Source organism: Orbicella franksi, chromosome 7 (assembly GCF_964199315.1).
Source record: "Orbicella franksi chromosome 7, jaOrbFran1.1, whole genome shotgun sequence".
In the NCBI taxonomy this organism is placed as follows: Eukaryota; Metazoa; Cnidaria; class Anthozoa; order Scleractinia; family Merulinidae; genus Orbicella; species Orbicella franksi.
Genome location: NC_138151.1, coordinates 12,991,753 through 13,111,752, shown reverse-complemented (window position 1 = coordinate 13,111,752; position 120,000 = coordinate 12,991,753). Strand labels below are relative to the sequence as shown.

At 39.0% G+C, this 120,000-nt stretch overlaps 2 protein-coding genes, 1 long non-coding RNA gene and 2 pseudogenes across 3 annotated transcripts; all 5 read right to left on the bottom strand.

Annotated features, from left to right (window-relative positions):
* Positions 1-23,910: 23,910 nt before the first annotated feature.
* Positions 23,911-24,922, bottom strand: LOC145493133 (RYamide receptor-like). The gene has a single exon (XM_081472530.1). It carries the CDS (start codon positions 24,920-24,922, stop codon positions 23,951-23,953), a length of 972 nt encoding a protein of 323 aa, XP_081328656.1. The 3' UTR covers positions 23,911-23,950.
* Positions 24,923-32,032: 7,110 nt separating this feature from the next.
* LOC145493583 (QRFP-like peptide receptor) lies at positions 32,033-42,274 on the bottom strand (annotated as a pseudogene).
* Positions 42,275-48,048: 5,774 nt separating this feature from the next.
* Positions 48,049-51,698, bottom strand: LOC145492742 (uncharacterized). The gene is made up of 2 exons (XR_014050049.1): positions 51,171-51,698; positions 48,049-48,307 (listed from the first exon to the last, which is right to left on the bottom strand). It is a non-coding gene; the product is annotated as an uncharacterized LOC145492742 (long non-coding RNA).
* Positions 51,699-59,410: 7,712 nt separating this feature from the next.
* Positions 59,411-100,791, bottom strand: LOC145493781 (multidrug resistance-associated protein 1-like). Its single transcript, XM_081473245.1, has 31 exons — positions 100,709-100,791; positions 100,469-100,599; positions 97,927-98,264; positions 97,309-97,426; positions 97,163-97,231; positions 95,583-95,644; positions 94,659-94,790; positions 93,507-93,713; positions 92,112-92,295; positions 90,565-90,819; positions 89,902-89,967; positions 89,020-89,157; positions 88,036-88,176; positions 87,433-87,520; positions 86,978-87,053; positions 86,062-86,188; positions 85,509-85,685; positions 82,747-82,914; positions 82,181-82,264; positions 79,541-79,637; positions 78,502-79,139; positions 76,628-77,140; positions 76,155-76,354; positions 74,503-74,629; positions 73,981-74,082; positions 73,253-73,399; positions 72,976-73,134; positions 72,668-72,834; positions 71,788-71,982; positions 70,683-70,750; positions 59,411-59,665 (listed from the first exon to the last, which is right to left on the bottom strand). Exons 3-31 carry the CDS (start codon positions 98,202-98,204, stop codon positions 59,508-59,510), a joined length of 4,941 nt encoding a protein of 1,646 aa, XP_081329371.1. The 5' UTR covers positions 98,205-98,264; positions 100,469-100,599; positions 100,709-100,791; the 3' UTR covers positions 59,411-59,507.
* On the bottom strand, positions 62,937-66,224 carry LOC145493801 (uncharacterized; annotated as a pseudogene).
* Positions 100,792-120,000: the final 19,209 nt, after the last annotated feature.

Genomic DNA, 120,000 nt, shown 5'->3' with positions numbered 1-120,000 from the left:
ACTGCCATCCTTGAAAAATATCAAAATGTTGTGGCAGTCCAACAGAACCTTGACGTCATCCGCGTCACCTTTAAAGAGGAGGAGCAGGCCCTCGCTGCTCTGCATGAAAAGGGTGTGAGGCTTTTCGGCTTGTGGTGTAGGATGGACGGAGGTCCTCCCACCACTATCGTCCATCTCTTTGATCACCCGTATGAGGATCCTGCTGAGGACGTCTCCGCCTTCTTTTCTGACTATGGTGTTGTTAAGGGTGTTCGTCACCAAAGGTATTTACGAAATGGTGACATCGCCACTGGCACGAGGCTGATTGACATTGTTTTGTCTCAAACTCCTCCTAGAGTGGCTGTTATTAATGGCTCTACTTGTCGGGTTTGGTACCGTGGCCAACCCATTATGTGTAACATCTGTACGACAATTGGGCATAAGTCGTTAAACTGCCCATATAAGAATAAATGCCGCCTTTGCGAACAGGAGGGTCATTTCGCTAGAAATTGCCCTAATCCTTGGGGCCTCAATGCTGCTTCTAACATTTCTGGGGGTGATTCATCTGGCGCTCCCGCTAATGGTGGAGCTCAGGTGGCCCCCCCAGTGGATGGTCCAAATTCTTCTGACACCACTGTCAATGGTGAGGCTCAGGTGGTCCCCCCTGTGGGTGACCTAAATTCTTCTGGTGTTCCCGCTAATGACGGGAGTCCCTCGGGAGATCAAAATCCTCCTAGTGCTCCTGTCATTGGTGAGGGCTCTTCAGGTGCCCAAATTTCCTCTAGTGCTGCGGCCAACGGTGGGGCCCAATCGGGTTCTCACGAGGTTGCTGGCTCTTCTAGTCATTTAGCTTCTCCTCGGGTCGCCCCTTCCGAGGGGTCTGTTGACTCTTTGGTTGGTTCTCATCAGCCAGCCCCTGGTACTCAGCCTTGCTCTAGCCATTCACTGGCTCCTCAGGAAGAGGTTGCTCCTCCCTCTCAACAAACCGATGTGGAGGAAATTTTTGTGGACGCGTCAGACGGCTCTGACATTGAAGAGTTTTCTGAGGATGTGCCTTCCCTCTCTTCCTCTCAAGCCATCTCTGAGTTCTCTCAGAGCCAAAGTATTCTTAGTGGTGTCTAAAATGTTAAAAATGGTAGTGTTACTGGCGACGTCGTAGTCTCCGATGTCGTTGAAGTGTTACAATCTTCGGATTTGCGTTCTAAAGCTGATGTCGACTCAATGGATCCATCTTTGGCATCGCTTAAACGCAGCAGGTCCAGAGAGCCCTCGTCCAAAAAGAAGTACAGGACTGTTTCTGCCTCCCCCCATGGTGGTGGGCGGCACCGTGGTCTGCCGATGGTTTTGCGAGATCGTCCCACTTAGGGCTGATCTCCCCTCTTGACATTCTGTTTATTGTTTGCAGTTGATGTTTTTCTTCATTTACCGACTTGTCATGGCGTCCTTTTTAACTCTTAATACCAATGGGTTGCGGGACGCGAATAAGAGGATGGCTCTGCTTCATTGGCTTAGCCATTTGTCTTTGGACTTCGCTTGCCTGCAGGAAACCCATGTCTCTTCAATTGCCGAGAGCAATTCCTGGTTTTCTTCTTACGGTTTCTTGTCTGTTGTTTCCCCCGGCTCCTCGCACTCCTGTGGTTCTGTTATTCTCTTCCGGCCTAGATATTCGTTGCTTAATTCTTGTACTGACTCGTATGGTCGTTTTGTTTTGGCTGAATTTCAAGATCGTGATGTAATTTTTCGTGTCGTCTGTGTTTATGCCCCTAACCGGAATCCGGACAGAGACACCTTTTTCAGTTTTGTCTCCTCCAAAATTGATCCGTCGGTTGCCACCCTTGTTTGTGGGGATTTCAATGCCGTTTTTGACCGGTCCATGGATAGGAGGGGTTCCAATGCTTTGGATTATTCCAGGGAAAGCAGCGCTTCCCTTCTTTCCCTCTTTTGTGATTGTGGTGTGGTTGATATTTGGAGATCTCTTCATCCTGCTACCTTTGCTTTCTCTTGGCTTAGGCCAGATGGCACACTGTCAGCCAGGATTGACCTTATCGGGTGTCCCTATTCATGGATACATCCCGTGCGATCTTGTGACATGCTGGCTTGCCCGTATTCCGACCATTGTGCTATTCTTCTCTCTGTTCCTATTCCGGAACCGACTCCTCGCGGCCCCGGCCGCTGGAAGCTCAATAGCTCAATCCTTAAGGATGTTGGTTTCAGATCTTCAGTCTCGGATTTCTGGGCTGGGTGGAAAAATATGAAACCCTCCTTTGATTCCTTACAATCTTGGTGGGACACGGGTAAAAATCATCTCAAGAGCCTGGCTATTAAAGCTGGTGCCTCAAAATCGAAAGAGCGGGACTCAACTCGTATTCTGTTGCAATCTCTGGCTCAACACTTAAAAGCTCAAATCGACAATGGGCGTGTGTCCCTTCTCAATGTCTATGAGTCCACGTTGTCAACAATCGCGTCTCTTGACCGTGCAGCTGCTGAAGGCGTCCGCATCAGATCTCGCACCCGTTGGGCTGAGGAGGGCGAAGCCTCCACCAGCTACTTCTTTCGTTTAGAGAAGAGAAATGGCGTTGAGGAATGGTTTTCTGCTATGCAGAATCCTGATGGTTCTATCGTGGCTGATGTTCCTGGCATCTGCAACTCATGGGTCTCTTTTTATTCTGATTTATTCTCTGCCTGCCCTACCCACTCCGATGTCCAGAATCAGCTCCTAGATAATCTGTCTTCTTTCGTCCCTCCTTCGCAAGTCCCCCTTTGTGAGGGCCATCTCACTGTGGAGGAGGCGCATAAGGCTTTGTTAGGCATGGCTAAAGGAAAATCTCCAGGCTCGGACGGCCTCCCGGCCGAATTTTACCTGGCTTTTTGGGATATCTTGGGTCCCGACCTCGTCGAGGTTCTGAATGCTTCCTTTGACTCTGGTCTTCTTCCCTTTTCCCAACGAGGTGCGCTTATCTCCCTCATTTTCAAGAAGGGTGATCGATTATTACATAAGAATTGGCGCCCTATTAGTCTCTTGAATGTGGACTATAAAATCTGTGCCAGAGCTCTCGCTGGTAGACTCCTAAAAGTTATTCATCATGTCGTGGCCCGTGATCAAACCTGCGGAGTCCCCCATCGCTTCATTGGTGAGAATGTGGCGCTCCTCCGGGATGTGGTTCACTACGCCAACGATGCGGACCTCCCGCTTGCCATCTTGTCTTTGGACCAAGAGAAGGCTTTCGACCGCGTCGATTGGCCTTTTCTCCAGTCTACCCTCTCTCGAATGGGTTTTGGCCCATCTTTCATCAAGTGGGTGGTTTTGCTTTACTCTGACATTCGGAGCTCCATCCTCATCAACGGTTACACCTCTCGTTACTTTAAACCTTCTCGGGGAGTTAGACAGGGTTGCCCCCTGTCTCCTCTCCTGTATGTTCTGACTATGGAAGTCCTCGCGGTTAACATTCGGGCCCACCCGGCCATCAAGGGCCTTGTGTTGCCTCGTGCTTCTGTGCCTTTGCCAGTTTTATCCTTGTATGCTGATGACACATCTGTCATTTCATCATCAGATGCTGCTACGGTGGCTGTATTTGACACGTATGCCCTCTTTGAGGCCGGCACCGGAGCCAAATTAAATATGGAGAAGTGCCAAGGCCTTTGGCTCGGTGCTTGGCGTGATCGTGTGGATGCACCGGTGCCAATCGAATGGTCTTCCTCCAAGCTAAAAGTCCTGGGTGTTTTCATTGGGAATGGTAACGTTGACATTGCTAACTGGCGCCGTAGAATTGAGGCCGTTGAGAACTGCCTTTTCTCGTGGCGTTCACGGTCCCTCTCATATAGCGGCAAAGCCCTTGATATTAATGCTCTCGCTCTGTCAAGGATCTGGTATGTCGCCTCATTGGTGCATATGCCGCCCTGGGTCCTTGCTGAGCTCAACTCGACTATCTTGAAATTCTTCTGGAGCGGGAAGCGTGACCTTGTGGCTTGCAATGTAGTAATCCATGACCGCTCCAAGGGTGGCTTTAACATGGTCTCTGTTGCTCTTAAAGTTAATGCTCTCTTGGTGCAATGGATCCGCCGCTATCTGTGCTCTACGAACAGCTGGGTCTCTCTAATGACCTTCTGGTTTTTTCACCGTTTTGGTATAGACCCCATGAGTGTCTTCTCTGCGCCCTTGGCTTTCTCTCCTACTGGGCTTCCTCCTTTTTATGCTGCCATGCTGAATGCGTGGAAAGCTCTGAATGGCTCAGCCTCTCCAAATGGCTTGGTTGTACGCTCTTTGGTCGATAATGTAGACCTCCCGGCATCCTCCTTCTCTTGTAAATCGTGCTACCAGTTGTGTCTCCTTAATCATCCTTGTCGGCCTCATTGTGTTACCAAATTCAGACCTTCCTTTGGTGAGCTCGACTGGCCTTCAATCTGGAAATCTCTGTTTTTCTTGCCCTTGGACAGGCAAGTCATTGATCTGAATTGGAAAGTAGCTCATGGGGTTTTGTACACCGCTGAACGATTATCCTCCTTTGGTTATAACCTACCCACCAATTGTTTTTGCGGTTATCACATGGAGTCCTCTGAACATCTCTTCTTTTCGTGTCCCCTCATCCAGAGTGGCATTGGCTTTGTTCAATCTCTGCTCTTTCGGGCCTCCCCCTTGGCTCCCTTCATAACTGTGCGCCACATGCTCTTTGGCTTTAGCAGCGACGAGCTTCTTTGTGTTCCTCGGGTCTTCTCCTATTTACTGAATCTTTGTAAGTTTTTAGTCTGGTGCCAGGGGAACGACTATCGCTTCCGCTCGGTGCCACCTAGTGCTCTCAGACTCCTGGCCTGTCTCAAGTCTAGGGCAAATTTCTATTTGCCTCTGTACTTCAAGCGTTTCCTCTCCCAGCGGCGTCATCGCCTCTTCCATCGTCAATGGGGCGCTAATGGCGTCGTTGGCGTTGTCTCTGGCGGTTCCTTTAAACTGAGTTTTTGAGCGCCTGGCTTTATCTAGAACTTTTTGCTTTCCTCGTTTTTATTACACGTCTCTTTCCCTAGTCCTGGTCGCCCTTGTTGGATGTACTGAGCTAGTATTCTTTAACCAGTCTTTCTTTTCTCGCTTTTATTGCATGCGTTAATGTTTTAAATTGTGTCTATTGTCTTTTGTCTTTTTACGGTGGGGCGGGGTTCGACTCCCCGGCGAAGTTGGTGAGCCGGCCTCGTATGAGGGTGCTCCCCCTCCTTGGCGGTACTTTTTATCTATGCCTCTATGGTCGGTGGACATTGCATTGCGTCCATCGTACCGCCTTAAATACAAAAAACAAAGCTCTGCTTTCATGTCCAGTTTGAGCACTCTACTGGGATGAGTCGTTACTGTTGGAATTGCGCATGCCCACTAGCTCGCTAGTTTGAGCACTCTGGTAATGGCTTAGATATTACCACATGTGTAGTATTTGGGGTGGCTTTTTAAGCTTAGCCTCCATCCTAGTCTTCAGCACTGCACTGATAAGGCCCAGAAGGCCGAAACAGTACTGTCTGCAGTTAGATATAGCTCGCTGGCCTATAAAGCTCTGCTTTCATGTCCAGTTTGAGCACTCTACTGGGATGAGTCGTTACTGTTGCAATTGCGCATGCTCACTAGCTCGCTAGTTTGAGCACTTTGGTAATGGCTTAGATACTACCACATGTGTAGTATTTGGGGCGGCTTTTTAAGCTTAGCCTCCATCCTAGTCTTCAGCACTGCACTGATGAGGCCCAGAAGGCCGAAACAGTACTGCAGTAATATACAGTAATATATATATATAGGCAATTGTGGAAAACGAGGACGGACAACTTCGAGCGAAAAAAATATATATATACAGTAAAAAATCTAAAAAATCTAAAAAAAAAAAAAAGTTTAAAAATTTAATAAAAATAAACGTTTCGGTCAAAGACCTTCATCAGCTGCAGTGCAAGTGAATAATAAATTACAATAACCTTAAATAAGTTTACAGTATAAAAAATGACATCATATTACAAAGATGATTACATAACAGGGCGTGGTAACACATGAAAACGAAAAAATTAACCAATGATAAACAATCGGTGATTACTAAGCGAGATACTATGACAATGCGGTACAAAACTCAAAAGACACAAACCAAATAAGAATAAATAATCGAATATAATACAAATAAGATTAATATCAAAAAAGTAACGCGATTCGTCGAGTCAGCCGAAAGTGTGAAGGGACCCGCGTGTAAAATATTCAATGTTCAAAGAAGGCGGTCCCAAAATCCCCGAACAAAGCCCTTGAAATTATGCCGCGGCAAGGCACAACAGGCGCCCTAAACAGGGCCCTTAAACAACAATAATGTAATAAATTCCCCGATGGGGGCCCCTGAGAAAACCTAGCGCTAACAAGGCTAACAAGATCCAAGGTCAGGGCTTTTGAACACCTGAACTAAGATAACCGCCAAATTTGCAAGTTATTTTTGCGCTAATTGTAGTTTATTCTTTTTTTCGAGTGGAATTCCTGACGTTTGTTCAAGCCAAAAGGTGCCAGAGAGAACAACTGTGCACTCCAATATGCCTCTTTAGTGATTAAAAGCTTTTCGATGTTACTTGTATTGTTTGCATTTATCTGCACTTGATCAATACACTGGAAAGAAAAGTCGTTTAAGTCGTGCGGTGTTCTGTTGAAATGCACCGCTACCTCACAGGTCTTTTTCTTGGTCGGCATAGCAGACTTGTGGTTGCGAAATCTAACTCTAAAATCTGTTGTTGTAGAGCCAATGTATTGTAAGTTACATTTCTTACACGAAGCCAGATAAATGATATTTTTTGAATCACAGGAAAGTTTCAATCGTATCTTATAGCTCTTGCCTGTTTGAAAACTTTGGAAAGAATTTGATTCAACAAAGTAGTTGCGACAGAGATCACATCTTGTTCTTTTGCATTTAAAGCAACCCTTAACCTCAACAACCTCTTCAACCTTAGTGTTAGAGCCATAACGAGATGGCGCTAACAACTCCTTAAGGTTTTTAGATCTTCGAAAAGAGGGTATGATGGAATTTGGCGGAAAAAATTCTTTTAATTTGGGGTTGGATTCCAAAATACCTAGGTGTTTTCTGATGATGCGACCAACATCAGGTAAATTTGGATTAAATGTTGTTACAAATGGAAACAATTTCTTCTCAGCTTTGGCACGAGTTCTAAGTAAGTCAGTTCTAGATGTAGTTAAGGCTTTAGAAAATTGATCTTCCACTAGTTTTGTGGGATAACCCTGATTGACTAGATAACCCTTGTATTCAGTTGTTCTCTCGGCAAGAAATACTTGTTCAGAGCAGTTTCTCTGTAACCTAGTTGCTATGCCATAAGGGATAGCCTTGAAAACGTGTTTGGGGTGAGCACTTGATGGTGGAAGATACAAGTGGCTATCAGTTGGCTTTGAATAAACGTCTGTCTGGATGAAACCCCCGATGAGATGTAAAGTTAAATCTAGCACGTGAAGCTCGCGTTCAGAAAAAACTAATTCAAATTTAATGGTAGGATATAGGGAATTTATAAAGTCAGTAAACTCATGCAGTGCAGGATGGCCTTGTTGCCAGAGATCAAAAACATCGTCACGGTATCGCCACCATAAAGTCGGCTTTATGGGGCCAGAAAATTTAGCTTGATAATCTATTTCCCCCATGGCAAGATCCGCGTAACTACAGGCGTTCTTTGGGCCCATGGCTGTGCCATGAATTTGTAGGAAAAAGTTTTCCTTAAAAACCGAGTGATTGCTCTTCAAACAAATTTCTACTGCCTCTAAAATGCAATTAGTGGATGGAAGCTGGTTTTCTCTGGCATTCAGTGCCTTTTTTACTGCAGTAAGACCGAGTTGATTATCTATGTTAGGGAACATTGACACAACATCCCAAGAAACTAAAAGGGTGCTTTCGGGAGAAGGGCCACTCCTGTTAAGATCCTCAATTCTATTAAGTAAATCGGTCGTATCCTTGATGAAAGATGGCAACTTACGAGCCAACGGTTGCAAGTAAAATTCACTGAAGGCTGAAAGATTTTCTATGGCCGTACCACAACACGATGTGATAAGCCTGAGTGGATTCCCTGCTTTGTGGGTTTCAATATTACCGAAGGCGACCCCTGGTTTGGCTTTTTTGTTAATTATCCAATTAGCTAATTGGTCTGAAATTTCACCTTTTCTGACCCATTTGTTGCACCAACTTTCAACTGCAGCCAAATGCCTATATGTAGGATCTTCCTGTAAGGATTTATAATGGAGCTGGTTATGAAGCTGGCCAAACATTTTATCCTCGTATTCCCCTTTATCAATTAAGACGAAACGAGAACCCTTATCTTGTATCCGAATTACTACATCAGAATTTCTAAATTGCTTTAACGCAACCCGTTCCCCTTTGATTAAATTATCTCTAGCTGATTTAATGTTGCGAGGGTTTATCAAATCACGCCTAACACTAGATAGAAAAAGTTCAAGTTCTGGATACCTTGATGGCGGTGGCTTCCATTTCTTTTCCTTTGGGACTTGAGGAAGGTGACTAGGTGGTTCTTGGCTATCCTCAGGATTGCTTTCAATGAAAAATACTGCTGTCCGCAAGCGGGCTTCAAAAGATTCCAAATCATCATATACACGCTGCCAATCAACATCTTTTGGCATGGGGCAGAAAGATGGTCCTTTCTTGAGTAGATTGGTTTGGTCTTGATTGATGGACTGGCTTGAAAGGTTGATGGGATCCAACTGATCTGATTCGCTAGCAGTCGTTCTAACAGGCCTCCTGCGCTTTCGACGAAAAAGTTAGCGTTTCCTCAGTAGCCTGTGTAGCCCGTGGAAACGACGGTTTTGTGTGGCGGTTATGGTGGGTAGATCTATGGTGTTACTGGATGAAAGTAATTCCTGATCTAACGGAATTGTTTTTAACAACTTTCTTTGCTCGCGTTCTTTCAAAATGCGAAGTAGGTTGAAGTTTTCCGTTTTCAGGCCATTCCAGATATAGTTCGCAGAGCCAGAATTAATGGATGAGAAGATTTGTTCCCTACAGGATTGGAGCTTTCGTTGTAGACAATCGACTTTGTTCCGCGAGGCTTGTAAGACAGCAACGCAAAGTATATATATATACTTATATACTTATATATACTTGTGAGGTAGCAGTACATTTCAATAAAATTCCACACTCCTTGGATGATTTTGAATTCCAATGCATTGATCAGGTGCAGGTCCCTAATGACTCAGACGAGATCGATAGGTTTTTAATTACGAAAGAGGCTTATTGGAGTGCTCAACTGTTCTCTTTGGCTCCCCATGGCTTAAATAAAAGAAAAAAATTTCACTCCAAAAACAGAATTTGTTATAATTAACTTTCTCTTGTGTAAATCTGCGTTCGCGCCATAAGGCAGTTCAAAGGCCCTTCCTTGGATTTTGTCAGCTTTTTGGGTGTTAGGTATGCTCAAAGGCCCTGCCTGGGATCTTATTACAGCTTATTGTTTAAGGGCCCCTCCAGGGATTTTGTTGTTTGTCAACCCTTTAATGCTCCAAAGGCCTCGATTTGGGATTTTGTTATTTACCCTGTCCAGCGTAAACGTAGGTTTCCTTTTTTTTTTTTTTTTTTTTTTTTTTTTTTTCAACTGCTTATCTTTGCAAACTATTTTTCTTGTTATATTTACCGCATTGCAAGAGTCCGTCTTATCTATTTTAACTCTTTTAGTTTTTAGGTTGAATTTAACCTAGTTCTGCAATTATCACGCTCTATAATGTAATTTATGCACAGTATTGTATTCTTTTCGTTTGGTCTATTAATTATCACCCTGTATGACGCAATTTATAGTACAGCATTGTATTTCTCGTTTTGCATTTTCTTCCTGTATTGTATTAATCACGATGTATTAATAGCACAATATTGTATTTTTCATTTCGTTACGTAACCTCCCACACTGTAACCGTATTTAAACTTAGTTTTCGTCCTTTTTCTCTTGTAACTGATGAAGGTTTAAGACCGAAACGTTTTTCTATTAAATTTTTAACTTTTTAAACTTTTTTTACCGTCAGAAGTTGTCCGTCCTTGCTTTATCAAACGTTTTTAAATTCATTTTTGCGGTGAGGCTTGGACTGTGAATCTTCATTGATCCTCCTGACGCAGTGGCATTCTTTGTTGGCTTGAGGCATTTTATAACCGTTTTATATATATATATATATATATATATATATATATATAACAAACAATGAGTCATGCAGTAAGATCAAGTGTTAGTTGTTACATAAAGAACAGTCTCTACAAGTACTGTCCAGCAGGTTTGTGAAATCAACCAATTTGATGCGCTTTTTAAAAGTGTGCAATGAATCAGAAGATCGAATAGATTTGTCGAGTTTGGACCAAATGACAGGGCCTAAATAAGTCAGGCTATGTTTGCCATGAGCAACTGTCCGAAACCTGGGTATGGTGAAATCAGAATATCTAAGGTGATACTGAGAATTGGTAACAACAAATAATTCCGCAATGTAAGGAGGCGCCAGACCATTTATAACTTTACACATTATGATTGCAATGGCTTGCAATCGTCGCACATGAAGTGTTGGTAGTTTCGCTCTTTGCAAGAGTTCCTCATACGTCGATTTATTGTCACACTAAACAGCTCGTAGTGCTCGTTCCTGAATTCGTTCTAGTTTCCTGACATCAGAAGAACGACAAAAATGCCAGACAGTCTGACAGTATGTGAGATGAGGTAATATAGCAAATTTGACAATGTGTAATTTAGCTGATGTCGGAATGAGGTTACGTAATCTCAGAAGAACACCAGTTTGACAGGAGGCTTTTCTACAAACATTGCTTACATGACTCGAAAATGATAATTGATCGTCTAAGGTAACCCCTAAGAGCGTTATCTCAGGTTTCTGATCAATTACAATGTCATAACATTAAAGTGTAAATAACTGGGACTCCTTTCAAATACAACTCAGCATTTCACATTTTTTTTCGCGAGCTTTGAGCTCCTTGTTTCGTAATTTCCATTGGAAAAGTGCACATTTCCATGAGCCACAATGCAGCCGATTTCCTCTGAACTAGAAACCTTCAGATCCTCATTAAAAAAATTAAATAAAAAGTACGGAAGCCCCAAAGGGACATCCACTTCGTAAAAATGTTAATTTTGTTTTGCAAATGGGAGTTTGTTTTTCGAAAATGAGAATTTGTTTTTCGAAAATGGGAGTTTGTTTTACGAAAATGAGAGTTTGTTTTTGAAAACGGGAGTTTGTTTTTCGAAAATGGGAGTTCGTTTTTCGAAAATGGGAGTTTGTTTTACGAAAATGGGAGTTTGTTTTACGAAAATGGGAGCTTGTTTTACGAAAATGGGAGTTCGTTTTTCGAAAATGGGAATTCGTTTTACGAAAATGGGAGTTTGTTTTACCAAAATGGGAGTTTGTTTTACCAAAATGGGAGTTTGTTTTTCGAAAATGGGAATTTATTTTACGAAAACGGGAGTTTGTTTTTCGAAAATGGGAGTTTGTTTTACGAAAATGGGAGTTTGGTTTACGTAAATGTGAGTTGGTTTTTTCGAAAATGAGAGTTTGTTTTACGAAAATGGGAGTAATGATAAAACTGATTGACAGGCGAAACACGACTCCTATTGGTCAAGGTAGAGCTAGCCAATGGCGTAATGTACTTTTCGATCCTTATTTGTTTGCCCGTAAACAGCTAGATTTGAATCATGTGGTGCCAGAACAATCAAAGGAGGATTACCCCTATACATCGAGCTTGAGAAACATAAGCTCGATCACATAGCTGCAAGAAATATTAAAATTTCTCTAGACAAACGTATAGCTTTCTTGAAGCAAAGCTACGGCGTCTCCGAAGAAAAACGTACGAGGGCAAATATGATATCTGTGATAACAATCTACTACTGTACTTGCAAACAGCTTTAATCACAGCCGGGCCCGGCGTCACAATATAGAATACAAGGAAGCAACATGTTCACGGTAAATTTCGTATTTTGTCCCTTAAAAGCAAATACTTGGAGATTTAAAAACATAGCTTGCAATAGAAATGAGCGAAAACAATGTATAAACACATGGCATATTACAGAGGTGTCAAACTCGACGAAGCGACATGCAGATAACAGCGGAAATCATGCAGACCTATGACCTATAAAAATTTGCCATAGCACGATCTAACGGCTCAACTCTACTTAAAATTCCTCCTTATAACACAACATGAAGTGCCCTTCATAAACACGAGTTAGGGAAGCGACAAAAAAAAAAAAAGGCCGGGTCGAGTGACCGAACAGAGAACGGCAATTGTAAAAATGTCACGAACCGTAGAATCGAATTCGTGAAGGCTAGTCAACCCCATTTTACACTGAAATGCCGTCAGACACACAAAATAACGAGGTCGAGCTTCAAACAAATAAAGATCGAAAAGTACATTACGCCATTGGCTAGCTCTATCCTGACCAATAGGAGTCGTGCTTGGCCTGTCAATCATTTTCATCATCAAAAAACCCCTCCCATTTTCGAGAAAACAAACTCCAATTTTCGAAAAACAAACTCGTATTTTCGCAAAGCAAACTCCCATTTTCGAAAAACAAACTCGTATGTTCGAAAAACAAACTCCCATTTTCGCAAAACAAACTCCCATTTTCCTAAAACAAACTCCCATTTTCGAAAAAAACAAAATTTTCGAAAAAGCAAACTTCCGTTTTCGAAAAACAAACTCCCATTCTCGTAAAACAAACTCGCATTTTCGTAAAACAAACTCCCATTTTCGAAAAGGCAAATTCTTGACCTCCAAAAACGAACTCCCATTTTTCATAAGTGGATGTCCCTTTGGGGCTTCAGTAAAAAAGTGAACTTTGAAGGCGGATCGTTCTTGTCTCAAAGGCCACCCAAACCGCAAGGTCAGCTCAGTGAAGTTTAGTTTGTGATTGACAGCTGTTTTCTCGTTAACCAATGACATTATTTGAACAATTCTAACAAGGATTGAACAGATACACTCACTCTGACGCCACTTTTCCTCGTTTAGAAGATAATTAAAGTTTGGTCTGATTATTTAGCCGAATGCGTGGGGAAATCAATGGATTCTTTATTATAAAACAAATAAAAAAACCTGGACTGTGCTCTATTCTGTTGTAAAGCACTTAGGAAGCAGTAGAGGACTCAAGAGGTATGGAGAAACACTCGACTACGTCTCGTGTTTCCCCGGATGCCTCACAACAGATCAGAGTACAGTCGAGGCTTCTTTATTTGTTAAATAAAAAACAAGAATAGTTTTCCTTTACCATCGCACACCACCTGTGAAAGCCAGTAAAAGCAGGAAGACTTGCAAAATATATAACTTATCCATTGCACTATGCAGAGGTGTTTGCCGCAAAACAATAACATTAAAGTGTAGGCAATCGGTTAGTTGGGCTATAGGTGATGGGATGAGGTTTTCTTGTTACTGGAATCTAGGTGTCCATCAATCAATCAATCGATCGATCGATCGATAGATAGATCAATCAATCGATCATTCAGTCATTCTACCATTCAATGGATAATTTTTAGCTTCATTTTCACCATACGTTGATCTATCAAAAAGATTAGTTCAGTTCAGTCTTCACAACTTTTGCTGACGTTTCTACTTGAAAGATTCACATTCGAAGCAAATTACGAAATAGCTGTAAACGATTCTTTGTTGTAGAAACTTTCGTTGTGTTTTGCATGGAAATAATCGAGTTGCTTCGGCGAGATAAGCTTATCGTCAATAGGAGTTGTAAAGTGCATGGTCTTGATTTGAAACCATGCTGTGAGAAATTTTATGACTTTCATCGATTTGATTTCGTTTATCTCGAAACAATAACACTTGACTCGCTTTGTGTGTAAGTTGTTTTAGGTTGCATATTGGAAACAAGTAGTTCTCGGTCGATTTTCGCCGATAACCTCACGTCTAAAACTGAAAAACTAAAAGTGCATTTTTAAACATTGCCAGGCGCGTTTTGAAGCCTTCTTTATGCAGGGACAGCCGATTCTTAGACGGCTAACATTTTTCTTCTGTTACCGCTGGAAACCAAGAAAAGTCAAGAAACCATTAAAAGCGAACAGGATTTGCGATATTTGACGCTCGTATGTGGTAATGCATAATGTATTTACAGGGTATGGAGATTTCATCATTTGTGTTTTTTTTAGACCTATTCAGTTTTGTGAAATGATTGAATGAATTTATTTAATGGTAAAGCTACGATATTCAAATTACGCTTTCGTAGCGTGAATAATTATTTTAAAAGCTTGAACACCACACGTCTTTTGAATTTTGAACGTCTTCTGCCTTCTTAATGCATTTCTTGACTTGACCTTGAGTGATAATGAACCTTTCTATAACATTTCTTTCATTCGGCCATCCTCCGTTGAGACAGGATTTGCTGTTTGATATACTCATGGCCTAGTTGTTCAAAGCCCGATTAAGCTAACCTAGCGTTAGGGAGAATTTTGACTTTAGTTTTGTATCTTATATAGATATATAGATCTGTAGATATATAAAAAATCGTTACCAGAACTCTCAGGCCAACAAAGGTGTCACAACATCAGGAGGATCAGTAAAGATTGCCAGTCCAAACCTCGCAGCATAAACGAACGAAAAACAGAATATGTTATAATTAATTTCCTCTCCTATATTGTACGTTACTGATTGATCGTTCAAAGGCCCTTTTCGTGGATTCTGTCAGCCTTTTAGGTGTTGGTTAGACTCAAAGGCCCTGTCAAGGGATCTTATTATGATTAATATTATTTAAGGGCCTCTCTAGGGATTTTGTTGCTAATTTGCCCTTTCAGGCTCCAAAGGCCTCGTTTTGGGATTTTGGTACAGTTGATGTTTTCAGTTATATGTAGGAGAGGGTTTAACTTTTTCTAATGCTTGCCGCGTTGCCTCTTCGGTTATTTTATTCGTTTTAGCCAGTTTGGTTTTTTAGTTTTTAGTTTCTATCTCTCATACTCTGCCGATTATTTTCATAGTAGCTTGTTCTCGATTCATTCAATATTTTTCGCTTTGTTGATTTTGTTTTTCGTCCTTTCTGCTCTTTGACGTGATTTTGTACATTTATTAGTTGTCACTTGTAATTACGTAATCACTAGCACCTTAATCTTATTTAAAGCTCATTTTTATTCAAAAGTTGTAATAACTGAAGAAGGTCTCTGACTGAAACGTTTTTATTAAATTTCTTAATCTTTTTTGGCCAGTTTTTTTAGGTTTTAGTCTTTATCTCTCATACCCTGCCGATTATTTTCATAGTAGCTTGTTTTCGATTCATTCAATATTTTTCGCTTTGTTGATTTTGTTTTTTGTCCTTTGTTAATTAGCACCACTTTCTGTTCTTTCACGTGATTTTGTAAATTTATTAGTTGTCACTTGTAATTACGTAATCAGTAGCACCTTAATCTTATTTGACTTTGACGTAAGCATAAGCATAAGCATAAGCATAAACATAAGCATATGAAAAATATGTGTGAGCCGGGGTTACACAAGCATAAGCTTAAGGATGGCTATTGCGCAGGCGCAGTTCGCCTCTCAGGAATCAAAGATGGCGGATAACGAAGTCGAAATTGGATTTTTGCTACTGTTAAGCCGGAGAAATCGAAGAAGATTGCCTATGCAAAGAGAACTAACCTCTCTATTATCATTCGAACGTGTATCACTTACCATTCTCTAATCCAACCTCCTTTGCTACATCACTCCAAGCCAACATTTTCTTGTTTTTGTCTTTAAAGTCTGCTGATTTTTTGTCGTACAAACAAGGATAATTGCGGACAGATTCCGCCAACTTTTCGTTCACCTGCGTCGCCATGTTTTCAGCTCAGAGATTCTTACAGAGAGGGCCAGGATTTTATTGTTGTGTATTCCGCTGACAAGAAAACTCTTTATGCTTACGCTTATGCTTATGTATGCCCGGTTCACACTCAAGTATTCACAACATAATCATAAGCATAAGCATAAGAAAATGGAAAAAGTTCCATTCCTTGAGCTTATGCTTATGCTTTTGCTTAAGCTTATGTAACCCCGGTTCACACTTATTTTTCTTATGCTTATGTTCATGCTTATGCTTATGCTTATGTCAAAGTGTGAACCAGCCCTTAATCTTATTTAAAGCTCGTTTTTATTCAAAAGTTGTAATAACTGAAGGTCTCTGACCGAAACGTTTTTATTAAATTTTTTAATCTTTTTTATGTCAGAAGTTTTCCGTCCTCACAGTTTTTTAATTCTCTACGTTCGTTTATGCTGTGAGGTTTGCACTAGGAATCTTTAGTAGTCCTCCTGACGTTGTGACACTTTTGTTGGCCCGAGAGTTCTGGTAACAATTTTATATATATATATAAAATTATATGTAGCCGATAGGTCACGTGACTGGATTGTTCGCTCACATAGAATTGCTGTAAAAAATCAATTAGGCTCACTATTCAATATTGCACAAACCTTTTTAGGCATTTTGTTCAGTGATTCCTAGTTTATAAAATTTACAAACAGGTCCACAAAGTAACTACAAATGATGGCAAAATCATTGTGAAATTCATTCTGCCTAGCGTAGTTAAGTTTCGCAAGCTAGTGCACTTTAAATGAAATTTAAAAAAAAAACATCTTTTGAATTATAGAAAATTACAAATATTGCTTACAGAAGGGCCTCAACTTGATACCAAAGTCCTGCAAAGTTTCTTTACCTCAGTGCATTAAATCGAATATAGCGCAGTTTACAGTTATGAATAACGGTCTGTTTTTTTTAAAGTCACGAATATATCTTTATTTATCTACTAGGAGAGTCTTAAGTCCTTCACCATAATTTCTACTAAAAATAACACAGATACAAGGATTTACGGCACAGTTTGCTCGAGCCATGTAATAAGCAACAAAGCGAAAGGTTTGGAGGCCGCAAGACGATGGAATGTTATACAATCTAAAGGCGATGAGTAACAAGTGGATAGTGAGGGGAAAAAGCAAACTACAAACCCTAACACAATAGCAATGGTCATCCTTAGCACGATTGCTTTGGAACACACCGTTTGATATCACGTAGGTTTGTGAAGACTTTCCCTTACAATCGAATCGCTAAGAAGGAACCATAAGTATTTTCCTTGCAATTGAAAACTCGTTTCACCTTCTACCTCTCCAAAAGAACCAACTTGACACAGTGCAAGCGACTGTAATACGGCCTTAGACGGCGGATATTCGAAACTCGGCAGGGGAAGGGCATTCCTATATGAAAAGGTCGGGGATGCTCGACGTCGCGGGTACAAATCAAGGATTCTGATCTCACTTAGGGTGTTGATGGCGAAACGTTACTATTTTTAGCCGTCAAAGTATCGTTTAGGTTGCATTCGAAGAAACAATAATAAAAGAAATGCCATAATTTTATTTCTGTCTTTAGGCTTCATTTGCGTTGATCTCCCCAGCACGAGAGTCGGGTCTACAAGTGCGCATGGGATCCTTTCTTGAACAATGGCTAGTGATCGCACCTATTCCGTTTTAAGTGGTATCTTTCAGGGGTCTAATAAAGCTCGAGCAACGCCCACATTAGCCTCCTGTAGGAGTCAAATTCAAAATTTTCCACGAGCATCCCTGACCTTTTCATATGGGGGTCAATTCCCCCCACCCTCCCCCTTGGGGTTTCAAATGTCCAACAAGAAGTGACCCTGTGAGGGAGTGATGGGGTGAAATCTCTCCGCCACTACAACTTTAAAAATAATATTTTCCAAGTTAAAAAGGAATGATACTTTATTCTTTAATAGTGTATTGACATTTCTACGTGTTTTATTGTTTCCTAATTTCAGAAAATTGATTGAGAGTGTACGAAATAACAACAAATGACGGCAAAAACATTAACAATTGTTACGGTATCACTCATCTGACAGGAAAGATACACTACAAACCCAACTTATTATTTATTTAACGATTCGTGGTGAAATATCCTGGTTACAAAGGAGAGCCTTCTAAACAATGCAATCTATATATCATCAAACTAACTTAAGCCTATTACTAAAACTTCAGTTACCTTGACACAAACCCACAGTAAGCGTCGATATCTCCGATGAAATCTCCTCTCGATCCATTTGACTTTAGATCAAGTTCCTCAAAAGCTCTTTCTTGGTATAGCCTCTCCAGTGAGTCTCTGTCGACAACAATCCACGCTTGTTCGTTGAGTCCTTATATACAATTAACTAATATTCTAGAACGTTCTTGGAGCTTCTAACACAACTATTTATGTAGCATTACATCGTAATTAGATCTTTTAGTAGAATGTTTTAAACTGTTCCATAACGTGACAGTAGAAGGTTCTGGCACAAACATTGCGCGACTATGTAATAAACATTCTAGAAATTACCAGAACTTAGTATTAACAATTGCTCTTCATAACACAAAAGAACGAAAGTTTTCTAAGTGTGCATTGAAACAAAGAAAAATTTGATTTACACGGTTAGGGTCGACGGAAAACTTGCCGAGAATTTAAAACCACTCCAAATCTAGCTCAAAGAGAAAGTACACTAAATGATTGTGAACGCAGTTTCCTAAAAAGGGTTCGAAACCGTTCTGCGATCAAAATAAGGTAAGGCGGTTTTGTTATTTTCTGCTATGTTTTGTTAGTTTCAGGTCGACTGACCCTCCCAGCCGTACATACACAAGTATCATAAGTTTCTGCGCTGTTGATCATTTATCTAAGAAAAGTCTTAAGTCCTTCATGATAATTTCTACTGAAAATAAAACAAATACTGGGACTCATGCATGGCATAATTTGCGTTGACGATTAAAAAAGCAACGGAGGAAAAATATTGGAAGCCACAAGACATCATGATGGCTGAAGCAAAGAAGACAAGAAAATACCTGATAATTAGGGGCAGCCGGCAAATTGCGGACCCTAACACAATAGCAATGTATGGCCATACTTAACACATTTCGTTCCTTTTATACTGTGGGGTTAGATAAATTATGCCTGCATAATTTCGAGCATAATACATAATGCCGGCATAATAGTCATGTTTAAGAGCATAAAAGTTGTTAAAATTATCCTGCTAATAAAAACATCAAACTAATGTGTTTAAAAAAATCTCAGTTGTGGGTGTGTGGCTGCTTTATGCACTTATTTGGCTTTCTCGAAGGCCTAGTTGTCCGTTTGAAGGCCAGACTACCTCACTTTATTCCTAGCTCCCCAGAAAGTTTTCACTTGTCGTGAACCGAACTGAAGAGGCTGCTGACATTTAGCTATTGTTGCTCCGTATCAGAGCATTCTTCTTTCAAAGGCGTAATTGTTATTTAAAAGAAGGACATTAAATAATATGTTAGCCCCTATTTTGTTTTTCTTTGCGCAAAATTCACCCAGCATCTTTGAGCATAATGTTAGGGCACCAGCATAATTTCGAGCATAATACTATGATTTTAGGAGTGACGCTCGAAAGCATATTGCTCAACTTTTCGAACATAATTTATCTAACCCTACTTTACTGGCGCTGTTGTCCAGCGTTGGCCGATTGTTCGCCTGGAATCTTCTATGACTTGAGCTTAAAATAGATGATAATGTATAGTATGGCTATCAACACAAACGGGATACAAAAGACCATTACAATCATCGGTAAGCGGTAAAAGGATGTGGACTCTTCAAAGACTTCATTCCGATGCTGGTCACACACAAACCTTTCTCGATATTCAAGAAGTTTGGTGACGACGAGTTCCGGGGCGAGAATGACCGACGCAAGAATCCATATGGCGAGAAATTCATTAGCTGCCTGTTTACGTTTTCCTGTGTTGAAGTCAGCTGTATTCTTTCAGCCAAGGAGATTGCTAGAAGGCCAAGACGTACGCGATGGACCTTCGTCAATTTGACAGCAAGATCCAGGTAGAAATTCAAATTATTCTCTTGTTATGTACGTTAATTGTAGGCGCAAATTTTGCAATGGAAGGTTCTTTCAAACCCAAGTCTCCTTTCAGCTGTTGGCAATAGGGCCATAGCATGTCATCTGCATGTTTTATTTTTTCCAAGTAGAGTGGAAAGTCGACACTGTGAAAGTCGTGAAGTTATTCTAGATATGACACCTCTAATATGTAATGAATGTCACTGTCTTCATCTACATTTGAAATGTTAAATCCAAAGGAAAGTCATTCCCCGATAGCCAAGCAAAACCATCTATGGGCAATGGCCGAGACAAAGCACATCATACTTATTTGTATCGAGATAGATGATACATTTTGATTCCTCATCTACTGTAGTCTAAGATTCGGTAGTCAGATACTTATTATTTGCCTCACTATAAAGATTCCAAATTACACTAATTCCTCATTTTATAAACCAATGCATATCTCCATCTCGTAGTAGCTCGATTTCAGTGCCGGGTATAACTTATAATAATTTAAGCAAATTTCTATGAAATATTCGAACGTCTGCCAGTAAAAGGATATCTGATTTCACATACAAACAGTCGTACTCCCCGAGAGAACGACTCTCAACCTGTTGAAGAAATATTCTCCGTATGAGCATAATTCTCCTCTGCAATGTGCTCATCTTTAGGTTAGTTGTGAAAAACGGCATAATGGGAGGGGGAGGGGGTGGGAGGGAGAAAATTTGTTCACGTTTGTTTATGGCTTTTCCTTAACTTCTCCAGGTGTTTCACAGGACCTGCTTTCACAGGTTTTTCTGTACATAATAGATAAACTCATCTTTGAAGTGTTCCAGGCGCAAGCCAGTTTACCCATCCCCGACCACCTCTCTGTCTTTAAAAAGGAATTCATAGGAAACGCTGTCCAGAACACCTCACTTTAACGCCGCTTCAGAGACAGCTTCAAAGCCTGGAGGACTTGCGCTGTCCCAGACTGGACCAGCTGGCTCCAAAAATGAAAATTAGTCCAGTACCAATTGCAACGCAGACGAAGGCCACAGAATTTGCAATTTGGTTGGCTGGCAAAGCCTTGGGTTCTGTGACCGATTTGTACGCCAGTTAAGTTTAATCTTCTTTTCAACACTAAATTTATAGATGCTTCAATTGATGGATAATCTAGGAAGTAAAATCGACATCGGGATGAGAAAATGAAGACTATTATTCTTTGTAAATTTAGGTGAGCGTGCACGAAGCCGGCCAATTGTAGAAGAAAAACAAGCAAAAGCCAAATGAAAAACAAATCTTACACATAAAAGGTAGTCTATCAAAGAAAGCAGAAACACTAAAGCTTTACAAATCAAGAGAGTAACTTCTCAAATAAGATTGAAAAAAAAAATCAACTTTACTTTTCTCATGTTCTTTAAAAGAAATCGTTGGTCCAAACACGGAAAAGCAAATTCCATTTCACCTACATAAGTGTTTCCCAGGCAGAAAAAATAAGTAATTAGTATTAAGTAATAATAATAATAATATTAATAATAATAAAATAATGAAAGCTTAAGTAAAATCTCCTCAGAAAACCTATTTACAAATCTGCACACATTCCACTATCGTAGACTAAAACTTTGATGAAAATAAAACTATCATGATATCCTAAAATACTAATTTACAAGCTCATGCCATCATCGACTTTCTAAAATTAGTGGACACACGTCCGGTCAGCGTTTAAACGGCATAATTTCATTTCATTAATAATAATAATAATAATAATAATAATTTTTAATTAATAATAAAACAAACTTTATTGAGTTCTTTTTCATACAAACTTGAATCTTAGATATATCTGGTAAAAATTCATATGGCCTACCTACATAATTATACTCTGTAATGAATAATAATGATAATAATAAAAATAATAATAATTATAATAATAATAATAATAATAATAGTGATAATAATAATGGCGGGTTTGGGAGGCCCAGGGAAGAACAAATTGTGGAATATGAATCTATCTACTCTGTTACACTTAGGAAAGGCAAATGTTAGGTTTCACGACTTTTCCCTGCCCCCAACAAATGAATAACCCTTAAAAACCTTTTTTTCTTCAACCAGGACAACTTTCGAGCAAGAAGCAAAAAGCGTCTGCACACTGGAGCCACGCAATGTTTTTCGGGTTTAAAGTTTTCCACTTGTCTTTTTGGCCTGTTTTTGCTTAGCGACTCTTGAGGGGAAAGCTAGAACTACCTTTTCGTTACTGTTTACAATCACACTACGTGGGCAAATTCACTTATAAGTCTTTGAAATTATATATTCGTTTCAAATAGGATACTGAATAGAACGAGTTTGAATTTTCCGTTTCTGACTCAGGGAAAGTTTTACCGGCTTAGCAAGAATGTATTCTTACAGAATATATATATATATATATATATATATATATATATATATATTCTAATAATTTTAATTTACAAAACACAGTTCTACAATACTTACGTTACTTACAATACGGGTCACTTATGCTGGCAATACAATACTCAATACAGTTCCTTACAGAAAATGCAATTACTTGCAATACGGGCTACTTACACTGCTAACAATATAATACTCTACTTACGTTACTTGCTGTACATACAGTTACTTACAATACGTTATACTGTATATTGACTTTGAGGAGGGAGGAGTACTTCTCACTAAAACATTTAATTAAGACAAATTTTCAAGCTTGTATTTAATGTGTAGCTTACTGATAAAATCCTGAATGGAGATGGCCAGGTTATTTAACTTCATTGAATCTTACAGAATATGTTCGATGCATTCTCGAATTTACATTAACTGTTTCAAGATATTACTATAGTAGTTACAGGCTTTTGATATTTGTTGTAATATACTTTACTCTATTTATGTTCTTATTTTGGTGTATATCTATTTATTGTGTATTCTATGCTAGGTAATAGCTTCAGGGCTCCTATTGATAGCGGAGATGCTTTTGTAAGCTCCCTGAAGGGACTACCCTGAAAATTTACCTGTAGATTTGTAATTTTAAATAAAGGTGTCTATTTATTTATTTAGAACTGCCGAAGTATTTCCCGGGTACTTTATGGGAAAAGGCAAAAGTGATAAACGTCCACCAATGTTTTTCTAGTTTAATTTTTTGCTCTGAGGATCGAAGGTGTGATTGATATCGAACCGATGTGTTTATAACATGGTGAGAATCATATGAAGTACGAAGCTGCTCGCGGCTGATAGGAAAACATCCGGACACTGCCCCTTAATTGTAAGGTGCAAGTGATTGACAGAGGCTTCCTGTTCAGGTTTTCGCCCCGCTGGTCAACAAATGAACTAGAGTGTGACACGGAATAATATTCGTCGCCTTTAAAAATGCTACCAGAGGTAAAGCCTCTAAAATAATACACAGAACGCTCCCAACATGTTCTATTACGCCTTGTTAATAAAACAAAAATTGTGACAGGCACTACTACTTTAGAAACAACTGGTACATGAATAATTATATTATGAGCTCAGCAGAGGCCAGAACCAGAAAGTTTTAATTATCTAATATGCAATTAACCTCATGATTAAGAAAAGGACTGCTAACGTATATAAACCATTGCAATGCGCCAAAAGACTGATTGTCTTAGGTTCAGACTAGGGCTAAGAATTACAACGGTTTGTTGAAAGATAAAAAATGTTTGCTGCACCTCTGTAGTTTATAATCACTGCGGGGTCGAACGAAGGGAACATTTGGCGATTAAAAAAAGGCAGGAGGAGAAAGAGCGTTTCATTCATTTTACATGAAATGACTCTTTAAATTCCTCTCTTGTACATAAAATACAAGACCCCAAGCCGTTATGAAAATTGGAAATGGGTCCACGAAACAATTACAACTGGTGAAAAAGGGAAATGTCAAAAGAACGCCTGCAAACCGTTCTGTGAAGTTTATCAACGGTACGTTGATTCAAATAAAAAGCATTATTGAAATAATATGTTATTTGAATGGTTTTCCACGCGACGGAAAACTTCTCATAACTCCAAAGTGATGATAACTTACCCAGCCAGTATCCAATCCATCTGTAAAGTTTATTAAAGGCATTTATGGTGCACAATACAAAGCAGTTTTAAATTAACGTGTTTTATAAGTTTTAGATCCACTGAACCTCTCGACAGACTCTACAGAAGGTTAATACACCGTTCAAATGACATTTATCTAAGGAGAGTCTTAAGTCCTTCACGATAATTGCTACTGAAAATAAAACAGATACAAGGATTTATGGCACAATTTGCGCTGAGCATTAAAAAAGCAGAAGAGTTAAAATATTGGAAGCCACAAGACATCACGATATCCGATGCAAAGAAGACGAGTAAATACATGATAATGAAGGACAACCAGCAAACTGCAAACCCCAACACAATAGCAATGGCCATCTTTAACACGTTTCGTTCCCTTTGCCGGCGTTGCTCAGCTTCAGTGTTGGCCGATTGCTCGCCTGGAATCTTCCGCGACTTGAGCTTTAAAAAGATGATAATGTATAGTATGGCTATCAACACTAACGGGATAAAAATGAATACGACCGAAAATGCCACGAAGTAATTATTAAAAGAGAAGGTCTCTCCAAAGACTTCGTTCCATAGCATCTTGCATTCCAATCTCCCTGGATATTCAACAAGTTTCATGACGAAGAGATATGGGGAGCCTACAGCCATCGCGATGATCCAAGTGGTGAGAATGAAGAACGGGCACAGTTTTGAACTGATGGGCGGAGAACGGATAGGAAATACCACAGCTCCAAATCGATCCACTGCTATCAGAACCATGCTTAGAACAGACACAAGTCCGGAGGCATGTGTTAAGAAGAAAACCAGCTTACATAAGGCCTGGCCAAGAGGACCACCAATCAGCCAAGCGTCCTTGATATAGAGCCCTTGCATCAACATAGGGATCAAGAAAATCGGGTACAGCAGATCGGAGATGGCTATGCTTACGATTAAAAAGTTGATAGGTTTTCTCATGGTTTTCGTCTTGTATACAATGATTCCGATTACCGTGTTCCCAGCCAGCGAAACAAGAAAAATCGAGCAGTAAAAAAACGTTTTTCCGATTTTTTCTACTGTAGGATTGTTGAAACAGGTCGATGGCTGTGATCCATTCATCACTGTATTTACGTTTTCCGACATTGTTTTTAATTATGTCCAGTTTCTTTTTCCGTTACCTTCTTATTCTCCTGAATGAGTATTCTTCTGGTGTGTTCACTTAATAACTTCGGTCTTTTTACGTGCTACCGAAGGCGGGATAATTGTTTGTCTTGATGTCGTCAGTCGCGCGAAAATAATTACCTTAACGAATGGTACGGAGATCCACAGACATTTGAGTGCGCCTCTCCATCGGAAACACGTCAGCTTATGCCACAATTTACCTCCTATTACAGAACTTGACAACGACGTACACTGGCAGCGGAAATTGTCCTGAAATAACACTGCTACGCCAGATGAAGTAGCGACAGCAAGTCTTTTGTTTAGCTTTGCCTACAGTATATGATAAACAGTGCTGTTATTAATTGAACGTGCGCAATTGTCTTTTCAAATCATTAACAATTGATGTAGTTTAATCAAAGGACGTCATGACCGTGATGGTGTTTGGATATCTGATCTTAATTAGCATAGATTTTAACGACTTTAACTCTTCGTTTTCTTCTTAGTTTTACTTTCTATTGAGGAGGTATATTAAACACTACAGATAGTGTTGGTCAAACATGCTCCGCTGCGCGACGTATTTTCAACTTTCTTTTCATTGTTTGGAAATGTGATCAAACACGGTCTTTCGTGTTTGATATAGTACATGAGTGAACTCATGATGCATTTGCGAGGCAGCCGTTCAATACGTGGTTTACGCTGTTATATTATCGAACATTAAGATTTCTTAGTTTAAATTCCGACAAGGAGCAGCCTCTGCTAGGCCATGCGAGAATTCTGACTTTGAACATCCCTTGCAGAGTTAATGTCAAACCTAATAAGAACGCTTAAAGCCTGTAATATTGTGTTTCGAACTGGTGGGAAACGTCCGTTGTAATTAAAATAATGATAACTTCAATATTAATTTTATCTCGCGGGGTCAGATAAATTGCTCTGAACTGTATTAAAACTATTACCATTTATTTGGTTTTTGGATACTCTATTTTCTCCCATTATTGCTCAGCGGAAATTAACTTTTTTGTTCGTTGCATCTTTTGTTCCATATATTGTCATGTAAACCAGGAAAGTGAGATTTGATAAATTAAATTAAAAGCACTGCAAAAATTTCTTTTATTTGTTTAATGGTCAGTTCTCACACCTTTTAGATTTATTCCTCAGTAAGAGTGATCAACGTTTTCTGTCCCTCAAATTAATTTAAAAAAAGTTCGTTTGAGAATTCCCATAGTACATAACAATGCTCGGCCTAATTTACCTTTCAAACAGCCGGCTGAGTATGTGGACTCCAAAAACTGACTAACAAAAAGCAAAATGCATTATCGCTGGCTAGAACAACATATAATTCGATGTGTACTTTATCTATACAAGTGGACATTAAAGCTTCTGGCTACAGTACTTAATGTTCTGCATGTTTTTTAGAAGCTTCAATTCTTTTACTTAACATTTGAAATTCAACTTATGGGAATTTTCCCAAAACATCCCGATCTAGGTTTAGATCAAAAATTAATTGAAATTTTGCACTATGGGCGTAACTGAGTCATAATTACATTCCTGGAATAACCAGAAACATAATTCCTACCAGAAACAGAATTAATACCATTGAATTTGGTAGATATCAGGGTAGATGTGTTCTGCTAGGTTGTGTGTCTGCAATCCCTTACAGTCCTAAAGCCCGAATTGTCAAAAAACCTTGGTTCTATGGTCTCTGATAATTGCTAATTTATCAGCTATAACCGCGGAAAATTGCATCCCCTAAATATGCTTCGATCGAACCAAGCAGCTGAATTGGGCTTGTTTACACGTGTACACCATGCCTGCTGAGGTTGTTTCCCAGAATGTAATTCGAATTAACTTTCACGGAAAAAAAAAAAAAAAGAATAGCAAGAATAATCAGTACGTTTCTTCCTGTTTTGAAATACTCGAGAAAAAAATGAATATCTTTTGCACTAATTACCCGCTTTTGACCAGAATCACCGCTAGAATATTCAAGTTGTAAGCGTTTCATTAAACATACTGAAACACATTTATAAGGTGGTTTACTGCTACACTACAGGTAAATCAACTAACACATGTACAGTTGTTCAAAGTTGTATGAGTAATAAACGTCTTAAAAGACGTGAAATACATTTTTTGCCTTTTTAGGAGGACGCATATCTAATAAAATACATTTTACGTTATTATTTGTATGTTTTTTCCGACTTTCAAGGACTTGTTTTGGTATTTAAAAGGAGTCGCTCCTCTGGTACTTTCTGCCTCATGAACTTTTCAAAATTTCATGAGCCGCGAAGAATGACTGGTTTTATACTGGTTTATACTGGTTTTATACAATATCACAGTTAGAGTTAATGTTGTATGCAAAGCAGGTGTCTGTTAAGGGAAAACATTTAAGAGCAAATTCCCACAAAATCAAACAAAATCAAATTTCTTCGGCAAGGCTAGAAAATTGAAATTTACTCGTCTTTTGCTTATAGCTAGCCCCTAGCAAGAGTGCAAACAGGCTGTAGTTTTTTCCTTGAAATAGCTTTGTCTTTCCGAGAAAAACGACATTTTCGATTTAACCTTCAGAATCAATTTCATGCAATTTAGCGAGTCCCAACGTGGCTGAAAATCGGCTGAAAATGGACCATTTTCATTCGATTCGCATTTCGCAACCACTGAGCGCAGAAAAGTTGTGATACAAACAGCTTACTGCAGAACTATTCCTTGTCTAAGAAAGAACAGTTTCAAGAATATTGGATTAATCTAATTATTTGACGGTAAACAAAACCAGAGTGTTCTCCAAAATTGAGTTAGTCAGTCGGTGAAAAGAATTGTCATTTTGACCATGTGCCATATCTCGGAATTCCAAAAGATTTTAGATTCTAACTATACTAGCATAGGTCTTTCATTATATGTAAAGTTTAGTTTGGGCAAATGATTAGGCACTCGTCAAAAAATTATTCAAAATGGTTCACAAAAGACACAAAATCACGCCAGCAGCTACCGAGTGCGTGACCAAAAGTATCATCAGCATACCGGCATTTAATATTTCAGTTCGAAACCTCAGCAATACCAAGCAGTATAAATGACATACACATAAACCTACTTCGGTTTGTAGTATCCTGAATCTTGCAAACTGATTCTTTCCCTGCATTTCTTGTCAGTACTCATATCCGACTTTGAAGAAAAAAAATTACTGTCTCAAGTCCCATGTATGTATTATTGGATGTATCATTCTATCTGTTATTTGTGTCGTTTGATTAAGCCAGTAGTAACTGCTAAAAGCGTTATTCCACGTGTGACTTTCGGGTTTCCATTTTGAAGACGTTTGAAAGGCCTCCAGTTTGACTGAAGATGTTTATCCTAGACCGGTGCGCTACAACATATTTTACATGGAGATGAGGGTCGGGATTTCAGAGCTTTAAACAGAGTTACTTTTCTTTGTTTGAATTTTAAGCCACAAAGACCCTGTTAGTGTGTAGCATTTTATCGCTTCACCTAAGAAAAGAGGCCCTGAATTAGAACTAAGATCGAGATATTGGGAAAATTCTAACGTTTTTTCTTTCGGAAATAATCCCCACTCTACCCCTACCCTGTGTGCAAAGACTTTTGCTGCACAATATGCAAATAAGATAGTCAAGACATGATAACCCAGCTAAGGTAAACATATTTATATTGTTTTATGCTTAAGTAGTGCTGATATTCTTGTGATATTTCGAACTGAAGTGATTTAATGACAAAAACAATGGTAGCACTTTTCGTCACGCATTCGACTGCTGGCGTTATTTTAATTTTTTTGTGTGTGATTTGAATTTTTTTGTGACGAGTGCCTAATCATTTGCCCAAACTAAACATTACATATATTAAAAGACCTATGCTAGTATAGTTCGAATCTAATATCTTTTGGAATTCCGAGACATGGCACATGGTCAAAATGACAATTCTTTTCACCGACTGACGAACTCATTGTTGGAGAACCCTTTGGTTCTGTTTACCGCCATATAGTTGGATTAATCCAATATTCTTAAAATGGGCTTTTATGAACAAGGAATAGTTCTGCATTAAGTTGATTGTATTACAAATTTTTTTGCGCTCGATAGTTCCGAAATGCAAATGGAATGAAAACGGTCGATTTCCAGCCCAGTTAGCACTCGTTAGATTGATGTCTGGACGTTAAATCGATGTCCTTTTCCTCGGAAATACCAAGATATTTGAAGAAAAAAACTACATAGCGTTTTTACTTTTACTAAGGCCTACTTATATGCAACAGTAGGGCAAATTCGATTTTTCAAGCCTTACCGAACTATTTTTGATCTTTGTGTACATTTGCTCTTAAGTAACCCGAGTAATAACACGGTACAGATGATTGACAGAAATAAAACTTCCCGTTCATGGTTCCCACAGAGTCAACAAACTACTCCAGTAATCCGCAATTTTAGTATGGAAAGTCATTATTTGTGCCTTGCGGAGGAGCACAAATATGATGGATGGAAGTCAATGAAAACGGCTTAAATTTACTTACGTTATTTAAAAGCGATTGGTCCACCCTCATAAATAAGAGCACAAACACTTCAGAATGCTAAAATTATCAGGATGACTCAATCTTTTCACAGAACGTGGCAGCCTTCTCGCGGCCATCTTGATATCGTGTCGTTTGAAAACTTGGATTAAAAAATGCGGTATTTTCAATTAAAACATATGCTATCGAGCTGGAAACTAACAAGACTGTGCATATGCTGGAAATCTTTTAACCAATAAATATAACCTCAGAAGGGGCTTTCGATTTCTGATTGTAGAATATAAAGACGCCACGCAAACGTGCCCAATAGGATCTTGAAGCAATCTTTCGTTCGCTAGAGTTCTCAATAGCGACCGTAGATATTGTCGTAGCCACCCTTACATTTTTATTTTCTTCGTCCTTATCCCATCTTTTTTCAGATGTTCAAGGACTACCACTGAGGCTATATCTTGGTCCAAGGTACTTCGTTGACTTCTCTATGTCTCAGTATCTGCGCGCTCTTAAAAACCGAAAAGTCTGGTAACGAGACCGTGCGAGCTTCAGCAGTCTCCAAGAAAGTGTAGTTTCAGATTTTTCTTTTTTTAGCATTTAAGATATAAAGATATAAAACCACGGATTAATTTGAACATTGTATTTACTGTACCTATGCAATTAAAAATATACACATTTTCATGTAATAAAATAATATAGTATAAATTCAAGTTTGTATAATTTCTGAGGTGAAAAATACCATTTCTAAACCCGGGAGACTGCGACTTAATATGATATGATATGACTGATATACTTCTGCTTAAAAATATGATACTATGTCGACTGCGTTTGACTTGTACTACAGAATGATTAATGGCGACCCATTTTGAATAATACGATGTTTAAAAACCTAGTCCCCGTCCTTATGGTTCCTCGCAAAAGGTTTCTGTCATCAATAGGGGGCCTAAGGTTTTCTAACGTATTATTTCAATAGGCCCTTTGCACGATCCGGTCACATGGTATGGAATTGATTATGCGGGACGCAAGTTACACAGTGGGACTTCCAAAACAAAGCAACTCGTACCAACCCAGCCAGACTTTTCTTTGTTTTGAAAGTCCCACTGTGTAACTTGCGTCCCAGCATAATTTATTCCGTACCATGTGACCGGATTCTGCAAAGGGCCTATTGAGTGAGATCTCCTGCTTTCACTCCAGGCAGACAAGGAACCCCAGGCTTTTGTCTGCGAGAACAGGACCATGAGATCTAGCAAAAAGCGACGGGATAGAGAACCACTTACCAAACAAAAAAAGAGAATGAAGAAGAAAAAGAATACTCTGTAAGTTCAGAGTACGGTATGGATACAGATAGACTGAGATACAGGAGATGTAGACGATGCTGTGTAAGTTTTAGGTGAAGTCTTCTACAGTAAGCTATAAAAGGCTATTAAACATTCATTGATTATTTGCAATGAACTATAAAATGAAAGAAAATGTGTAAGATTTATTGAGGGGTATCTCGGGGCGAGGGGATTTTGAATAAATTCATTGATAAATAGGACAACTGTTCTTGTGAGGAATTACGAGGTTGATCATGATTCGGAGCTCGGGGTGAAAATGGGTAGAGCGTTACTCGCTTAATAGGCAGGATGACTCTTTGGAGAAGCCAATGTTAGTCCGCGTACGCACTTTGAACATCTTTGACTATACTGTCGGGGACAACTCAGGACATATACATGTAGAGCACATTGGAAACCATAATTGGCTCGGTCAAAAGGGACAACTTTTTTCCCCTTTCATCGTTCGATAAAAGATGGCTCGGGAGTGAAGTTAACCCTTCCACCTGGGACAAAGTTACTCCACATAAATAGAACCTGAATCTAAACGTCCCGGTTCTATGGCAATAAATATTGCTTATAATACAAGGCTGAGTTCAGTGAAATTTCATTAAAAAAAATCATGTTTTAGTGCGTGCCGAATAGAGTACGAGACTAGTGCTTATAAGACAAGGCTGAGTTAATGCAATTTTATTGAAAAAATACACCTTTTAGTGCGTGCCGAATAGAATACGAGACAGATGGGTTATTGACCAAGTGTGAGGTCAATATGGCTGGATATTGGTCAAGTTCTTTTTCTGCGTGTTTATGGAGCGAGACGGAGTCGAGGTCCATCTTGACCGAACAAGCTTGGTCACTAAAGGATTTATTATATGGCTTTCGAGGAAATTTTTCTTGCGGGACACCGCGGGCAAGATAGCTCTATCTTGCCCGCTCGGGTGGCCAATCACAGGGCAGGATTTGGTTCATCTTGCCCGCTCACGGAGCTGGCCATATGATAATGGTACTTATAAGACAAGGCTGAGTTTAGTGCAATTTCATTTCAGTATAATTTGTTTTATTGCGTGCCGAATAGCGTACTATAGCGAATGAAACACGCAAAGGTCACAGCTATTAAGTGCCAGGCGGCTTGGGGTCTGCCATGTGCTCTTGCATAACTACATAATTTTAAATAATTTATGCGTCGTAATCATCTCGGCATGGTACTCTATTCGGCATTTTACAACTCTTCACTTACTACTCAAACGGTTACGAAAACTAGAAAAGAGTCCACGAAATAACTATAAATGGCGGGAAATGAAATATCAAAAGAAGGACTGCCAACCGTTCCGAGAAGTTTATAAAGGGTACGTCGATTCAAATAAAAGCCATTTTTGAAACCTAATGTTATTTACACGGTTTCCGACGACGGAATAACTAAAAAGTGATGACAAGTTACTCAGCCGGTAACCAACCGATCTGCAAAACCATTGTACATTGAATCAAATACAAAGAAGTTTTAAATTAACCTTTTTTACAAGTTTTAGGTCCACTCAACCTCTCGACAGACCCCATGATACAGAAGGTAAATACACTGTTCAAAAGACGTTTATCTAAGGAGAGTCTTAAGTCCTTCTCGATAATTGCTACTGAAAATATAACATATGCAAGGATTTATGGCACAATTTGCGCTAAGCATTAAATATGCAAAAGAAATAAAATATTGGAAGCCACAGGACATCATGCTATTCGATGCACAGAAGACGAGTAAATACATGATAATGAAGGGCAACCAGCAAATACGCAATAACAAGGGCCTCTTTAACACGTTTCGTTCACTTTGCCGGCGTTGCTCAGTTTCAGTGCTGGCTGATTGCTCGCCAAGAATCCTCTACGACTTGAGCTTTAAAAGGATGATAATGTACAGTATGGCTATCAGCACCAACGGGATAAAAATGAATACGACCAAAAATGCCACGAAGTTGTTATTAAAAGAGAAGGTCTCTCCAAAGACTTCGTTCCATAGTATCTTACATTCCAATCTTCCTGGATATTCAACAAATTTCATGAGGAAGAGATATGGGGAGAATACAGCCAGCGCGATGATCCAAGTAATGAGAATGAAGAACGGGCACAGTTTTGAACTGATGGGTGAAGAACGGAGAGGAAATACCACAGCTCCAAATCGATCCACTCTCATCAGAGCCAGGCTCTGAATAGACACAAGACCAGGGGCATGTGTTAAGAAGAAACCCTGCTTACATAAGACCTGGTCAAGAGTCCTTGATATAGAGCCCTTGTATCGACATAGGGATCAAGAAAATTGGGTACAGCAGATCGTATATGGCCATGTTTACGATTGAAAAGTTGATGGGTTTTCTCATGATTTTCGTCTTATAAACAATTATTTCGATGACAGTGTTCCCAGCCAGCGAGACAAGAAAAATCAGGCAGTAAAATACATTGCCGTTAATTCTTTTTCCGTTGTTATGCAATACGTTGTCTTCTGGTTTGGTCACTTAAGAGTCACTGACTGAAAATAGCGAGAATAGCTGGCCAGGTTGGAAAATTCGAAAATCCTGAAACTTTGCCTAAAGAACGCTTATAGGGAGCCACTTTCGAAAATATTATTCCGATTTTCTTAGAATTTAAAGTCTTCGAGAAATTCGCCAAAAACGAAAATATAGCTTTTTGCCTTATTAAATATGCAAAAAATATCTGGAAAATTCACAAAGTTCTCGGTATTCGCATTGAAACAATTTACAAAACTAGACCTCGGGGTAAACTTAACATAAGAGCTTTACTTTTCTTCTTTCTAACAATAGGAAGTTTTAAATTTTTCAAGCATTTTGAAGGATTCCGTCGACCGTTGAAGAATTGCCTTCTAAAGCCCCTATGAAAACGGCAAAAATTGCGTTGTTTTACGGGCTTAAAACGCATCTTGGTATGTCCGATATGGAACTAAAACAAGTACTGTGCAAAAGAGTATCGTTTCTACTATAACAATATGGAAAACAATTTCTGGGCAATCGAGGTCCACACAGGTGAAATGCAAAAGTTCGCGACAATCTCTTCTCAAATTTGCATAATGCGGTATGTTCAAAGAACTCTATTGTTGAGCACTCTAGTCTGTTTTTGTCAGTTCCATTTTTGGGCCTTACTTTGTGGGAAATATACAAAAAGAGAGTTGATCCATGTCATTATTACAACATTTTTTTCACTATTTCACGCAAGGTACATAAAACTACAGACAAAGCCCAAAATATAAGTGCAAACACGCTATATCTATTACGTGACTGGCGTCACGTAATATTTATTTTCAGTTAGCTCCAATTTGAATTACAAGATTATTGAGGTTTAGACACTTGCTTATAATAGAGACATAGCAGGGTTTGTCTTTCCCGTTTATATACACTTGATTAGTCTGCAAATATTCGAAAGGAGACTGGTCTTTCAAAGTAAATCTTAGCATGTGTCTCGATTTTGATCTTGATGGAAAACGAATCAATTAAATACGCGAAATGAAACGAAGAGGTTTTATTAACGTGAACCAGCCAGACCAAGGAAGCAACTTTTCTTGAACAATAGAGTAAGACTGTTTGAAATTGAGACTCATATAAAAATAACGGGGGGTGCTCGTCGTACATTTTAGGGGTTAATCTCCAAAAGGTCCACCGTGAGAGCTTTTGCGGTACCTTTTACGGGGATTGAGCCGAAAAATATGACAGGGGATAATGTGTTATGTAAACGGTTGTCAGTTTAACCATCGATTTTCCCTGTTTCTTTATTATTTGGAAACTATTAGGCTAAGTAATTGAAGGCACCAACAACGAAAAAACAACACTTTTAGAAATATATCGAGTAGTCATTCTATGAAGAAACTTTTCAATTTTCGTCAATTGTGCAAAAAAGTTCACCTAGCCTTAAAAACGTTTGTGTTTGCTGGCGCGCGTTCTTACTGCCCAGATTTTTTGTTCCAAATACTGATTGAAGAAGACCAAAAGTTAATCAAAATATTTATTTCGACCCGATATTGAGCAAACTAAAACGCCTTATAAGCCCGTAAAATTACGCAATTTTTGCCGTTTCCATAGGGGCTTGAATTCCTCGACAGCCGACGGAACCCCTCAAAATTTAATTTAATATAAAGTTTCCGATATGCTTAGTTTATCCCGTGTTCTAGTCTTGTAAATTGTTTCAATGCGAATACCGAGAACTTCGACTCTTGCGCGGCAGGCTGAATCAAAGTCGGCGCGACTACTTCTGGCACGGCAGGCCTAATGCCGTTCCGCACGGCAGTAGCGCGACTTGGCTTCGAACGGCGTGCTCTTGCCGTGCACGTGCCGAACTGAACCAGGGACGGCGGAGCCGCGGTGGGGGGCTTAAGCCCCCCTCCCCCCTCCCCTTCACTTTTTACCACGATGACAGTTTATTTTGTTTTAGTATGAGGTACAAATGAAGAAATAAAGAAGAAGGAAAGGAAAACGAAAAAAAGTCTGGTTGACTACAGATTTACCAAGAATTCACAAAGCTACAACCTCCTACCAAATCTGTAGGAAGCTTTTCATGTTTACATAGTTTTAACCTTTCCGCAGCGTGCACTTCCTTCCCACACACGGGGAGGCTTGTGTAAAAGCGCAGGTCAGTCAGTACTAAGGCCGTGATATATCATGGAGGGCTGAGAAAGATGTATCAAGCTCACAAAACCTTCAAAATATATTGCTGTAAATGCACTAAAAGTACCTGTCATTTTATAGTTCATCCACTAGGTTGATTTTCTTAAGAGCTACACCATGGAGAATGTCAAAAATACCATTTCCAAGCCCCTAGACTTAAAAATATTTTTTGGGGGAGGATGCCCCTAGACCGCTCTACAAACTTGCGCCGGCACCACTCGTTTTCAAGCCCCGCATTTCCCCCCACCCCCTTCTTTCACTTGAAAAAAGACTCCGCCGTCCCTGTGAATTCATATCCTGCTGCATCAGCTGCAGTTGCTTCTTTTTTTTTATTTTTTATTTTTTTCAGCAAAGCAAACTTCTTCCGATCTTCTGCGCGAATGAATTAAATTCTTTCATAGCTTTTTGTCATGCCACTGCCAGGCCAAATTTATTTGAGTTCGGCACGGCAGAAGCACGACGTTTGCACTAGGCCGAATTCCAACCGAGGTCAGGTCGCGGGATAGACATCAAACAGTCTTACTCTATTTTTCAAAAAAACCTCCTTCCTTGATCTAGCTAGATCACGTTAGTCAGAAAACCTCTTCGTTTCATTTAGTGCTTCTAATTAATCCGTTTTCCATCAAGATCAAAATCGACACACAATGGTTAAAAAATACTGTAAAAGACCAGTCTCCTTTCGAATATTTGCAGACTAATCAAGTGTATATAAACGGGAAAGACAAACCCCCCTAGGTCTCTATTATAAGCAAGTGTCTAAATCTCAATAATCTAGTAATTCAAATTGGAGCTAACTGAAAATAAATATTACGTGACGCCAGTCACGTAATACATGTAGCGTGTTTGCACTTGCATTTTGGGCTTTGTCTGCAGTTTTATGTACCTTGCGTAATAACGGCACGGATCAACTCTCTTTTTGTATATTTTCCACAAAGCAAGGCCCACAACTGGAACAAAAACAGACTAGAGTGCTCAACAATAGAGTTCTTTGAACATACCGCATTATGCAAATTTGAGAAGAGATTGTCGCGAACTTTTGCATTTTACCTGTGTGGACCTCAATTACCCAGAAATTGTTTTTCCATATTATTATAGTAGAAACGATACTCTTTTGCAAAGTACTTGTTTTTGTTCCATATCGGACATACCAAGATGCGTTTTAAGCCCTAAAACAACGCAATTTTTGCCGTTTTCATAGGGGCTTTAGAAGGCAATTCTTCAACGGTCGACGGAATCCTTCAAAATGCTTGAAAAATTTAAAACTTCCTACAAGCGTTCTTTAGGCAAAGTTTCAGGATTTTCGATTTTTCTAACCTGGCCAGCTATTCTCGATATTTCCAGTCAGTGACTCTTAATAACGTCAGCCTATTTACGTGCTACCGAAGGCGGGGTAATGGTTTACCTTGATGCCGTCATACGTGCGAAGATAATTACCTTAACAAATGGCATGCTACGGAGGTCCCACGCATATTTGTGACATTAACAAAAGTGCTGCTATTATCATTAATTGGACGTGCATCAAATTTCCTTTTTAAATCGTCAATAATTCATAATTTCAAAGGAAATCATGACTGTGATTTTTTCGGATGTCTAATCTTAGTCAGCATATGTAGATTTTTAATATTTTAATTCTTCGTTTTCTCCTTAGTTTTAGTTTTGATCGAGGAGATAGTTATGTCAAACACTCACCACTGTTTAATCGTCTCGTTGACCTATCGGAGACTTTTCCTCTTCGTAGTTTCAATGAAGAAATTTTATTTAAATAACATCTTAAATTTGTGAGAATTTCTGGTCCGTGGAATTTAACTTTAAATCTGCATTTAGACGATTATGGTTTATTTAGCAGCTTAAGAAAACCTAGAACATTTCTTATGTCATAAATTTCAGCTATTGTTTTAGTGTTATTGTTTTTTGAACTGACGTGAAACGTCCGTTTTAATTAAAATATGGAAACTTCAAATTCAATTTTCTCTCCCGGGGACAGCGAGAGAGCTTAAGTCACGATAAGTAGTTCTAAACTGTATTCAAAATGCTACCACGCTATGAGTTTTTTTTGATTACTCTATTTTTAACAGTTTTGCTCAATGTTCAGCGGAAATCTTCTCTTAAATTGCTTGTTTCACCTGTTTTCGACATTATTGTAAGGCAAATCAGGCAAGTGAGGTTTGATAGGGATTCAAAATACATTAAAAGCGCTATAAAATTTCTTAATGGCAAGTGTGATCAACTTTCTATGTCTAAAGTGAATGAAAAATGCCGCTAGAGAATTTCCCTAATACTTCTCGCCTCATGCAATGTGTTTTTTAAACAGCTGGTCATAGTTAATACAGGGGAATGGTTATGAAGCCCGCCAAACATCAAAGGAGCAAACAAACCGGACACCGAGATTTATTTTGAAAGGTCCACGACCGTGCACAATCTTTTGGTATGCGTTCATACACTATGCCGTTGTGAAGTTTAAGGCTGAAAAAAATTCAGGCCTGAATGGGATTCGAACCCATGACCTCTGCCGGTGCAGCGCTCGGGTTCGAATTCCGTCTCGGCCCGATTTTTTTCTCGGGCCTAAATTTCACAACTGCTTAAGCTGTGTGCGTAACTGCGATGATCAATCGTGTATTCACATCTTTCTCCGCAGTTCAAATACATGATCTGTCATGTATTCACTTGTAAACAAAGAACTCTCCCGCATTTCATAACCATTCCCCTCTCTGAACTATGAGCTACTTGACGAGGTGAATTTCAAATTTACTTAAAACGAAATTTCAAAGCTTGAACAGCAAGATATTATTTAAAATGTATTTCATCTCAATAAGTAGTCGTTTAAGCTTCTATTTTCTTATTTTGGTTACTCTATTTTGGCCATTTTTGCTCGAATGTTCAGCGAAAATCATCTTTAAAACTGTCTTGCATTTGTTTTTCGACATTATTGTGTTGTAAACCAGGGAAGTGAAGCTTGATAACAAAAGCGCTGTAAAGTAGTCACTAGAACTTCTATGTTCTACGAAGTCAGTAATATATCAAACACGAGAGACAGTCTTTTATTGGGATATCCAAACACCGAGACGAGAGTTGAAAATACGACGCGCAGGGGGATATTTTTGACGAAATTCGAGGTGTTTGGATAGCCAATGAAACACTGTCTCGAGTGTTTGATATTTCCGCTCAATCGAAACGAAAACTAAGGAGTAAACAGAGAAGTAAAATCGTCAAAATCTATGCTAATTAAGACTATGATAATTGTTAATTTACCACCAATAACTACGGTAAAACTGCTTGCTCTAAATATGCTTCGATTGAACTAGACAGCTGAGTTTGGCCGGTTTGCACAAGTAGACCATGCTGATTGTGATCGTTTATTCTAAATGCGATTCTTTTACTTCAACGATTTTTCCCGAAAAATAATATTTTAAACTATTTCACGAAAACAGGAAAAAAGAATAATCAGTCCCTTTTTTTCCTGCTTTTGAAATACCTGCGAAAACATGAGCATCTTGTGCACTTTTGCACCAAAAATAAGGTCCAGAAAATCTCTTCACAGATCTTTTCACCAAGATAAAAGACTTAAATCTTCTTCAGAAAAAAAAGTTTTAAGAAAAAGTTTAAAGGCATAAAAATTTCACAAAATTTAGTTTTAAATTAAAAAAAATTAATTCACTAAGTTTGTCACCATGTAATTTTAACCGGTCGGGCGCGTGTTGTGCGTTGTGTGTTTCGTGTCGCGTGTTGGGAACAGCGAGGTTCAGTTTCGCGTGGGCACGTGAGTCGTATTTCCGAATTTAGATCAAGGCATGATGCATATAATCCAAAATAAAACTATCCAATTCGAATGCAGTACAGTTGATACTCACGATTGGAGAAGTGCATTTCGCTTGGTCAATCTAATTTACAGGTGGAACGCTTAATAATTCAGATATTGTTTTTTCATTTCTATTGCTTGCTTTGTTTACCCTGCTCTTAATTACTGTTAAAAGTGATAACACGAAGCCCTAAGAGAGATCCACACCAAACCTCTCCTTATAACAATGTACATAACCAACACATTGTCTACAGATGAATAATGAGAATTTAAATAAGTGATCAAAGTTGGCGAACTAAATGATTACTCGAAAAGAGAAAGTAATGACAAAAGGATGTTTCTACTTTTGAGGCATTCACTTTCGTAATATAAAGTTACTTACAAATCTGCTAATAATTCAATCATTCCCTAGTCATGTTGATCTAAAATGTGGTGTAATGAGTGATGACCATAAGATAGCGTGTCACGGCCATTGCCCAAAATGCATCGGAAGGGACTTAAGCCGATTTTGTTGAGCTTGATGGGGAAGATATTTTTCTGAAATGATTGACGTTGCTCCATTGATGCCATCTCTTGTTCTTGAGCAAATAGCCATTGTTTACAGTGTTCGTTCTTGATGTTTTGTTCGGTGACGTGTCTTTCTCTACCGTTTTGTTGTTTTGGCTGTATAGTAGTGCGGAGTACATCTTTGGTCACAGCCCAACAAATTCCTCAACAGTTATACCATGCGTCTCGTCTTTGCTCTTCCCGATGACTTTTGTTGTTTTCAGTGCCGTAGAGGAAATGGTCTTTAAGGTATTCAGAGAAGTCAAACAAATGTGCCTCGCTTGCCATGTCTGAATAGATGTCTTCAGTTTTTACCTCTAAACATAACGAGTTGGTATTACTGAACAGCAGTTTGTTAGAGATCCATACTTTGCCTTGTCGTGGTTGCAACAGAAATCAAAAATAGGTCCGCAAAGCGTACTTGTGTAGGCTTAGATTTACTTTTATTTCGTTCAGTTGGAGTGCTAGTTTTAAACGTTAGTATTCGGGAGTTAAAGTACTATGGGTGAATAGGCCATCACTAGAAAGATAAAGCTATAAATTTAAATAAATAAAGTAATATTGATTATTAGGTGTCAACATAGGTGAGTTGTTATTAACTTGTTAGGTGAGTTGTTATTAATTTGTTCACAAATTAACTTGCTCATGTAGTGTCAAGAGGGTTTGCTGCAATATCTTAGCCAGTTCCATAATAAAGTCAGCAACTGAGAATTCAACAGCTGGTCGCAAATAGACACCTTGTCAATGGTGTCAATTCCACTGAAGTTCTGAATACGTTTTGTCATGACTGGAAAGAAATGTTGTCACGTGGAATAAGAATAATCAATTTGCAAACAGGAAGTAGTTTCTTTTGTTGATTGCCAGCTTTAAGATGATGCAAGATGTGGTAAAATTTTACTGTAAATACGGTAAAAACAATATTCAAAAACATATTGTTCACTTAGTTTGCATGCTTCTTTTGATACATGAAGATCCTTGTGATGTTAAAAGTATATGTTGATGATTGACTAGTAGTTTGCATAGTAATTTCTGGATAGAAGAGTGCATCCATGTTTGTTTCTGGAGTCAATATTAATCTTCAAGTGACTGTTAGCATACAGTTGTATAAAGAGTTGTGTAATAGAGCTTCCAGCGAATAACATGAAAAGTATACAGTACAGGTTTATCAGCTGAAACTTGACAAAAAGTCAAATGCTACATAACAAACATAAAAATTATGTCTAAAGGAGTGTTCCACATTGCCCAGTGTGCTTCACTCTGGCTTACTAGGTTCTTACGTTCACATGACCTGGTACAGATGTCTCTCATTGTAGGTGTTATAATTGTTTTGTCAAACCCAATACTACTTTGATCGGTTGGATCTGTTTTAAAATACAATAAGGTAATAACATATTTTTTATCATGCTATTCACAGTGGGAAGTTAATAAATTAAATGTTATTTGAAGAAGACAATGCAACTGTTATCAGCTTTTTTAGGGGAATTTCTTGTACGCACATTCATTCACTGTAATCACATCCCTGGTCGTGTTGAACTTGTTGCATATCAGCTTGATAACCACAAATCATGACATGTGCAGTACACCTCTCATTTTGAAAGGACCAGTCCATGTTTGTGAGCAAGATAATTGCAAATATAATAGGTTTTTAAGCTCTTCAATGCTGACCAAAGTGTATTTTCCAAATGAAAGGGGTATCCCATGCAAATCCTCGAAGTTAAATTAAAAATATGTCAAAGCTGTGCTCTGACGTCTTTAAAACTGTAACAAACAACAATTGTAGTAACAATGATGTAATACATCAAGCATGAAAGATCGTGTTCAACCACATTTCCAAATATGGAGAAGAGTCTTTAAGATATAACACACAGCTGAGAATTTTTGACAAAATTTCGAGGTTTTGAAAATGTGATGATATGTGGTCTTCGGTATTTGACACTGTATACACAAGTAGACCTATCTTCTCAATTGACACTAGAACTAAGGAGAAAAAGGCGACTTAAAATTACAACATCTACGTCAAATAAGATCAGATATCCAAACACCATAACAGTTATGATTTACATTGTCTAAATTTGATGAGTTATTAAGGAGTTTGAGAAAATTATTTGAAAATGCTTCTGCAAGTGAATTTTTAAGAGACATATATTGGGCATTGTTTGATGTGAAGAGTAGAAATAATGAACAATGTATTAAATTGCATTAAGTTGCGTTGAATGTACATTCTCGCAAAAACCGAAACTCTTCCTGGAATATTAATTAACCTCATTGTAACAGTTAACGGCAAATACACATTTTTTATGCAGAATTTATATTTTGTAGAACTCTATAGGCTCGATCCAATAAGCATATTCTGGGTTCCGTGTCTTCTATTTGATTGTAAATTTTAATCATAATCAAGTGAACATAATTTGCAACACACTGCTTACCAACGTTTTCACCAAAGTGTGCTAATCTGTCAGTTCCTTGACTTGTGGCCAGCAGACACAGTGGTTGTTGGATTAGTGTTATTAAATACTGCAGGGCCTGGATTGCTCTCCACATCATTCACTTCCCCTTACAAGCAATGGGATGTAGACAAAATGTAGCCCATCATTTCTCTACATGTCCAGAATTTGTTTCAATGTTGTCAAGTAAAACACATTTAGCTAAGACATAGTAAGAATCCATCCCCGTTAAACATGTGATAAGGCATCCTTCGCTTCCTCGACCGGTATTGTTCAATTGATGTCCCCATACTCGCAGTTAATATTGCCATGTAGTTAACAAACAGCTCTAGTACATGTAAGTTCAGCAGTTTGAGTGCATTCACAGCTGCTCAAAATAACTGCACAGTGCGAATACATGCACACGATTTACGTGATAACAGTAGAGTCCAATAACTGACACTCCTTTGGGTAAAGAAGGTGAGTGCTTGCGAAAGCGAATACTTCTCCCGTGTAATCCACACTGAACACGAGCCGAGCCTGGATAAGTTAATGGCTTGCGTGAGAAAAACAAATCTTGTATCGCCGAAGAAATTCTCTCACGAAGATCTAACTGAAATAACAAGGTGAACACAGTTCTCGAGGACAGTGCGGGAAGAAAGATAATATATAACAAAAACGAGGCAAAGCAATTTAGAAATGGAAAATAACTTACTTTGACTCGCGACGGTAAGCTATCGAAAAGCATCTCAAATATTACAAGTACACAGCAATGGCCGCCGTATCGAACGATCAAGTCATATAAGCCTACTCAATTTCTCCCGGAAGACCTCGCGATATGCGACACGTAGACACATAAATTCCGCCGACGGTAGCATAGTGGAGGCTGCAGCCCCCACAAAAATTCGCACTTTAAACAGTTCGAAGATTCCAAAAGCCGCTTACGTGTAGATAGGTCGATTCAAATACAGGGTTGTTTACTTTAGATTGACACCCGCGATTTCAGGTGTGTAAAAATTCTGAAATGATTAAACGAAGGCGCCTTTGTCCGGTTGTGCAATCTTTTGACTGCTGTCACAAGTTCAATGTTTACTCTGTTGCGTAGATTTTACATTGTTTCCCAAAAGACTCCGTTGTTGAGAAGTGTAAAGAAGTCTGTCTCAAAGTCATTAGCTGCCTGTTTACGTTTTCCTGTGTTGAAGTCAATATATTCTTTCAGCTAAGGAGATTGCTAGAAGGCCAAGACGCGATGGACTTTCGTCAATTTGACACCAAGATCCAGGTAGAATTTCAAATTATTCTCTTGTTATGTAAGTTAAATGTAGGCGCAAATTTTGCAATGGAAGGTTCTTTCAAACCCAAGTCTCCTTTCAGCTGTTGACAATAAGGCTATATCATGTCATCTGCATGTTTTACTTTCTCCAAGTAAAGTAGAAAGTCGACACCGTGGAAGTCGTGAGGTTAATTATTCCAGATACACCTCTACTGATGTAATGAATGTCACTGTCTTCATATCCATTTGAAATATTAAATCCAACTGAACGTCATCCTCCGAAAGCCATCTATGGGCAATGACCGAGACAAAGCACATCATACAAATTATTTGCATCGAGATAGATGATGTATTTTGATTCCTCATCTACCTTTGTCTAAGATTCGGTAGTCTCGATAATTGTTTGCCTATTGTTTGAATCTCTTTACGGTGGCCAATTCACACTATCAACCCAGTTGATAAAACCAAATTATCTTGTTATACTCCCCACCTACGCAGCACCACAGTTTCTTCAGAAACTTACCCCCTCCACTGTAGTCCAAGATTCAGTAGTCAGATACTTATTGTTTACCTTACTGTGAAGATCATTCCAAATTACACTAATTCCTCCCTCGATAAACAAATGCATATCTCCATCTCTTAGTAGCTCAATTTCAATGCCGCGTATAACTTATAATAATTTAAGCAAATTTCTATAAAATATTCGAACACATTTGCCAGTAGAAGAATATCTGATTTCATATTCAAACAGTGGTACTCCCCCAGAGAACTAGTCTCAAACTGTTGAAGGAATATTCTCCGCACGAGCATAATTCTCCTCTGCAATGTGCTCAGCTTTCAGTGAGTTGTGAAAAACGGCATAATGGCAGAAGGTGGGGGTGGGAGGCAGAAAATTTGTTCACGTTTGTTTTGGGTTTTCCTTAACTTCCCCAATTGTTTCGCAGGACGAGTTTTCACAGGTGTTTCTGTGCATAATGGATAAACTCATCTTTGAAATGTTCCAGGAGCAAGCCAGTTTATCCATCCCCGACCACCTCTTGGTCTTTAAAAAAAAATTCATAAAAAACGCTGTCCACAACGCCTCACCTCAACGCCGCTTCGGATACACCTTCAAAACCTGGAGGACTTGCGCTGTCCCCGACTGGACCAGCTGGTTCCAAAAATGTGAAGTAGTCCAGTACCAACGAAGACGAAGGCCACAGAATTTGCAATTTGGCTGGCTGACAAAGACTTGTGTTCTGTGACCGATTTGTACGCCAGTATAGTTTAATCTTCTTTTCAACATTAAATTTATGGATGCTACAATTGATGGATAATCAAGGAAGTCAAATCGGCATCAAGATGAGGAAATGAAGACTGTGTCATTCTTTGTAAATTTAGTTGAGCGTGCACGAATCCAACCAATTGTAGAAAAAAAACAACAACAACAACAGCACAAAAAAAATAAAAAATAAAACAAAATAAGCAAAAGCCAAATGTAAAACATATGTTACACACGAAAGAAAGCAGAAACACTAAAGCTTTACTAACCAAGAGATCACTGGAAAAGTTGAAAATTTACAGAGTATGTAAATAACATGTAATTAACATGTAAATAATCAAAAAAAGACTGTAAAGATTAATTTACATGATTTTTCCCCTTTTACATGTTTTGGAGGTTTCATGTAAAAAACATGTAAATATTTCAAGTGAAACATGTAAATGATGAAGAAAACACTGTAAATGTTTCAAAGCAAAGGGCTAAGATCATGTAATAACATGTAAACTGTTCCTGCAAATACTGTAAATAGCCTGTAAATTTCTTGTGATTCAACCTGGAAACCCGTAAATAACATGTAAATTTAATACAGGGAGGCTGCCATAATACTGTAATTAACATGTAAATAAAAAGGGGAGGCTGTAAACAACATGTAAATAAAAAAAGGGAGGCTGTAAATAACATGGAAAATGAAAACAGGAGCCTGTAAATAACATGTAAATCAAAAAGGGGAGCCTGTAAATAACATGTAAATCGAAAAAGGGAGCCTGTAAATAACGTGTAAATCGAAAAAGGGAGTCTGTAAATAACATGGAAATCAAAAAAGAAGCCCATAAAGAATTTGTAAATGGAAAAAGGGAGCCTGTAAATAACATGTAACTCGTAAAAGGGAGCCTGTAAATAACATGTAAATGGAAAAAGGGAGCCTGTAAATAACATGTAAATCGAAAAAGGGAGCCTGTAAATAACATGTAAATCGAAAAAGGGAGCCTGTAAATAACATGTAAATCGAAAAAGGGAGCCTGTAAATAACTTGCAAATCGAAAAAGGGAGCCTGTAAATAGCATGTAAATGGAAAAAGAGAGCCTGTAAATAACATGGAAATCAAAAAAAGGAGCCTGTAAATAACATGTAAATCGAAAAAGGGAGCCTGTAAATAACTTGCAAATCGAAAAAGGGAGCCTGTAAATAGCATGTAAATGGAAAAAGAGAGCCTGTAAATAACATAGAAATCAAAAAAGGGAGCCTGTAAATAACATGTAAATCGAAAAAGGGAGCCTGTAAATAACTTGCAAATCGAAAAAGGGAGCCTGTAAATAGCATGTAAATGGAAAAAGAGAGCCTGTAAATAACATGGAAATCAAAAAAGGGAGCCTGTAAATAACATGTAAATTGAAAAGGGGAGCCTGTAAATAACCTGTAAATTGAAAAAGAGAGCCTGCAAATAACATGTAAATCGAAAAAGGGAGCCTGTAAATAACATGTAAATCGAAAAAGGGAGCCTGCAAATAACCTGTAAATTGAAAAAGGGAGCCTGTAAATAACATGTAAATCAAAAAAGGGAGCCTGGAAATAACCTGGAAATGTAAAAAGGGAGCCTGTAAATAACATGTAAATCGAAAAAGGGAGGCAGACACCCTGTACGATAAATAACTTGTAAATAATAACTTGAAGAAAAATGCATGGAATGTACTGTTTTATTGTAATCAAATCTGTTGACCTTAATTATAATAGTAGAAAACATGCAAATTTATACAGAATCAGAAATTCATTGCAATCAGAACAAACTCAGTAAAATTCAAATAGTTTTTATATGCCATGAATAAGGTTTACAATGTACACATTGCAACAAATAAAACATGTTTTCTTTTCTTTCTATCCATAACAAGACGACTTAAATGTTATTTTGGGCATGGCCAAAATATTTTAAAATACCATGACTGAGCTCCTTTAACCGAATTCAAGCACTTTTCAAGAAGACTACTAAAATTCAAGACCTTTTCAAGATTGTGCAAAACCATGTCATATTCAACTCTATTTAATTCATAAATAATAAAATGATTAAGAACTATACTGTTGTCAGCTACAACTAGTGAAAATTTTGCAATTTAGGCATATTACTAAATTAAAATTGTTTGCAAATGGATACCTGTCTTAAATATATACTAAATTCACAAAGTCAAATGTAACATAATGATAATACCTTTGTCATAAAATGAATGAATAAACTGTTTTTTTCTTACTAAGTAATTAATGTAGGATTAAATTAGCCTTAATAATTATTATGAAAAATGTGGGAGGCACGATGGCCTCATAGTTACATGTAGTGCGCTCAACTCCTGATCGAGCAGTCCAGGTTCAAGCCCTAGGTGGGTACATTCTGTTGTGTTGCTGGGCAACACACTTTACTCTCAGTGCCTCTCCACCCAGGTGTATAAGTGGGTACCAGCAAATTTAATGGTGGGGTAACTCTGCAATGGACTGGCATCTCATCCAGGGGGAGTAGAAATAGTCCTAGTCGCTCCCTGCTACAGAAAGCGGGATAAGCTCCAGTCTGTTGGGCCACGTGGCTCATATGCAGACTTTACCTTTACCTTATTATGAAAATTACTGCAATGTAAGTGTGAAATATTGATCAACTTTTTTCATAGAGTGAATTGTTCTTTTGAAATAACAGAAAATAGGGAGAAAAAACATTTACCACGAGATAGAGATTGACATTTTAAATTCATCATACAAACATTCATGCCAAAGGAATACTACATTGCATAACATAAAACAAGGCTTCTGACATCTTTTAGGCTATGTTTACACAGTCACAGTTTCCTTCTTTTTCCAAAACTGTACGGAATCCAAACAGGACAAACATTTTGGACCCCTGACAAAACATTCACTGTAAACAATATTCAAAATTTTACGTTTTCTTTTTGTGATAAAAAAAACTGCACTGTAAAAAAAAAAAAATTCATAGGAACCTGTTGAAATTGAAAGGCCTATCTAGTACCATAGTTCCCATAACACATCATAAGTTAATAAATTATTGTTCTGGTACTACATGTATCTAAACATAGCCTTTGCTGTTTATGATGAAATCTTATAGCTGCTGTATTGAACAATAAGTATCAATCTAGCAATCTATGATCTTCAAATTTAATGCTAATTCACTAACACAGGTACAGCGTAGTGATACTTCAAAGCATTGAAAATAATGTTTAAAGTGGTTGAATTTATGCCAGAAAGTGTTGAAGGTCACCATGTTAGACTGTAATGCACCAGGGGCCCCTTTTGTCGAAGGTCCCAAAAAGTTTTCGCACCCAGAAAGCCATACCAAAATCTGAAATCTTAGGCTTACAGAGCTGTTTTATTCGCTTATTCTCAATATGAACAGAGGTTTCCTTCACACAAGAAGTTTCAGGCATACACAGCTCTTAGTTTTTAGACACAGCTCAATTAAAGATGGCTTTGTGGGCCCGAAAAGTTTCCAGGGCCTTCAAGAAATGGACCTTGGACCCCTTATAGAGTCATAGGTACTGTAGACTTCTCAGTGGCTAATTTTTTCCTGATCAAGCATCAATGCCAAGGAGTATGCATGTATTGACCACTCTCAATTTTACTTCATCCTACAAGTAACATAAAACATTTCGTTAAATAAGATAAGTTATGTCTGAGTATGAATCAGCAAATTCTGTGTATGATATCAATCAGCGAATTTTACACTGGAGTTATTATTTTGTTTCTTATCATTCCAATTTATACTGTGACATTTGAAATCAGACTGTAGCCGGTCATGTTGACCGGCCAAAGTAATTTTAGCTCGGTCACGTGTCATTTCTGTCTGGTCAAGATATTTACGAAAAAATCAAGTACACGTAATGTGAGCTAAATTAAACCCACAAATATAGTTTGTTTGTTCCTGTCACTGCTAGACCGTTTAAAGATTGGCTTAATATTTTTCTGAACAGATTTAACCCCAGTCACTCGAATGGCATTCCTATCTATCTTGAACGCATGACAAACAGCAAGCGAATGGTCTTTAGCCATTCGAACAGATACATGTATGCATTGGTGTATGTTTTCGTTAGAGGTCATAATAAAAAAGAGATAAAAACTCTCAGATTTACAGTTGGGGATTTGATTGTTTATTCAAGAATGAACAACGTGACCGTCTCAACATGACATGACTGGTCAACATGACCGGCAAGTGAAGTTTTTGGCCGGTCAAGTCACCATTCTGGCCAGACATTGCCCGTTGACCAGCCATTATTTTGAGCCCTGAATATTCACCAATCAAACAGATCTTACATCTACATCTGTAGCTACTGTGTGACAAAAAATTTGCATCTCTGATTGGAAGGCACTGAATGTCAGAGGATGTAGAAGAAGTAAACTCAAAATCCGTGGCAGTAACTATTCAATGTTCACTATCTCCTACATTGTAATATTCATGCACAATAAATCAAACTCCTATCAAACAATGTTTAAATAATAAGTCAAGTTATTTGCAGGCACAATTTGATTGTTTCTTACGTGCACTTATGCTCTACTGGTGGACAAAGGTACAGATGATGTCATAAAAGTTTGTTTTTGTTTCTTTGTTATGTATTACGAAGCAGACAGATTCTATGTTGTCGTGCATCTGTTCAGTAATAGATCACAGAAGACATCAAAATGTGGTAAAAACATCAGTGACACATGCCTGAAAAATTCACAGATTCTGTGACACACTCTGGTAATGGCTTATGTGACTATTTTTTGTTTTTACCACATTTTGATGTTATCTGTGATCTACTCAAGGCAGGAAAAAACACAGGTCTGATTTCCTCAGCCAAGTAAATTTTGTTCTTGGGGCAGCGAAAATAGAAGTTCAGTGGCCCAGTGGGCAAGTGAAATTACAATGTAGCCTCAGTAGTCTTGTGAGTCTCACTAAAAATGCCAGCTTGATAAATGATAATTTCCAGTCATTCCATTTCAAAACTTAACACCTAAAGATTAGTTAATTATTAGGTTGAAAGCAAGAATTAGTTTGGAATCTGAGTGCACTTCATTCGCATTTGTCCTCTGATTTCCTTACTGGCCACCACACTGGCAACTAATATTTAAGTGGGGCAAGTGAAAACTGAAATTGACTGGCCCACTGGGCAAGTGACACAATTTTTTTTCCTGCCCTGCTACAGATGCATGAACAGATGCATGACACATGAAACCTACATGTATTTGGTAAGAGCCCAATTTCGTACAAGTAAAATGTACAGCTGTGACAGGGCTCTAAAGTGCTGTCTGGTCATCCCAGGGTAAGGCAATGATTGAAATCAATCCATAAATTGATATAAATCAATAAATTGAAATTAATGTAAGTGTTATCAGTGCTATCGATCAATTGAAAGAAATTCATACTCACATGCTAGAAAAGTTTCAAGTTATCAGTTTGATTTTACCAAATTTATCAGTCATTAGAGAATCAATTGAAAGATGGTCTCTCTTTGTTAGTTCACCTAAACTGTAGAAAAATTGTCCCTCAACACAATGTTTGATTGTAACTTTTTCATGTAGATTTCAAAGGCACTACCAAAAACCCCCAAAACATAGTCCCTGATACATGTATGCCAGCAAAATATTCTGTTTATGAGATACAATGTTATGCTTTTATGCAATTGTATTCATGATCTCATATTTCACTTTAAATCTTTTGTTCATTTCTTTCTTATTAAATGTTGCTTAAAAGATAAGCTAGTATCAGCAAAATTGATCATGCTTATTGAAAATTTGATCACAATCAATGACTCATGACGAATCCTTTTATTGATTTCTGATATCATTGACTAATTTCTATTGATTGTTATGAAATAATCGATTGACTATACTGTGTTGTCCAAGACAAGTAGATTTTCCTGCCTGGGCAAGTTACTCTTCCTTTTTTTCAAGTCCTGTGTAGTTTTCACGACAGTTTGAGGTACATGTATACCTCTTTATAAAGTATCTTAGTGTTTTTTTTGTGAAAGAAAATACCACAACATTTAACTTACTACAGTATCAGCACCAGTGGGTGCAATGTCCATGTACAGTTGTGTATAACAGCATATTGTAACTTGCATGTAGGCACAACTGTAGACACTTGAGTAACTTCAGAATACTGACTCTAGCATAAGAGAAATTTCTCTGCTAAAGATGGCACATTACATTTTAGTTTACTAGCATTCACATCAGAGGGCAACATAACCTTACAAGAGCATGCATCAGAAAGAATCATGAGTTGCATATAAGCCAATAACAAATGTCGCATGCTCATGCTCAGTTATCGAGAACAGATAATAACAGATAATAAAGCTCTTTATGTACGGCAGGTAAACATCGCCAAAGTCGATTCCACAAGCAATGTAACTTCTCCTTGATAATGACACATGCACAACCAAAGGCAAAACGAAATGTATACGTATCTTGACGTTACTTTACTCTGCTCGTTCAATTTATGCAAAACTTGCTTACCTGTTGTTTTTGTTGCCTGTAATCGCTATCTTCAACTTCTGGGTAACGGTACACTTTGCCTTGAAACCGTGCACGGTGACGAAGCGAAGGTAGAGTGGATTTTGGCCCGCTAAAACAGAGCTCGAGTTCGATGCAAGTTCCAACGAACTGCCAAACATGGCGGGAGAACCGAGAGAACCTGGTACCTAACATGAAGACGGCTGATTCCTGCTTGTTGGAGATCGGGCACTCACAAGGCTGGTATGCTCTTATAAAGTGACTGGGATAACAGTGATGGCAATGAAAGCACAAAACGGTAGAAATCACCAAAAAAACAAAACAAAACAAAACAAAACAAAAAACAAACAAAAAACAAAGAAACAGTGAACATGCAAGGGCAGACTTAGTTGTATTAATCTTACTTGTAGAATGTGCATGTTTCGGAATATTTAACGCTCTAAATCGATGATATTTCGTTCATTCTCAGCGGTTCAGGGGCACAACTGTGACCTCGAACTTTCGCGATATGAGAAGTTTAATGTTTGTTGTTTTCGGATTGTAAAAAATGTCATTTTGAGTACCGAAAAAAGTCAGCTATCATTTTCGGAAAGGCCATAAGACCTAACGTTTTCGGGAAATGGACAAAAAAGCCCTAATAAGTTCGAGAATACTCAAGCTCCTCTAGAATAACCGAACAGATAAATTTTTTTTGCGCAACCTAAAATTAACCTACAGAACTTTGAAAGTACACCAGATAGCCTAAAACAGCGTTGAAAAGCATTCGAGAGGAAACGGTCGTTGGGTGTCCCTTACGGTTCCCTGCCTAACCTAATTCCGCGTCAGTTCAAACTCGGTCACCAGGGCTCTGTCCGTCTTGAACTCACACAACACGTGACGCTTTCATGGTCCTTCATGAATAAATACGTACGTGTCCCAGAATTAATTTTTCTCTTTTCTAGAGACGTAAGCTTGGGACGCCTGCATGTGCAGTAACAATTCTAGTTTTATTTTGTCGTTGTGGATGCGCAGAAAGTTCACAAGAAGACAACTTAATTAGTGCGGTGTCGCACCCGTGCAACTCCTAGGTTTTACATTTACATTGTTTTTACATGTTTCTTACAGGCTCCCTTTCTTTCATTTACATTGTTTTTACATGTTTCTTACAGGCCCCCTTTTTTCATTTACATGTTTTTTACATGTTTCTTACAGGCCCCCTTTTTTCATTTACATGCTTTTTACATGTTTCTTACAGCCCCCCTTTTTTCATTTACATGGTTTTTACATGTTTCTTACAGGCCCCGTTTTTTCATTTACACGGTTTTTACATGTTTCTTGCAGGCCCCCTTTTTTCATTTACATGGTTTTTACAGGGTTACAAACATAACATTTCCAGACTTTTTACAGCATTCGCTTGAATTATTTACACGTTCCTCACATGGTTTAGCAAAGCAATTTACATGTTTTTTTACAAAGGCAGATACTGTAAAAGTGCGTAAAATATTTTACAGGTTTTTACATGTTCTTCAAATGATCATTGTCGACAAAGACAATGTAAATCACTATTTACAGAACATTTACATGCTGTACTAAAAGGTGTAAATTTCCTGTAATTTTATTTTACAAAACCCTAACATGTAAATTGTAATTTACAAAGAATGTAAATCAAGATTTACATACTGTAAATTAAAATTGACATGTCCATGTAAATTTTCAACTTTTCCAGTGTTTATTTTAATTAGATGGAGTTATTAGTATTATGTAACTGCGTGCTCTAAATATGCTTCGATTGAACTAGACAGCGGCGTTTGGCTGGTTTGCACAAGTACACCATGCCGATTGTGATCGTTTCTTCTAAATGGGATTCTTTTAGTTCAAGGATTTTTCCCGAAAAATAATTCTTTGAACTATTTCACGAAAACAGGGAAAAAGAATAATCAGTCCATTTGTTGCTGCTTTTGAAATACCTGCGAAAACATGAGCATCTTGTGCACTTTTGCACCAAAAACAAATTCGAGAAAATCTCTTCATATTTATCTTTTCACCAAGATAAAAGACTTAAATCTTCTTGAGAGAAAAAAGTTTTGAGAAAAAGTTTAAAGGCATAAAAATTTTACAAAAATTAAGTTTTAAAGTACAAAAATGAAAGTAAAGTTTGTTACAATGTAATTTTAACCGGTCGCGTGCGTGTCGCGCGTTGCGTATTTCGTGTTGCGTGTTGGGGACAGCGAGGTTCAGTTTCGCGTGGGCACGTGAGCCTAGTTTCCGAATTTAGATCAAAGCATGATGCATATAATCCAAAATAAAACTACTCAATTTGAATGCAGTTGGTACTCACGATTGTAGAAGTGCATTTCACTAGGTCAATCTAATTTACAGGTGGAACGCTTAATAATTCAGACATTGTTGTTTTCATTTCCATTGCCTTGTTTACCCTGCTCTTAATTACTGTTAAAAGTGGTTACACGAAGCCCTAAGAGAGATCCACACCTAACCTCTCCTTAAAACAATGTACATAACCAACACACTGTCTACAGATGAATAATGAGAACAGTTAAATAAGTAATCAAAGTTTGCGATCCAACCGACTACTCGAAGAGAGAAAGTAATGAAAAAGGGATGTTTCTACTTTTGGGGTATTCACTTTCGTAATATAAAATTACTTACAAATCTGCTAATAATTCAATCATTCCCTAGTCATGTTGATCTAAAATGTGGTGTAATGAGTAATGACCATAAGATAGCGTGTCACGGCCATTGCCCGAAATGCATCGCTTGTTACGGAAGGGACTTAAGCCGATCTTGCTGAACTTGATGGGGAAGATATTTTTCTGAAATGATCGACGTTGCTCCACTAATGCCATCTCTTGTTCTTGAGGAAATAAACATAGTTCATAGTGTTCGTGCTTGAAGTTTTGTTCGGTGATGTGTTTTTTCTCTACCGTTTTGTTGTTCTCGCTGTAGAGTAGTGAGTACATCTTGGGTCACAGGCCAACAAATTCTTCAACAATTATACCACGCGTCTCGTCTTTGCACTTCCTGATGACTTTACAGCCATTTGTTGTTTTCAGTGCTGTAGAGGAAATAGTCTTTAAGGTTTTCAGAGAAGTCAAACAAATGTGCCCCGCTTGCCATGTTTGCATAGATGTCTTCAGTTTTTACCTCTAAACATAGCGAGTTGGTATTACTGAACAGCAGTTTTGTTAGAGATCCATACTTTGCCTTGTCGTGGTTGTAGTAGAGATCAAAAATCAGTACTTTAGACAGTTCGAAGATTGCAAAAACCGCGTATATGTAGATAGGTCAATTCAAATACAGAGTTGTTTTCTTTGGATTGACACCGATGATTTCAGCTGTGAAAATTCTGAAATGATTGAACGAAGGCGCTTTGTCCGGTTGTGCAATCCTTTGACTTTTGTCACAAGTTCAATGTTTATTCTGTTGCGTCGATTTTATATTGTTTTCCAAAAGACTCCGATGTTGAGCAGTGTAAAGAAGTCTGTCTTAAAGTCATTAGCTGCCTGTTTACGTTTTCCTGTGTTGAAGTCAATATATTCTTTCAGCTAAGGAGATTGCCCGTAGGGGTACTCCTAGAAAAATCGGGTGGGGGTGTGCGGCCCGCTTCTTAAAACCCTTACCTTATTTATGACCAAAAGCTGCGTTATTCCCTACCTGACCAAAAATCGAAACCCTATTTATGACCTAACCCTTAAATCAAAGCCCTGTTTCAGACCTGCGTTATAATAAGTTCCCTAGTTCAGACCAATGTGAAATTACCGTAAACATAATTTTGTTGATTTTCTTTTCGATAATGACGAAAAAGTGGCTTCTTTTCAAAAACATGCCCATATCAAGGCTAGAGTGCAAAAACCATACCCTATTTATGACCAAAATGGCTAAAATCAGCTAAAATCGATACCCTATTTATGACCAAAACAGCCGAAAAACCATACCCTTTGGGGCCGCACATACCGTATAAGGAAGTACCCCCCCCCCCCCCGAGGGGAAATTGCTAGAAGGCCAAGACGCGATGGACCTTCGCCAATTTGACACCAAGATCCAGGTAGAATTTCAAATTGGTCTGTTGTTATGTAAGTTAAACGTAGGCGCAAATTTTGCGATGGACGGTTCTTTCAAACCCAGCTGTTGGCAATAAGGCCATAGCATGTCATTGCATGTTTTACTTTTTCCGAGTAGAGTGAAAAGTCGACACTGTGGAAGTCGTGAAGTTATTCTAGATACACTTCTAATATGTAAGAAATGTCACTGTCTTCATATACATTTGAAGTAATAAGTCCAACTGAAAGTCAGCCTTCGATAGCAAAACCATCCATGGGCAATGGCCGAGACCCAGCACATCATACAAATTATTAGCATCGAGATGGATGATATATTTTGATTCCTCATCTACTGTAGTCTAAGAAGATAATTAGGTTATATCAACTGGGTTGATAATGTGAATTGGCCACCGTAAGGAGATTTGAATCTCTTTACGGTGGCCAATTCACATTAACAACCCAGTTGATAAAACCAAATTATCTTGTAATACTCCCCACCGACGCAGCACCACAGTCTCTTCAGAAACTTAACCCCTCTACTGCACTCTAAAATTCGGTAGTCAGATACTTATTGTTTGCCTTACTGTGAAGATTTCAAATTACACTAATTCCTCCCTTGATAAACAAATGCATATCTCCATGTCTTAGTAGCTCAATTTCAATGCCGGGTATTACTTATAGTAATTTAAGCAAACTTCTATAAAATATTCGAACACATTTGCCAGTAGAGGAATATCTGATTTCACATTCAAACAGTGGTACTCCCCCAGAGAGCGACTCTCAAACTGTTGAAGAAATATTCTCCGAATGAGCATAATTCTCCTCTGCAATGTGCTCATCTTTCAGTGAGTTGTGAAAAACGGCATAATAGGAGGGGGGTGGGAGGGGAAAAATTTGATTACGTTTGACTTGAGCTCAGTCCCCGACTGGACCAGCTGGCTCCAAAAATGCGAAGTAGTCCAGTACCAACGAAGACGAAGGCCACAGAATTTACAATTTGGCTGGCTGACAAAGACTTGTGTTCTGTGACCGATTTGTACGCCAGTATAGTTTAATCTTCTTTTCAACGCTAAATTTATGGATGCTTCAATTGATGGATAATCCAGGAATTTAACTCGACATCAGGATGAGAAAATGAAGACTGTTATTCTTTGTAAATTTAGGTGAGCGAGCATGAAGCCAACCAATTGTACAAAAACAAGCAAAAGCCAAATGCAAAACAAATCTGACACACGAAAGGTGGTCTATCAAAGAAAGCAGAAACACTAAAGCTTTACTAACCACGAGAGTAACTTATGAAATAAGATTGAAGGAATCGACTTTACTTTTCTTATGCTCTTTAAAAGAAATCGTTGGTCCAAACACGAAAAAGCAAGTTCCATTTCACCTACATAAGTGTTTCCCAGGCGGAAAAAATAAGTAATGAGTAATGAGTAATGAGTAATGAGTAATGAGTAATGAGTAATGAGTAATGAGTAATGAGTAATGAGTAATGAGTAATGAGTAATGAGTAATGAGTAATGAGTAATGAGTAATGAGTAATGAGTAATGAGTAATGAGTAATGAGTAATGAGTAATGAGTAATGAGTAATGAGTAATGAGTAATGAGTAATGAGTAATGAGTAATGAGTAATGAGTAATGAGTAATGAGTAATGAGTAATGAGTAATGAGTAATGAGTAATGAGTAATGAGTAATGAGTAATGAGTAATGAGTAATGAGTAATGAGTAATGAGTAATGAGTAATGAGTAATGAGTAATGAGTAATGAGTAATGAGTAATGAGTAATGAGTAATGAGTAATGAGTAATGAGTAATGAGTAATGAGTAATGAGTAATGAGTAATGAGTAATGAGTAATGAGTAATGAGTAATGAGTAATAAGTAATACTAATACTAATAATGATAATAGTGATAATAATAACAATAATAACAATACTAATGATGATAATAATGATAATGATAATGATAATGATATTAACAATAATAATAATGATAGCGGGTTTGGGAGGCCTAAGGAGGAACAAATTGTGGAATATGAATCTATCTCCTCTGTTACACTTAAGAAAGGCAAATGTTAAGTTTCACGACCTTTACCCGCCCCCGACAAAATGACTAAACCTTATAAACATTTTTTCTTCAACCAGGACAACTTTCGAGCAAGAAGCGAAAAGCGCCTGCACACTGGAGCCACGCAATGTTTTTCGGGCCTAAAGTTTTCCACTTGTCTTTTTGGCCTGTTTTCGCTTAGCGACTCTTAAGGGGAAAGCTAGAACTACCTTTTCGTTACTGTTTACAATAACACTACGTGGGCAAATTCACTTACAAGCCTTTGAAATTAGATATTCGTTTCAAAGAAGATACTGAATAGAACGACTTTGGATTTTCCGTTTCTGACTCAGGGAAAGTTTTACCGGCTTAGCTAGAGTGCATTTTTACAGAAGATGTTCAATGTATTCTCGAATTTACATAAACTGTTTAAAGATATTACTATGGTAGTTACAGGATTTTGATATTTGTTGTAATGTACTATACTATATTTATGTTGTTGTTTTGGTATATATCTATTTATTGTATATTCTGTGTTAGGTAACAGCTTCAGGGCTACTATTGATAGCGGAGATGCTTTGTAAGCTCCCTAAAGGGACTGCCCTGAAAATTTACCTGTAGATTTATAATTTGAAATAAAGGTGTCTAGCTATTTATCTGTTTAGAACTGCCAAAGTATTTCCCGTGTAGTTTATGGGAAAAAGGCGAAAGTGATAAACGTCCACCAATGTTATTTTAGTTTATTTTTTGCCCTGAGGATCGACGGTGTGATTAACATCTAACCAATGTGGTTATAACATGGTGAGAATCGTAGGAAGTACGAAGCTGTTCGCAGCTGATAGGAAAACATTCGGACACTGCCCCTTAATTGCAAGGTGCAAGTGATTGACAGAGGCTTCCTGTTCAACATTTTAGCGCCACTCGATCAACAAATGAACTAGAATGTGACATGGAATAATATTCTTCGCCTTTAAAAAAGCTACCAGAGGTAAAGTCTCTAAAATAATACACAGAAGCCTCGTAATATGCTCTATTAGGTCCTGTTAATAAAACAAAAAATATGAATGGCACTACAACTGGAACACCAGAAAGTCTTAATTATGGAATATGCAATTAGTCTCATAATTAAGAAAAGGAGAGCTAACGTATATAAACCATTGCAATGCGCCTTAAAAGGCTGATTATCGTAGGTTCAGACCAGGGCTGAGAATTACAACGGTTTGTTGAGAGATAAAAATTGTTTGCTGCACCTCTGTAGTTTATAATCACTGTTGGGTCGAACGAAGGAAACAGTGGCGATAAAAAGGACAGAAAGAGAAAGAGCGTTTCATTAATTTTACATGAAATGACGTTTTAATTTCCTCTCTTGTGCATAAAATACAAGACCCCAACCGGTTATGAAAATTAGAAAAGGGTCCACGAAATGATTACAAATGATGAAACAACAACAACAACAAAAGATCAAAAGAACGGCTGCAAACGGTTCCGCAAAGTTTATCAAGGGTACGTTGATTCAAATAAAAAGCATTATTGAAATAATACGTTGTTTGAATGGTTTCCCACGCGACGGAAAACTTCCCATGAAAATATGAAATTAAAACTGGGGTCTGCAGAATAACTACAAAATGATGATAACTTGCTCAGCCAGTGTCCAACCCATGTGCAAAGTTCCCTAAAGGCATTATAGTGTATAATATAAAGCAGTTTTAAATTAACGTCTTTTATAAGTTTTAGATCCACTAGCAGTACTGAACCTCTAGACAGACTATAGAGAGGGCTAATGCACTGTTCAAAAGACGTTTATCTAAGGAGAGTCTTAAGTCCTTCACGATAATTGCTACTGAAAATAAAACAGATACAAGGATTTATGGCACAACTTGCCCTGGTCATTAAAAAAGCAAAAGAGGCAAAATATTGGAAGCCACAGGACATCACGATATCCTATGAAAAGAAGACGAGTAAACACACGATAATGGGGGGCAACCAGCAAATTGCAAACCCCAACACAATAGCAATGGCCATCTTCAACACATTTTGTTCCCTTCGCCGGCGTTGCTCAGCTTCACTGTTGGCCGATTGCTCACCAGGAATCTTCTGTGACTTGAACTTTAAAAAGATGATAATGTATAGTATGGCTATCAACACTAACGGGATAAAAATGAATACGACCGAAAATGACACAAAGTAATTTTGAAAAGACAAGGTCTCTCCAAAGACTTCGTTCCATAGCATCTTGCATTCCAATCTTCCTGGATATTCAACAAGTTTCACGGCGAAGAGATATGGGGAGAATACAGCCATCGCGATGATCCAGGTGGTGAGAATGAAGAACGGGCACAGTTTTGAACTGATGGGCGAAGAACGGAGAGGAAATACCACAGCTCCAAATCGATCCACTGCTATCTGAACCAGGCTCTGAATAGACACAGAAGCAGAGAAATGAGTTAAGAAGATTGCCAGCCTACATAAGGCCTGGCCAAGAGGACCACCGATCAGCCAGGAGTCTATATACAGCATTGGTATCTCCCGAGGGATAACAAATATCGCATACAGCAGATCAGAAATGGCCATGTTTACGATTAAAAAATTGGTGGGTTTTCTCATGGTTTTCGCCTTGTAGACAATTATTCCGATGACGGTGTTCCCAGCCAGCGAAACAAGAAAAATCAGGCAGAAGGCAAAGGTTTTTCCGATTTTTTCTGGTGTTGGATTTTTGAAACAGGTCGATAGCTGTGATCCATTCATCGTTGTATATACGTTTTCCGACATTGTTGTTAATTATGCCCAGTTGCTGTCTTACTCTCATGAATGAGTATTCTTTCGTGTGTTCACTTAATAACTTCAGTCTTTTTACTTGCTACCGAAGGCGGGATAATCGTTTGCCCTTAGGTCGTCATTCGCGCGAAAATAATTACTTTAACCAATGGTACGGAGATCCACAGCCTATTTGTGACATTTGTGTGCGCCTCTCCATCAGAAACACGTCAGCTTATGCCACAATTTACTCTCCATTATATAACTTGACATCGACGTAAACTGGCAGCGAAAATTGTCCTGAAATAGCATTGCTACACCAGATGAAGTAGCGACAGCCAGTTTTTTGTTTAGCTTTGCCTGCAGTATATGATAAACAGTGCTGTTATTAATTGAACGTGCGCAATTGTCTTCTCAAATCATTAAAAATTTATGCAGTTTAAACAAAGGACATCATGACCGTGATGGTGTTTGGTCTTAATTAGCATAGATTTTAACGACTTTAACTCTTCGTTTTCTTCTTAGTTTTACTTTCGATAGAGGAGATATATTAAACACTGAGGATAGGGTTCGTCAGAAATGCCCCGCTGCGTGTCATATTTTCAGCTCTCTTCTTGATGTTCGGAAATGTGACCAAACCCGGTCTTCCGCGTTTGACATATGACATCAAGACGAATCAGTGAGAACGAGGGATGTTCAACGTCAGTCGCTCGAACTCTATTAAATCATCCTGACGCCCTAGCAGAGGCTGTTCCTTATCGGTGTTTCAGTGAAGAAATCTTAATGTCCAATATAATAGCAGCGTAAACAGCGTAAACAACAGCTGCTTCGCAAATGTGTCATGATTTTTTTTCTGCAGGGTATCGTAAGTCATTTTTTTTTTGCCATAAAAAGGGACCCCTGGTATACAAACCGTGGGATGCATCTGACTTCTTTAACAGCTAACATTATCAGTATCAGATTCAAACTTGTGTTCTGTCACATTCAGACATTTTTTTTTTAATAAAGTATTTGAAAAACTATACAAAAAAAGGATCTAGCTGCCCGGGACGTTTAGTTAGTTAGTTAGTTTGTTTGTTTGTTTTTTAATCGAAGCAGAAACCATAGAAAATCGCCATTGATGCCAACAGCTTCCTACTAAAACCAGCAGCTCCATAATGGAGAAGACTACCATGTATTTGCCTTTCTTGAATGTATTGGAGTTTGCCAACATTATGTCAGTTATATTTTTATCAGTTACTTTCAAGGCTCACACATTCTTTTTTTGTGAGTCTCGTTGACGATGAAACACCACTCTATTTAATTTAGATTCTACTCAAGGTTCATCGTTTCGGAGCGTGCGATTTGAAGAGATATCCGAAATTCAGGCTAGAGGTTTTCTGTATTAAAATTTGCTAAAATTTTTGGTCCGTCAAATTTAGCTTGAAATCTGCCTTAAGGCGAGTATGGTTTATTGAGCAGCTCAAGGAAACCTAGAACTTTGCATCTTATATCATAGATTGCCTTTTAGTCGAGATTGTGTTTTTCATTGTTTATCACTTAGATATTTGTTGACATTTCTTCATTCCGCTCAAAGTTCGAGTAATAAGTGCAATATATATATATATATATATATATTTTTTTTTTTTATTGTTGCTCAAAATCTACTCATTGCGCGGTATTTTTTTGGACTGTTTGAAACACCTCACGTAAATTCAATTCTATAAGGTAACCCCGCGATTAAATTCTCAAGTGTTCTCGAGAAAGGTTTATATGTCAAACCTAATAAGAACGCTTAAAGCCTGTGTTATTGTGTTTCGAACTGGTGCGAAACGTCCGTTGTAATTAACATACTGATAAATTCAATTATAATTTTATCTCGCGGGGTCAGATAGGTTGTTCTTAACTGTATTCAAACTATTACCATCCGTTTGATTTTTGGTAACTCTATTTTTGCCATTATATATCCCTCGAATGTTCAGCGGAGATTAACTTTTTTGTTTGTTGCATCTTTTGCTCCATATATTGTCATGTAAATCAGGAAAGCGAGGTTTGATAAATTAAATTAAAAGCACTACAAAATTTCTTTTATTTGCTCAATGGTCAGTTCTCAGACCTTTTAGATTTATTCCTCAGTAAGTGATCAACCTTTTCTGTGCCTCAAATTAATTTAAAAAAATTTCGTTTGAGAATTCCCATAGTACATAACAATGCACGGCCTAATTTACCTTTTAAACAGCTGGCTGACTATGTGGACTCCAAAAACTGACTAACAAAAAGCAAAATGGATTATCGCTGGCTAGAACAACGTATAATTCGATGTGTATTTTATCTATACAAGTGGATGTTAAAGCTTCTGACTACAGTACTTAATGTTCTACATTTTTTTTTCAGAAGCTTCAATTCTTTTACTTAACATTTGAAATTCAACTCTACGGGAATTTTCCCAAAACACCCCGATCTAGGTTTAGATCAAAAATTAATTGAAATTTTGCACTATGGGCATAATTGAGTTATAATTACATTCCTGAAGTAACCAGAAACATAATTTCTACCAGAAACAGAATACCATTGAATTTGGTAGATATCAGGGTAGATGTGTTCCGCTAGGTTGCGTGTCTGCAATCCCTCACAGTCCTAAAGCCCAAATAGACATGAAAACCTTGGTTTTATGGTCTGATAATTGTTAATTTATCAGCTATAACTGCGGAAAATTGCATCCCCTAAATATTGTTCGATCGAACCAAGCAGCTGAATTGGGCTTGTTTACACGTGTACACCATGCCTGCTGAGGTTGTTTCATCTACAAGCAATTATTTTGCTTCGGTGATGTTTCCCAAAATGTAATTCGAAAAACACTATCACGACAGAAAAAAAAGGAATAACAAGAATAATCAGTACATTTCTTCCTGTTTTGAAATACTCGAGAAAAAATGAATATCTTTTGCACTGATTGCCGCTTTTGACCAGAATCGCCGCTAGAATATTCAAGTTGAGTAGTATACGACGCTTATATGACCGGTAACCAATCAGGAGCCGAGAAAGACAATAGGCTATTGTTTGGAGAACAATGGACGCTATTGTTTTCCAAATCCAAGATGGCGCCATTTATTTTCCGCCAATCAGGAGCCGAATTAAGAACAATGGATGCTATTGTAATAGTAGTAGTAACAGGAATAGTAATAGACGCTTATATGAGCGGTAACCAATCAGGAGTCGAATTAAGAACAATGGATGCTATTGTTTTCCAAATCCAAGATGGCCGCCACAAATTTCAGCCAATCAGGAGCCGAATTAAGAATTCAAGATGGCGGCGCCCACGAAAGTCGGCCATGTTGGAAAACAGCCCACCAGCCTCGACGGAGGACTGGGATCGGTCTCAAGGATTTCCATGACGACACAAATCACGCCAGGGTCACGCAAAAAAATGTCAGCTTGAACAAACAAAAGGCATTTTGGGCGACCATTGAAGAATTAACATAATTAGTCAGAGATGAAGCATGGAATAAATTAAAACCGAAAAGCACATGTTTAGAAGCTGAAATCATGATAGACTGTATCTTAACCCTTGAGAATAAAATCAAAGGAATTTCAAACAAACGTTTCGCGCTTGAAGTAAAGATTTACCTTCATTTACAGACACTGCAAATCGCTCCTAATTCAACAATTATAGTTGTCTAAGCGGGTTTCCAATAGCGCCAAAAATAAATCACTTACTTCAAACATAGTCCTTTCCTCCAAAGCGTCACACAACTAGCAATCGCTCAACTCCATAGCCATGAAGACAGGAAAGAATGTTACGTTTAGAAAAGAAGACGTGTGCTGAACGTTGTCACAAGTAAAATGAATTCTATCAAGACCGATTGACTTATAAACGGGTATTCACAAAACAATAAACAATGTCACGTGGTTAACAACCAATGAGAGGACGGGGGATAGGGGGTACGCGATATCACGTGGTTACGAATCAATGACAGGACGGGGGATAGGGGTTATACCGCACAGTAATGTCATTAAATTGTTATAAACAAAACAGAGTCTAAGTCTTTACAACGTTTATTGAATAATAACTCAAAAGAAAGAATTGATTATAATTTTAATTCTTTAAGTCTTGACCGTCGGTATTGCACAAAGTGTTGGGAACTAGACTCGTTTCCAGTTTCACAGAGTCTTGGTCCCTGGCCCCAAACCGCACGATATTCTGCCGTAGTTTTCTTTGCTTTTGGTCATGAAGTCTTTGCCTGATCCGTTCCTTATTCTTGGCATAATAACGTCTCCAATATTCGTTGATCCGTTCCCTGTTGTTTTCACAGTATTGTCTTCGGTAATGTGCTCCTTGTTCTGTTGACAATAGGCTCTCTGGCTGCGGGCGAGTCGTTCCTTGTTGTTTTCATACCATCTTTTACGACGGGTTTTGAGAATTCCGACGTTCTCTGCATGATATATTTTTTTGTTGGGCCAGGATTCGTTCTCTGTTCCTTGAATAATATTTTTTGTGGTAGGCCTTTTTACAGACGACCTTCTGGTCATTCCCTGACAATTGATTGGAGCAAGTCATCTTGCATGTGCAGCGTCTTACAAATAATGACTAAAACCCTGGAGTCACACACTCTTATAAGAGGCACATGGCTAATTCAGGTCTCTTCTTCTACTTCCTCCTCGTCATCATCGTCGGGGAGTAACTTCTTCCGCATAAGTCTGTTTAGCAGGAATTTTCGTTTGGCTACTGCCGACTCGGCCGCTTCGTCAAAATCCATGTCGTCTTTCTCAATAAAGCGTCGAAGAGTCTTCATGACTTTACGGTGTATTGCGTCGTGCCTGATACGGTGAGTGCATTTTAGACGCTCTAAGTAAGTCCTTCGGAGCCTTCTTCTACTTACAGGTAATAGGACGTTGAAAGCAGCATTTTCGGCATAGTTTTGGGATTTTCCCTTATCCAGGAACTGCTGGACTTCTTTCAGGTAGGTTTCTTTGACGTCTTCCCCGACGTTTTGACGTAGCGGACTCCACGGATCTGGTTCATCGTCGTCTGCTTCCTCTTCCTCTTCGGAGCTGCTACTATCCTCATCTTATTCCAGTTCCTCTTCAGGCTCCTCTTCATCCACCTCTTCTTCCTCTTCAACGTTCTCATCATTGTTATCTTCCACGGGGCCAAAAATATCTGTTGAACGATCATCCATGATTTTCGTCGACCTTCACCCAAGACAACGTACTTCAAATGAACCGAGTCGATTAAACTGATGTTTAATATACCATTTTGGGCAATGATCAGACATCCTCTCTCTTTCTTCGATGCCAGCGTGGGTATCCTTCGTGCGTCATGAGGTGACTAAACACGCGTTTCCTGTCATCACTGGCGGGATGTAAATCCAGGACCGTGTACCCAAACGGTCGTTCGGTCACTTTTTGATACGCATCCATCATGTCTTGCCAGCAAGTGGGAAAAGCTTGAAGCAGTAAATTCTTCATCTCTAATTGATCTCTTGGATTTTTGAACTCTACGATGTAGTGGGCGTTCCTGGAAATACTCTTGGCGTATTTCGCTGGTGGAAACATGTCTTGGCACAAGTACAACACGGTGATATTTTGATGATGAGAGTGTTTGGTGAATAAGTCTAGCAACGCTTTGTCCTCACCTCCCTCTGCCATCAGATCGTCCAGTACGAGTAATCCACCCTTCGGAAACCATGACTTGAGATGGTCTGACTCTGGAATCCCTTCGTGAAATTTGCACACCAGCGTCTTCCATGTCTCTAAATCCGTCTTGCCACGCCCCGTAGCAACAATGAATCGTAGTGGGAGGGTTTACAAACAATTCTTCCAAGTGATCCAAGAGTAACGATTCGGTAAAACAAGTCTTGCCACAACCAGAAGGGCCAACGATCAAAATACTGGAGGGTGTCTTGAACCGAAACGCTTCTCCCATTTCTATTCTACTAGGGATCCCATGGTGCTTTTCGGTAGGAAATGTGATATTTGGGACATCTCGTGTCTTTTCTGATCCACTGCTTTGACAACTATGTTTTTCGTGACGAATTCTACTGTCTGCACGAGAGAATATCAATAATAAAGGACAATAAAAGACAATATCGACAATAAAGGAACATGACTCCTTGCTAGTTTGACTCAAAATGAATTGAGGCAGTTAATGCCTTAGTTTTATACATGATTAATGATCGAGTTGACGAGTGTGGTGGAGGTGGTGGCGGTGGTGGTAGTGGTGGTGACGCTAAATGTGGTGGTGGTGGTAGTGGTGGTGACGCTAAATGTGGTGGTGGTGATGCTGAATGTGGTGGTGGTGCAGGTAATGGATGTGGTGGTGGTGTTGGTGGTGCTGGTGGTGGATGTGGTGGTGGTGGTGGTGTAGATAATGGATGTGGCTGTGGTGGTGAATGTGGTGGATGTGGCAGTGGTGGTGAATGTGGTTTTGGTGGCGGTGGTAAATATGGTGGTGGTGGTAAATGTGGTGGTGGTGGTGGCGGTGGAGGTGAATATGGTGGGATATGTGGTGGTGGTGGTAAATGTGGTGGTGGTGTAGGTGGTGGATGTGGCTGTGGTGGGGAATGTGGTGGATGTGGCAGTGGTGGTACATGTGGTGGTGATATAGGAGGTGGTGGTGGTGAATGTGGTGGTTGTGATGGTGCATGTGATGGTGGTGGTGGTGTAGTGGTGATGGTGGTGAATGTGGTGGTGGTGGTGAATGTGGTGGTGATGGTGGTGGTGGTGGTGGATGTGGTGGTAAATGTGGTGGTGGTGGTAAATGTGGTGGTCGTGTAGGTGGTGGATGTGGCTGTGGTGGTGAATGTGGTGGATGTGGTGGTGGTGTTGGTGGTAGTGGTGGTGTAGGTGGTGGATGTGGCTGTGGTGATGGTGGTTAATGTGGTGGTGGTGGTGGCGGTGGTGGTGAATGTGGTGGTGGTGGGTAGGTAGTGATGGATGTGGTGGTGGTGGCGGTGGTGGTGAATGTGGTGGATGCGGCGGTGGTGGTACATGTGGTGGTGATATAGGAGGTGGTGGTGGTGAATGTGGTGGTTGTAATGGTGCATGTGGTGGTGGTGTAGTGGTGATGGTGGTGGTGGTGGATGTGGTGGTGGTGGCGATGGTAAATGTGGTGGTGGTGGTAAATGTGGTGGTCGTGTAGTTGGTGGTGGTGGTAGTGGATGCAGTGGTGGTGGTGGATGCAGTGGTGGTGGTGTAGGTGGTGGATGTGGCTGTGGTGGTGAATGTGGTGGATGTGGTAGTGGTGGTGAATGTGGTGGTGGTGGTGGTGGTGGTGGTGGTGTAGGTGGTGGATGTGGCTGTGGTGGTGGTGGTGTAGGTAGTGGTGGATGTGGTAGTGGTGGCGGTGGTGGTGAATGTGGTGGTGGTGGTCAATATGGTGGTGGTGGTGGTGGTGGCGGCAGTGGTGGTGTAGGTACTGGTGGATGTGGTGGTGGTGATGAATGTGGTGGTGGTGATGAATGTGGTGGTGGTGATGAATGTGGTGGTGGTGGGGTAGGTGGTGGTGGATGTGGTGGTGGTGGTAAATATGGTGGTGGTGGTAGCGGCGGTGGTGGTGGTGGATGTGGTGGTGGTAAATGTGATGGTGACGGTGTAGGTGGTGGTGGTGGTGGTAAATGTGGTGGTAGTGGATGAGGTGGTGGTGGTGTCGTAAAAGATGGTATGAAAACAACAAGGAACGACTCGCCCGCAGCCAGAGAGCCTATTGTCAACAGAACAAGGAGCACATTACCGAAGACAATACTGTGAAAACAACAGGGAACGGATCAACGAATATTGGAGACGTTATTATGCCAAGAATAAGGAACGGATCAGGCAAAGACTTCATGACCAAAAGCAAAGAAAACTACGGCAGAATATCGTGCGGTTTGGGGCCAGGGACCAAGACTCTGTGAAACTGGAAACGAGTCTAGTTCCCAACACTTTGTGCAATACCGACGGTCAAGACTTAAAGAATTAAAATTATAATCAATTCTTTCTTTTGAGTTATTATTCAATAAACGTTGTAAAGACTTAGACTCTGTTTTGCTTATAACAATTTAATGACATTACTGTGCGGTATAACCCCTATCCCCCGTCCTGTCATTGATTCGTAACCACGTGATATCGCGTACCCCTATCCCCCGTCCTCTCATTGGTTGTTAACCACGTGACATTGTTTATTGTTTTGTGAATACCCGTTTATAAGTCAATCGGTCTTGATAGAATTCATTTTACTTGTGACAACGTTCAGCACACGTCTTCTTTTCTAAACGTAACATTCTTTCCTGTCTTCATGGCTATGGAGTTGAGCGATTGCTAGTTGTGTGACGCTTTGGAGGAAAGGACTATGTTTGAAGTAAGTGATTTATTTTTGGCGCCTTCATGTCGTGTAGTTTGAAAACTTCGATTAAAAAATGCGGTACTTTCAATTAAAACTGATGCTATCGAGCTGGAAACTAAGAAGACTACACATATACTGGAAATCTTTTCACCAATATATAAAACCTCAGAGGGGGCTTTCAATTTCTGATTGTAGAATATAAAGACGCCAATATAACGCGTCCAATAAGATCTTGAAGCAATCTTTCGTTCGCCATAGTTCTCAATAGCGACCGCAGAAAGTGTCGTAGTCACCCTTACATTTTTATTTTCTTCGACTTTATCCCAACTTTTTTCAGATGTTCAAGGACTACCACTGAGGCTATATCTTGGTCCAAGGTACTTCTTTGACTTCTCAATGTCTGCCTCAGTATCTGCGCGCTTGTTGGAAACCGAGAAGTCTGGTAACGAGACCGTGCGAGCTTCAGCAGTCTCCAAGAAATTGTTGTTTCAGATTGTTCTTTCTTAGCAATTAAGAAATAGAGATATAAATCCACGGTTTAATTTGAACATTGTATTTCCTGTACCTATGTAATTAATAATATACACATTTTCATGTAATAAAATAATATAGTATAAATTCAAGTTTGTATAATTTCTGAGGTGAAAAATACCATTTCTAAACCAGAGACTGCGACTTCATATGATATGATATGACTGATATGCTTCTGCTTAAAGAATGATACTACGTCGACTGCGCTTCACTTGTGCTACAGAATGATTAATGGCGACCCATTTTGAATAATACGATGTTTAAAAACTTAGGTCCCGTCGACCTTATGCTTCCTAACAAAGGGTGAATGTCATCAATAGGAGGCTAAGGTTTTCTAACGTATTATTTCAATTGAGTGAGATGTCCTGCTTTCACTCCAGGCAGACAAGGAAACCCAGGCTTTTGTTTGGGAGAACAGGACCACGAGACCTAGCAAAAAGCGACGGGTTATAGAAACTCTCTTACAAAACAAAAAAAGAGAATGAAGAAGAGAAGGAATACTCTGTAAGTTCAGAGTACGGTATGGATACAGATAGATCGAAATACAGGAGACGTAAACGCTGCTGTGTAAGTTTTAGGTGAAGTCTTCTAAAGTAAACTATAAAAGGCTGTCAAACTTTCATTGATTATTTGCCATGAGCTATAAAATGAAAGCAAATATGCGAGATGTATGGAGGGGTACCTCGGGACGAGGAGATTTTGCACAAGTGTATTGATAAATGGAAGAACTGTTTTTGTGAGGAATTAGAAGTTGATTCGGAGCCCGGGGTGAAAATGGGTAGAGCGTTACTCGATTTAAAGGTAGGATGACTCTTTGGAGAAGCCAATGTTAGTCCGCGTACGCACTTCGGATATCTTTGACTCAAATGTCCGGGACAACTCCGGACATATACAATGTAGAGCACATTGGACATATACAATGTAGAGCACATTGGACACCATAATTGGCTCGGTCTAAAGGGACAATTTGTTTTTTTCCTTTCATCGCTCGATAAAAGAGGTCTCGGGAGTGAAGTTAACCCATCCACCTGGGACAACGTTACTCCACATAAATAGAACCTGAATCTAGACGCCGCGGTTTTATGGCAATAAATAGTGCAGTTGCGAAAGTAGTTATGCCCTATAAAAAAAAGGTAGGTAAAGTCTGTATACGAGCCAAGTGGCCCACCAGGCCGAAGTTTATCCCGGTTTCCTTAGCATGAAGCTCCCAGGAGTATTTCTACTCCCCCCTGGATGGGATGCAAGTCCATTGCAGGGTTACCCCCAGCGTTAAATTCGCCGGTACCCATTTATACACCTGGGTGGAAAAAGGCACTGTGAGAGTAAAGTGTCTTGCCCAAGAACACAACACAATATCCCCGGCCAGGGCTCGAACCCGGACCGCTCGATCCGGAGACGAGTGCACTAACCATGAGGCCACCGCGCCTCTACAAAACAACAAAAAGAAACAAATTCGGTTTCTCGAAAATTAAAAGCAATTTGAACGCTGCTAAATCATAAGATGAAAAAAAAAAAAAAAAAAAAAAACAGCAACTTTTGGATCGTGCCGTGCTCAGTACTAAAAAACATTTCTAAGAGATACTTGCGCACGAGCCCGTGACACTACTTTAGTGCTCTATAACACCACATTGAACGGTTGAAACTTTTCATTTTGCTGAAGAGAATCCCTCAAAAATTTCATCCAAGTTTAAACCCGACAGGTTATCCACTGCGACCCAGCTGCTCACTGCATAGCCAAGGCATTCCAGTAATATGGCGCTCAGCGACCCATGTCCCCATCCAAGCAAACCCAACAAGACTCTTCTTAAGCCAGGCCAGCATCTCGAGCCATGATGTAAAACAAACCTCTTCTTGATAGCAAATTTGATGGCACATCAAACTCCACTACTGATCCGTCCTTTAGAACCATGATTCTGAAATGAAAGGAAAACAATTGATCACAAAACAAGCATGTTCCCTTTCGTATCTACTGTAAGAATAAATACGAGAAGCTCATTGTGATACCAACACCATTAAAAACTCTGTAACGATTGTCTTTTCGTTCAAGAATAAATTTTTTCAGGTTTTAAGTTCAGAGCTGCTTAAGTTGTGTATATGACAACGAAAAGCAATGATGTCTTCATTGATTGTCTTAGCACAGAAGCACTCGAGGGAATGCAATGATCATCCAACAAAGCTGTTTGTATACCCGAGACATAACTTGCCCTTGGAGGAGGATAACTTGTCCAAGACACGTTGTCCTTGGAAGACAGACACCGTAGCTGGTTGTAACATGAAAACAGGCGGACTGTAATATCAGACGGATACATCTTAACTGTTCATTTTTCTGTCGCTTTAGATGGATCATAACAGAAGAACTACTCCATTTTACAGGAGTTATTCATCTAAAGTTGATTTCGTCCCATTCTACAATAAATGTAGACGAGTAAAGCCATCTGAGATGGATACCTTGCCTTAAACTAGCAAGGAAAAGTTCTTCGTCTTTGCCAAAAAAAAATCGTCCAATTTACCCGTCTCTAGAATGGGAAGGACAAAGATGAAAATGGAAAATGGTAGAAGAAATGTTAGGCGACATAAAAGGCACCCGTTGCGGTGACACTACATTCTGTCTCCACTGAAACAGGGTGTGGAAACATGCCATTGTTCTTGAATTTTATTTTATCTCTCACGCAAATATTACAGCAGGACCGGTTAAGTCTTCAACGCGATCAATATAGACTATAACGATGAATCAAGTAGTTCGAAGTCCTTGTGAGACACGGGCATTTAATTGTCGGTACTGAATTTGTACGAATTACTTTGAAGTAGAAAAGAATTAGCTCCAGGCCGAGATTCTAGGAACAAACTTGCCAGTACTGAATTTGTTGGTATAACCAAAAGATTAATTCGTACAAATTGGTTTCCCGTGTCTCTTAAACGGCTTAAGTATGTTAGTGACCTCATCTCTTACCTATCACAGTCCATGATAGTGTTAAGCCTGTGAGCGATCGTGAATACTGTGCGGTCAGCGAACTCACGCCGAATCGTTTGCTGTATGAGTTCATCAGTTTCCAGATCCACCGCGGCCGTGGCTTCATCGAGAACCAGGATCTTGCTTTTACGGAGCAGCGCACGCGCTAAACACACCAATTGCCGCTGACCAACACTGTGCAAGAAACAGTAATTAAAGTTGTAGGAGGACGCTGATGAAAATTTTAAATTGTGGATCAAGTAAAGATACAGTTCACAAGATGAAAACGAAAAAGCTCTCTTCACAACAAAATTTCAATGAACCGCCAAAAATCCCACATTGGAAAAATATTGACAGAGTCAGCTGCAAAAAAAAGGTGGAAACTAAGGGTTATACTGAGGGTTGCAGTTATGCCTACAGGACTGAGTACATCCCCTACGTTGAATGATTAACAAAATTGGACGACCGTGAAGTAGTATCACGAGAATAATTACAGACAGAATTACATAAATTACCAGGGTATATCATGACATAACTGTATATCACTTACAAAATGAGAGGTCTAAATTCTTCGAAACAAAGGAGGGCAACAGTTAATTTTGATTTTGAGGTGCTTGAAAACTGGAACCCATTCAAGTGCAAGAGTTCAATTACGGGGTGCGTAATTGAGACGTACTGTTCAACCACGTGCTAAATGGCCATTTACTGACAGCTACGACAGGTCCGCTGTCGTCAAATCGTACAAGCGGCAGCCAGTTCTATTTTACTATTTTGGCCAATAGAGACGTCCATCTTCAAACTAATGAGAGCTTTTGACAAGAACTCGTCCTTGCTTGATGAACGGACAGCACACAGGGCGAAATGCGTGCGCAAGTCTTACCTTAGGTTTTCCCCTCCGTCCAGAATGGTGAATTGTAGACCTTTCTCAAGCCCTGTTACAAAGTTCTTTAGATGAGCCACTTCAAGTGCGTTCCACAGTTGTTCATCAGTGTGATGATTGAATGGGTCCAGGTTTCGACGCAGACTTCCAGAAAACAATACGGGGTCCTGTAAGGACAAAATTCATATTAAAACTGAGAAAAGTTAAAAATTCCTCTGAACACTGCGAAATGATTATTTTGGTTACTCCACTTCATCAACTTGGCCTTTTGTAACTTCCATGTACTTTAGCAGTAATGTCGCACTCACCTGTGGAATGATCGAGAGTCGTGACCGCAGATCTTGGAGTCCAATTGAAGCGATATCAACACCATCAATAACAATTCGTCCGCCAGCTCTCTCCAGAATACGAAACAAAGCTAAGGTGAGCGTTGACTTGCCAGCTCCTGTGCGACCCACAATACCAATCTGTTGAGTACAAAGACAGCTGCAGCAATTGTTTAAATCACGGTGAAATTCAAAACACTCAGCTATGCGATTGCGTGATTCGAGATGGAGAGGCAATAAAATGTCACACAACACGTACCTTTTCCTTAGCTCCAATGGCGCAACTGATGTCTTTTAGGACTAGAGGTAGCTGCTCTCTGTAACGCAAGTCAAACCGTTCTATCTCTATCCTCCCCTGGTGGGGCCATTCGTCAGGGGGACGGTGAGAAGAAACTATCCACTCGGCCTGTATAGCATAAATTATCAAAACGGTTATGTGATCCAAATACAAGAAGTGTAAACTTCTGAGCAGAAGCGGAAAACAATGATTTATACCGAACGCGGTTCTTCTCGAAATCCCGACGACAAAGTTTCAGCACAGTAAATAACGAGACTTCCGACGCGGATTGACCTGAAAACCCGAAGATAAAACTTCGGAAGCGATTGATTCCGAAATTCCGAAAATGAAACTGGCAATTTACTGCGATGAAATATGTGCGCTTCTCGCAAGTGTAAAGCCCCGGCCAAACAATCGCAACATTTCAACGCAACAGATTGCAACACTGTTGGGCCCAACATGTTGCACGCGTTTGGACAACATGTTGGGCTCAACAATGTAGCGATATGTTGCGTTGAAATGTTGCGATCGTTTCGCCGCGGCTTAACTAAACCTGGAGGGAAGCACCTTCAACTATATATCTTTCCTACGGCAACGTTTGCTCCTAAACAGGCCATCCTGATGTAAGTTAAATTAAGGAGTCCGTCCGCCCGTCCGTCTGTCTCTCTGTCTGTGTGTGTGTCTGGCTGGCTGGCTGATAGAATACTAACCTCTCTCGTAATTCCTGTGTATTCCTTGATTCTCTCCACGGCGACGATATTGGTTTCCATTTCGCTGGACTGCCGCACCATCCAGTTTAATACACCAGTGATCTAGAAACGAACAACAAAACAACTGGAAACTTCGCCCGTACTCACTTTACAAACAGCCGTACAAACTCTCTTAAGGGGGCTACCCATTCTAACTTGAGCGTATGTAATACTAATACATGCGAAAGAGTATTTTGCACGTTAACTGACAGACGAGAAACACACTTTACTTTCCAGGTCAAACCAATAATTTATCAATATAGAAATTCGTCATTCAGCTATCTTTTGCCACCAAAATCTTAGGGATTAAAAGGATATGGCAGTTTTACATTCTATATTTCACTATTTACCAACGAAAAAAAAAAAAACCGAAGAAGCAAAACTAACGACAACAACAACAATATTACAACAATAAAAAGAGAACAAGAAAAAACCTTACATTAAAAACAAAACTAAACTCAAGAAAAATGACTTGAAACAAACCTGTAATGCATATGCCACAGACAGCCCCACGAGACCTGGTGCTATAGTCTCTCTGGAAATTACAGCAAACAATGAAGCGAAAAACAGAATAGCAGCTCCAATAAACTCCAGACGGAGAGCTAACCACCTTAAAAAAAAAAATAGATAAATAAGAAGTCGAAGAAAGAACGTCTCTCCATTAAGGTAAGGCAGTCAGAGTATTAACTTGGCGTCGATGGTTTAAGGTTGGCAATGTCAAATGCTATATTATCTGACCAGTCTGAATATGGGAATAAACCCGTTTGGTTATTTGTCAGCTGGTGCTGCACCACACGATGAGTTAATTTAGAAAGCCATCCCCCACTCTCCCCTCTCCTTGTCATTAGGAAACATTCATTGTAGTTTTAGAAAGTAGAGCAGTTTTAATTGAGTGTCATAAAATCAAAACCAAAGTAATCGCTCTAGCCAATCACATACAATGAGCCAATCAAAACTCAACATAATTACACTGTACATGTTGCTGACGCGAAGCGCGGGAAAACGAGTGCGAACGCGTCACGATTGGTTTTGGTTTTACTTCTGATTGCATGAATAATTGGCGCGAGTTTTTAAAACAATCATGAAGTATAGTAAGGGTTTAGTCAGGGCAAAACCAATTACTTTTCGACACTCAAATAACCGCTCTATTTTGTATTGTATTTCAGGTTTTGTTCGAAGACATTAACATAATAGATAGTTACTCCAAAGTCGGAGTGAAACTAAAGTTGATGTATATGTGTTGGTATACACACTATCTTGTCCCCTCGCCGTTATATTAACCTAAACGAATTTGCTTGCAAAGCAGTCTTTTGAGGAAACTCTTAAAAAGACTTTTCAAGATGCGAACTTCTCAGTTTGCGAACTTTGCGAACTGAATATTCCTCTGTGCAAAACCAGTGCTGGTCAGAGGTCTTTATATTACAGAATAGTAAAACTATGGAACTCTTTAGACAAAGACTTTGACAAAACTCTGAAGACAAAGCTTCTCAGCGAGTTCTTAAACTAAATTTTTCTTATTTCTTTCATTTTTCTTTCTTTCTATTTTTTTTTCTTTTTTACACCGAGAGCACTTCATACATAATATATAACTAGTGTACTTTGTACTTATTTCACCTCATGTATTATATTGTTCACTGAAAAACCTTTTAAGGAGTATACAATAAAATTTTTCAGGTGTGTACCTCTCTGAAACAACGGGACTTGCTAAGGAACATGAAACGACGCTTAAAGGAGCTCAGTCACGGTTTGCACATATTGAAAAGTTTAGCCTCAATTTTTCAAATTCGTCGTTTGTAATCCGTGTCAATCTTCTCCCTCCTTAGCCATCCTTGTTCCTTTATGGTTTATCATTATCTCTTTGGTGCTCTTCTATCTTATTAAACTGTTATTTTCAGGTTTCCTACCATTTAAAGGTAATTTTGTACGTGGCCAAAATAACTCAAAATACCGTGACTGAGCTCCTTTAAGAAGCTTTTGATTCTGCTTGGGTATTAACGCACAAAGGTTTTCAAAAAAATTACAAACGCGTCAAAAAGTCCACCAAAAAACCTCTCGAGAACTGGTAAACCCTATGACGTAGCATTATAATCAACATCTTCCGGTATTACTCGTCATAAATATAAGTAAGGAGCTACCTGTTTGCACAAATAGCGGGATAATGCGCCACTTGAGACTCATCCACTCGCCGATAGCTCTCCAGGACAAACTTCTCTTGCTGCGAGTAAGCACGAATGGTGCTTGTACCGTTAATGGTTTCAAAAAAGTGATTGTAGATCGGCGACCGGCTCACGGATTCGATTCTCCTTAGTTGACGAGATGTTGATACAAATGCCCTCTGAAAGTGAATAAATCAACACGTGAACGCCTCAAACCTTAAGTCAATAAACCTTCTGTTGATATAATTTTTGATATTTTCATACTGTGGTTTTTTTAACATCTCTGCCTATCGAAGAAACAACAACTGAAAGTGCATATAACGGGTCGTCAAGATTCTCCGTCGTTTAATAGTCGCTATACCCTCACCTGTTAAAGGCAATACGTGCATTCCAATTATTCAAAGAGCAATGACACTCAAGGTCGCTTAACTTCAAGAAGCCTTGCTACTCACCTGAATAAATATGTAAAGAGCGCCCAGGGGCAACACGCACGTGAGAAACAAAGGAGTGGAATAGCTGATCACAAAAATAGTACCGACCGTGGACAAGAACGTTCTTATAAACATTCCCAGAGAACGCGGAATCTTATCGTCAACCGAATTAACATCTCTTGAAAAACGATTCACAATCCTCCCAATGGGTGTTGTTTCGAAGAACTGCATGGGTAGATGCATTATATTGACAAGAAGTCCTTGGTGCAGGTTTCTCGCAGCTTTCATCGCGCTGTAGGCCAGTATAAGAGACATGCCAGTAGTGAGGAGGACTTGGCCGAATCCCAAGGTACCGTAGACGCCCAGGAATGCGTCACGCTGCTGTGATGTCGTGACATTAGTGGAGCTCCATTTAGCTAGCCATATGCGTGACACGATAATTGAGGATTCTGCACCCAGACCACAGAAGAGAAGAAGCAACGAGCATAGAATGCCCAGACTGGATGCGTACGCCATTATAACTGACAGCTTAACCTGGTGAGAGATAAAAATATCATTTACTAAAATTGATAGAAGCCGTTTTTGATAGTTTTTTTTGACGCCAAATTTACACTGTAATAAGTCATAACCCGAGTTAGTGTGAAGTAATTCTAAAGACCTCGAAATGGACGTGGTAGTAACAAAGAAGAAGAGTGTGAGCAAGCTCTTTTCCTCTCTACTTAGAACAAAAATTAAGAGTAAGACAGGCAGGTGGGTCGACAAAAGAAAAGACAGTCAGAGAGACAGACAGATGGACGGACGGACGGACGGACAGACCGACAGACAGACAAACGGACGGACGGACAGAATAACGGACGGAAGGACAGACAACACTTTGTCAACACTGAATAACTTCAGTTTGAATTGAATGGCCCACAAGAGCACTGTGTGAAATAAAATAAAATGTTCTTTTTGAGGCCCACATTGCACGAAGGTTAGGCCACTGATAAGCTAGACCAACTGTAAGACGAAACTGGAAGTTTAAGTCTGTTTAAATCTGTCCTCGAACCTAAGAAGCTGATTAGGCTGGAACTTTAGCTCCAGTTATGTAGTATTAAGAACTAGAAGTATTCCCGCTTCGTTTTTCATCGCAATCTATCACGGGTACTACTCCTGACTCAGGCAGTATTTTACCAGGCTGCTTCAACAATTTGTGAGTACCCATTCATACTTCTGGAGGCAAAAAGAACCGCCTCGCTAAAGAAGTCAACACAAAAACCTTTTCTAATGCCCAAACTCGGACCTCTCGATGCGGATTTGAACATAAAATGTAAATACACCAGCCACCTTTAGGTGCACAACTCAGATGAATTATAGTCCAACTTCCAGTTGCGACCAACTCTCGTAGGCGGCCACCTCTCCTCAGCGACCAGTTTCCAGAAATACCAAAAGTTTCCCAGTCAAATCACTAAATTTGGAACCTCTTGTAAGCGTCCATTTCTAGTAGGCAACCGCGACCACTGCTAAAGCTAAAAGTTTAAATTTTTTTTTTGTTTTTAACCTCAAGTGAGCGACCACTTAACAGATGGTAAAGAGGAAATTGTATAATAAGCCGTTGTAACATATCACATTGCTGGGTAGTAAAAGAGATGGAAATTTCTCAATGGGAAGAATTGTTGCTGTTGTTGTTGTTGTTGTTGTTGTTGTTGTTGTTGTTGTTGTTGTTTTTTTCCCGAAATTAACTTTTTACATGAATAAAACATTGAATTGGCATTGGCGCATGGGGCAAGTCTAGGAAGTTACCATATTCTAATGAGGCAAACTTTTGATTCAATGTGGTCTAAACTCTCGTAGGCTTGACATTTTGGGTGGTCGCTTACGGGAAGTTCGACTGTAGATATATTGTACAAACTTACTCTCCCAGTTTGCGACTTTTCGTCCGAGGTTGTCCTTCCTGTCCCGCCTCTTCTCTCCCTTTTCCCAGAAGGAGGATCAGCATTCTCCGATCGTCTTTTTTCAATTAAACATTTGTTTTCCTTCACCGGTTCTTCATCACTATCTTCAGGCCCCTTGATGATGATCGTTGGTGTATCAACTTCAATCCCTGAAGTGTCCTCTTCTGCCAACGTTAACAAACTATTCAGAGAAACATCAGTAGCCAAGCTTTGCTGATGTTGTAACTTTGGCGTAGAATCTAACGGCTTTCCATCGTCTTCATCAGGCTCAATATCTTCCAAAGGATCATCTTCTACCACATAATCTGCGTCCATTCCTTCGCACACAGATAAAAAGCTGTTCAAAGAACGCATACTAGCTAAACTGTAGCGATTTTCAAGCTTTTGTGAATGTTTTATAGGAGAACGTTTTCCAGCGTGTTTGTCGACGGCGAGTCTTGCTAGGTTAACTTCACTCTGAGATTTTCCGGCGTGGTCACGTGGATGAAGCTCGTTGCCAAGGTGATGACAGCTGACAGATCGAGCATATGCCACCTTTTTGGGAGATTTATCAGGCCGTGACGCGTGATTATCTCCTCTTCCACTTTCCTGTTTTATAACTGTCCAAATAAAAGGAACAGACACACAAAAAAATTCGTTTTTAGATACCTACTGATTCCCAGTCAGCTCTCAAAGGGTCAAACGTTTTTCTATGACAAAAATTCCTGTTGGGAAACCTTGTTTTCAACTGATCTGCGACGAGGAAATGGACGGGAAAGTTGAACATTGCAAAGTAAAAGCAGAGACATCGCCCCATCACCTTAAACCTCACCCCTAACATTTTGCGGAGAGCACTGACCAGCACTCGCTGATTGTGACTCATCTTGCACCATTATGGCAAAGGAAAATAATGTTAAGTGCCACGTACAGTCAATCTTATTTCAAGCCTCTAATTGGATGCCGTACTAACGTTGTGTTGTCAAACCATCAGCAATACAAAGATTAAAACATCACAGCCTACTTGTATTGTTTTCATAGCAGCCATTTTCACCAGCATAAGTGTCAAGAAACTCAGCAAACCGTCCTTGTGATTCTATGAGCTCTGCGTATGTCCCCACCTACAATAAGTATCAGCAAGAATTTAAAAAAAAAAAAAAAAAATCAGTTTTCGAGACAAGATCAACCAAACTGAATAGCACAATTCGTGACATGAAACTAACTACATACACTCGGCTTATCAACGCAATCAAACTTCTCTTGTTACTTTTCACAAATTCTACTGACATGAATTATATGGACGAATTTGGTTTTTACGCAAGACATCGGTCTTTCACCTATTTGACATTCTTACTCGAAGACGGTGCGGGAAACTGCAGCAGTTAGATACTGGTAGGTTCGCACGTACACGTAACGTACATAAATAATAAACAAAATTACAATATTTAGAGAGGAAGCCACATGAGAATTACTGGTTTTCATGAAACGCAGCACGAATTTCGAGACCACAGTCGGGACTGAAATTTGTGAGTAATTTTAGAAGCCCCACCATTTGTTGAGCTCCCCACGTGACAATAAAAATATAAAGAGCTGTTTTACAGAATGGAATAATTTAGATCTTCTCAGTGATTCTCAAGGCTACAGTTATTTGACTTTGATGCGTAAAAAGAGTGGCATCGAAAATTGAAGATTACCCTTGAAGATTGCTGTTATTGACTGCTATAGTCCTTTCAAAGATTTTTTTGAGAACTTGGTGGTACAGCAAGACAATACAGTAAAAACCCGTGTTTTATAACCTAAAATTCAAGAACCTGTTTTTTATGTGTGTGTTTGTTTTCCCTGTCGAGCACCCTTCACATAAGAACAGTTCTCGGCTAAAATCTCAATCCAGGTTCTTATTTTCAAAATAAAGAGTTTTTTCGAATATAATACAGCCCAGCATATGCGATAAAAAAAGGTAACAAAAACTAGCCAGAGCACTGGCAGTGTTATAAGACCACAATACTGTACTGTGAATGATTCAGTAAAAAGGCCACACCCATGAGTACAAGTTGATTTTTCAAACAAAAATTAAGTTAGGTACCTAATTTAACACTAAACATCACTTATATAAGAACCTATGGATACTAACTTGAAAAAAAAAAACAGGTTCTTATACGGGGGTTTCTACTGTATAGCTTTGGATATCATTTCCTTTATTCTCGTCTCTTGTCTGATAAATAGTGTGCTATGTTGCAAGGAGAACTTAGAGGTTGATATTAAAGGAATTGCCTCACTCACCGGAGGTGGTTTTCAGGAGGATCCCGTGAATAAACAGGCCGTTATGAAATAGTTTGAAATACTACAAGAAAATGTAATTAATGACATAGTCAAATTCCCACAGCAGAAAATATCTCCGCTGAAACTATGCACTGACCAATGATCTACATTCCAAAGAACTCTGGGTAGACTAGGCTTCTGTAAGCGCGCAAGTATTTCTGGGATAGGTCACTCGGGGATTGTACTGCTAAATTTACTCTATAGACGGGTTCTGTGTGTGTGTTTTTTTGTTTGTTTGTTTGTTTGTTTGTTTGTGTTTATTTGTTTGTTTTTTCCTCAAATTAACACCAGATACACTTGGGAAACAGTGTTAGACGACGAGTCCATAAGTTATCGGTGATGGGTTTTCATTCTTTATCACAAAGACAACTAAGGCTAGCGTTCGTGTTACATGAAGTCAGTGTTGTTCTGAACCCACCCTTGTCCACATTCATGATCTCAGAAGTATTCACGTGACCCAGATTATAGAATGGTTTGCCAACCAGACAAAGGCTCCGTCCACACGTTGCAGGAGAAAATTGAAAACAGCGCTTTTACTCTAAAAACAGTAGGCCTAACCGCAGAAATAAGCCGCGTTTTCAAATTTCTCCGGCGTAATGCGGACAGGACCTAACGGCGCTTTCAATTCAACCAAAATTTTCGGAACTTTCAAAACTGGGGCAAATGGGAAGGAGATTCCCTGTTTTCGAAAATTTGGGTACACCGCGCGAGGTTTTCCTCTTTTCCGAAATTCTAGAAGATAACGTTCCATTTTCCACGATAAATTTCTGAAGATTCACACCGGAATGGTCGAACAGCAATTGGCCGTATGGAAAGCGCAGTGAGATATTTATGTACATGACCGTAATTTAGCGATGACTTGAAATGGAGGCCTAATGGCAACGAATAAGTCAAAGTAAAAATTGCTAACATCATTTCCTTGACACGTTTAACACGTGTTTCAAGCTCCACAGCAAACGAGCCTGGTTTCGTCAAAGTCACTACTTACAAAAAGAACATCATCTTCTAGATGACAATCATAATATAACTGATTTGTTGTTGTTGTTGTTGTTGTTGTTGTTGCTGCTGTTGCTGTTGCTGTTGAACTTGTAAAGAGTATTCCAGGATTGTGCCACGGAGTACAATTATCTGTTTTAGATGAGTGCTCCTAATCTAATGACGTTTCCTAAACAGCAAAAACACAAACACTAACGTGCCCCGTGGTTACGTTATTGCTTAGTATTATTCTGTACATTACTACAAGTATGTCGTATTTCTGTTTCATTGAAATTGATCATTTGGTTATTACAGTAAGAGGGGCTTAGCTAATAAGACGACAAAATGAAAAATAGCATCTAGTGCATACCTCGGAAACTTCGCCATCTTGGATAACTATGATTTGGTCCGTATACGGTAAAAATCTCACACTGTGTGTCACAAGAACACGAGTCTGAAAAGAAAAGAAAAAAACCATCATTCAGCTCACGTTTTGTCGAACAGCTATTTTACGGTGCATCAGTGGAACAAAAACAGAACTTATAGAAGAGTCTTTGCTGATGCCATTGCTTACATTTCGCCTTAGTATGCAATACCACTTTGCACAGAGTAGGCATCACGCTGGATACGAACTGACTACACACAATTTAAAGAATCTGTAGAAACTTAGCTATTAGCTACAAGTTTGGCACTTTGGGTATAATTTGGCACTACTGATGACTCACACATTCTTTGTTCAATTTTAAGCTTTAGAACCGACGTCACACAAAAAAGCTCGAATTTCTTTGGACATTCAACCGATCCACACCCTTCCAATATTTAGAGTTAATATATTACCGTAGCTCGATCAAAGACTGAATGAGGTAAACACCGAAAGTAAAGACTGCCCCACTGATACATCCAATTTTACTTCCATATCTTCGAGATTAATCGTACCTTTTCCTTCAGCAGTCCCTGAGGCCCAATGACTTTATCAAAGATGTGTTTTCCAACGTGTGAATCAACGGCACTGAGCGGATCATCCAGCAAGAAAACGTCAGCATCAAAATACACGGCGCGAGCTAAGCTCACTCGCAGCTTCTGTCCACCACTAAGGTTTATACCCTTGAAACAACCATGACGAGCAACAGTTAGCACTAATGGAGTCGCGAGTCTAAAACACAGGTCACGGGTCACATTATATATTGTTTTTACCAATACTGAAACAACCTTAAACCTTTACTAATACTAACCTTAAGCCTTAACATTGTCTTAGTGTAGTATTTAGGCCTAAGGTTAGCATTAGGAAGGGGTAAGGGTTGTTCCAGTATTAGTAAAAACAATGACCCGTGACCTGTGTTTTAGACCGACCGCTAATGGAGATTGCAGAAATTTCCATGATGTATTAGCTTTGAACTAGCATTTGCTTCTATCGAAACGCTCTCGAAACGTCGCGTTCATTGAAAATGTTAGCATATGGTATAACACGATATTTAACCCTATTCAAAAAGGGGGGAGGGCTTCAGATGCCCCTACCAACTTCAAACGCTTGTAACGCATACTATTTATTAGTATTATAGATACTGTACACGTACATTTTTGTAAAAACCGAGCCTTCGCTTTAAGCTCACTAACGTCTCGTGTTTAAATAAAGATTGTATTGTATTGTATTATTAACTTTAAAAGCACTACCGCAATGAACTTAGAATTTCATGACGTTTGCCAAAATTTGTCTAAGAACAATTTGATGTTCTGGAAATCCCGGAACGCACCTCCAAATCAACGTCGCACTGTTACAGGTTTTAAGACGAAATCCGATAGAAAATCGTTCAATTTCAGTTCTTAGTGGACAAAAATCTGGCACCAGAATAATTTTAAGACGGATTCCGCTCAAAGTTCGAGCAATAAGTGCAAAAATTATTTACTAAAAATTTACTCATAGCGCGGTAACTTTTGTAATACTATCTAAAACAACTCACTTTAGTTAATTTCTCTGAATGACCCCGCAATTAAATTCTAAAGCATCGTAAGAATGCTTAAAGTGTGCGTTATTGTGTTTTTAACTAAAGCGAAAACGTTAAAAAAAACAAACAAACACACAAACAAAAACAAAAAACAAAACAAAAACCTTTATTAACGTGTCTGGGGTATTTAGCGTTGCTGCTAATTGGGGACACACACAAAAAGAAGTTATGAATGTAAAAATAAATAAGTATATATTAAAAAAGTTAATAAGTAACGTTTTATGTGAAATATGGATAACTTCAAGTTCAATTTTCTCTCGCGGAATCAGCTTGAGAGCTAAAGTCTCGATAAGTTCTTCTCAACTGTATTCAAAATAATACCATGCCATGAGGTTTTTTTAGGTAACTTAATTTTTGCCATTATTGCTCAAATGTTCTGCGGAAATCATCTTAAGTATTTTACAGTCCTTTTTTATATTTTCTTAAAGCTAAAGATATAAATAGTTGCCTGAGGTAACACCGAAAACAATTTCCTTTGGGAACGAGAGAAAACAAATTTCAAAGTTCAGAGAAATTGTGCAAACACAGGAAAAATTTCATCATTCTAACATAAGTTAGCTAGAAGAAATTAACAGCAATGCTACTCTGTAAATTTATGAGATGATGATCATGATATGGCATGTCATTGGTCAAAAATTTTGATATTCAGGGTCCGAAATTAACTTTTTTCGGCAGGCGCCAACTGGCGACTGAAATTTTTTTTTCAGTCGCCATATGGAAAAATGTGGTCGCCAAAAAGTGTCAATAAAATTATTCCTTCGCAGCGAAACACAAACCAAAATTTTTGGTCGCTACGGGCTTGCTGACAAAAATATTTGCAATCGATGGAATCAGGAATCAAAACAGTGCTGAAATCATCTTTTGACCACTTTGACAGATCTACATTTCCACCTTTTGAGGCCCAGAGAATATCTAAATCTTCATCTAATTTCTTCGCCGATGTTCCGTCTCCACTTTGTAGTAAATTACGGAAAGATTTCAGAACATCTTTGGATACCACATCGCCTGAATAAATTCATGGCGAAAGAACGCATGGGGCCTCTTGAGCCCGCAATACGCATGTTATGGGAAACCGCTGAAAAAAACATGGCGGCGAAGCTTTGCACTAATCGTAGCTGTAAAACGTTGTGGTAGATTTATAATAACAGGAAAATCGGTTTTATACTTTAAAAGCAGCGGGAAGGTAAAAAGGAAGTGACCAATTGGCAGGCGGCTTTCAATTTTATTTTAATCGATTTGGCCGAAAATCAAAGTTATTGTTTGTGTAATTATCGTGGCATGAAATAGTTAATCACTCGCTGGCGACCAGTTGTGAAATTCTGGTCGCCAGTGCAAAATTTTTAGTCGCATTGGCGACCAGGAAAGCGCAATTTCGGACCCTGAATATTTCCATGAAAACTCAACTGTATTTTGACAAACTTGTACGTTTTTGAAATTTTGAATTTTCAGCAACTTTATCGTGGATAAGTGCCAGCATTAGAAACGAAATCACATGCCTGTCGTTCCGTCGATACATGTTATAAGTGGAACAAAATGAAGACCGATGTTAAACTTAGTAGAAAATCAAACAAAACAACAAATACGTCTTCTATCTTGCAGACAAACACAAACGTATATATATATGTATATACATGTTAAAAAAAAAGAAAAAAAAAGAAAAGATAGACGTTCATAATTAAAACATTTTTTTCTCACCTTTTCGCCAATCTCTGTCATGTCACCTGCTGGTAAGACCTCGATATCAGGATCCAAGGCGCACGCGCTAATCACGTGCTTGTATCGCTCAGTGTCACGTGGCTGACCAAAGAGCACATTTTCTCTAAGCGTTGCATTCATGATCCAAGCCTGCTGAGGAATGTAAGCTGTGGTTCCCTGTAAAGATTAAAAAAGACCAGAGAAAAATCTTAGACGAAACAAAAAACAAAAACCATGCTACATTACAGCCGGAATAGAGAACAGAGGCCTCTGAGCCTTTACATTCGGTAGGGGTGTTGCTAAGCAACGTGGCTATTGTCATAGCAACGAAATGAACAGAAAACGTATGTAGTGCTAGGTTATCCCTGACTGGATAACAACAGTCAGAAATTTCCCGCAGAACTTGCCTAGACCTGGGAAAGTTTTCACTTGGTGGTGATGTGTCATTTAATCTTGAAAGAAGCTTGTACAAAAACGCTGTTGTTATGGTACAAATGTAATAAGTCTACCCACCCTCAGTTGTCACAAGTGTTAGATTTTTTGAAATACAAACCTTAACATAAACTTTCCCATGCAATTTCTCAGTTTCCCCAAGAAGAGCAGAAAGAAGGGTTGATTTTCCACATCCAACCTGACCGACCACGGCCACAAGTGAACCGCTTGGAATATTCACATTGATGCTTGAAAAGAAAAGGAAATTGCAATGAACAACAGTCCAAGATCTAGAATGTGGAATGATGTGGTAGCGAGGCTCGAGCATACGGTGAAAGTATGAAAGAACACTAAAGAGGGGGGAGGGAGGAGGAAAGCGGGTGCGTGGATGGAAAGAACTGACGGAAGAAAGAGGAAAAGATCAGCGGAAAAAAGGCGATATCCTGTAACTGCTTTTGTATCTACACGAGCGCGTGTCTGAAATTTGTAGCACAATCTAGTCACTAAAATCGATATCTAATAAATTACTTCAAATTTTGAATCATTTATCTGCCTGTCTGTGTCTGTCTGTCTGCCTGTCTGTCTGCTGTCTCTGCCTTTCTGTCTGGTAGTAGGTCTGTCTGTCTGGCAGTAGGTCTATCTGGCAGTAGGTCTGTCTGCCTGACAGAAGGTCTGTCTATCTGGCAGTTTGCCTGTCTGTCTGCTGGCAGTACGCTTGTCTGTCTGCCTGGCAATCTTCCTGTCTGTCTCTGGCTGTCTGGCTGTCTCTATCCGGCCGTCTGTCTGTCCCTATCTGGCTGCCTGTCTGTCTGTCTGTCTGTCTGTCTGTGTTACGAATTCCCACCGTAATTACCCATTATCTGGCCATGTCTGGTCTTTAAACTCTGTTGACCTAATCTTGAAGTCGTGGGTTCGAATCCAGTCCAGTAACAATTCCCCCATTACCTTCTCAGAGGGAACTACCTGATTTCCTGCACCCGAATTAGTTTAGGAAGACTAAATAGCCTGCTTAACAGCAAGGCTAGAGGTTTTCTTACTTTCTTAAGACAGGAATGTCTTCAGTTCTATCCCAAGAAAAAGTTCCATTTTCAATGCGACATGCCAGGGTTGAACCTGGTAATGGACGAAATAGAGATCATGTAAACAGACTCGTATAACTGTGACACAATCATTAGGATCTAACATTCCACATCCAGTGCAGGAAATGGGGCTCATGGCTGTCGAACCTGCTTGGGCTGTTTTCATGTATCAATGGGGGCTGGTCACAAAATGTCGAAATAACCTAACGTAATTTATCCTTGTGGATTAGTACTATGAATGCATAACTTCTGTAGACAAACTGACATTCACAGCGAAGAGCAAAGTGTCATCTGAACAAGCAGGCCGCGATCATCTCGACAAGTGGGCTGCGGTTACGTCGTTCAAGCAAATGTTCAGGCAGTATGTGGTGTCTCATAACGTGATGTGCCTCTTACACAGCGTTCAGACTTACATTGTGACGGCATGCTTCGAATGGCGTTTTCGGGTTCTAATTCATCAAGTTTTAGGAACTGCTCGAGGCGGTGGAATGAAACTTGAGCCTAAACAAAAACAAAATCAGAAAAACAGAGCACAGGTGAACACGCGCCAACTGCGTCACTTCCATGGCTTTATTTAAAATAGTTTATCTTTAAAACGCTGGGCAAACCTTACCCTTTTCCATTTCAAAAAGGCAAATACATGTACCTTGGTACGTCAGCGATCTGTAGCTATAAACTCATAAAATTATCTCAATGTTCCCCTGAGAAACCCTAAGGGATTACTTTATTTTCTGTAGAAGGGCTATTGTAGTCATTAAGTTACACCTCCAAATGAAATCAGCCTGCTTTTTAAAAGTCATTCAACTGAACATTGAAACATCCGTTTAACTCCATGCCCTCTCAAATTTTCGGCAGACTTCTGACTTAAGACCCGATCACGTGCAAGCCCAAAGCTCAAGTTCTTTACCCTCGAGAATAACACAGGCGTGGCATGTGATATATTATCGGCCAGTCAAAAAAGACTTTCCAACTGTAAAGTGTAACAATGTACGTTGACAAGCTGAACATATATGTACCTGAATAAAGTTCATTACCACTCTGGGTAGCATGGTAAGAGGAAAGCGAAGAATGTTAAACAAGGAGATCGCTACAAAGGCTTTACCAGCTGTCAGTTCATTTCCAAGCAAAACGTATACAGTGAATGTGGCTAGAGAGACCTGCAGGAGAAACAAATCAGGAAAAGAGACGAAAAACAAGTTTGCTTTGAACTTACAGGATGACACGTACTTGGAGGTAATGGTTGGAGCTTAAGTAAAAGTCAAGGAGTCGCTGTTATGTTTATTGACTTTTTTCCCGAATTTGCAGGGAAGTTTAGATACATGTAGAGGACTAAGCTCACTCAACCTAAAGCCAGTACGGGTTGTTAGAGTCCAACTCGTGAAAACTTCTAAACTGATGTCAAATCTTCAATAAATCTTCATTTTCCTCTACTTATTTCAAATTCACTTAGCCGCCATCACTTCCTTTTCCTTCATAAATGTCTCAGCAATTTTCTACAAAAAATAGCCATATTCCATGGGACCTTTAACTACAAACCAATGACGGTGTCTTTAGATGCATGAGACCTCAGAGACAATGAGCGAGAAAAGGTATCAAAACGTATGAGAGACACACTGCCTAACGTTCGAGTCTGATTTTCTCTAGTGCCGTTATGAATTGCACTCTTCCAGTATTATTTTGCTCAGTATTAATTGATTCATACCTCTCCCTCTCCTATGTTAAGTTAACTTTTTTACCCTAATTATTATTGTCAATTAAACAAGGGCATATGATTAGCTTGCTATATTTTTGCCCTTTTCCATTTCTCCTCTTACTTGTTTACTTTATATTTATCTTTGTCATTTTAGAATGGAATAAATAAATAAAATGAAATGAAATGAAAAATGAAAAACCCAGCAGTGAAATACAAAGCATAATCATGATATTTTCAGGACGTCTGAAATATAGTTGTCAAAGACTTCGGTATTCGTAAATTGGAGCAAACTGAAACACTTCCTCACCAAAAATGGAGCACAGATGAAAGTGAAGGAAACAGCTGCACCGAAGTACATACTGTTGGTGAGATGACGAAGTTCTTTATTTCTAATCTCAGTGATCTTGGTCATGAAGGATTCTTCCCAGGCATAAAGTTTAAGCACCTAGAAATACAAAGTTGTAACCAGTAAAATATTTGTGTTATTAATCAATATTTAGTATGTCCAATTATTCTCGCATTTTGTTTGGTGCCTACTTATGATCTATTGGAGGACAGACGCATTTTTTTTTTTTTTTTTTTACATTATATTAAACAAGTCTGTTCAGTAATAGATCACAGAATACGTCAAAAAGTGGCAAGAACATCAGAGACTCACTCGCTTAACGGCTCGTGTGTCACTTTTTTGTTCTTACCAAATTTTGACGTCATCTGTGATCTATTACAGAACATACACACGTTAACACGGAATCTAATTGTTAAACATACAGGTACAGGTGAAAACGATATCATATAGGGCAATCCACACTACACATACTGGTCAGTGGCGGATCTAAGGGAGCCCCCCCCCCCCCCCCCCTATTTAAGGTTAAAAAAAGAAGAAATCACAGAAGGAAGAAAAGTCGACAGGGCAAGCAAAACAACCCCCCCCCCCCCTCCAACTCCCCTTTAGCTCAAGGTCTGGATCTAAAATTAGTATGTAATTTTCATGTACTTTTACTCACTCTTTTTCTAGAAAGTTATGAACTGTTACTATTTTTTAAAAATAGGTCTGCAATGTGTACTTGTGGGCTTATGGCCAGTTTTATTCATTGGGTTGAAGTATTGTAGTCTTACGAGTAGGCAATTAGTGTTAGATAAAAGTACAATACTAAATGAGGTTTAAGCTGTACAACGCAGAGGACAGTACCTTAATTCCACTAAGCAGCTCGTTCGTCAGCTTGAGCCGTTCATCAGCATTTTCCAATTGTTTCACCTGTAAATAAAAATATTGCAACAATAGTTCCATAGGCATACTCGTGAATTCTTGTACCAACCTTGGCTTGACCTCCATAAGAGCTCCAGTTCCGTTTTATACTTTTTTAACTTACTTCAATCTTTTGAGTTTCCCATAGGATGTTTGTTGTCAGCTTTGGGTAGTCGTGTAGCGGTGTGTTTGCTTCGCTTTGTCGAGTAGAGTCCAGAATCTTATAAAGTTCAACAGTCCTTGACCCATTTACAACATGTCTACAATTTACTGTGTAGTATAAATTTTAGCTTGCGAGCAGGCTCACCTTTGAGTCACGCGCGTGAGCAGCGAAGAGCAAAGAGATTCGGCGGGAAGGAGTCTGGTGAAGAGGCGCCAAGAAAGTCACTTTCTTGTCTCGCACCGCACGCTCTTCTGCTCCAACATGAGCCTGCTCACAGGCTATATAAAGTTAGCTTGCTTTGTTTGGCTGTAAGTGATGTTGAAGCAAACAGTACATGCTGAAGCGTACAGAAGAATAAAAATCCTAAACAGACTCCTGGGAACCTTTCCCCTAAAGTGGCGAGAAGTTGACATCCAATCCTAATAATATACTGCAGTTATCACCTGTATCTTCCTGGCTAGTCGTGTAATGAGAAGGTTCAGCGGTATCAACATTATCAGCATGCCCAGTCCGGCCAGAACAGCCACACCCATGGTGACGTACAGGAAATAGATGGCAACACAGATTTGGAATGGTGCTGACCATAGTTGATTGAAGGACTGCACCAGCTGCATAACACGCTGAGCGTCAACAGCCATAAGGTTCACCATCTCCCCCGCTGTAGAAATTCTTCTTGATAAGCTACTCAGTGACAAGGCCTAGAGATTCACCAAGAAATTAACAGACAACAACATCTTAAGCACATCAAGAACAGCCAGAGGAACATTTACACAGAAATGATTATTACAGTATATCAGAAGATGGCAGAAAGCAAGTTATACCGCTTAAGAAAAAGCGTTACTTTGAACATTGACCCTACAGGTGAAACAAAATATTCAAGTTTATTGTGTCAGTACATGTACATTTGTACGCTTAGCTATGAGAGTGAGTCGCCACAACACTAACCCAGACTTGAGAGTGTCAAGGGAGCGATTTTATAATACCGGGCCACTTATTAATATTTCTCTCAATGCTTCTAAGAACGAAAAGGAACCATTCAAATTCAATGGGATGCAAAAGAGTGGCCCGGTTTCCTACACTCTAGCCCTAATTCCTATTGAGCCATCACGGTAGAGATCTTTATATCCATACGGCCATGTGTATATAAATAATGTGTGCAGTTTTATTTCAGCTGCAAAATTTCTGTCGAGTTTAGCCGCAAGTTCCTTTTGTTAAATTTTCGGCAATGTAAACATCATTCTGAACAATCCAGATCCTATTTCTTGCCAGGCTAAGATGTTTACTAAAACCTGTTGAGTATTTTGACTTCGCCTACATTTTCATCGAGCATTTTTGACTTCTGACTTGGCTCGTATGCACACTTGACCTACATGTACCTACCATTTTTGACTTTGTTTGCCTACATTTTTATAGTAGGTAATTTGAAGAAGCGAATTTTTCAGTTATTGACAATTTTAAAAACCAGAAGAAGCCCTTTCATTCAACTGTTGCTCAACTGATTGTGGCGTGTTTTTAACCAGGCAATAGGATCATTTGTTTTCCTTCGCAGTGCCTTGTGACAACTTTGTAGTCAATCACAAATACAACATGTTTCAGGCCTCAAGTTGTTGTCCCTAAGTTATAACAGAAATGGTTCATGCTTTTAGCTGTGCATATATCGAGTTATGGATGCAGCTGGGAAGTTTGGAGAGCACTCCAGAAGCTAGAGTTGCTCTCGGCTGTCCCCTCGAGCAACTCTTACACCTCTCGTCCTCTCCAAACTTACTGTGTGCACCCACAACTCGATATACACTCCCTAAGCATAAGCCAATTCTTTAATATAATTATATAATATAATTATTTTCTCCTGGGTCCCCATGCTACTGCCCCTTACTCTCCCCCCCCCCCCCCCAAAACCCCTCCCTTTCCTTATACCATTATTTCTCTGGCATCCATCCTTGGACATCAAATTTTAATAACATGGTTGCAGACTTCAACAGAGATGACTTACCTTAGCATAAACAACTCCAATTATACTTGTGTGGACTCTCATTGCTGATTTAAATGCAATATGAAGTGAATGTTGAATTGCTGTCATTTGAAAGATTGCTATGACAACCATACAGGCAACATACACATAACCCTTCCACTTGTCTGCCTCATTTTCTTTATCCTCTGTGTATTCTATAAGGAGTCTGTAAAGCAGGAGCAAAATTAAATTAAATGTACGTAAAATAACGTTGTGATCAAGAAATCACTTTGTATAAGTAATCACAGAGTTTGAGTGCAATTTGGTATAAATAGCCTGTGCAACAGGTGCTCATTTTCGGAATGTTCACATGATTTTCGTTGACCTTCGGAAGGATTCAGGTAATCCTCGGAAGTGTTAAATAAAAATATTATGTTGAGAAAATATGTTACGTACATATGTATTAAAGCTAACCCTTGAACCACACCCATAAATGTTGCCAAACAAGATTTTGGCAGCACATCCTTTGCTTTTGGCTTCACAACAGTCATTTAAAACTGACCCCCATGATAACATGTAACCCTGGTTCACACTTGTAAAATATAACACAAGTGAAATAAGCACAAGCATAAGCACAAGAAAAAGAAACATGTTCCTTTTTTCTTGTGCTTGCGCTTATGTTTATTTCACTTGTGTTATTGTGAACCAGGCTGTAGCAGGTTTGAAACTAGACTTCTCATCTCAAACTGACAGTCCACCTAAGTAATTTCTTTGCAACAAATTAACAGGGAATGTATTATACACTGTAAACACTACCTCGTCATACCCTAGGGGACAGGGGTGAGGTGGATGGGGGAATGTAACTCCCAACAAAGGTGACTGTCATTCATTTTTCTGGCCAAAATTTGTAGTTTAATGCTGCTTCTAATTAATTCCCCCACCACACCCCTCTCATAAAATACAGTGAATAAAACAAGTCAGTGAATCTGATCAGGCATCTTAAACGAGAAAAGAACCTGGGGCTTATAAAGTTATACCCTAGGAATATGAACTATGCGTTTATATCTAAAATTACCCCTCTTTATATCGAACCTCACTGATACCTTTTCACATACTAAGGCTATTCAGCTGAAAATAAAATTAAATATGATAGGAATGACTTATCTATATAGGAAGTGGTGCCTCTTAGAGGTGAAAATGAATTCAAGCTACATTTTAAGAAAATTGACCCTGGTACCCCTTCAAATCTCTCACAATCATCCCCATCAATTCAGTAAGAGAGTACCCCCATTATACCTACTTCATACATGCATATCAAGGCTGTCATTAAGAGCCATACCCCATACAATGTACATAACACCTGTTGGGGCCCTTGATGTTAATGGTCCATGTCGAAAAAATGGGAAAAATGGAACTGTATTGTAAGACTCCACTTACCCTAGAAGATACGGCTGAATGAAAAGCAATATATCGTTGATCAGTTTGAAGACGATTCCAATCGCAAAGTAAGGAGCAAACACTCTGATCATAGCTTTGACCAGGGATGGATCATGGCATTTCTTTCTAGCAAAAGTAACATCAGAGGTTCCATGAAGTTGGTCCTTTTCAAGTTCATGTTCATCAAACTGAGGTGCTTTGTTTTTCCTGACATGTCAACAAACAGATGCAGGCTTGTCAGAAATCAAGGGAGATGCATAACAGGAGATTATCTTATGGTTACTGTAATAAATCATTGCATTCAGACTGCATTTAACCTAGAAAAGAATGCACTTTCTCGCGCACAGACATATACATGCACTACCTATCTTGCACTACTCCTGATAAAAACATCTCTAAAAGATAAAATAAAAGTTTTTCAAACACCTGCAAGAAGGAATTTAGAAGAGGATCGTGCAAGGTCATCGATACCACTTAAAGATCCTTAGTCTGCCAATGATCATCAAAGATCTTAGGCAACAATCCCCACAAAGATTTACAATGATCCTAAATACAATCCTTAAAGGATTCAATGAGGATTTTGCCAGGGTCTCAGGATAAAATTATTTGAAGAATCTATTTGTTGCAACTGATATAAAAACCTTTCAGAGTATCCTTGAGGATTTTGCAAGGGGCTTTTGAGTGGGCCTTGTTAGGATATCAGGGCTCGAAAAAAAAAAACACCTGAAGTCTTGCTTGCCCTTCAGACAAGCAGATCTCAAATTTTGCTTGCCCTGGGCAAGTCTCAGTTTACTTTCTTTTTCTTAAGTTGGCAGACGATTTGCCTGGGCCCTTGGCCACTGGGCAAGTGAGAATGAAGAGTTATTTGCACAGCAGAACAATCTACAGTACATGTACTTGTACTGGACAACCGGACGACACTTTTTTCGAGCCCTGGATATTGTAGCAATCATTTTGTTCAAGATCCTTCAAGAACATTGGAGATCTTTGGGTATTATACATGTCAATGAATATGATCAGAGGTACTTAAATGTGAAGATCTGAATTTGAAACATGTAAATGTAGAGTACTTTCACCAGCAGAATTAAATTGAAGTGGATGAGGGAAAATGGTGACAGAAGCAATCCCACAGATCGATCTCGAGACACTCACCCATGACTTTTTCTAAGTTCCTTGTTCCATTCCCCGTGAAGTCTTGGTACGATATTACAAGAAAGACTTTTTTCCTCCAATGACCACAAGTCACTGTCCTGCAATGGTCTCTTGAAGCCAGTTAGAAACAAACTGCACACAAAAAGAAGAGTAAAAATTATTATCTACAGTACAAGTCATGTAGCATCATAGACATGAATCACAGGTTGCGATGGCTTGGTCATGAGCTGAAAATGCCCAATGAAGGGATAGTTACCGAACACTGGCTTGGAATGGACCTCAACTGAGAGAAGAAAGGGAGACGTGCCAAGAACCACCTGACAGAGGACAGTGATGAAAGAGCTGGGGGAAAGAGATGGGTCTCTCATGGGGTGAAACACAGGCTAAAGCACGGGACAGGGTTCTGATCAGTGGCAAGGTTTGACTGCGGCCTTAAATGTATGTAAACTTTTAAGCACTAATAAAAAGTAATCATCAAGACACAAATTGTGTAAAGAGCACATACATGTACATGTAGAGCCATAACTGTCCATGCAGTCATTGGCACACATGGTGTATTGACCGACTGTATGGTTATGTTCTGATAGTACCTACATGAACATCATAGGCATGCAATGCATGCAAAAGGGCTGGACAGCTACAATGTAAATAGTCCTAACACTGCACAAAGTTCCATATACATGTATATACATATACATGTACACAGGGAAAAGGTACATTTATACTTAAACCTTTAAAGTATTTCATTGACCAGCAAAGACTAGCCCTCTGCCTATGTTACTTCATAATCATTGTTGCATGACAACCTATAACAACCTATTTAGGAAAGAAAAAAGGGCTAAAATACTACAAAAAGTTTTTACACAGTCATGCACTTAAACTAACAAATCAAAGTTAAGCATAAATTGTAACGGCCAACATTACCTGTTTAGCCACCAAAATGACATGCGTGAAAAGAAATTAGCTTTCCCTTCTGGGCATGGTTTCTTCAAGGAAAAAGCCCAATCACAAAAATTACTGTCAGTAAAAACTTGTAATATAGTGCAGCTCAGAAATAAGAAAAGATATACATGCATACTTTGCATTAGCCAAAAACAAGTACATACAGTGTCCACGTGTGCATACACGGGTATACAGCATACAGTACTTGTACGTGCATATGCCTCATTAGTATACATGAGCTAGCATATTGTTTCTTCTTTTCTTAACAGGTCATTGTTGTTTTTAATGGCTTGAGAGCTTGCCACAGGGCAAGAAGTATGGGTTATTGACCAAGTGTGAGGTCAAGATGGCTGGATATTGGCCAAGTTCTTCTTTTGCGTGTTTATGGACCGAGAGGGAGTTGAGGTCCATAAACACGCAAAAAAAGAATGAGGTAAATATCCAGCCATCTTGACTGAATGAGCTTTGTCAATAAAGGATTTATTAGTGGCTTTCAAGGAAATTTTTCTCCCGGGAAATGGCGGGTAGTCCCGTGCGGCCAAGATAGCTCCATCTTGCCCACTCGGGTAGCCAATCACAGCACAAGATTCGATTCATCTTGCCCGCTCATGGAGCTAGCCATATAATAAAGGGTTTTAATTTTTTTTAAAATACACAATGAGGCATATGCCTTCAGACTAGATTAATGTACATGTATATCTATAGCTGGAACGAACATTTTGCTTATTGGGCACTTGGCATAAAATTAACAAATGGAAAACTGAAATAATACATGTAGTAACATCTACACGTACAAGCAACAACAAAAATTCAAAAACTATCATATGAATCATGTGGGATGGATGAAGCACAGTACATGCATGTAACAAAAAGGTCAAAACTGCTTGCGATGATAAAATAAACACACACCAACCAACAAACAAGGGCCCACTGTTAGTAGTGTGTTTCATCAACCCTGAAAAAGCTGTTACTATTAACCAAATCTTCCATCCAATTTAGTAAACCAAAAACTTTGTACATGTAACTCGAATAAACTAGTAGAGATGGCAAATTTGAAATGCAAAAATAGGGCTTTGCACTTTTCTGTCATTGGCACGCCTTACCCATTGCGTTCCATAGTCTTAAATGTACCTTGTGTAACCAGCTACATGTATTTTACTGTGTTACAATACACACATACACATTGTTATTTGTATAAAATACAATGTGGACAGTCACGCTTCAGTTTCTTGGCATGTAGTTGTGAATACTATTAATAATATATTTTAGTTTCAGTCAGTTCTGATTGTTAACATATATTCTGGGTAACATGCCAAAAAGAAATTCAAATGCTATTAATGCTCACAAAACGTCGACCCGTTCTGTATACATGTACAATCAATCAAGACATGGACATATAGCTTGTTTTGCAGGCATGTTTGATCGAAGAGAGAGAACTCTCAGTCATCTACACTGACAGACAAATGATTAAAAAAGAATTTACTATTAATATTTAATTGATTTTAAATATACTTTTTTTCTTATTATAAAATAAAATGTCATGACTTTATAGTTCTACATACCCTTCCTGATACTGTCTTTTCACTGTTTTTCACTGTGCATGGGGTGTTCGGGAAAAGCTTGGAATTAGCCTGTGGATTAACCACATTAACTATGGTTATTATAAAATAAAATCTGTGTCATGACTTTATAATAATATTCTACATACCCTGCCTGATAGTCCCTTTTCACTGCTTGCACATGGGGTGTTTGGGAAATACTTGGAATTAGCCTGTGAATTAACCACTGAGGGAGACACATCACCACCATTCATGAGATAATGAAGCCTGAAATATGTTCACAAAGCCATTAATTAACATCTGAGTACATCTGGAGTAATTATTTCAAGGAGCTATAATACAAGTATGAACCACATACAGGTACAGACTAAGGTATATCCTGATATTATGAAATGCACGACATGTGTATTAAAATTGCCTTTCCTGTTGATTATTATACATTCATGGCCAGATTTTGGCATCACCTGCAGAAAACCACTTTCAGTTTTTCAGGGAATACATAAAATCATTTAATGTACAGTCATCTCATTATCTACAGTAATTTTATAACAGGAAAATTTCAAGGGTCTTGACGACTCAAATTTTTCTAGTCTATTTGATTCCCAGTAAAGTCTCAGTTTCCATAGCACTCAGGCTTGTAGAAAAAAAAAATGTGTTCATGTATCTCACTGTCTCGGATGAAGTCTCAGATCTACTTTAATTTACATGTAGTTTAATTGCTGGTTACTACGTTTATTCTTAATCAGAATTTATATGCATGCACTTACTTTTCATCACTCAGGTCATCCCTCAAAGGGACAACACAGATACTTGGTATAAACCCTTCTTTCTGGCTTGAAACACATCTGACATACAACCACCAAGACTTGACATTCCTGGTCAGAATCTCAAAACACTGACCCTTGCAAAATGGCAACTGAGCCTGAGCAGTTGGTGCATTCTCAAGGCAATCTTGCATCAAGACACCAACAGAATTTGATGGGTCAAAGTCGTAAATGGCCACCACCTTTACTTTCTTTGATATTACTGTTGCCATGGCTTGCATTCATGCACATGTACCCTTGTTCACTGATTACACTTTGCAGAAAGCAGTACTCGGACATATCTAAAAACAAGTCAGATCAAATACAAAAAAAAATACTCACAAGTGTAAGAAGAATAGAACTTTCCAAAATGGTTACTTGCAAGTGAAAAAAAGGCAGTAGGTATATTTTGCAGGTTGCAGGTTGCAGGTTGAAATTTAATCATAACTGAAAAACTGCTGGCACTAAAAATAGTTAATAACCTAAATACTTGTCAGGGGTTCTTACACAAAGTAGGCGGCGTCTTTCATGTTAGGTTTATTGATTCAATCCACTATAAGTACTTATCGATATCGACACGCTGAGACCAGCGAAATCTCTTCGAAGGCATCTGGATGGCCGCTCCACAGATGTTTCCATCAATTCCAGATTTGGCTTGGTTCTTCCCCCAACAACAGAAGATTGCCATCACAAATGAAGTAAATAAATAAAGAAATGAAATAATATAAGATTTTAACCGACGGAATATACTAGCCTCAGCGTGCTTTCATTTTGGTACTCACAGGGAAGAAATCAAATCCAGCAGATATTTCAGATGATATTTCAGATGTTTCTCCAAAAACAATAATTCATTGAAGGCTTATTAGGAATATACTCTCCTCCCATCGCTTCCTGCACTTTGGCCGGTTTGGCATTTAGGTGAAAGCCATTATACTGACCGATTTTAAACAGCATCATGTAAAAGTCATGGTAAGTCTACCGCCTGTACATTTCTTTCAAGTGCCAGCGGTTTTCCAGTTATAATTAAATTTCAACCTGCAACCTGCAACCTGCAACCTGCAAAATATACTTGCCGAAAAAAAAGGAGACAGAGTACACTGCACTCTATCTAATTACAGCTACAAGATACATGTTTACATGTACTAACCATTAGATAATTTGGAGACCTTTCATACATCAAAGATATGCATATGACACTATAGGTAAAAGTACAATGAATTTATTGCCTGCACCGCATGTATCATACATGTATAATATAATTATTTTGAGGCATTCAGTGAGTGGTCCATGTTTCAGGTCTGGCAGGGTCATTATGTCGTGTTCTTGGGCAAGACACATAACCCTTGCAGTGTCTCAATCTCTCTGCTCAGGTGAATAAATATATCTTATTACTATATGAGATGTTTTGGTGTGTAGTATCGTTGTATATTTTTACGAGTTGTGTCGTATTTTGACGAACCCGTAGGGCGAGTCAAAATACAAACAACAAGAAAAAATATAAAGTGATACTACACACCAAAACATCTGATAAGAGATTTACTATCCAACTGCTGTAGTCAATAAATTTATCAATGAAAGAGAGAGAGTGTGACAGTTTTGCATGTGTGCGCCAACCTGTATGGCAAACAGGTTTTCTACTGTACAAATAACTGTACAATGTCACTGTATATCTGTACTATTATTTGGATGTTATTTGCTCCAGTTGGATAATAAATGGGTATAAATGGGTCAATGCTGGGGCTTAACCCTGGGATGGACTAGTGTCCCATGCTCATGGGAGTAAGAATACATGTACTCCTTGTTGCTTAATGATACAAAAGGCAAGTTGAGCCCGTAGGTGCAGAATTTCTTAGCGTGTCTCAGTGAAAGAATAAGTTCCCCAAGGGAAGGGACAGGAATTGACATTTACAGGATCAGGGCCCATGGGTGGGGAACTTGACTTTGGCTTCCCTGAAAATGTCAATTTCCCCTGGGTTTTCCCCTTCCTACTGGGGTCTAACATTGATAAGTGCACAACAAATGGATGGATACAGTGTAAAATTGTAGCATTGTATTCTTTTGTTTCCATTGCAAACCTTCTCTCCAGTTGATAGATTTAAGCTTCAACTTAAATCTTGAAAAGCTGGAAATCATTCAAAGATAGAGTGTTCGCTTACATGGGATCAGGTGAGATAAACTAAGCTCGAGTAGTTGACTGGGATTTCCATGACCATTTGCATAACGCACCATAACGTTATCAGCTTAGAATGGTGACCTTTTTTACATGGATTCTGTGCTTTTTTTGCATACATTATTAAAGTGTTGCTTTTACGTATTAAGACAACTACAGAAGAAAAATATTTCGTTATTTCAGGTAGAGTAAATATTAAACTTAGTTTGAAGCCCCTTGTGATATTCAGCGCACCCGATACACTTCGCTTGCGTGGCGATCGACCGTGACATATTCATAACCAAAGCTGAAACATTAAGCTCTTAGTAAAATAACAAAAAGCTGAACATCACTTACCAAGTCTTGTCTGTTGGCACGAATCGTAAACGATAATACAAACGGATGCCGTGACCATCAAAAGGGCGAAGAAATCGATATCATTGCATTTAGGCCTTCCTTCCTGAGCAGTTTTATGTTTCAAAAGCCCTCTGACATTGAATCGAACACAGATTTAGGCAGTCAAATTACACGAGCTGTGTCAGCGTTCTTCAATTGTTGCACCGGTATTGTCAAAGGACGTATTCTTTTCTCCCCTACCTTTTCGTTTTTTTCTTCTTCTTCTTCTTTTTTTGGCGCAAGACAAAACCATCCGATCAATCGCTAGCTGTTCAATGGTAACCAAGCCTTTTCGTGCGTGGAATTTAGGTTTAGTACTCGCGTGACACGAGCGTTAGGCGCGAGACACGCTACCGATCAAAGCCAGAGCGAAGTGATCGGGGCGGGGCTTGCCGGGAGCCTGTTCGCAAGCTCTAGCCCAGAAAAGCTGCCACAAGAATAATTAGCCAAACAGAAATCCCAGTCGACGGATTATATTTGCTTATTTTAAGAACTGTTTCAAGAGAGGCCATCCGGTTTAGACATCGGATGATGGTACTAGTCCGGGAGCACGTGTAATGCCATGGGAATTTCATGAAGAAAGCAAGCCACTAGTCTGAATGTGTTAAGGGGACCTTAAATTACCTGAACAGTTTTGGTGGCAACTTTGGAACTCGCTCAGACGGGATTTATGGGGGGTCGAAAATGTGACGTATGTATCCCAACATGGAAACGAGGCTCAAACATAAAACCAACCATAAGTACCCACTATTTGCGTAAAATTGAACCCAAATCACCGCAATTATGCAAATCAATGTTTCAAATATGAAAACACAATTTTAAGAGGTTATTGGTGTCACGTGACCAAGCTAGCACGAAAATGAGGCTCACACAAAAGCTGCACTGGAAAGCCCTTAAACTTCTCCTGACGAAGACAGTATGTCATCCGTGTAATCAAACGTGCTTATATGGTAAGGGTAATCACGTGACCATGCTTGCACGAAAACGAGGCTGTCATAAACGAAGCCTTAGTTATTTTCCAAAATGACAATCTTTTAGGAAACTATTTTACGAATTGATTAAAAATATAGTATGACAGACATAGGCCAGGAAACTAGTTTAATCAAAATAGTCTGACAACTCCTTGTCACTCTTCATAGCAGTGATATGATGTAGCCAAAACATTACAGAGGATCACATAAACTTTTTTTTTTTTTGCCATATTAGAATCACTTTTAACAGGAGTTTTACTGGTACCGAAATGTACCATAGTCTTTCTAACAAATATCTTAGAATGGTTTTTAGTTATAAACACTGTTCCTGATTGTCCATATGGCTCACTCGTGTGTATACAATGATTTACAGTGTTCATTTGGACTATAATATAGTCGCCATCATCATCTGAAATGTCCTCTTCATCTGAGTAGAAAACATCTTCCTCCTGAACATCATTATCACAGGTCTCCACATTGTCGGAGCAGGTGCAGAGGACTGTTCAGTTTAAACCAGACTTGCGGCACTGACAACGGTTAGTGGAACACCTTTCTTTGGAGCATTCACACTATACAAGTTGAAGTATCGCTTTAGGGGCTGGTAGCAGGTTTGTCATGACGGGTACCCATTCATCTTCCGGTGATGGTAGCGCGGGGTTTGTTATTCTGTCGCTCTTCCAGACCATCAACTGGTAATGCGCTCTCAGGATTGCCTGGTGCAATGTGGCCTGCGTTGGTGGCAGCCTGTCTGATTGTACTTGCTTTTTCTTGAAAAGGAACCATCATAGCTCTTTAATAGTTTTTATAATCTTTATATTAATAGTCGGTTGAAATAGAAGACAAACAATCTTCTCAACGGGTGCGACAACTTCTTCATTCGGATGAGCAGCTTGCCCACGTTCTATTTTAAGTTGTTATTTCAATTAATTAAAAACAGCAATTATAACTGATACGTTTGGGGTCAAAATAACAAATTTGTTTAACCCATTCTTTTTAGTTATTTTGACAAGAAGTAACTAAAAAAAAAGGGTTCTCTCAGATGCACCCTGGGTACCATTTTAATTAGTTAAATTAACCAATTTGTTTGGTTAATAAACACAAAAAAAATAGGCATCTTAACCAAAGGTAATGGTTGTTCCAACTTATGATAAACAGGTTAAAACTACTATTTCTTAATGGTTAAAATTACATGAGAAGTGGCGGCAGTTTAACTAAACAAAATAGTCGAAACAAACAAATCAATAGTCATAATAACTATAATAATTAGTTGTTTCAAACCAAAAGAAACCAGTTAATTCAAACCATTTTAAAATGGTGACTACAACTAAAAAGAAAGAGTTCTCTCAGATGCATTTGGCAACTATTTTAATTGGTTGTTTCAACTAGTCAGTTTTCACAGAGTGTGATCGTGAGGAAAGCATGCACAACAACTGCTTCACAGGTTAACTTAGTGTGTGTCTATTGGCGCGCACATACGCTCGTAATGTTTTCTGCATGTCTTATTCCCCACTCAAGATCATTTGCAGTTCTCACGGACTCAGCAGTATATTAAGCAGGAACGCCTATGAAGGCCATCGTGAAATGAAGTCAATTTGACTACGTTCTTTCTTTACGCTTTGCCTATGTTCATAATCCTGAAATATCTCTTAGAGTTTCAAGACGAGCAAATATTTACCGTTGGTGTTTCCAAGTTCATCCTCATGCTCTTTAGGAATTCGCTTAGGCCGCAGCTGAAGTTTTGCCTTCTGAGAAAAGAAAACGTCCATCCGCCAAATGGATGGAGCGTCAATATTACCAGTAATAAAAAGCCATGATAACAAAAACATTTGTAATGCAAGCTATATACCGTTGATTCCATCACTGCAAGCTGGCTTGGAGAAAATGTCCTTCGCGCGCGATAGCAAAATTTTCCTCTCAACTAGCTACGAGAGTAATTGCAATGATCAAGGACTGGGGCGAGATAAGAACCATCCAGTTACCACTCCCTTGTGTGACGAATTAAGTGAACGTTTCAAAAACATTCTGTCCCTGAAATGCCCGTCGTAATTTATCACAGTATAATACACAGCTCAGGCTTCTTTATTTGTTAAATAATGGCTCACAACTAGGCTTTTTAATTTCATACTTTAGAATGAATTTTGTTGCTAACTACGATGCTGTACGTGTAAATTGCACCACTCGATCAAAAACAGATTTGTTTTGCAGTCCGGAAGTTTGTTTTATCATATGACCCGTACTGCCCCGCGCGCAATTTCCTTGGAAAACCATACGAAAAAGGTTCACATGAGCAAGACGTTACATTTCAACGGCTCACAACGGTTCACATACCCAATTAAAGAACATAAACGATACTCTTTATTTGAGTTATGTAAATCGCTGGGAACCATTGTGAACCGCTGTGAATCGTTGCAAAGCCACCTCAGGGCATATATTCTGCTAACAACATCAAGGAAAGAGGCAGAAATTCTGGGTTTTTATGTGTGGCAACTGTTCCCCAGAACTGTTGCATTGTCAACGATAGCTTGTGTCATATGAGACTTCTGCTGCCGAGTTCAATCACTGGGTTTGTTATCAGCAAAATCACTCAGACAAATTTCGCGAATCAAAGTCTACACGGACGTAAATTTGGGTCTTTACTTTACCGTATTATCTTACAAACACGATTTGTTGTTTTCTAACGTGTCTGGACTCAATTTGTGCTTAGCGAGACCACTAAATATTGCAGCGCAATAAAGCGGTTGCTGATGCGCGGAGACTGGAAGCGAGTCTGCGGAAAACTATTCTGCACTGCTCTTAAGCCTCCAAATCCTGACCTAAACTACAACTAGACGGTTTCTGTTGCAATTTTTACGGTATTTCAATATTTTCAGCACATATATAGTACAATTTCTATTTATTTTCATCGAAAGGCAATTTCAGACAATCATGAACAAAAGTGTTGACACATTTGTGCAAACCAAACGCTCTCTATCGGCGTCCGTCGGTAACTGGAAAAAAACAAAAACCTTTTTTGTCGATAGCCAAACCCCCTCTCCCCTTTTTCAATGTTGAAATACGTTCCGTGGACACTGTCACGTGGTTACAACATTGAAAAGGGGTTTTTCTTTCCGACTGAGATTTTCGAATTCTATTTCGAGAACGACACAGATGTTCTTAAGAAGTTGTAACGCTTTTTCAAACTGCGGTTTCAGCTGGTATGACTTATTTCCTTGAACATAAAGGTGACGCAGTTTCAAGGAGCTACGTCACGGTTTGCGCATCTTGAAAAGTTAAGGTTACTTCAAACCTTCGCGGGGCTACATTGGTCGATATTCTTTTGGTCAAGAAAATTAAAGTCCGAGGGGTTCTGTTATTTCATTGGCTCACGGCTTTTCACGGTTGACACATTCCTCTGTGAAGGCGTGATATGTTTATAAATCTTTAGAAGGCGAAAACTCACACTCGCTCTTCGAGAGAATCTCTTCTCTTTAAATGAATTAATAGGGTAGGCAGATTTGACGGTTTTTCATGAAATTTGGTCAGAGCATTCACTGATAGATGTGGAACAAAAGCATGTCGGCGAATTTCCTTATTTTAAGTACTTTCCTCGTGGCGGCCTTTAACGCAACAGGTTACGCGAATTTTTCGATAGTCGAACTTGACAGATCTATAAAAAGATAACCAATAGAAATAAAAGAAAATGCTAACATGTTTTTGGAGATTGAGGTTTTGTGATAAACACTGCACTGTTATTTTGCATGAACGATCGCATTTGATACCCGATTAATTCGCTGGAACGTCAGTCAGTCATTTTGGAGTTGACGGCCTCTGCCGCGTTTGGAAGGCAAAATCTAAACCAAAACATCATTTTATCGAGTTCTACAATTTATAACCTTTCTGTTGATATATAGTTTGTGGAGGTTTCTTTGAAAACAGCGCGCGTACGAATTTTTTTTCTGGAGTACACCCGCCAAGGTTTGAAGCAACCTTAAGCCTAAATTAAGTTCATTGTAATCCGGGTTAATCTTTTCCGCTTTTTTACACGTAAATAGTGAGGGGCACCCAACGACCGTTTTCTCTCGAATGTTTTTAAACGCGGCGGTTTTAGGCCATCTGGAGCACTTTTAAAGCTCTGTAGGTTAATTTTAGGTTGCGCTAAAAAAAAAAAAAATTATCTGTTCGGTTATTCTAGGGGAACTTGCATTTGAGTATTCTCGAATTTGTTAGGTCTTTTTTGTCCATTTCCCGGAAACCTTACGTCTTATCGCCTTTCCGAAAATGATAGCTGACCTTTTTTCGGTACCTAAAACGACATTTTTAACAATCCGAAACCAACAGACATTAATTTTTCATATCACTTAAGTTCGAAGTGACAATTCTCTTAAGAAAATCAGAGGGGACTAAAAGTCTTCCGAACACATAATTTACCGAAACGATCCGTTGGGTGCCCCTGAATAGTCGTTGATTTTCTTTCTTTCTTTCTTTGTGGTTGTTTTAAAGCCAATAATACAGAGGTGATGTCTGATAAATTTCAGATCCATATATATATATAGCTCCATAAGGCTGCGCAAGATCGTTCGCGCTGGAGAGAGACTGTGAAGGCCTTATGCGTCCGATTGCGCGATGAGGACTGATGACTGATATATGGCTCTAATATTCAAGGTAAAACGACTGGTGCGAACGCTAGTATGGGAATGTACGCTAATTTCTTGGTACTAATATTCAATTAAACCAAACGAAAATTTGCTTTTTTAAAAAACAAGTCATATAGTAAGACTTTCCGGTAAATATGAGAAGAAAAGGTCCTATTTCCAGCTGCGCAAATTATTAAGTTAATTAATCATTTGATTTTATTTATTCTATATCTTGTTTGTGTAAGTTTTTGTTTTCTCTCAGCTGCCAACATTTGGTATAAATCTGGACGTGCCGCTCTAAGTTATAAATACAAGGCCATCGAGATGTCAGTTTATTTCATTCTTAGACATTGACGAATGCGCTTTTGGTTACTCGATCGCGTCAAGCCCATGTGCTATACTCATACCCGAGTATAATCTATCTTTCTTAAAGAAAGTAATATAAGGCAGAAAAAAGTTTCATTGCGTTAACTCCTTAATAATAATGCAGAAAAACAACAACAATTGCACATTTATTCGCTATTTTTCGCTTTCGTATTCATTTTAAAAAATGGAATAAATATTTTGAATTCCCAGTCGGATTAATTAAAGAAGAAATGCTTTTTTAATCACTGCGAGTTATTTGGAAATCAAACCTTTTGTAAAGATATCATCATCTCTGATGGCGTTTATATCATCATTACTGGCTCCGTAAACATTGTTAATTAACATTGATATCTGATTGTAAAAACGGTCTAGAGTGCCAAGTGCTTTTGCGTTCTTTCGAAAACTAAAAGCACTCGCTACCGATATGAAATCGCTTGGGTAATTAAGTTGCAATAGACCTTTTTCGCTTGGGCGGTTTGTTTTTAGACCACGTGATGTTCACAAGTGAATTGTTCTATAATCCATCTGTAAATTATTTATTCACATACACGTGACAATTTGAAAATTTGAAAGCAAGAATTCTTAAAAAGTATCATCACATGGTCTGAAAGGGGCAACAAACCGCCCAGTCGAAAAAGGTCTATTGCAAGCCCCTGTTTCATTCGAAAAGGGAAACGTGTAAGAATACATGTACCAGCTGTCATCACTCAACTTGACATATTTTATCTCACCAAGAGGTGCCAAAAAGAAGCACTTGAACCGGATGCAGTCGTTTCCCACCTTTTGGAGATTGTCACAGATTGTTAACTTTCATTAGAAACATTATTTTTCTCAATAACTCCTCCGCGTTTTAAGATTCCTTTTCCCGAAAAATACTAGATTAATTGATGAACTTTGCATTTGGTGGTAAAATAGTCAGAATCTCGATGGCTAAGCAAGTTTTTAAGGGTGGAAGCGTTGCGTACATTCAAAATCTTGTTTTACTTTGGCGTCCAAATTATCGACTAGCATGTCTTAAGTTGCGTACATATACACAACCCCTCGAGAGGTCCAAAACCAGTGTTTTCTTCTTCTTTCTCCCTTAATCTTCAATTCCGACCAAAACGTTAGTTCCTTAGATTAAAGGCAGGAAAGCCATAGGTTTTCCACCGAAAGACTCGCAGAATCAGCCATAAAAGGTCATAAAAGCAGTGCGTTTTTTCAGGGCCACACACCGGATGTGGTTCAAATCATCATCTGATGATTGACACCACAGGAGTGTGAGCTACGTAAGTCACACCATGGCCAAAGTGCAAACAAACCTCGTGTTTCAGACCTTCGTGATTAGCAAATTTTAAACTTACTGGTTAGCTCTTTAGTTCTCAGTGCTTATTTGCTTTCAGTGACATCCAGGCCAGGTGAATTCGTCAGAGGATGAATGCGTTCAGTAATTCAACAATCAGTTTGAAGAAAAAAAATTAAAGAAACACCGACGCAACACCGAGAATTCAGCCGTCTTCGTATGTGATCCTCGACTTACGAATCGAGAGAACAACTTCGGATTGTATTTAGATTTAAACCAAATTTAAAGCGATATAAAGGGATCTGTAATTCTGGAAAGGAACAAGCAGATTCATCGACAATTAAACTGATCTTGAGCAGAGATGAATTCGAACGTAAGTACCGAGATTTTTATAATTTCCTTGATCAAGTAATTTGTGGCGATATGCCAATCAGTTGTTGATCGATGTGAATATTTATTGGCGAATTGGTTCCCTGAATGCATTTGGCAACAGTCTGACTAGCTAACACGGCATTTGGCAACAGATTTCCACTAGCTGAAATATTAAACGTAGAAAACTTGAGCTTTCGAAGGCTTTCAAAGATCGTCAAACCGAGTAGCCGTGTGGTCTGCATCAATACAGATTGGCGAAGGCGATGGCGAAGCAGATAGCCTCTTTGGGAGAAACGGACTCGCACTAGCTGAATGCAGAGCCTTGATTTTTTTTCGTTCATATACTAACCAAAGTAACCAGGCTGGGATAATATCTGAGTAATGTGAAAATTTGACATGCAGCAAAAGTTCATTTCAATGATCTACTCTCGTGTTTGTAAACCCCACACGGTTTTTAGTTGCATGACTGTCGATGGTCGAATGCCGTTCACTATGTTTTGTATTTTCAGTCGGATTTCGGAACGAGTCGAAAACGACACCCAAGTAGTCAAGAAGCTGCATCGCTTTTTCATGCAAAACGCCTACAAGCGAGATTAACTTTGATTTATGGCTTCCAGTTGAAAGAGGTTTGATTGCTTTTACGGAACAACCACATAACACTTTCAGTTTCAATCCGACAATGGAAACAGTTTAATTTTTACTGAAGTTAGAATCTTTACATTATAACTTTGCAAAAATAAGTTCGCCATCGCATGCACTGAGCGGCTGGTAATCGAACCTAAAGCGCTACATGCCTAAGGTAATTTACATTTTAAGACTCAAATCAGTGCACTTTCATCAACTTGTGCTATTTCACATGCTATTTCAAATGCTGTTCTACAGATTTCAATGCTTATGTGCAGTGTCCCAGAGGCTTTACTTGATTTTTCTCTTCTCTTGATTTCGCGAAAAGAAGAAAAATCAAGAAAAACCTCTGGGACCAGGGTAATGAATTTAAAGCCCACAGTAGTTGCACTCTTCTCTCAAGTTAATCCGCCAGCATACTCTGAGGGACTTGTACATCGTCGTGCTAGCCTCAGTGTTCTGTACACTGTGCGGAATACGTCGAATTCAGATCTGTGAGAAACATTGTAATAATTAGTAGTGGCCTTAAAAAGGACATGCACAGATGACTAAAAGTAATTTTATTTTGAAAAAAGGCATCTTATCTTTAATAATAAAGGCTAGCGGAACAAGTGATTTTCTCCAGTCCCAACGGAAAAACTAACTACAACTTGAAGTCCTCGACGAATTCATCGCTGGCTATTAACCTGTCTCTGTTGAAAATGAAACCATCCATGCAGAGATGAAAAGATTGTTAACCCCTATCTCTTAAATATGTTTAGTTGCTGGTGTCTGAGAGAATGTAAACTCGGCAATATTATGCATGCTCAGTTAATTAGTTCTCCTGGCGTACACTAGGAGAAGCTCCGCCATCTTGGATTTCGAACAGGAGTCATTCTTGAATACTAGGATCTTAACTAATTGTAAAACGCAGGTTAACCGAAGCATATTTAGAAAATAAATATGTTCTGTAATCATAATAAATTATTTACAGCAACATTGCAAAAGTGTTCGACAGTCTTGTATATCTTAAAACTGCAGGAAACTGAAACACTCTTTGGTGTTAGCAGTTTAAGTGGCCTGGCATTCGAGAATTCGAGAGCATACTGAGTAAATCAAAGCAGACAATGTTCCAACGAAAAACAAGGACTAGCTGTCTTTAGCTTTAGATATTTTATGTAAGGGAAGAGGTACGATAATTTAATACATTGCAAGGGAATAAATCATTGGCGAGTGTTTTCTTCCACCGGAAACTCGAAAAAACTGACAGTTATTATGGTGTTTGCAGCCAGAAAATTGAGATTGCTGCAGTGAACAGTATTAAAAATGTATTGCTGTTTCTTCAGATTAACTCAACATAATAAACTTAAAACGTACTAGGACTTTGTCGTAGCATTAAAAGGCGCAGGGTTGTTACAAATAATTATATTTACATCATTTCACCCTTGCAGAGCGTAGCTAGATATTAACAGGGTAACATTATTGTGTGTTTTTACAAAATGCTCTTTTCTTTCGGATTTGTTAATACATGGAATATATTTCCCTACATGTTTCGTACAAACGCCGATTCACTTGAAGTTCTCGTTACTTGCTTTGCAAATAACAAACACAACATGTAGCCATTGTATTGTAGAGCGACTGACATTGCTGCTAAGAAGCATGTTCTACCATGCAATACTGTGCTAGGAATTCAAACACTTTTTAAACTATATCGATCTACCATTTTTTCTGCTACAGAAGAAATATATCTGCGTTAAATCCAACAGTAACATAGGTTACTTGGTGTTGCAGTCAGTAGTGTCTTAGCTCTTATTAAAGCTTTGACCAAGAGTTACGGATCACAAATAAATTTGCTACTGTTAATAAGAAAATAAGTAAACATATGCAACTAGTCTTAGACATTTATCAAATACCGTTACCCTTTATGCTAAAAGTATCATCGTTCTCGCTTGGAATTCGTCGATACTGCTGAAAAACACATGCCCCCGGGTCTTCGGAGCACAGAACTCCATATTTCAGGTCTGGATCTGAGGGGCAAATAAATGTAGGTGACATTGCAATAGCATAGAAAAGCACTTAGTTACAAGAAAAGACTATATTTAAAAGGTAGCTCTCAGGGGCGTAATCATTTCACTGCCCCTACAAGAGTGGCTCAGCTGGATGTTCGAAGAAATAAGCTCGAGTGATAGAGTCATTTAAATCTAAATAAATTCTATATGTGACCTGACTTAAAAAGATACTCCTGGAAGCTGATATATTGGATAGTGATTCCTCGCTGTGGTTTCAGCAGCCGCCATCTTTATTGCCTTACTCGAAGGCATTAAGGGGAAAGTTTAAACTGACACATGACTTGCACTGAGAGTGTTAAGGTCAGAAGATATTCTGGAAAAGACGGTGATTAAATTTATGTCGTAACAGTACAGCGGGGGAATGAACAAGGAACATCGCTACAGATTTAAATTCTTGTACTCCTCTTGGGCTGGTGTTTGATGCAATTAGTTGCTCGCACTGCAAGAGAGTGAAACCTTGATGCAGTATTTCTAAGACTAGCTAACTTCTTAAATCATAACGGAGATCAGGACTCTGTCCCCGATTGTAGCTCCTGTACGGATTCAATGCACCTGAAGCTGTTCCATACATTTAAATATTTTTAGATTTGGCCAAGCTGAACAACATCTCTCGTCCTACCGGAGGATTAGATCTAAAGAGATTCTTTGAGGGTCAACTGTATTTATTATTTGGATCGGTTCTATTTACTCACAAAATATCTATCGCTTTGCATAACTGCACAGTGATCGTGGGAAATACACAACAACTAATGTTGTTGTACATTTTCAAAAATTGTAGTTAAAGTTACTCCAATTAACGATGGTTCAAGATGTCGATTGAATGCTAAAATTGAACAACGTAATATTTTGAACTCTGCGTTGTTTATGCAATGTTAACAATTTTGTTCTTTATTATATATTGACACAGCTTTACTCAGTGTAAGTCTGTTGGCGCGCACATACACTGTGCAGTAAACTAACTGTTTTCAAAATGCTAGTAATATGCTATTAGTATGCTCTATATACTTTTCAAGAACGTTTACAGTTCTCACAACTCAGCAGTATTTTAAGCAGGAACGACTCGAACGACTATAAGGCCACCGTGAAATGTAGTCAATTTGACCAAGTTCTTTCTCTACTCTTTGCCTATGTTCATAATCCTGAAATACCTCTCATAGTTTCAACGGAACGGGAGAGCAAATCGTTACCGTATGTGTTTGCAAGTTCATCCGCGTGCTCTTCAGGAATTCGCTTAGGTCGCAGCTGGACTGTTGCCTTCTGAGAAAAGAAAATTCCCACCCGCCAATGGAGCGTCAATATTACCAGTGCAATAAAAAGCCATGATAACAAAAGCATTTATAATGCAAGCTATATACCGATGATTCCATCACTACAAGCTGGCTTGGAGGAACTGTCTTTCGCGTACGTTTGTAAATTTTTTGTCTCAACTCCGATAGTGATTGCAATAAAGGACTAAGGCGAAATGTCAATCAAAGACATTAGAAGCATCTAGTTAACACGCCCTTGTGCGGGAATAAATTATAATATTAAGAGAGGAAGCCACATCAACCCTTAGCTGGTTTTCATGAACGCCTTCTATCTTGGTCGAGGAGGAATTTGGAAATGGTGGTTTTTGTGGAGGGAGGAAGACAGGAGAACCCGAAGAAAAACCCTCGGCGCAAGGCGAGAACTGATCAACAACAAACTCAACCCACATATGGCAACGGGCCGGAATCGCACCCAGACCACATTGTTGGGAGGCAAGCTCTCTCACCACTTCGCCAGCCCTGCTCCCCAAAAGATTAGAAGATTAGATAGCCAGGATTACATAGATTACCCTCTATCCGGACACAAATACAAAAGAAATAAGGAGAACATCACCAACCTAAAATCTGCCTGAAACAGCCGCTCGCCAAATAACCCGGGAAAGTATGCCGAAGATGATCTGCAGTAAATTGTAGAAGATCGATTCAGGCAGTTGAATTAACTGTATCAGTTAAATTGTGTTGTATCAGTTAAATTGTGCTGTATCAGCGTTCTTTTTGCAACTGTATTGTCAGAGGACGTATTCATTTCTCTTATGACTTTTTCTTTTATTCTTGGCGCAAAACGAAAACATCGATCACCGCCTATCCAATGGTAACCAAGCCTTATCGTGCGTGTGTTTTCAGTCAGTACTCGCGTGACACGAGTTCTAGGCGCGAGACGTGCTTTGTTGCAACTGTTTTGATTCATCCCTTGACGAGTAAGCTGCCCATCACTGGTGTAGTTCATTTCCAAACGGATTTTCTTATTTTATTATTTTTTCTCCGCTTTTACGCCCCCTCCCTCCTCCCCCTCCCCCAAGGCGGCGCAAGAGAGCCCGATTCATGGCCTTTATTATGCTCGGCCAATATCTAAACAATGCACGTACTGCAAGATGAAAAACGAGGAAATAAAAGTTTCATGTAGTCCAACCTATTGTTGATTAAAACTCAACCCTCTAAAACTTGGGTCAAGATCACTGAGAAAATATGGTCCAAAAGCAGTTGCTCACGTCTTTTGTTTCACCTCAAACCGTTACATTTATTTCCTATTTTTTTCCCTTCTCTTTTACATCTGCGTGATGGGTAAATCGATCTACGAAATAAAATAAATGTTTTGAATTCCCAGTCGGATTAATTATGCACCTGCTGTGATGGCGTTGTCGTCATAACTGGCTACATAAATATTATTAAAACAACATTGATATCTGATTTTATAAAATGTTCGAGTAATTGCGCGCGCTGTGATTGGTCAGTTCGAGTTCATTATAGCTCCATAAAGCACTCTGCTTACGTCACGCGCGTGCATTATAACTCAACATATGCACGCAAGCTACGTCACGAAAATTTTGCCCTGGACAAAATTTGAGAATCAGCTAGTCCGTCCGCCACATCTGCCACATTTCGGGACACAGAAACCCGAATAGTCTCCAGCATTACAATTCTCGTCCGTCGTCTATCCAGCTCAGGAAATGTAGTGATGTCTTGTCTACTGCTCTACAAGGGGCCGACCAGACAAAACAGAAATCTCCACAATGCGATGAGCCTTTTAGTCAGCCAAAAGCAGCAGAAGTATCAGGCAGAGTGGTTGAAACGCACAGCCGATCATCCACCACAACGATCCACAGCGAAATGCTTGGCGGCATGTTCAATTCTTGCACAATCGGTTCAATGCAAATCAATCTTTATCCTCCTCAGAGCAAAAGTCAGTGAACTGGGGAACTGCTTCAGCTTTCGAAGATTCTTTTTGCTGTAATAATTTCTTTAGAACCGTTCTGACTTTTTTTAGAAAACGTTTGTTTCTTGCCACAAAGGGAACGGTTTTACTTTTCATTCAGCATTTCAGCCAATAAAAAGAAAGCATGTACATGTAAGGAGAATACTTATTTTGATTAATTAAAATTCGCAATCCTTTTCTTGTTTAATATGTCTTTATGTTAATGTGGTGGTTTACATTTTATAAAAGAAATAAAAAAACTTGCCCTTCGTGCATTGTTGAGTTATATAAGCACTTGGGAATTTTTAAGAACACTCGAGAAGTGCCAGAAGCACTCGGCTGCGCCTCGTGCTTCTCTATGCACTTCTCTCGTGTTCTTAAAAATTCCCGCGTGCTTATATAACTCAACAATGCACTCGGGCGCGTTTTTTATTTCTATAGTAAAAGGGATCTATGAGTGCCAAAAGCCCTTGTGTTCGTTCCAACATTAAAGGCACCCGTGGTCGATATGAAATCGTTTGGGTAATTAAACTGCAATTGCAAGCCCCTGTTTCATTCGAAAAGGGAAACGTGCCACAATATTTGTAGAAGCTGTCGTCACTCAACTTGCTACGTGTTATCTAAGCATGACTGATACCCGTGGAACAAAAATGCTAATGTACCTAATGATTGATTGTGACAGCTGTGTTACTTTTATTAGAAACGTTATTTTTTTAATAGCACGTGCGTGTTGTATGCTTTAAGTTTTAAGATTTCTTTTCCGAAAAATGGTAGATTAAACAATGAACTTTACATTTGGTGGTAAAAAAAAAGTATCATAATCTCGATGGCTAAGCAAGTCTTTAAGGGTGGAACCGTACACTCACAATTTGAACAAATAAAGCTAAGCATAATGCATACGCATAAGACCACACATGATGCTTCAAATCACATGCATGAAGTGAGCTATAATCTTCATTGACGGTATCTGAAGTACAATAATGAGTACCTGCACCACGTGTCTCAGACGTCCTTGGTAACTCGCAAAACTTCTTCATTTCTCAATGCTTATTTGTTCTGGGTGCAGTGAAATCCAGGCGAGGTGACTTCGTCAGAGGATGGATGCGTCACTTGTAATTCAACAATCAGTTTGAAGAAAAAAAAGAAAGAAACACCGATGTGACGACGAGAACGTGATCCTCGACGCACTTACGGATCGAAGGAACGACTTCGGATTGTATTTCGTAGATTTACACCTTACGGCAATCTAAAAGGATCTGAAATTCTGCCGCGGGAACCAGCAGATTCATCGACAATTTAACTGATCATTTGAGCAGAGATGAATTCGAAGGTAAGTAGGCTTTTATGCTTTCGTTGATGAGGAATTTTATTTGCAATTTAATTTGTTGATCGATATGCGAATCAGTTGCTGATCCGGCGATGAGAATATTTACTGGTGGCGAAGTTTCCCTGAATACATTTGGCAACAGTTAGTTAACTTGACCTTTCGAAGTAAGTCCGGCTTTCAAAGATCTTCTTCGGAGCAGATAGCCTCCAACGTAGAAGCTCTTTGGGGCAAACTGAGCGTCTGCAAAGGGGCTACAGGACTGCAAAGCGCGACTCGCATAAGATGTAGAGCATTGATTCTTTCGTTCATATATACCAACGAAAGTAATCCAGGCTGGGATAATATCTGAGCAATGTAGAGACTTAACATGCAGCAAAAGTTCATTTCAATCAACCCTCGTGTTTATAAACCCCACGTTTTTAATTGCGTGACTGTGGATCGATGGTGGAAAATGGTCCAGAAGCACTCATGTATACTCTGCCTCTTATTTTCAGATTTTGGGAAGAGTCGAACTGACGACAGCCATGGAGTCAGGAAGCTGTATCGCTATTTTAAACGGCTACAAGCGAGATTAAATATGATTTATGGCTTCCAGTTGAAAGAGGTTTGATTGATTTAGGGAACAACTTTATGTATAACATTTTCAGTTTCAACTGATTCCGACAGTAGGAAAAATTTTTTGGTTAGATTCATTACCGATTATAATTTTGTAAAACCGAATGATCGATATTTCAATAGACTGTATTCGCTGTCCCGTGTATTTTGTTAAGCTGCCATTTTTTGTGAGCTGCGACGTGGCAATGCTAGGCTCGATTTCCACTTCAAGTAATTAAAACGATTGAAGTTATTGAAGGTTTGTTATTTTCTGACATACTTGAGAAGAGAAATTAACCTCGGAAACCTATTTAGCCCACAAGAAACGTTTCTGATTTATAACATTTATATTACGAGGTCAGGTTAGCCATGCAGTTGATGAGAGCTGACTCGACATTCGCGAATCAGTTGTGGCTGCGTATGACTTTGATTCCGATTGATTCATAAACACCAAAAATTATTGTTGACACATGTCGAGATAACCAGCCCCGTGAAATAATAAGAAAAAGGTTGCCAGTAAGTAGTGTTGTCGAACTTGCTGGCTATATTGGGCGCTTTATACGCCACAATGTAGGTAAACGTCGCTAACACAGAGTTGAAATTTCTCAATGTTTGCACATAAAATATCAGTCTAGCTAGCTTGTTCAGTTCCAGTATCCAGATAGTAGACATTTATGTGTATTTATAAAGCAATTTAAAAAGAAACTGTGTATTAAAAGGGCAATTAGTTTCACTCTTTTATTTCTCAAATGAAATCGCCAGCATTCTCCAGGTTGAGGAACTTGTCGTCGTGATTTCTCGCTGCAGCGTCTGCCAGATCAGTCAGCTTCTGTGCATTGCATGGAATACTTCAGTTCTGTGGCTAACAACACAGAAATTTTAGTGGCCTTGAAGAACACGTACATGTAACTAGATAATTGTGAGTTTGAAAAGACCAACCTGTTGTTTATCTATAATTATACCATAATGAAATGAATGCACGCGCTCTGATTTGGTCAAGCAGCTATGGTTTATTGTGCTGGTAAACTCACGGACATTTCTTGCGGCTCGTGATTTACGTATTCTTCTCGTGTCCTTCCAACATCCCGCGTGGTTTATTACCCTATAAACCATAAAAACTTGTGGTCTATTGCTTAATTATATAAGCTATAATAAGTAAACTTTTCCCAAATGTAAAACTTGAAGCCCTCGACCAATTCGACGCAGGCTACCGAATTCGAGGCAGCTACGTTAACTGCATTAACCTGTCCCTGGTGATAATAAAGTCTTCTATGCGGCGATACAGAGATTGTTTGGCTATTATGTCTTCAATATTTTTAGTTGGAGGCGAAGGAGAGACTCGCCAGTCATCAGCAATATTATTTACTGAACAGCCACGCCATCTTTGATCTCGATCAGGACACATTCAGTCGCTAACATTTTAACTAATTGTGAGCTAGCTACAGGTATACTTAAGCGTGTTAAGAAAAGAAAGATGTTCTGTAATGATAAAATAAAAACAAAATTGCAAAAGTTCTTAGACATTCTTGTATATCTTGAACGGGAAACCGCTAAACTATAGGTTCTGTGTTTTTAGAAGCCCATGAGGCATTGGAGTTGATATTTCGAAAGCATGGTTATGAAAGCATGTTAAATTGAAGGCTAACAATAATGTTTTAACGACAACTGAGGTACATTTAGCTTCCGCTGGATATTGTGTGTAATGCCAGAGGTAATAATCGACGAAAAGAGCTACGAGAATTTCGTTGCGAGGGAAAGTATCATTGACGAGTGTTCCTTTCCACGGGAACTCAACATTCGCTCTGAAGGCGCGCACAAAACTAACCAGGAGTTATCATAGTGTTTGCAGCCGGAAATTCAGGCTGCTGCAGTGGAAAGTAATAACATTTTAGTACTGTTTTATCAGGTTGACTTATATAACATAATTTTGACATTAAAACTTGCCATCGCCTCGCCATTTAAACAACAACACAGGTAAGTTATGACTTCGGTTGTGTCCCCAATTAGTTGTGAAAACTAAATACACTGACACATTAATAAAGCTTTTACTTACTTACTTAAAGTGTTTGACCACATTTCATTCGTCCACTGAGACGTGTAAGCTGGATAGCAATGTATACATCTCTCTGTGCTTTTACAAACACCGTGTACTAAGGAATTCAAATTTTTTTTCGATATATCGTTATTACTGCTACTGTAGCCGTTCTCTGCAGAATATGTATAAGACCTAATATTCAACATTGTCTTATTTAGAGTACGTTATATATAGATCGTACAAGCTGGTTATTCAGCAGTTGTTAAAACTTCAGTCCAAGGCATAGGATTTGCTGCTGTTAATGAGGAGAAAATGAATAGAAATAAAGGTATTGAATATTTGCAAAATGGCGTTACCTTTTATGCTAGAAGTATCATCGTTCTCGCTTGGCCGATTCTGTTGAAAAACACATGCTCCCGAGGATGAGTGGTGATCCTTGGAGCACTGACCTCCATATTTCAGATCTGGATGTGAGAGGCAAATAAATGAAGATTAAATAAAAAATGATGTCTTTTCATGACTAAGCAATAGCCTAGAAGTGCATTTAGTTAAAAGAAGTAGTTAAATCTGATTCACTTAAAAGAAAGCATAGGGAGTGATCAATTGACTGTCCCTACATGACTGGCTCAGTTGAATGATCGAAGACAAGAAATCGAGTGAGGGTCATTTAAATCTAACTTATTTTTATCTGTGACTTGAGTTTAAAGATATATTCGGTATCATTTGATAAATAACGACTAAGTTTAAGTTAAGGTACACAAAGTATTAGAACACAGATCAGTTAAATGGGATGTAAACACTATGGAGTTATCCCTTGCTAATGTTTTAGCAGCCGCCATTTTTCTTCCCTTACTCGAAGGCATAGAGGCCAAAATTTAGGAATGTTTAAACTGAACCATGACTTTCATGAAGAATGTTAATATCAGAAGATATTCTGGGAAAGACGGTGATTAAATTCAGTCATTTCGTAACAGTGCAGCAGGAATTGAACAAGAAACATCGCTACAGATTTCAATTCTTGTACTCCTCTTGGGCTGGTGTTTGATGCACCATTGCTTGTGCTGCAAAAGAGTGAAACCTCGATGCAACAATTACAAGATTAGGAACTTATTTTAGTCATAACAGAGATCAAAACTCCGTCCCCGATTATCTCTTGGGCGGCATGATTCAATACAACTGAATGCCGTTCCATACATGCATTTTACCTTGCAGTTTTGGCCAAGCCCAGCAACATTTCTTTATCACTTTAACAGGAATTCGTTCTAAAGAGATTCGTCGATTCGTTGATAACAGAAAAACGAACAAGTGATGTACGCAGTTGTACATTTTCAGATATTGCAGCTACACTTACTCCAATTAATTATGGCTGGACAGACTTTTAAGTAGAGGATGTCGATTGAATGCAAAAACTCAACAATGTAGCATTTTGAACTCTGCGTTGTTTGTGCAAAGTTAACAATTCTTATTTCCCAAACTGTATACTTTTCAAGATAATTTGTGCGTAGTTCTCACAATTGAAAAGTAGCAGTAACCTAGCAGTATAGTAAGCAGGCCTTATGTAACTTACGGCCTTGTGCACTTGCCACTTGGGCACTAGCGAAGAGGATTGTGTTTGTACTGAGTTAGCAGGAACGCCTGTAAGGTACACTGAAATGTAATTAATTTCAGCGCATTCCTTCTTCGCACTTCGGCCTATATGTTCACAATCCTGAAATATCGGTAAAATAGACTATAACTTATGTAGGCATCAAGAAAGGCTTACCATCTTTACCATTTGCCTTGTTTCCACGTTCATCGTGCTCCATAGGAATGCGCAATGGCTGCATCTGCTGAGATAAGAAAATGCCCACCAACCAACGGAAGAGCTTCAATGTTACGTGTACTAGTAATAAGCCTAAAGTCGTGGCTAGAAAAGCTAGTTGTTGTTGTTGCAAATACAAGCTCCATACCGATGATTGCATCATAAGCTGGCTTGGAAGACGTGTCTTCGCGAGCGATTGCACACTTTTTGTCTTATCTAAATTTGGAATGAATGACTGGGG

Coding starts and splice junctions, on each gene's coding strand:
- LOC145493133 (XM_081472530.1), bottom strand. CDS start 24,922: ATGTCGGAAAACGTAAATACAGTGATGAATGGATCACAGCCATCGACC.
- LOC145493781 (XM_081473245.1), bottom strand. CDS start 98,204: ATGCAAGCCATGGCAACAGTAATATCAAAGAAAGTAAAGGTGGTGGCC. Junction 82,265..82,746: donor AGGGACTGCTGAAGGAAAAG/GTACGATTAATC, acceptor TTTTCTTTTCAG/ACTCGTGTTCTTGTGACACA. Junction 70,751..71,787: donor ACTATCATGGACTGTGATAG/GTAAGAGATGAG, acceptor CTTTCATTTCAG/AATCATGGTTCTAAAGGACG.